The sequence below is a fragment of the Topomyia yanbarensis genome, chromosome 2 (assembly GCF_030247195.1).
Source record: "Topomyia yanbarensis strain Yona2022 chromosome 2, ASM3024719v1, whole genome shotgun sequence".
Taxonomy (NCBI): domain Eukaryota; kingdom Metazoa; phylum Arthropoda; class Insecta; order Diptera; family Culicidae; genus Topomyia; species Topomyia yanbarensis.
Genome location: NC_080671.1, coordinates 35,485,482 through 35,618,919, shown reverse-complemented (window position 1 = coordinate 35,618,919; position 133,438 = coordinate 35,485,482). Strand labels below are relative to the sequence as shown.

General features: G+C 40.8%; 11 protein-coding genes across 12 annotated transcripts; 8 read left to right on the top strand and 3 right to left on the bottom strand.

Moving 5' to 3' along the window:
- Positions 1 to 16,413: 16,413 nt before the first annotated feature.
- On the bottom strand, positions 16,414 to 66,927 carry LOC131682720 (MKRN2 opposite strand protein). The gene is made up of 4 exons (XM_058964414.1): positions 66,764 to 66,927; positions 17,417 to 17,550; positions 16,749 to 17,141; positions 16,414 to 16,693 (listed from the first exon to the last, which is right to left on the bottom strand). Exons 2-4 carry the CDS (start codon positions 17,548 to 17,550, stop codon positions 16,582 to 16,584), a joined length of 639 nt encoding a protein of 212 aa, XP_058820397.1. The 5' UTR covers positions 66,764 to 66,927; the 3' UTR covers positions 16,414 to 16,581.
- On the top strand, positions 29,192 to 32,527 carry LOC131679424 (uncharacterized). Its single transcript, XM_058960156.1, has one exon. It carries the CDS (start codon positions 29,369 to 29,371, stop codon positions 32,525 to 32,527), a length of 3,159 nt encoding a protein of 1,052 aa, XP_058816139.1. The 5' UTR covers positions 29,192 to 29,368.
- Positions 39,908 to 66,618, top strand: LOC131682709 (protein eyes shut). Its single transcript, XM_058964400.1, has 7 exons — positions 39,908 to 40,324; positions 40,958 to 41,106; positions 61,185 to 63,114; positions 63,176 to 63,448; positions 63,507 to 64,018; positions 64,074 to 66,116; positions 66,175 to 66,618. Exons 1-7 carry the CDS (start codon positions 40,104 to 40,106, stop codon positions 66,327 to 66,329), a joined length of 5,283 nt encoding a protein of 1,760 aa, XP_058820383.1. The 5' UTR covers positions 39,908 to 40,103; the 3' UTR covers positions 66,330 to 66,618.
- Positions 66,928 to 73,017: 6,090 nt separating the features above from the next.
- Positions 73,018 to 75,596, top strand: LOC131682715 (protein wntless). Its single transcript, XM_058964405.1, has 4 exons — positions 73,018 to 73,295; positions 73,562 to 74,604; positions 74,662 to 75,046; positions 75,115 to 75,596. The coding sequence occupies exons 1-4, from the start codon at positions 73,190 to 73,192 to the stop codon at positions 75,219 to 75,221; spliced, it is 1,641 nt and encodes a 546-aa protein (XP_058820388.1). The 5' UTR covers positions 73,018 to 73,189; the 3' UTR covers positions 75,222 to 75,596.
- An 823-nt stretch (positions 75,597 to 76,419) lies between these two features.
- Positions 76,420 to 82,153, top strand: LOC131682710 (uncharacterized protein K02A2.6-like). Its single transcript, XM_058964401.1, has one exon. The coding sequence runs from the start codon at positions 77,258 to 77,260 to the stop codon at positions 81,854 to 81,856; it is 4,599 nt and encodes a 1,532-aa protein (XP_058820384.1). The 5' UTR covers positions 76,420 to 77,257; the 3' UTR covers positions 81,857 to 82,153.
- A 10,331-nt stretch (positions 82,154 to 92,484) lies between these two features.
- LOC131682717 (ubiA prenyltransferase domain-containing protein 1 homolog) lies at positions 92,485 to 96,161 on the bottom strand. The gene is made up of 3 exons (XM_058964407.1): positions 95,604 to 96,161; positions 95,267 to 95,541; positions 92,485 to 95,148 (listed from the first exon to the last, which is right to left on the bottom strand). The coding sequence occupies exons 1-3, from the start codon at positions 95,713 to 95,715 to the stop codon at positions 94,516 to 94,518; spliced, it is 1,020 nt and encodes a 339-aa protein (XP_058820390.1). The 5' UTR covers positions 95,716 to 96,161; the 3' UTR covers positions 92,485 to 94,515.
- Positions 96,162 to 99,012: 2,851 nt separating this feature from the next.
- LOC131682721 (uncharacterized) lies at positions 99,013 to 99,879 on the top strand. Its single transcript, XM_058964415.1, has 2 exons — positions 99,013 to 99,273; positions 99,334 to 99,879. The coding sequence occupies exons 1-2, from the start codon at positions 99,148 to 99,150 to the stop codon at positions 99,793 to 99,795; spliced, it is 588 nt and encodes a 195-aa protein (XP_058820398.1). The 5' UTR covers positions 99,013 to 99,147; the 3' UTR covers positions 99,796 to 99,879.
- Positions 99,880 to 99,974: 95 nt separating this feature from the next.
- LOC131682716 (ribosome biogenesis protein WDR12 homolog) lies at positions 99,975 to 101,708 on the bottom strand. The gene is made up of 3 exons (XM_058964406.1): positions 101,486 to 101,708; positions 100,493 to 101,427; positions 99,975 to 100,438 (listed from the first exon to the last, which is right to left on the bottom strand). The coding sequence occupies exons 1-3, from the start codon at positions 101,551 to 101,553 to the stop codon at positions 100,152 to 100,154; spliced, it is 1,290 nt and encodes a 429-aa protein (XP_058820389.1). The 5' UTR covers positions 101,554 to 101,708; the 3' UTR covers positions 99,975 to 100,151.
- A 6,376-nt stretch (positions 101,709 to 108,084) lies between these two features.
- On the top strand, positions 108,085 to 111,309 carry LOC131682713 (A-kinase anchor protein 10, mitochondrial). The gene is made up of 3 exons (XM_058964404.1): positions 108,085 to 108,248; positions 108,473 to 109,467; positions 109,522 to 111,309. Exons 1-3 carry the CDS (start codon positions 108,224 to 108,226, stop codon positions 110,500 to 110,502), a joined length of 2,001 nt encoding a protein of 666 aa, XP_058820387.1. The 5' UTR covers positions 108,085 to 108,223; the 3' UTR covers positions 110,503 to 111,309.
- A 3,821-nt stretch (positions 111,310 to 115,130) lies between these two features.
- Positions 115,131 to 116,231, top strand: LOC131679423 (uncharacterized protein K02A2.6-like). The gene is made up of 2 exons (XM_058960155.1): positions 115,131 to 115,690; positions 115,763 to 116,231. The coding sequence occupies exons 1-2, from the start codon at positions 115,131 to 115,133 to the stop codon at positions 116,229 to 116,231; spliced, it is 1,029 nt and encodes a 342-aa protein (XP_058816138.1).
- Positions 116,232 to 117,967: 1,736 nt separating this feature from the next.
- On the top strand, positions 117,968 to 123,688 carry LOC131682718 (ubiquitin-conjugating enzyme E2 E1). 2 transcript variants are annotated; one of them, XM_058964410.1, is made up of 5 exons: positions 117,968 to 118,060; positions 120,602 to 121,022; positions 121,085 to 121,232; positions 121,298 to 121,382; positions 122,116 to 123,688. In XM_058964410.1, the coding sequence occupies exons 2-5, from the start codon at positions 120,615 to 120,617 to the stop codon at positions 122,126 to 122,128; spliced, it is 654 nt and encodes a 217-aa protein (XP_058820393.1). In that variant the 5' UTR covers positions 117,968 to 118,060; positions 120,602 to 120,614; the 3' UTR covers positions 122,129 to 123,688. The 2 variants fall into 2 exon arrangements, with proteins under 2 accessions (XP_058820393.1, XP_058820392.1); XM_058964409.1 differs by lacking the exon at positions 117,968 to 118,060 and adding an exon at positions 119,866 to 120,044.
- The last annotated feature ends 9,750 nt before the right edge of the window (positions 123,689 to 133,438 follow it).

The window sequence follows — 133,438 nt, the reverse complement described above, 5'->3', positions numbered from 1 at the left end:
ACAGCAGTTTTTTTCAACACCGTATGTCAGATCTTCATAAAAATCAATCGTATGTAGAATGTTGTTACAGTACTGCTGATTGATTTTTATGAAGATCTGACATACGGTGTGGAAAAAACTGCTTTTTTCGTTTGCGAATTTTACCCTTTCTCTGTCCAACCTTAACTGGGATGGATTCCAACTCCAATGCAACAGCCGATTCCGACTCAATCGGTTTCAGAATCGGTTGTTGCATTCTAGTTAAACTCATTCCGGAACCGGTTCGGATTTCTGAATGGAGTCATTATGGATTCCAAATCAAATGCAACAACCGATTCCGACTCAGAATCGGTTGTCGTATTTGATTTGGAATCCATAATGACTCCATTCAGGATTCCGAATCAAATTCCGAATGGATTGACCGGTCTTCATTTTGAAGACATTATTTTAAAATGTTGTGAAGACGTGTTTTTCATTTTGAAGACAAATTTATTCGGAGACTATTTCGGATTTTTGGCGGAATTCTGGCTCAAAATCAATAACCTATTCAGAATCCTGGCCGTTGAAGACAAATGACATTTTTTATAAAATGTGAAGACATTTGAAAAAGATCACTGGTATCCCTGCCACCCACTGAGACGTCCAAAAAATTGTTTCAAAATCGTTCAACACGGGTCCAACGGTGGACGTTCGTTGAACGGTTATTTGGACGTTTTCCAAATTGGTCCAACCGTTCTTAGAGGGCAGTGACACAACCGATTCTACCTAAATTTAAGTTAAAAGGACCTATTCTGTGGGTTGTTTTACTTTTCCATAAAGGAATGCCCACCCAGTAAACAAAAAGGCACCCACTGAGACGTCCAAAAAATTGTTTCAAAATGGTCCAACACGGGTCCAACGATGGACGTTTGTTGAACGGTTATTTGGACATTGTCCAAATTGGTCCAACGAACGTCCTTCATTGGACGATTTTGAAACCAACCGTTCTTAGAGGGCAGCTAGGCAAGTAAAACTATAGTGTATACACGCAGCACTTTATTTCTCGACAAACATGATTACGGCGTAAAAGCCAACTGTCAAAATTCATTTTGGGTGGAAATTCTAGACAAACCGTTACTAGCCAATCACAGATGATGGTGGTAAAAGAAAAAGAATAGTTTTTTCTTTCGTTAACTTCTGTGAACTGTCTTCAACCAGTAACGATTTGTCCGGAATTTTCTTTCAAAGAGAACTTTGACAGTTGCCGTTTGCGCTGTAATCTTATATTTGTCGAAATTCCATCGTCGCTAGCATATATACTAGTATAAATGCTTTTCTATCTTCCTCTCGACACGTTATACACACCCAGTAAAGTTCGGCCGGAAATGAACTGTAATTCTGGCTGGTTCCAGTTCGTATTCCGGCTCCAGTGGCACAGCCGATTCTAACTAGAATCGGTTGTGTCATTGGAGCCGGAATACGAGCTGGAACCAGTCAGAATTCCGGTTCATTTCCGGCTGAGCTTAACTGGGCAGACTTGCGGAGACAAAAACAGTAAAACTAGCAACTAAGAACATTTTCTGGCATCGCGGAAGATCCCATAACCCAGTCAAAAAAGGCGGACGAATTTGGCCAGCCGATTTAAACACTTTAACGTTTGACTCAAATCGCCTGCCCCTAGGAACAAAGACAAGACGTGACAATACCCTGTTAAGCTCAGCCGGAAATGAACCGGAATTCTGGCTGGTTCCAGTTCGCATTCCGGCTCCAGTGACACAACCGATTCTAGTTAGAATCGGTTGTGTCACTGGAGCCCGTGTACGAACTGAAACCAGCCAGAATTCCAGTTCAATTCCGGCTGAGCTTAACTGGGTAGGGGCACAGACGTCCATCTTCAGAATTCAACTTGTGTAAAAATCCCCAACGGTTTCGAAGGTACCCTCTAAGAACGGTTGGTTTCAAAATCGTCCAATGAAGGACGTTTGTTGGATCAATTTGGACAACGTCCAAATAACCGTTCAACAAACGTTCATCGTTAGACCCGTATTGAACGATTTTGAAACAATTTTTTGGACGTCTCAGTGGGTAGTTGGGATATCTAAACCAGGTGCGCTACTGTCATGTTTTTTGTGGCTGAGTTCGACTGAATTGACAGCGGTTATTCCTCTACCCAGTCAAACTAGTCCGGAACCGGTTCGGACTTCCAGTATGAATTGCAGCTCAAACCCACCCTCTAAGAACAGTTGGTTTCAAAATCGTCCAATGAAGGACGTTTGTTGGACCAATTTGGACAACGTCCAAATAACCGTTCAACAAACGTCCACCGGTGGACCCGCGTTCAACGATTTTGAAACAATTTTTTGGATGTCCCAGTGACAGTGAGCAGTTAAACTGATTCCAGAACCGGTTCGTATTTCTGAATGGAGTCAATATGGTTTCCACCTCAAATGCAACAACCGATTCCGATTCAATCGGTTTCAGAATCGGTTGTTGCATTAGAGCTGGAATCCATACTGGTTCCATTCAGGATTCCGAATCAAATTCCGAATGGTTTGACCGGGCGGATGATGCCTGAATCCTGAATGGAGTCAGTATGGATTCCAATTCCAACAACCGATTCTGAAACCATCCATTCAGAAATCCGAACCGGTTCCGGAATGAGTTTAACTGGGCCCGGTCAGTGTGACAAGCAGAAAGTTAGCAAAAGTTGAACAAAGCGATTTGTGCGAGAATTCTGGCAACGAATTCGCTCAAATGCAACAACCGTTTCGGTTAAACCAACCGATGCTGCTCACTTTAATCCAGAATCGAGCCAGAAATGTACGGCCAAGATCTCTGCACGCTTCCTGCTACATCTTTGTCAGATGTTTTGCTCGATTCGTGCTAAATTGTACCAAGTAGGAATTGCCAGGATCTTTGCACAGTTTATGTCCGAGTTATGCCAGGGTTTAGCTCGGTTCCTGTCAAAGTTTGCCAGAAAACGCGAACGAAACCGAGTTCGCCCTAGCTCAACTAACCCGACAGGATACGCGCAGAAATCTGACAGGGTTGCCAAACCAAGACTTACAGAAATCTAGCAGAGCGGTCTCTGCCAGAAAATTTGCTCACTGGGGCGAGAGTCGGAATCGGTTGTTTTCTTTGAGCAAGAACTGAATCCATTCAGAATTTCGAACCGGTTCCGGAATGGATTTGACAATTAGTTGGGATAGGTTGATGAGGCGGCGCTAGTGTTTATCGTATATTAATTCAAATTTTTACACACATTTTTAAATATTTTTGTTCGATCATGGATGTCTGTTCTCTGTGATAGGGGGGGGGGGTCGTTTTTGTTCCAATTTTACGTCAGAATGCTCCTGATTGATTGGTTCTGACAACTTACACCATAGGAAATTTTACAGCAGGGATAGCGAAATTATGTTTGGCAGTTTTGCTATATTTATTGGAAATTATACTCATTACCTTAGATAACCAAAGGTTTTTTCCTCGAATGAAGAAATGTGAATCAAAGTTATTGCTCGATATTCGAATCACGCAGAGGGTTACGGCAAGGTGATGGGATGTAATAAGAAGAGCAGGGATCGACACGAGTGGTACGATTTTCACAAAGTCCGTTCAGCTACTTGGTTTCGCCGATGACGTTGATATTATTGCACGAAACTTTGAGAAGATGGAGGAAGCCTACATCAGACTGAAAAGAGAAGCCAAGCGCGTCGGACTTGCCATCAACACGTCGAAGACAAAGTACATGATAGGAAGAGGTTCACGAGAAGAGAATGAGAACCGCCCGCTCCGAGTTTGCATCGGTGGCGACGAAATCGAGGTGGTTGAAGAGTTCGTGTACTTGGGCTCACTGGTGACCGCCGACAATGATACCAGCAGAGAGATTCGTAGACGCATCGTGGCAGGAAATCGTGCTTACTTTGGCCTCCGCAAGACACTTCGGTCGAACAGAGTTCGCCGTCGTACGAAGTTGACCATCTACAAGGCGCTGATTAGACCGGTAGTTCTCTACGGGCACGAGACCTGGACCATGCTCGTGGAGGACCAACGCGCACTTGGTGTCTTCGAACGGAAAGTGCTGCGTACCATCTACGGTGGAGTGCAGATGGAAGACGGCACATGGAGACGGCGAATGAACCATAAGTTGCATCAGCTGTTGGGGGAGCCGCCCATCTGTCATACCGCGAAAATCGGACGACTACGATGGGCCGGGCACGTAGCCAGAATGTCGGACAATAGCCCGGTGAAAATGGTTCTCAATTGCAATCCGACCGGTACAAGAAGACGTGGTGCGCAGCGAGCACGATGGATCGACCAGGTGGAAGACGATTTGCGGACCCTTCGCAGACTGCGTGGCTGGCGACGCGCGTCCATGGACCGAGTGGAATGGAGGAATCTTTTGTATACGGCACAGGCCACTTCGGCCTTAATCTGTTAATAAATAAATAAATTAGCAAAAAAGCGGTCGGATTTACCCCACTATTTAGAGGTCGGATTTGCCCCATCCTGTCATTTTTCATTAGGATGCAATTAAAAAAAAAGTTGGACTAAATTCATATATGCACTTTGTAAGACTTTAATCAAAGAATTTAAATCCACTTACATTTTTTATGCGATCATTTTAACAATCAGAAATATCCTGTGGTCAATGATGCTCAAAAATCATATCAAACGTTGTAATAACACACTTATAGAGTAATTGACAATCTGTAACTGTATTAGTGTGTTCAACGGTTTGTTTTCCTCCACCTGTCATAGATGGAGGAAAACAAATCGAAAATAACTTTTCGGTCGGATTATTTTCATGATGAAATATGATCAACCGGAATTGTACGTCCCCCGAATCAGTTTTACAGCGACATAGAGCATTTCAACACCATTATAAATACTTTACGAAAGCTAATTCAAATGTTTAATTTGGCTGACAGTTTTATATATGACAGCTGGAGGAAAACAAACCCCCAAGTAGTGTGAGTGAAATCGTTTGCATAGAACTCTATTGTCGTTTGAGTATCTCAGTGTAGACTAATAAAACTCTGTCATGCCACCATTATGATTATTTTCGATGCTCTACACGACAACACTGATATTAGTTCGCGTAGTGCTCCCGATTTTCGATAACAGGGAGGTCGGGTTTACCCAATGGTCGGATTTGCCCCACCTTACCCTAAGTAATGAAAGTATTTAAAAATACTTCTGTTGTACTTAATAAGGTACTTAATGTAATTAATGTAGATGTGTACGTACTGAAACTACAGTCGTGATTCACTGGTTGGACACTTTTTAATTGGACTGCTTTTTAGTTGGACCTCTGCTAGTTGAACCATTGTCCAACTAAAAAGCATCTGAACGCCAAAATTTCATGTCAAATTTACTTTGACAATCAATCTGACAATATTTAGAGATATGAATAGATGTATTTACACAGCCAACATCTCCTTTGGAGAGTTTTTGACATTTGTCAGTAGGTCCAACTAGCGAATCAAATTCGTTAGTTGGACAAGGCTGTGGCCCAACCAGCGAATCACGACTGTATTTAAAGTGCATCTTGACGGTAATTAAAATATTTTGCGTATTTAAAGTACCCACTGAGACGTCCAAAAAATTGTTTCGAAATCGTTCAACACGGGTCCAACGATGGACGTTCGTTGAACGGTTATTTGGACGTTGTCCAAATTGGTCCAACGAACGTCCTTCATTGGACGATTTTGAAACCAACCGTTCTTAGAGGGTACGAAGGCGCTGTACTTAAAACTGTTTCAGTAATTAAAGTACAATAAATTTGACGCGTGCTTTTTTAAATCTTTGTGATACTTAATGTACTTTATGGTACTTAAAGTAACTAATTATGTAAGACTTTTCGCATTGCATCGTATTGGTGCATAAAAGTGCTTGGCTCTCAGAGTAGATAATGAATCCGAAAATAAGAATTACACTCAGGTTTTTTTTTACGCGGGGGATACGAGGATAAATTTAAGAATCCGCGATAAAGGGAACCTCATTGATGGATACCGCGTAAATTCCAAAATCCGCGTAAATGAAAACCGCGTAAATTTCAAAAACCGCGTAAATGAAAACCGCGTAAATTTCAAAAACCGCGTAAATGAAAACCGCGTAAATTTCAAAATCCGCGTAAATGAAAACCGCGTAAATTTCAAAATCCGCGTAAAAAAAACCGCGTAAAAAAATACCGCGCAAAAAAAAACCGCGTAAAAAAAAGATGGGTGGGTAATGTCTGCGACATAACCGGAGAGATGTAGAATACATAAAGAACACGTTCTTCAAATATGTTGATACTCATTGGAATTTTCGGACAAAAGGTGATTTGGGCGAGGAATATTTCAAATTATTCTTTACAAAAATGATGGTGGTCCTGAAAAGGACCGGTTTTGTTGGCGTTGTTGGCCTTGGTGAGGGAGATGGCTAACGATGAAATTAATTGTTAGCATGAGGAAGTCGCGTAGTACTGGCCAATGGAAGAACAGATAATAATTGATTCCTGAAAATCAATTTTTCTTTATTCATGTAAATTATACATACTTACAAATCTAATAGAAGATTCCTGGTCATATTTCTGAATCATTAGTGCGAACATTGTGTAATTTGGTTAAGTACAATGAAAGTTACAAACTTTCCAAACTCGACCTTCTGTTCCTTCAGAAATATTGAAATGGGGTGTCTATATTAAACCGTTAGTCGTGGTCACAATAAAAAAGATGGGTGGGTAATGTCTGCGACATAACCGGAGAGATGTAGAATACATAAAGAACACGTTCTTCAAATATGTTGATACTCATTGGAATTTTCGGACAAAAGGTGATTTGGGCGAGGAATATTTCAAATTATTCTTTACAAAAATGATGGTGGTCCTGAAAAGGACCGGTTTTGTTGGCGTTGTTGGCCTTGGTGAGGGAGATGGCTAACGATGAAATTAATTGTTAGCATGAGGAAGTCGCGTAGTACTGGCCAATGGAAGAACAGATAATAATTGATTCCTGAAAATCAATTTTTCTTTATTCATGTAAATTATACATACTTACAAATCTAATAGAAGATTCCTGGTCATATTTCTGAATCATTAGTGCGAACATTGTGTAATTTGGTTAAGTACAATGAAAGTTACAAACTTTCCAAACTCGACCTTCTGTTCCTTCAGAAATATTGAAATGGGGTGTCTATATTAAACCGTTAGTCGTGGTCACAATAAAAAAGATGGGTGGGTAATGTCTGCGACATAACCGGAGTGTCGTAACTACACTTGTGACGCTAATCCAAATCTAATGATATGCAACGAAATTACGTTTGCATGTGAAATTTTCAAATGATTCGTTATAATTATGGTTAAAAATTCTAATTGGAAATTCTTTTCCATCACCAACTATTTTTCTTTTTTCGAATCTACAGCATTCTTTGAAAATATTGTTGAAATGTTATTGATGAAAAACTGAAAATGCGTTTGGCAACACTGCTCACTAAATGGATGGTGGGAAGACGCACATTCGTTTTGATTATGCTAGTATTAGTAGCAGAAAAGAAAGAAAAGGCGCATGGCCCGAAAACGAGCAAGCGAGAGAGCGATAGTAGTTCGTATTCGCTCTACTAAACTAAAAAAAAAGATGGGTGGGTAATGTCTGTAACATAACCGGAGCATCGTGACTTCACTTCGAGACGTTAATTTAAATCTAATGATTTATGCAGTTAATCAAAGGAGGCTGCCAAAAAGTTCGAATAAAAGCAAGCGACTAGTGTACTTTGCACGTTCTATATTTTATCAATACTAGAGAGGATCAATAAAATAATTCAAATTGTAATAGCGACATGCAATTGTGGCAACACTGGCCATGAGATGGTGGGGGAACACGCACATTCGTTTTAGTTATGATGGTATTAGCAGCAGAAAGGAATGGAAAAGCAGTGCACGAAAACGAGCGAGAGAGGATAATTTAAATTCTCTTTCTTTCTTTCCACACATCGTATTTCTTATATAGCTTTCTGAAAATTATTTGTTATACACCATAAAATGTAAATTTCAGTTTAACTCTTATTAGAACATAATTAATTGGTCCTGAAAAGAACCGTTTACTGTTTTATTGCGGGAGCATAATTCAGACGCACTCCTCGCGGACACGGTGAGCCAGAAAGCACTATTTTGCATCCTCCAACAAACCGACCAAGTAGGCATCGTTGGCTTCTCGGGGCATCATTACGATTGAGCTTTGTAAGCGTAGCTCGACTTTGCAGTCCTGTACAATCTCACGAACCAGACGCTGGAACGATAGCCTACGGATTAGTTGCCCTTTAGTTGGGGCGAAATTCTTGCAGGGCGACAGTTCCGATGAGTCACCAGTAGCTGGGGCACTTTTTCCGTCCGTCGCTATTGCCAACTGCTTTCCTTCGGTGGACTGGCTGCTTGCTAGTGCTTGAACGAATACGAATGATGAGTAAAACCGACCGACCAATATTCATATATGAACACACGAGAAAGCACTACTATCGCTCTCTCGCTCGTTTTCGTGCCATTCCTGCGCCTTTCCTTTCCGTTCGGCTACCAATACTAGCATAACCAAAACGAATATTCTGTCTTTCCATCGCCTTCAATCTAGTGGCCAGTGCTAGCAAACTTGCATGTTCAGTTTTCAATAACAACATTCAAACAATATTTTCAAAGAATGTTGCAGATTTGAAAAGAAGGAAGGAAAAGATTTTCACAAATTTAAATTCTTTCGTGTTATTTGTTAGCGCTGATAAAGGCTATTTAGTTTGCTACTAGCAAGGAGCTGCACAAACAAATCGATTTATGCAGTTAATCAACGGAGGCTGCCAAAAAGTTCGAATAAAAGCATGCGACTAGTGTACTTTGCACGTTCTATATTTTATCAATACTAGAGAGGATCAATAAAATAATTCAAATTGTAATAGCGACATGCAATTGTGGCAACACTGGTCATGAGATGGTGGGGGAACACGCACATTCGTTTTAGTTATGATGGTAGTAGCAGCAGAAAGGAATGGAAAAGCAGTGCACGAAAACGAGCGAGAGAGGATAATTTAAATTCTCTTTCTTTCTTTCCACACATCGTATTTCTTATATAGCTTTCTGAAAATTATTTGTTATACACCATAAAATGTAAATTTCAGTTTAACTCTTATTAGAACATAATTAATTGGTCCTGTAAAGAACCGTTTATTGTTTTATTGCGGGAGCATAATTCAGACGCACTCCCAGCGGACACGGTGAGCTAGAAAGCACTATTTTGCATTCTCGAACAAACCGACCAAGTAGGCATCGTTGTCTTCTCGGGGCATCATTACGACTGAGCTTTGTAAGCGTAGCTCGACTTTGCAGTCCTGCACAATCTCACGACCCAGACGCTGGAACGATAGCCTACTCTGTTGCCCTTTAGTTGGGGCGAAATTCTTGCAGGGCGACAGTTCCGATGAGTCACCAGTAGCTGGGGCACTTTTTCCGTCCGTCGCTATTGCCAACTGCTTTCCTTCGATGGACTGGCTGCTTGCTAGTGCTTGAACGAATACGAATGATGAGAAAAACCGAACGACCAATATTCATATATGAACACACGAGAAAGCACTACTATCGCTCGTTTTCGTGCCATTCCTTTCCGTTTGGCTACCAATACTAGCATAACCAAAACGAATATTCTGTCTTTCCATCGCCTTCAATCTAGTGGCCAGTGCTAGCAAACTTGCATGTTCAGTTTTTCAATAACAACATTCAAACAATATTTTCAAAGAATGTTGCAGATTTGAAAAGAAGGAAGGAAAAGATTTTCACAAATTTAAATTCTTTCGTGTTATTTGTTAGCGCTGATAAAGGCTATTTAGTTTGCTACTAGCAAGGAGCTGCACAAACAAATCGATTTATGCAGTTAATCAACGGAGGCTGCCAAAAAGTTCGAATAAAAGCATGCGACTAGTGTACTTTGCACGTTCTATATTTTATCAATACTAGAGAGGATCAATAAAATAATTCAAATTGTAATAGCGACATGCAATTGTGGCAACACTGGTCATGAGATGGTGGGGGAACACGCACATTCGTTTTAGTTATGATGGTAGTAGCAGCAGAAAGGAATGGAAAAGCAGTGCACGAAAACGAGCGAGAGGATAATTTAAATTCTCTTTCTTTCTTTCCACACATCGTATTTCTTATATTGCTTTCTGAAAATTATTTGTTATACACCATAAAATGTAAATTTCAGTTTAACTCTTATTAGAACACAATTAATTGGTCCTGTAAAGAACCGTTTATTGTTTTATTGCGGGAGCATAATTCAGACGCACTCCCCGCGGACACGGTGAGCTAGAAAGCACTATTTTGCATTCTCGAACAAACCGACCAAGAAGGCATCGTTGGCTTCTCGGGGCATCATTACGACTGAGCTTTGTAAGCGTAGCTCGACTTTGCAGTCCTGCACAATCTCACGACCCAGACGCTGGAACGATAGCCTACTCTGTTGCCCTTTAGTTGGGGCGAAATTCTTGCAGGGCGACAGTTCCTGATCGGGTTGCGATGAGTCACCAGTAGCTGGGGCACTTTTTCCGCCGTCGTCATCGCCCACTGCTTTTCTTCGATGGACTGGCTGCTTGCTAGTGCTTGAACGAATACGAATGATGAGAAAAACCGACCGACAGATATTTATATAATCGCGCTAATATGCACTACTATCGCTTTCTCGCTCGTTCTCGTGCCGTGCATGAGCCTTTCCTTTCCGTCCGGCTTCTAATGGCCTAACCAAAGGAATATGCAGTCTTTCCCCCACCAAGTGCTCTCGTCAAGCAACCCAATGCGAATAACCATACGAACAAACATGTAGTGGACCTATATATAAACTTTTCATTATTTTATTGTTCGGTTGGTCTACCATAACGACGGCTCTGTGCGGGATGGGCTGAAAATTTTCACTTTTCCGAGTCGTTTTCGAAAGATTTTTCAAAACACATTTTTTTTGTTATTAGTACATGTTATACATACTTCAAATTTTAATACAGCATAGAGGAACATATTTGCAACAAATTGGCCTAAAAATCAAATCATTCTGTTAAGTATGATAAAAGTTATTAACGTTCAAAATCTGACGCGGCACCGCAGCCGATATTTTGAAACGGGACCCCTATATTGAAACCTTAAATGTATTCTACATTAAAAGATGGGTGGGTAATGTCTGCGACATAACCGGAGTGTCGTAACTACACTTGTGACGCTAATCCAAATCTAATGATATGCAACGAAATTACGTTTGCATGTGAAATTTTCAAATGATTCGTTATAATTATGGTTAAAAATTCTAATTGGAAATTCTTTTCCATCACCAACTATTTTTCTTTTTTCGAATCTACAGCATTCTTTGAAAATATTGTTGAAATGTTATTGATGAAAAACTGAAAATGCGTTTGGCAACACTGCTCACTAAATGGATGGTGGGAAGACGCACATTCGTTTTGATTATGCTAGTATTAGTAGCAGAAAAGAAAGAAAAGGCGCATGGCCCGAAAACGAGCAAGCGAGAGAGCGATAGTAGTTCGTATTCGCTCTACTAAACTAAAAAAAAAGATGGGTGGGTAATGTCTGTAACATAACCGGAGCATCGTGACTTCACTTCGAGACGTTAATTTAAATCTAATGATTTATGCAGTTAATCAAAGGAGGCTGCCAAAAAGTTCGAATAAAAGCAAGCGACTAGTGTACTTTGCACGTTCTATATTTTATCAATACTAGAGAGGATCAATAAAATAATTCAAATTGTAATAGCGACATGCAATTGTGGCAACACTGGCCATGAGATGGTGGGGGAACACGCACATTCGTTTTAGTTATGATGGTATTAGCAGCAGAAAGGAATGGAAAAGCAGTGCACGAAAACGAGCGAGAGAGGATAATTTAAATTCTCTTTCTTTCTTTCCACACATCGTATTTCTTATATAGCTTTCTGAAAATTATTTGTTATACACCATAAAATGTAAATTTCAGTTTAACTCTTATTAGAACATAATTAATTGGTCCTGAAAAGAACCGTTTACTGTTTTATTGCGGGAGCATAATTCAGACGCACTCCTCGCGGACACGGTGAGCCAGAAAGCACTATTTTGCATCCTCCAACAAACCGACCAAGTAGGCATCGTTGGCTTCTCGGGGCATCATTACGATTGAGCTTTGTAAGCGTAGCTCGACTTTGCAGTCCTGTACAATCTCACGAACCAGACGCTGGAACGATAGCCTACGGATTAGTTGCCCTTTAGTTGGGGCGAAATTCTTGCAGGGCGACAGTTCCGATGAGTCACCAGTAGCTGGGGCACTTTTTCCGTCCGTCGCTATTGCCAACTGCTTTCCTTCGGTGGACTGGCTGCTTGCTAGTGCTTGAACGAATACGAATGATGAGTAAAACCGACCGACCAATATTCATATATGAACACACGAGAAAGCACTACTATCGCTCTCTCGCTCGTTTTCGTGCCATTCCTGCGCCTTTCCTTTCCGTTCGGCTACCAATACTAGCATAACCAAAACGAATATTCTGTCTTTCCATCGCCTTCAATCTAGTGGCCAGTGCTAGCAAACTTGCATGTTCAGTTTTCAATAACAACATTCAAACAATATTTTCAAAGAATGTTGCAGATTTGAAAAGAAGGAAGGAAAAGATTTTCACAAATTTAAATTCTTTCGTGTTATTTGTTAGCGCTGATAAAGGCTATTTAGTTTGCTACTAGCAAGGAGCTGCACAAACAAATCGATTTATGCAGTTAATCAACGGAGGCTGCCAAAAAGTTCGAATAAAAGCATGCGACTAGTGTACTTTGCACGTTCTATATTTTATCAATACTAGAGAGGATCAATAAAATAATTCAAATTGTAATAGCGACATGCAATTGTGGCAACACTGGTCATGAGATGGTGGGGGAACACGCACATTCGTTTTAGTTATGATGGTAGTAGCAGCAGAAAGGAATGGAAAAGCAGTGCACGAAAACGAGCGAGAGAGGATAATTTAAATTCTCTTTCTTTCTTTCCACACATCGTATTTCTTATATAGCTTTCTGAAAATTATTTGTTATACACCATAAAATGTAAATTTCAGTTTAACTCTTATTAGAACATAATTAATTGGTCCTGTAAAGAACCGTTTATTGTTTTATTGCGGGAGCATAATTCAGACGCACTCCCAGCGGACACGGTGAGCTAGAAAGCACTATTTTGCATTCTCGAACAAACCGACCAAGTAGGCATCGTTGTCTTCTCGGGGCATCATTACGACTGAGCTTTGTAAGCGTAGCTCGACTTTGCAGTCCTGCACAATCTCACGACCCAGACGCTGGAACGATAGCCTACTCTGTTGCCCTTTAGTTGGGGCGAAATTCTTGCAGGGCGACAGTTCCGATGAGTCACCAGTAGCTGGGGCACTTTTTCCGTCCGTCGCTATTGCCAACTGCTTTCCTTCGATGGACTGGCTGCTTGCTAGTGCTTGAACGAATACGAATGATGAGAAAAACCGAACGACCAATATTCATATATGAACACACGAGAAAGCACTACTATCGCTCGTTTTCGTGCCATTCCTTTCCGTTTGGCTACCAATACTAGCATAACCAAAACGAATATTCTGTCTTTCCATCGCCTTCAATCTAGTGGCCAGTGCTAGCAAACTTGCATGTTCAGTTTTTCAATAACAACATTCAAACAATATTTTCAAAGAATGTTGCAGATTTGAAAAGAAGGAAGGAAAAGATTTTCACAAATTTAAATTCTTTCGTGTTATTTGTTAGCGCTGATAAAGGCTATTTAGTTTGCTACTAGCAAGGAGCTGCACAAACAAATCGATTTATGCAGTTAATCAACGGAGGCTGCCAAAAAGTTCGAATAAAAGCATGCGACTAGTGTACTTTGCACGTTCTATATTTTATCAATACTAGAGAGGATCAATAAAATAATTCAAATTGTAATAGCGACATGCAATTGTGGCAACACTGGTCATGAGATGGTGGGGGAACACGCACATTCGTTTTAGTTATGATGGTAGTAGCAGCAGAAAGGAATGGAAAAGCAGTGCACGAAAACGAGCGAGAGGATAATTTAAATTCTCTTTCTTTCTTTCCACACATCGTATTTCTTATATTGCTTTCTGAAAATTATTTGTTATACACCATAAAATGTAAATTTCAGTTTAACTCTTATTAGAACACAATTAATTGGTCCTGTAAAGAACCGTTTATTGTTTTATTGCGGGAGCATAATTCAGACGCACTCCCCGCGGACACGGTGAGCTAGAAAGCACTATTTTGCATTCTCGAACAAACCGACCAAGAAGGCATCGTTGGCTTCTCGGGGCATCATTACGACTGAGCTTTGTAAGCGTAGCTCGACTTTGCAGTCCTGCACAATCTCACGACCCAGACGCTGGAACGATAGCCTACTCTGTTGCCCTTTAGTTGGGGCGAAATTCTTGCAGGGCGACAGTTCCTGATCGGGTTGCGATGAGTCACCAGTAGCTGGGGCACTTTTTCCGCCGTCGTCATCGCCCACTGCTTTTCTTCGATGGACTGGCTGCTTGCTAGTGCTTGAACGAATACGAATGATGAGAAAAACCGACCGACAGATATTTATATAATCGCGCTAATATGCACTACTATCGCTTTCTCGCTCGTTCTCGTGCCGTGCATGAGCCTTTCCTTTCCGTCCGGCTTCTAATGGCCTAACCAAAGGAATATGCAGTCTTTCCCCCATCAAGTGCTCTCGTCAAGCAACCCAATGCGAATAACCATACGAACAAACATGTAGTGGACCTATATATAAACTTTTCATTATTTTATTGTTCGGTTGGTCTACCATAACGACGGCTCTGTGCGGGATGGGCTGAAAATTTTCACTTTTCCGAGTCGTTTTCGAAAGATTTTTCAAAACACATTTTTTTTGTTATTAGTACATGTTATACATACTTCAAATTTTAATACAGCATAGAGGAACATATTTGCAACAAATTGGCCTAAAAATCAAATCATTCTGTTAAGTATGATAAAAGTTATTAACGTTCAAAATCTGACGCGGCACCGCAGCCGATATTTTGAAACGGGACCCCTATATTGAAACCTTAAATGTATTCTACATTAAAAACTTGAGTGTATTTATAATTTTCAAATTAGGGCGGGTAGGGCTAAATAAATGACAACAAATCGACTAAATGTTGCAATTGGGTCATTAAATGAGAAAAAAATCTGTTTTTATTACATACATCGATAAAGCTGATTTTCGTGATTACAACAAAGTTTTTTTCCAACTCAGGAAACGTGAAAATAAAATTTAAATTTAAAATAAAGAAATATGTTGACAGTCTTGATTCGACACTATCTGAAGCATTTGACATATCGAATTTCACGACAAATGATGCCCTATCAGAAAAAATTCATGCATGTTTTCCTGGTTTTCCCGCAGGGTTATTTTTATTTGACATAAAGACGCTGAATCCCTCTGGATAAAGACTCGCCAACTCTATCTTATTCTTATTATTCATCAGTAAGTGTCATTCCAATCGAGCACGAGACCTGTCAAAAGCCCTCAATCCGAAGAAAATCGCTTCGAATCCTTCTGGAACGAGGGCCATTGACAGGTCTCGTGCTCGATTGGAATGACACTGACAGATAAATGGTAAACAAACGATAGACGTTTCGAGTCTTTATCCAGAGGGATTCAGTGTCGTTAATTTGACATAAACATCATCCAATCTACACTGAGAAACAAAAATATGCATAGTTAGCATACTTTCTATTCCTGTCTCTTTTCTTCTGCTGTGATTTTTATGCATTTTCATGCATATACTTGCATTCAATGAGTGGATAGACCGGATATGACCAACGCAAAAAATTACCAGGAGAAGAAACGAGAGGCAGATAGAAAAGTATGCTATCGATGCACAAATAAATTTCTGCGTGTATATAGTTTTATTTTCATTTTGAGTGTTGGCTTGATAGGCCAGATGTAAACAATCGGAGTTTTTCTATGTATGGTTGTCTATGTTTACATAGGATTTACTTTAAAAAACAAAAAAATCGTTTTTACGTATTACGATTTTTTTAAAATAATTTTATATTATGTATATTGGACCTAGAATTTATCGAATGGAACGGAAAACTATATATAGCTCAACGACCCAATTATCATCTTGGATTTGACAAGCGGTGTGGGCATTGTACCAGGACTTCGGTTGAAAAAAAGTATTTGCCATGGTTGCCAGAATCACATTTTGTGCAATGGGTTCAACTGATGTCGCTAGTGCGCCATGGGTGTTGATTTTTTTTAAATTTTCTTCAAGCTGTTACGTAAAGAAGCTATACAAAACAAGCTGTATAACTTTGACATAATTTTTATAAACATGGCTCAGTAAGACATTTATATCGTTCTAAAAAGCGAATTAGTCAGCATGCGTAGGCTTAGTAAAACACAAATCGTAATATTTCTCAAAATATTTAATTCTAATAGCCCAGAATTTACAAAAAAATATCGACAAAGATATTAGATCACAGTAACATCTGTACCAGGAAACGTATTAACTATATATCTCGAAATATACTAATTATCTTCCAAACCTTACTCAAAATTAAACTTACTTTTTTTATTTAGCGGTCGGGTTCCACCCAAAAGCCAAATTTCGTTACGTTTCTATGGATAGTAATATATTTAGCTGCATGCGTTGTTTTTGGAACCACAAGTTCCTTAGAGAACGTTTCCCTGTAATAAATAAAAATATAAATTGATAGTATGTAAACAATAAAAAGTATATTACATGTCCTTGGCAAGTACCATAAACGGTTCAAACTTCAATAACCGTAAAAAGAAGAGCACAAAACTATAGCAATTAACTTTCTCTTCGTCGTAGCTCTTCCGATTCCAGCCTTTGTCTTCTATCGTCCGTAACAGAGTGCTGTCCCAATGACAAAACCACGAGTCAGGTACATCAGCGATCACCAGGCACTGTCCCCATAGACTCCTGTCGACGTGCTTGGAAGTGGTGCATAAAAGACCAGGAGTATCGAACTCCACTATGGATCCTTTCGAATCAGTAAGCGCAATGTGCAAATTAGTGCGATTTCTAAAATCCCGCAGGAAATCTCCCCTGGATGGTCGAAGCACTACGGAGCAGGGTGCTTGTGTAGCATTCACGAAGGGGCTAGGTAAACTAGAAGTGAAATACTTATCTTAAGACTATGGGAATAAGTAACCACACAGATAACATACGTTTAAGCTCATATTCGAAATACATTAAGCAAACGTTGCCTCGATTTTAGCTATGCAGCTAGACCCAGCTGTCAACCTAGGTGCAACGAACAGCTCAGTTGCCATCTACTGAGCTAGTAAGCCACCGCTTTTCAACGTATGTTGATTTGATTGTCGAAAATTTGTTCTAACTTAAACGTCTGCTATCTGTGGAAATACATTCGAACGAATAATTACGCAAAGGGCAATATCGCCTTACAGTGCTCCAGGAGTTGATTGCATAACGGACATCGAGAGGGAACACTGAAAACGAACACATTTTTCTCACAGTGTTTAAAACAGATCACATGCTGATCTTCGTCGGAAGACATCTGAAATTAAAGAAGAAATGCATAGAAAAGTTAGTGCTGGTTGATTCCCGCTCTTTATCATGTACAATTATCGTTTCTAAATAATATTCAATCGTATGATGTACATTTTTCATGGTATTGTTGAGCTCACTCTTGAGTGTTGAACATTGGGGTACCAGGTCCCCGGTTCAAAGTTTTCTATAAGATCGGTTTGAATGGTTGTTCATTTTTTATCTTAAACGAGCAGTGTCTAATTTTGCACGAGTTAGATGTTTTCAAGGGATTTTTTGACAATTTACATGATGAAAATGTACTAACTTGCATGTTCACCACTAGATGACACTGTTTGCACTAGTTTATTACTGCAAGTAAAAATAAGAAAGATAATTTAATTGCCTACAACTGTCAGAGTGCTTCAAATCAATTCAAAATTCCTTATAAGATTTTTTTTCGAGCGTTGTCCTACTGGAACTGTAGAGCAAGGTTCTCGCAAGGGCTCCCCGTCAGAATCACTTACTACAATTGCAAACGAGACATGCAGTGTCGCCCACTAAAACACTGCATTAAGCCAGTTGCAGCGGGACGTGATTCTGAATGTGATATTCATTTCACGGTTCAGATATGTGCGGGCGTAGGTATCATCGCAAAGGGCTCGAGCATTTGTACGTTAACGTGTTCGATCGCGTGTGCGTTTGTATGTCGCGTGTGCTAACGTGTATGTAACTTCGCGTGTGTAAATTTTATTTTATAACCGTGTGCCTTTCGCATATTCGCATGTGTTGTGGAATGATCGCGCGCGGACCGTGAATTTGACACTTAATTTTTGGTTTACGGTTCAGATTCTTGAAGAAAGTGAGCTCTTCCATATCACTAGAGTTCACGGTCATGTAACCATGGAATGTGTTCTCCAGTCGATATTATCGTTATTTTTTGATTGGCCTAACTGTATGTATGGACCTAACTTGCTAGGACGGAGGGTAAAGATTTCCCGACGCGAAAAATTCATGAACACGGACGTTTGCGGGTTCGTGTTTGATACCGCATTTGTAACTTTGTAAGTACTGTAACGTTCACCTTATTACCGGAGTGTTATCAAGTTTGTGCGATCGGGGGTATAGGTATGCGTAGATGATCGCGCAGGGCTTAAGCCTACGTATGTTGACGTGTTTGTCGCGTGTATGTGACTTCGCGTGCATAAATTCGATTTTTAAACCCTGTGCCCATTCCCATATTCGCGTGTGTTGTTGGATGGTTACGCGGACCGCCTTTCTGATATTTAGTTTTCGGTGTACGGTTCACATTCTGACGGGGAGTGAGTTACCCCATATCACTAGTGTTCTCGGTCATGTCGTTGTGTCCAGTGTTGTCCAGTGGATATGAGAGCTTTTTTAATTGATTCGCGTGCATAAATTCGATTTTTATGACGCCGTAGAACGTGTTTTAGTGGATATGCGCGTCATCTTTTTGTTTGGTCCACCGAAAGGTATTGGAGCTATACTACTAGGGCCGAGAATAGGGACTTCCGGACGTAATCGATTCATGATCGCGTGAACACGGGCATTTGGAGGTTCACTCCTAAGACCACGTTTGTTAATCTATAAGTACTAAACCGTTCACTAAATCATCGGGGTGTTATCCTGTTTGCGAGATCGTGGGCGTAGGTGTGCGTGGATGATCGCGAAGGACTCGAGTGTTTGTATGTTCAAGTTTTTGTCGCGTGTGCCAGCGTGTATGTAACTTCGCGTGTATATATTATGTTTTAAAAATGTCTGGCCATTCGCATGTTCGCGTGTGCTTGAATGACCGCACGCGGACCGTGAATATGCTTAATTTTTAGTGTATGGTTCAGCTGCTAAAGGAGTGAGTTCTTCCATTTAACTAGAGTTCCCAGTCATGTCACCACGGTACGAGTTATCTAATTTTGTCTATTGAAGTAGAAAAAGAGAACACATGTAACATGCAATCAAACTACTTGAAATCGTCTAAATACCAGCGAATGATACGTATTTACTATTAACGACAATTGCATTCCGTTAGAAGTATTTCATGCTATGCTGACCGGGAATGGAAGATTCACGTGCGTCGGTAAATTAATCGTACCTTAATTTGTCCAATCCGATATTCCCGACTGAATCGAATCGAATGCACGAAATGAGCACCGGTAAAAACTGACAAATGAATTCCAAGAAAGATTACCCGCTATTCTATCATATACGCCAGTTATGCATCCCTGCCCTGACCCATCTGTCACAAATATTCAGACGAACACATACACAGATAGACATACGATTAGCACATAACAATTGTACACTAGTATTAAAAACTGCATTTATTACAGCACAACTAATAGGGTTTAACTGTTATATTTTTTAATGAGCCTGCGCACGTTGACGAAGCCGACCGATAAATCCACACGCAACGACTCCTACTGCGAGCCAGTCAATCCATGGTGACACGCCAGTCGGCCACGCCAATGTGCATAGGCTATTGGCTGACCGTTCGTTTCGGCTGGTGCAGAGTATGCCAAAATACAAAACATAAAAAAGGCCCATAAGCCCTCTCGGTCTCCTCGATGCACCACTATCGAGGCGTAATGCAATACCCAACATAAAGCATTTGTCTGCCAGATGTTCTATAAAACTGATGCAAAAATATGGTTGATGATGATTGTTGCAATACCGTCAAACCCATCAACATAGGGGAGGGAACAATAATTGGAATCGTTGATGCACGAGAAAAATTATTACCGAATAATTGAAAAAAAAAGAATGTAGGGGAATGTGGCTGGTTGTCGGCTCACTTTTGTCTTTGGCTCATAACATTTCTCCAAAAGCATAATACGGGTACATAAGCATACCAATGGAAAGCTAGAGGCCTTAGCTAATAACTGGCGAAGTAATTTAATTTATTCCGTCTTGAAATAAAAAATGTTACTGACAATTTTAGTGACATGATAATTTTATGCCATTTAGAAATATGTAGTCGGTTGTTGGCACCCTAACAAAATTTAGTGAAAATGGCACAATATAAATAAAAATCACCAACATTAGAAAAGAAAATTAAATTTACTTTACTTTACTTTTAAAATCATTCCTCATCAGAAGCACAATGTGTGCATGTGAAAAGCTGGTACGCTTAGTACGCACCACTAACCCAGATAAGCTCAGCCGGAAATGAACCGGAATTCTGGCTGGTTCCAGTTCTAGTTAGAATCGGTTGTGTCACTGGAGCCCGTGTGCGAACTGGAACCAGCCAGAATTCCAGTTCAATTCCGGCTGAGCTTAACTGGGAACGCCCTGGCGGATCGCATTCATATTGACAGGGTGACCAACTTATACCACACAGAGTTGAATTAGATTATTTATTAAAAGTCAAAACCGCTTTTGGCACAATAGACCGCTTCATTATTGCTGTGCTATGAAAATATTTTTTACGGCTTTTCTTCCCTAAAAATGCTGATTAATCACAAGAATTTTTCAAATAGTTTATTGAAAGCATGTTTACAATAGTGATGCATGAAAATGCTAATATACTGCAAGAAGCATCTGAAATCCAAATAAAATGCTACTTTACTGCATATACTAGTACCTACATACTTGGTGGTTACTTGGGTAATGTTCGGTTTCGAGATGATCTATAGAGCTCAAAAATTGATGTTTGCCGTCATTCTAAAAACAAAGATTGGCGGAGACTTCAAACTGCAAAATGGTGACTTTTCCTTCGCGCGTTATCATATTAAACCGTATAATGTGGATATTTCTCATTTGCAAAGATTGTAATACAGTCGTGATTCGCTGGTTGGGCCATAGCCTTGTCCAACTAACGAATTTGATTCGCTAGTTGGACCGACCGACAAATGTCAAAAACTCTCCAAAAGAGATGTTGGCAGTGTAAATGCATCTGTTCACATCTCTAAATATTGTCAGATTGATTGTCAAAATAAATTTGACATAAGATTTTGGCGTTCAGATGCTTTTTAGTTGGACAATGGTCCAACCAGCGGAGGTCCAACTAAAAAGCGGCCCAGTTAAAAAGTGGCCAACCAGCGAATCACCACTGTAGTAGGATGTCTCCATATCCAAAATTGATATTCGTCACCATACAAAAATTCAACATATCGAAGCTATAGTAGAAAATCCGTCATAATAGATATGACGGACGTTTTACTATAGACAAATCTAAATAGCTTCAATCTGGGTACTTTTAGAATTCGACTTAGATTTCAAAATGACATCAGGCATCTATTTTTGGCATCGACTCATAAAAACCGTGTCGAAAATATTCATATTGATTAGGATATAGAGAATTTCACTAAACCGGATGTCGCCATCTTAGTTTTCAGAATGGTGCCTGTTGGGGTATAGGGAATTTTAAATTTAAAATCTAATTAATTCTAAGCTACGAGTAAAACGTTGCGCGCGAATGTCATCTAAACTGTTATACTAGAGTACATTTTGAGCACCTCTATTTCCTTATCACTAAAACACTTGCAGCCCGATTGCGTAATAGTAGATAAAAAGCAGAACGATAGATCAGAGGAGATGTAAGATAAAACATTACTGGACAGTTAGTAGTCACCAGACCGCCGTACAATAAAGGTATAGACTATACGCGCGCAGTCCAATAAATTTTATTAACGCGAATAAAAACTTTGTGTTTTGGAGGATTTTTTCGGAAATGTGGAAAATTTTACTTGGTGTGAAAAGAACCTTCATTTTGGGAGCCTGAAATACGTGCTACAGGTGTGGACTTAAGTTTTCCGGGAATAAACGGAGCAGCAAATTCAAATCGGCAGATTTATTACTTTTTCGGATCGACTGCTGGAATAGGTGAAGGTTAGTAAAGGTCACCACTGCTATCCGTGGGAACTGGTAGTGCAGTCAGGATTAGTCTGGTGGATTGGTTGTGTAAAGGCTCAACCAACGAATCGCCAACCAACATCTGGTGCCGTGACCAGGATTCGCGGCTGAGCCATACACCATTATCAAGCTGGTTATTGTTCTTCACCAAGCGAAGATTACGCGCCAAGTTCTTCATTTTGCTGGCACTTGGAACGGATGAACTTGAAATATTTCCACCGATGAAGAAGTGATTAGCGAGAACAACCACCTGTACCCCATCATCAGACGTTTTGGAAGTAGTAAATCGATCTTACGTGTTCATGCATGGAACCTGGATCCAGCGAGTCTAATTGGGAAATAGCAATAATATTTACAAGGTTTACAATATTTAGACCACAGGTGAGTGGTATTCCAACACATTTCATTCATCTCTATGGTGCTACTTGGCTCTTCTATTTCTCGTTCATCTGCTTTACTTGGCTGTGAGTAACATATTGCTGGTCGAGATCGCCCACCGCCCTTCGAATGGATGAAAAGTAATAGCTGATTGGATAGGGCGTTGCGTGCAGATACGCTGGAACGGTTAATTTTTTCTTGGAGTAAATTGGCTGATTTTCAAGGATATACACTTTAAGGCCTATTTTTGACAGGCCTCAGGTGAGTGCCTGTCCGATTATTTTATTTAATTTGTGAGGTGCTTCGTGGTACTCCCTTTTCATTTCATGTGGATTCATTCGTAACCCAACTTTGTACCGGGAAACAAGTGCTTTTTGTTCTCTCCGGTGTGGTTTAGTTTTTTCGGTGGTACGAAGGTGCTTGCTGTGGCAGAGGCTGCAGTAAAGCATTACTAATAAACAGTCCCGCGAGTGATAATTGTTACCTGCGATATCAGTTAAAGTAGTGCAGTGAAGTGCGTTACTAAACATTTTTCTTGCCTGAAAGACGGCTTTGTTTAGACGAGCTATATCAGCTCTAATGTGTGAAGGTCACGCGGGTGACGAATAAAACAAACGAAGGATCAATTCACCTACCAGCTCGTCAGGAACCAACTGGTGAAGTATTTCGTTTTTTACTTTTCTTATCGATTTTTTTCTTTTTATTGCTTTTGATTTTTTATTTTGATTTAAGTTAAACAGTGCGGTCGAGCGTGTTGCTCCCGCAACAAAATGGAACAAACAGAAGGATCACCCTCCGAAGAGGAATATTATGAAGAAGAAGAACGTATATCTGATACTGAGACAGATAATGTTATGGTCGATCCACTTCCCCCACTTTCCCCCAATGTCTCACAGCCCCCCCGAGTCAAGGTTTACCAGGATGGATCCGCTGGTCCTTGGGTGGTATACTTTCGGCCCAAAAATAAACCGTTAAACAGCATAACTGTTGCACGGGAGCTGACAAAACGTTACTCGGCCGTAACCGAGATTAAAAAGGTTCAGTCAGACAAACTGCGCGTAGTCGTTACTGACTTGAAACAGGCCAATGATATCGTTAGAAATAGCCTCTTTACGCTGGAGTATCGCGTCTACATCCCTTCTCGTGATGTGGAGATCGACGGTGTGGTAAGTGATGCGGGTCTAACTGTCGATGATCTGATGAATGATGGGGCTGGCCGCTTTAAGGACCCTAACCTTCAATCAGTTAAGATTTTGGAGTGCAAGCAATTGCACTCAAAGTCCATCGAAGATGGTAATTACTATCCATCAGACTCGTTTCGCGTAACCTTCGCCGGATCTGCACTTCCGAGCTACGTTGAAGTGGGAGGAGCTCGTCTACCTGTACGCCTGTTTGTACCGCGGGTCATGAATTGTTCCAATTGCAAGCAGCTAGGTCACACGGCCACCTACTGTAGCAACAAGCAACGGTGCGGTAAATGTGGGGAACGCCATGCGGATGATACTTGCAGTAGCCCCGCTGAGAAGTGTGTTTACTGTGGGGAGAATCCGCATGCACTTTTGACATGCCCAACGTACAAACTTCGCGCGGATAAACTGAAGCGATCCGCCAAAGATCGCTCCAGACGCTCTTACGCAGAAATGCTTAAAAGAGCTGTTCCACTTATCTCCGAAAACCCATTCGCTCTCTTGCCAACTGACGATAACGCCTCTAACGACCCTTGCGAGGGGCATTCTTTGGCTCCGCTTGGAAACTCTAGGAAAAGACCTAATCAAAACTCACCTGAACTTCCTCGTAAGGGTCCTAGGTTGTCCCAAACAAGGGTACAAAATAAAAATAATTCATCAACTGGAAGGGCTGGTACAAATCCGAAGATAATACCTCCTGGTTTTGGGAAATTGAGATACAACCAGGAGTTCCCAGCACTCCCCGGGGCACCAAAAATCCCAAGTGCTCCAATTTTACAGTCAGAAACTCAACCTAAAACGGGATTCCTTAAATTTTCTGACATTGTGGACTGGATATTCACAGCTTTCAACATTACCGATCCTATGAAAAGCTTGCTGGTTGCTATTCTACCAACAGTAAGAACATTTTTAAAACAGTTGACTGAACAATGGCCCCTCCTTACAGCGATCGTATCCTTCGATGGCTAACTTATTAGACGGAATCAGGGATCTGATCACTGTTTTACAGTGGAACTGCAGAAGTATTATCCCCAAAATTGATTCATTAAAACACTTGCTAAATTACAATCATTGTGATGCATTTTCCCTATGTGAAACATGGCTAACTTCTAATATAAACCTCAACTTCCACGATTTTAACATTATCCGCTTGGATCGAGAAGACTCATATGGGGGGGTACTTTTAGGGATCAAAAAGTGCTACTCCTTCAATCGAATCAACCTCCCTTCGACGCCAGGCATTGAAGTTGTCGCTTGTCAAACAACAATCAAAGGCAAAGATCTTTGCATTGCTTCTATTTACATTCCTCCTAGGGCCATGATGGGATATCGAAGATTCTCCAACGTGATTGAACACCTTCCCTCGCCCCGCCTGCTTCTTGGAGACTTTAACTCTCACGGTACGGGGTGGGGCTGTCTATACGACGATAATCGATCTTCGACAATTCAAGACCTTTGTGACAACTTCAATATGACAATTCTGAACACAGGGGAAATGACACGAATTCCTAGACCACCTGCGCAAGCAAGTGCACTGGACATATCTTTATGCTCGACATCACTACGGTTAGATTGCAAGTGGAAGGTAATATCTGATCCCCACGGTAGTGACCACTTACCAATTGTAATTGCAATCACCACTGGTTCAAGACCATCGACACCAATCAATGTTCCCTATGACCTCACACGAAACATTGATTGGAAGAGCTACGCTGCTGAGATATCCAAAACTATCGATTCAACACAGATACTTCCCCCGGAGGAAGAATATAAGTTTTTGTCCAACTCGATTCTCGATAGCGCGATTCAAACTCAGACGAAACGAGTACCCGACGTGAACACCCAAAAACGTTCTCCCAACCCGTGGTGGGACAAAGAGTGCTCAGACGTGTACGCGGAGAAAGCTGCCGCGTATAAAACTTTCCGGAACGACGGGTTAGTTGCTAGTTATCGAGTGTACGCGATATTAGAAAAGCGAATGAAAAATTTAATGAAAGCTAAGAAACGCAGTTACTGGCGCCGGTTTGTCGACGGGTTAACAAGAGAAACATCGATGAGCACTCTTTGGGGCACGGCCCGACGTATGCGAAACCGAAACAGTACTAACGAGAGCGTGGAATATTCAAACCGTTGGATATTCGATTTCGCCAAGAAGGTTTGTCCGGATTCCGCCCCGGCACAGAAAATCTACCGCGCCGCGTCGCCTTACAATACCGCGAACGAAACACCGTTTACGATGGTGGAGTTCTCACTTGCTCTCTTATCATGTAACAATAAAGCCCCGGGGCCAGATAGAATTAAATTCAACTTATTGAAGAATCTGCCAGACTCTGCCAAAAGACGCTTGTTGAATTTATTTAATAGGTTTCTTGAGGGTAACATTGTCCCACATGACTGGAGACAGGTGAGGGTCATCGCCATCCAAAAACCAGGAAAACCAGCCTCCGACCACAATTCGTATCGTCCGATCGCAATGCTGTCCTGTATCCGGAAGTTGTTCGAGAAAATGATCCTGTTTCGGCTCGACAATTGGGTCGAAACAAATGGCTTACTGTCAGATACACAATTTGGCTTCCGCAAAGGCAAAGGGACGAACGATTGCCTTGCGTTGCTCTCAACAGAAATTCAAATGGCATATGCTAACAAAGAGCAGATGGCATCAGTATTCTTGGATATTAAGGGGGCTTTCGATTCAGTTTCGATCAACATTCTTTATGAGAAGTTGCACCAGCATGGTCTTTCGCCAATTTTAAATAACTTTTTGCTAAACCTGTTGTCTGAAAAACAAATGCATTTCTCGCATGGCGATTTATCGACATCACGATTTAGCTACATAGGCCTTCCCCAGGGCTCATGTCTAAGCCCTCTCCTCTACAATTTTTACGTGAATGACATTGACGAATGTCTTGTCAATTCCTGCACGCTAAGGCAGCTTGCAGATGACGGTGTGGTCTCTATTACAGGTCCTAAAGCCGTCGACTTGCAAGGACCACTGCAAGATACCTTGGACAATTTGTCTGCATGGGCTCTCCAACTGGGTATCGAGTTCTCCACGGAGAAAACTGAGCTAGTCGTATTTTCTAGAAAGCGTGAACCAGCGCAACTACAGCTTCAATTAATGGATCAAACTATTGCTCAGGCTTCAACATTCAAATATCTCGGGGTATGGTTCGACTCTAAAGGTACCTGGGGATGTCACATTAGGTATCTGAAACAGAAGTGCCAACAAAGGATCAACTTTTTCCGTACAATAACTGGAACATGGTGGGGTGCCCATCCAGGAGACCTAATCAGGTTGTACCAAACAACGATATTATCAGTGTTGGAGTACGGATGTTTCTGCTTTCGCTCCGCTGCGAACATACACTTCATCAAACTGGAGCGAATCCAGTATCGTTGCTTGCGTATTGCCTTGGGTTGCATGCACTCGACCCATACGATGAGTCTCGAAGTGCTGGCGGGCGTTCTTCCGCTGAAAAATCGATTCTGGGACCTCTCATATCGATTGCTCATTCGATGCGATATTCTGAACCCATTGGTGATTGCAAATTGCGAAAGGCTTGTCGAGCTTAATTCTCAGACCCGATTCATGTCCTTGTACTTCGATTACATGGCACAGAACATCAATTCATCTACATATAACGTCAACCGTGCTCATCTCTTAGATACTTCTGATCCAACTGTATTTTTCGATACATCCATGAAGGAAGAGATTTGTGGAATTCCGGATCATATTCGCCCACAAGTGGTCCCAAATATTTTCTATAACAAATACCATCAAGTCGACTGCGCCAAAATGTTCTACACTGACGGATCAATTCTCGACGGGTCCACAGGCTTCGGTATCTTCAACGAAAATCTTGCTGCCTCATTCAAACTCAATGATCCTGCTTCAATTTACGTCGCAGAATTAGCTGCCATTCAGTATACTCTCGGGATCATTGACACCCTGCCCTCAGACCATTACTTCATCGTTTCGGATAGTCTCAGCTCCATTGAGGCCATCCGTGCGGCGAAGCCTGGAAAGCACTCACCGTATTTCCTGGGGAAAATACGGGAATATCTGAGTGCTTTATCTGAAAAATCTTACCAGATTACCTTGGTTTGGGTCCCGTCACATTGTTCTATTGCGGGCAATGAGAAGGCGGACTCTTTAGCCAAGGTGGGCGCATTAGAAGGCGACACTTACGAAAGACCAATTTGCTTCAACGAATTTTTCAGTATCTCTCGTCAGAGGACGCTCGATAGTTGGCAAACCTCATGGAGCAATGGGCATCTGGGACGGTGGCTACATTCCATTATCCCGAAGGTATCAACGAATGCTTGGTTTAAGGGGTTGGATGTGAACCGGGACTTTATTCGTACGATGTCAAGGATCATGTCCAACCATTACTCGTTTGACGCGCATCTCCGTCGTATAGGGCTTGCTGAAAATAATCATTGTGTTTGTGAGAACGGCTATCACGACATCGAGCATGTTGTTTGGCTGTGCGCAGAGTACTGTGTTGCCAGGTCCCAACTAATAGATTCCCTTCGGGCCCGAGGTAGATCACCCTATGTGCCAGTCCGGGACGTCCTGGCAAGCCGTGACCACCCCTATATTTTTCTTATCTATATCTTTTTGAAAACCATTGATGTCCAAGTTTAATACATTTTACCCTCTCTCATTCACAGTAGAATCTCACCAACCTATCCCTGTATCTACAATATGGCATTGCTTCACGAGTCTTCGGTGCACACTCTTCTTGATAACCGTCTATCCAGAACATCATGACATACCGCACATGCAGATGATATAGAGTGCCAATAATTATCCGAAATATCGACCCTCCCCTCGCCCCTGCGATTACAGGCTGGAAACTACAACACTACAACAAAGTGTGCATATCCGCCACAATGATCAATCAGCAAACGACGATGTCAATTACACAATATGTATCCCACTTCCTACCTTTGTCCTTTACTTACATAAGAGGGGAGCAAGCCGCCCCTAAATACGGCTTTCCCTTCCCCCACTAACATGTGACATGTAATATAAAAAAAAATGAATTATCGGCCTCGTTAAGCTACAGCATTTGGGCCTAAATAAACGTATTTTAAGATTAAAAAAAAAAAAATTTCATGTGGATTACTGGATATGGTTAATGGTTCTGGAGGATACGATTCATTCTTTTAAATTGACTGTTGCACATCGCTTTGCTGGGGGATCATTTGCCATCGCTGAAAACATAAAACAAGGCGATCAATATTCACGTCGGACCAGAAGCCGTTTATTCTTTTTCATACAAGGCCTATTTTGGACAGGCCTCAGGTGAGTACCTGTCCAAAAGAATCTACTCTGGTAGGCGGTACTTCCTGGTTCCGTATTTTTCTTTCTTTCTTGGTATTTCGAGCGGTGCTGGTTTGGTAGTGGGGATGGCAGAGCGATTGGTGAAGGAAAAAATTAAAAAGCGTGAACGCATGTTTGCGTCTTTGAAACGGCACGCTCATTTTTTGGAGACATACAATGCGGAGACTCAATGCGGACAGATTCAGAGCAGATTGGATAAAATGGAGAAGAAGTGGGAAGAGTTCGAAGAGCTACAAGAGGAAATTGCAGAAATGGACGAGAACGGCGATGATGAGGAGGAAAATAACAGAGTGTTTGGGCGTTTTGAAAATCTATATTTTGAGCTTCGAGCCGCGCTGCTGGCAAAGGTTGCCCCTTCCATCCATTCTACCTCGAATTTAGATATTACAGTCGGACGGAATAGTAGCTCTTATGGGTTTCACACTGGAGTTCGTTTACCGCAAATTTCATTGCCGGATTTCGATGGAGATTATAGAGGATGGCTGTCCTTTAAATCCACTTATGAATCACTAATTCACGAATCGGCTGAACTTAATGACGTACAAAAATTTCATTATCTCAAGTCAGCATTGAAGGGGGAGGCTGCGAAACTCATAGAATCATTGACGATCACGAACGGAAATTACGCTATAGCTTGGACCACCATTACCAAGCGCTACTCCAATGAATACCTTCTCAAGAAGCGGCATCTCCAAGCACTGATGGAGTATCCTAAGATAGAGAAAGAGTCCGCGACCGCCATTCATGGCTTGATGGACGAGTTCGAACAACGATTAAAAATACTTAAACAGCTAGGCGAAAATACAGAGAGCTGGGGTGCGCTAATCGTTCATTGGATGTGCTCGAAATTAGATGGGCAGTCATTGCAACTTTGGGAAGATCATGCTGCTTCGGTTGATGTTCCAACTTTCGAAGTTTTGATGGCATTTTTGGAAAAACGAACGCGGGTTTTGGATGCTGTATCATCAAACGTGATGGAAACCACAAAATCTCTGCAAAAACCGATCGTCAAACAAACAAGACTAGCAGTACACGCTACCACGGGAAACGAACGGAACATTACGGCTTGTCCCTTCTGTGGGGAGACTCATTACATGGCGAGATGTGCAAAATTTCTGAGTTTGAGTCTCAAGGAGAAACTGGAGTTCGTCAATAGCAAACGATTGTGCAGTAACTGCTTTCGAGCAGGACACTGGGTACGGGAGTGTAACTCAAATTTCAGCTGCAGAACGTGTGGCAGAAAACATCACTCTCTCATTCACCCTGGTTTTCCGCCTAGCAACAGTGAAACAGCTAACAACACGACAGCAGGACAATCTTCGAGGAGAGTGGATACGCAAACAGCATCATCGAATCTTGCGACAAGTGGTGCCGAATCTGAACAACATGAAACGGAGGAGGACGAACCCGTTGGATCATATAGTATCGGAACAAAGGGCGGTGCATCCAATGTATTTTTATCTACAGTTGTTTTGACACTGCGGAATCAAAATGGGGAGAAACAGCTAGCACGAGCACTTCTTGATAACGGATCCCAAGCAAATATTATGAGTGAGCGACTGTGTCAGATACTTAAGTTGAAACGGCGTTCCGTAAATGTTCCAATTTGTGGTGTGGGGCAGTCTGAATCAAGGGCTAAGCATGCGGTTAGAACCGTTATTAGTTCCAGAGTGACAGAATTCTCGGTGGAAGTGGATTTTCTGGTTTTGCAACGGGTCACTTCTGAACTACCTTCAACTACCGTATCGGTGTCACATTGGAAGATCCCTGACAACCTTCAAATGGCGGATCCCGGTTTTAATACCAGCAGTAGGATTGATCTCCTAATTGGGGCGGAGCATTTTTATCGATTTCTATATGAGCGCGAAATGAATCGAATTACCTTAGGGCCCGGATTTCCCGTATTGGTGGACACGGTATTCGGCTGGATTGTTTCGGGCAAGTGTGCTAATTCCAAGAGCCATCCAGTTAATTGTTACTTGGCTACATCATCAGAGAATCTGGAGGGAATACTCGAGAGGTTTTGGAAGGTAGAAAACTCTGAAGATCAACCTGCATGGTCTAAAGAGGAGCAAGATTGCGAAGCACACTTTATCAACACACACGAGCGTTTGCCGGATGGCAGGTACGTCGTCCGATTGCCAAGGCAATTGAATTTCAACAGAATGTTGGGGGAATCCAAAACCATGGCATTAGAGCGTTATTCAAAATTGGAAAAACGACTAGAGCGAAATTCGGAGATGAAAACCCAATATCACGCATTTATAAGAGAGTATATAGACTTAGGACACATGAGGAAGCTATCGGAGGAGGAAGTGGAAACAACACCTAGAGGAAAAGCGTATTACCTGCCGCATCACGCCGTTGTGAAGGAGTCAAGCACTACAACAAAGGTACGTGTTGTGTTTGACGGATCAGCGCACACAGATAGCGGGTTTGCGTTGAACGACGTGCTACTGAAAGGGCCAACGATTCAGGACGACCTGTTAAGTCTCCTTTTACGCTTTCGTAAGCATGAGGTGGCCCTCGTCGGGGATATTGAAAAGATGTACAGGCAAGTACGTTTACACCATGATGATACTTCTTTGCAGCGAATTTTATGGAGGTTTTCCGAGCATGAGCCCATCGGTGTATATGAGCTGCTTACGGTTACCTACGGACTAACACCATCGTCCTTTCTGGCAATCAGAACGCTGCATCAACTTGCTGCTGACGAGAGTCTTAACCATCCACGCGCAAGCTCTGTACTTGTTCAAGATTTCTACGTGGACGATTATATTGGTGGAGCTTCAACCGTCCAAGCAGCAATCCAGCTACGGAAGGAGCTTGCTGATCTTACGTCCAGAGGAGGTTTTCCATTGCGGAAATGGTGCTCCAATCGCCCTGAGGTCTTAGCTGATATACCTGCAAACCAACTTGGAACAAATCTATCTATTTCTTTCGAGCTCACTCCAGGCGAGGAAGTAAAGGCTTTGGGAATTACTTGGGATCCAAAGACGGATCATCTGCTATTCGCTTTCGACATTGATGAGAATTGCGAAAACTGGACTAGGAGGCGTATTCTTTCTGCCATAGCAAAACTTTTCGACCCGCTTGGATTAATTTCGCCGGTGGTGGTTGTAGCAAAAATTATGATGCAAGAACTTGCTCTGTTACAATCTGCTTGGGACGCTCCTGTGCCGTCACTGCTGGAAAAAAATGGACACAATTCTATGACCAGTTAAGCAGACTTTCGGAGCTACGAATCAACAGGTTTGCTTTCATTCCAGATTGGGTCAGCATTCAACTACACTGCTTTGCCGATGCCTCTGAATTAGCGTATGGAGCCTGCTTATATATACGTGCAGTTGATTCAGCAGGAAATGTGCGCATCGAGTTATTATCTTCCAAGTCCCGTGTCGCTCCACTGAAAAGATTAACACTCCCACGATTAGAACTCTGTGCTGCAAAGGAAGCTGCTTGCCTGCATGCGAAGGTAGTAAAGGCACTTGATTTAACTGGCTGTAGGTGTACCTTTTGGTCTGACTCCACCATTGTGCTACATTGGTTAAATGCTCTTCCAAACACTTGGAAAACTTTCGTGGCAAACCGTGTTTCAACTATTCAAACTCTTAGCCATGGTCATTGTTGGCAGCACATCGCTGGTAAGGAAAACCCAGCCGATCTAGTTTCGCGCGGAATGTCAGTTGATGAATTCCTCAGCAGCGGGTTGTGGAAAAGTGGGCCACCCTGGTTGCTTTCTTCTGAGGAATTGTGCACTTCTCTTACCCAGAATGTGAATTACACAGATGAAGAATTGGAAACTCGAAGGCTGGTGTATACCGTCGTTGCAAAACCGGAACCCAATTCTCTGTTTTCGCTACGATCTTCATTGGAGCCCCTTTTGCGTATCGTGGCATATTGTATTCGATTTTCCCGTAATTGTCGCACGTCAGTTGAACGCAATCGAACCCCATTTCTAACAGTCGAAGAGTTTTCAACCGCAAAGCTGGCGTTGGTTAAATTGGTTCAAGCCGAATGTTTCGGGGACGAACTCAAAAATTTGCGCAAGCATCGATATGTCAACAAAAGTTCTACGCTTAAACTGCTTCGTCCTTACCTGGATAAACAAGGCATCATCAGGGTTGGTGGTCGTCTACGTCATTCAAGTCAGGAATATACTAGCAAACATCCAGCGATTCTACCGAGTGTACACCCATTCACCCGAATGCTGGTTGACTATTATCATCGTCAAACAGTTCACGGAGGACGTCAACTAACTTTGGCAACGATGAGACAGGAGTTTTGGCCCATACATGGCAAAAGAGTGGTTAACGCAGTATTACGAAAATGTTATCGTTGTTTTCGCTGTAACCCAGTGCCCGTTCAACAACCCACAGGCCAACTGCCAGCCCCACGTGTGCGGCCGAGTAGGCCATTCTCGATTGTAGGTGTGGATTACTGCGGTCCTTTTTACTTAAAACCGCCATATCGACGTGCAGCCGCACCCAAGGCATATATCGCGGTCTTCGTTTGTTTTGCAACAAAAGCGATGCATCTGGAAGTCGTCAGCGACTTATCGACTGTCGGATTTTTGTCTGCCTTTCACCGCTTCATTGGGCATCATGGAGTCCCAAGTGAAATTCACTCAGACAATGCGAAAAATTTTGCAGGCGCCAAACACGAACTTAACGAACTCTACCGCATCCTGAATGATGAGACAAGCCAAAGATGCATCGGAACCGAATTCTCACAACAAGGAATCTCGTGGCAATTTATTCCACCTAGAGCTCCTAATTTCGGCGGATTATGGGAGGCAGCTGTTCGCTCCGTTAAAACTTCGCTAAAACGGGAAATTGGTACGCGTCAACTGTCACTAGAAGATTTCTCCACGCTTCTGGTCCAAATAGCTGCTGCCTTAAACTCAAGGCCACTCGCTCCACTGTCTGATGATCCCTCAGACTTTGATGCTCTCACGCCGGCCCATTTTTTGATCGGCACACCTATGAAGGCTCTACCAGAACTCGATCTTCGAAGCATCCCCACAAACCGCCTGACCCACTACCAGCAACGACAGCAAATGTTTCAACAGTATTGGCAGCGATGGAGCAGAGACTACCTCACCGAACTTCAAACAGTCAGCAAAAATCTTCAGCCAACCTTAATTCGTGTTGGTAGCATCGTAGTACTACGAGAGGATAATCAACCACCTTTATGTTGGCCCTTGGCAAGGATCATCGAGGTCCATCCCAGCACGGAAGGCGTAGTAAGAGTGGTAACCCTAAAAACCATCAACGGAGTGTATAAGCGACCAGTATGCAGAATTTGCCCTTTACCGTCCCATCAGGAAGCCGACAATCAAAAGGAATATGCAGTAGAGAAGTAACAAATTAATTCATGTTAGTTTTTAAGTGCATTCTTATACGTAATATTGTGATTGTATTTGTTGAAGCTAGTTCAAGGGAGGCAGTAATGTTGGGGTATAGGGAATTTTAAATTTAAAATCTAATTAATTCTAAGCTACGAGTAAAACGTTGCGCGCGAATGTCATCTAAACTGTTATACTAGAGTACATTTTGAGCACCTCTATTTCCTTATCACTAAAACACTTGCAGCCCGATTGCGTAATAGTAGATAAAAAGCAGAACGATAGATCAGAGGAGATGTAAGATAAAACATTACTGGACAGTTAGTAGTCACCAGACCGCCGTACAATAAAGGTATAGACTATACGCGCGCAGTCCAATAAATTTTATTAACGCGAATAAAAACTTTGTGTTTTGGAGGATTTTTTCGGAAATGTGGAAAATTTTACTTGGTGTGAAAAGAACCTTCATTTTGGGAGCCTGAAATACGTGCTACAGGTGTGGACTTAAGTTTTCCGGGAATAAACGGAGCAGCAAATTCAAATCGGCAGATTTATTACTTTTTCGGATCGACTGCTGGAATAGGTGAAGGTTAGTAAAGGTCACCACTGCTATCCGTGGGAACTGGTAGTGCAGTCAGGATTAGTCTGGTGGATTGGTTGTGTAAAGGCTCAACCAACGAATCGCCAACCAACAGTGCCAAAAATCAATCTCTGGCATCTACTCGTCAAGCCCGTTCCGAAAATACTCATATTGGGGTGCCGACAACCGATTCAATGTTGAATCACAATATAGAATAAATTCACTTTGTAAATATTCAATGCGCATATTTTTTCGATCGATGCATGCATGACGTGCGGGACCAACAAACAACCGATCATGCAGACGATCCTTGTCGAAGAAGATGCAGGGCAGTCTCGCCAAAAGGTCACCCAACACGAATTTGAAGGTCCGGTGCGATTGTCATTCAAAATCGTCACTCACTGGAGCAAGAGGTCATTGAAACAGACAATCCCGTCCTTCAGTAGATCCACGTATGCCAAGCTCGAATCGATAACTACACCATCGATCTCAACTTTGCTAGCGGGCATGTAATCGCGTTAGTTCCTCATGAAAGTCTTTTCGCCAATAATGTCATTTGTTTGCTCTAGACAAAATATCACAATCCTGAGCTTATCCAGGCGAACTTTCGAGATGTCTGGCACAGCCAGTGATGTACCAAATCGGGTTTTTATAATTTTGGGGAAAAAACCCAAGGTTTTTTCGAGGGAAGATTGGGTTTTTTGCATTTTTTGATGTTTTGGTAATTGAACATTAATATATTGTTATCCAAACATTTTTATTTTATTTATGAGCATTATTGTCATAAAGTTTTGCATGTATATGAATTCTGAATGGTTTTCCTCGATTGAATCATTGTTATAGCGGTGATCCAACATTTTTTACAAATATTGTGGTTAAATAAGTGATAAAACTTTTCAATGTTTGGGCTAAGTCGATTGTGCTTCTTACTGTGAATCCACCTAAACGAACTAAACATTTTTTCTACTGCTGCTGATGTAGCTGATAACGAAAAAAATCGGATTGTGATTTGTGAGAGTTCTGATTACGGTTCATACTAATGACGAATGTCAAGGCCACTCGCATTCTGCATATGACTCACTTTTCACCGAACTAAATAGGTATTTTCTAAATTTTGTGTGAATACCTACCTCATTTCGCTAAAAGTATAGCAACCCCTAAAATGAGTAACAAGCAGACTAAAAGTAGTTTGGGCATCACACGATTATTCTAATTTTCACTTGTCAGAGTAACAATGACTATTGTTCCCAGTATTATATGAAACCAGTTGGAATATGGAATGGACCGAAATTAAAGTCGCAGGAACAGAAAATGCTTCGTAAAACCCGTATTAAATATATTAGAATGTGAAAATTGAATTTAAACTTCAAGTTTCAAAATTGGACAGGAGCTTTTCGATTATGTCCTACAGAATAAAAACCGTAAAAAAAGTATATCCGGTTCTTGCAAAGGACTTTTCTTTATCCAACTTTTAATCTTGAATGTAATGTTGTACGGAATTTCCTCTGAGCGAATTATACTGGAGGTTCATCCTTGCCGACTTTTTCGGGTGAGAATATTCTAAGCGATTGTCATGCTCAAGGATCTCTGTCCGATTTTTACGCTTGATGTTTATATTCGATTTCTACATGCTAAGATATCTGGAATGGATTCTACAAAGTATATTTTATCCTTGCGACTTTTATTTTCGGTCTCTCAAATGTAAATGCAAGATTCTTTAACCCTCCGGAAGTCGCGCTTATAGCCCACTGAATGAGCAGCCGCTGGTGCCCTAAGACGATTTCGCTAGATTTTCAGAGCAGCCTGCACTCAGTGCACTAGCGCGACTGCCGAAAGGATAAAAAAATAAATGAACATTATACATTCGATAAAACGAAAAAACCCATATTTCGTCCGGGTTAAAATGATTTGGGAAAAAACCCGGTTAAAACCCAAAAATAAAAACCCGGGAAGATGGAATTTTTCCCATCGGTACATCACTGGGCACAGCTGAATATTTCTGCGTCTTGCGGAATATTAGAATACTTCGTGGGCTATCTTTGATCCGACAGAAGATCGGATACGGTCGAACCCAGTTCAATATGTTCGATTTTAAATATAAGCTCAGATCTTTGGCGACGAGTCTTGATCGACATCGATTTTCAATTTAGGAATACACTTAATATACGATAGAGTGCCTATATTTACGATCTTCCTGAAATTTCAGATCGGACACACATCAAAAGTATTGCTACCTCGAAAAAGTCCCCATACAAAATTTGAGCGCAATCAAAAAACAATGTCATGAAGCGTCGAGATCTGGTGTAATGCTGAAAAAAATGAATATTTTTGAATTGAGATGAGACTTGAGTTTGGAAATGCAGTTTATATTTTTTTAGTATGCCAAATGCTTTAGAAATCAATGAAATGTCAAAATCTAATGTCAATTCGAAAAAAAGAACAAGTTTTTTGATTTTTATTTGAAGTTTGAAAATTAAAAGTACCAGAGAGGCAACTATTGTCAATACAATTTTTATGAGAAAATATAAGATCCGTTGTTTCGTGCAGCTCTAAGACATTTGGCATAGAAAATAAATTAAAAGCAGCCTTTTCTGACCGCAGTTTCAACTCAAATCCAAAATTCTCCAAGTTTCATAAAGGTTATCTTAAAACAAAATACAGAATGGCAGTAGATCTCGACGCTTCATTACATCCTAAGCCATTTAGCATAAAAATCGGATTCAATTTTTGAATATTTTATAATTTTCCTTTTGTGTTTTTTGCGCGGGTGAAAATTTTTGCACTTTGGCCGTTTTGCGCAACCCCTTCATCGCGTCCGATTGAATTGAAACTTTTGTTTGTAGATGTGCGTCCGGTTACTAAATTCTATGATCACCTGTTTTCCATACACGCCATTGGCACTCTAATATACAGCCGTCTGAATAGATGCTCCCTCCGTCACCTTCAAACACCTAGCGTCAACTGATTTCTTAAATATACAGTAAAAGATTAATGGTTGGAATTTATATGAAATGAACGATAGTCAAACATTAATTATTTAGGGCCATTTCTATGTACACAAATTATTATTTGAAGGTCGAACTGAAAAAGAAAGCAAAAGTAAACACCAAAGGGGCGCAAAACTGAGACTCCACCAGAAGATTACGGCTCTGATGACCATATCTGCTTTCTGTCAAAAGGTACATAGGGGTGCCGACAACCGACCACTTTCCCCTACATCGGTTGAATCATCCTTGGAAAAAAAAATTGAGATAATCGTGTTGAAAATTTCAAGCTACCACGCTACAATCTACACTTGTAAGGTAAGGCGCGATTCGAAAGCGGTAACTTTCGATCTATTCCTCGCATCTCTATGAAAATTTGAGAAAATATTTTTAGGAAGTACATTCTAATAAAGTAAAACAAATCCACATTTTTTTTTTTGAAAAATAATAGAGGTGTTCAACCTCTTTAGCATAATCCTTAAGGGATGATCCATAAATGACGTAGCATTTTTTGAGTGATTTTTAACACCCCCCTCCCCCATCGTAGCATTTCGTCACAAACCTCTAAATACCCGCCTGGTAATTACGTAGCTTGACAGTAACTCTGCCCCCATTATTAGACCCCCCCCCCTTGTCCCAGCAAGTTTTTTTTTAAATTCTATTTTATTCCCCTTTAAAAAAGCTACGTAGCATGACATGACCCCCTACCCCCCAGTCGTCACACATCATCACAAAATACAAAACTCCCCCCTCCCCCATATAATACTACGTCATTTATGGATGATCGCTAGTTTATGGATGATCCCTAAGACATAGTGTAAGTTAAATGCAACAAAAGTATGCTATCCCTGGCATAAGCGAAATTTGATTGGAGCAATGCCGTATCAAACTGTCTAAACCACAAATGTGTAATCGCGCGATCCAATATTAACGCATTAGAACCCCAAATCCAGCCCATCGCTCACACAAAACACAGAGACATGGCTAATCAATCAGATGAACTAGGGTGATGAGCTCATTTGCACCATGTTTCTATTATCGCCCTATCCATTTGAAGCCGTTGGTTAGAGCAGTGTCTGCCATCTTTGTTCAACGCATTGAGTCAAATGGTCAAACTCGATTCGAGTTTTCGTTGCGCTCAAACACGAGAATGTTACTGTTTTCAGTGCATTTGTGTTGTTATATTGATTCTTATCAACGAAGCAAAGCTGTTGATGTCAATTTTTATGCATTCCGTTGATTGTAGGGCGAGAAATTAGCGAATTAGTGAGGCACCTTGCTTAGTATGGTGAAAATAGGCACTTTAGCCTATCGCCCAAGAACAGTTATAATAAACCACACCTCTACTTTGGCAGTGACCACGTGCGTACGCAACATACTTGCGCGCACATGGTCTCATTGCGTCCCATTCCGACAAAAAATATTCCAACCCCCCATTGCATGTACTACCTCGATAAAGCCCGATACCCACGGCATCAACAAACAACCCCACTTCAATATCGGTCCAATCAGCTGAAGTTAGTTGTTATTCCGGTAACCATGGGTAACCGATTAAACTTCCTCGTGAGTGTGTATATGTATATGAAAGGACAAGTATCCTTGCAACCCAATAGGGCTTGTTTTGCGGCTGTATCCTTGATGGGATCATGGGAACATGTAGTAGGAATTCACGCATTCACTGCAAGAACGTGGCACCTAGCGCACCGTTGTCGACGAGTGTTTACGGGCGGTAAATAATTTCTTTTGGATGGCTTGGCTGAGCTGAAAAAATTAGGAGTGGCATGGAATAGCTTAATTCTACAGTTTAGACAGTTCAGTGTAATAATTATATGCGGTTGTGATATGTGAAGCAAGAAAAGCGTTGTCATTACATACCAACCGCAGTGGAAATGGGTCACTTGAACGTGAAAAATTACAACACAAGCAGCCACCGACGCATAGAAACTTCCATCCAAATAATGTGGAATAATTCGTCAAATCGGATACGTACCAATCTGTTCCTACTTCTATTCGGAATTGCAGCAACTTCATTTCTAAGCCACACCGAGGCTGGTTTCGCCTGTCTCAGTAATCCTTGCGTTTACGGAGTTTGCATCGACGATATTAATAGGTATTCCTCACTAGAAAACCGCCATCATTAATTTTCGTTTGATTTTTCGTTTCGAGGCAAAAGTTCGACAGAGGTTATTGATTTCAAATACAGTACATGTTGTAGTAATGCTTAGAACACATTAAAATGTCATTAGAATCCATTTAATGAACATTTGCTATTAATGAATCGAGTGATTGTGGTGAAATAGTCTTCCCTAAAGTGACTGTGTAATCGATATTCAAGCTTCATAAAATTAGTTGATAAATAGCATAATTTACATCTTACCCAACTTCACGGTTCCTCCTAGGAAAACTTCTCATACGGTGCATATTATACAACTGTTCGTCGTTCGTTTCAACACTATAAAACCTCTAACATAGTGAAACAGACATTCGTTCCCTCGTTTGTCCCCTATAGCTCGAATCGGAAAATGCTACCACCCACTCGCGAGTGGAAAGTTCTCACCTGTGCGCGCGAGCTTGCAATTTATTTACAAACAAGTTACCCTATACTAAATGCCGGATATTTGCGTGATGCGGAAGAATTCCACCGTACCATGTACAATTGGAAGAAGTTCACGCGACTCATCACGGGTGTGGAAAACTTTGTCTTTTACTACTAATACACTTCGCTTCGATGATATAATTGCAGCACGTACTCTTGTTACTGTATCGACGGTTACACCGGAACACACTGCCAAACGAACTGGGATGAGTGCTGGTCTAGCCCCTGCCGGAATGGAGGCACCTGTATTGACGGGATCGCAGCATATAACTGCACGTGTCAGGATGGGTTCATTGGTAAGTAATAAATTGGAAATTTAATTTTTCGGTTTTGTGGTTTTGTGCAGTGTATAATTTCATCTATCGAGTAGCTTCAACAGTTGTTGGCAAAGGGAAACCCTGAAATTAATTAAAACTTGGAAAAATTGAATTTTTTATGTGTTATGGTTGCGTCGGTCTTCACCATACTTATCAATTGATGTCCTTGCCTTCTAGTGAGAAATGAATAAATAATGAAAAACCTTGTCCAAGCTGATTGACCTTACAAATATGAAATTCATTGCCATACGCTATACATATTTGGCCAGGCACATATACTGACTTTTATAGAGCACTGTTTCATCGAGTTGTAATGGACTCTACATGCCCCATGCCAGTTTTAATCTCATTTCGTTCACTTACTAACAAAAATTATCAAGTTTGTCTTTGTCTATATTTTTATCTTCTTTATACTACATTGTATATGCTTATTAGACTGTCTTGTTGTTGCACGAAAAAAAAAATAAAAGTTAAAGTTATAATTTTGAGTAAATTCAAAATATTGCAGATATTCAAAACATTATAAACATTTACGAAAACTAGAAAAGTTATTCACCAGCAAAAGAATACTACGACACATTACTTTAGTCAGCAAAAGAAAATAATTTACTATTATTCGGATGACCGAAAATAAAAATCGCAAGGACAGAACATGCCTCGTAAAACACACTACTTTTCGAATTATTTATTATGCTATTATCGACATGACTAATCAGTAAAAAATGATATCGATAATAGGAAATAATACTCATAAGAAAAGTTCGAGAGCACTGTATGGAAAAGTTCATTTCATTTTTAATGTAGAATACATTTAAGGTTTCAATATAGGGGTCCCGTTTCAAAATATCGGCTGCGGTGCCGCGTCAGATTTTGAACGTTAATAACTTTTATCATACTTAACAGAATGATTTGATTTTTAGGCCAATTTGTTGCAAATATGTTCCTCTATGCTGTATTAAAATTTGAAGTATGTATAACATGTACTAATAACAAAAAAAATGTGTTTTGAAAAATCTTTCGAAAACGACTCGGAAAAGTGAAAATTTTCAGCCCATCCCGCACAGAGCCGTCGTTATGGTAGACCAACCGAACAATAAAATAATGAAAAGTTTATATATAGGTCCACTACATGTTTGTTCGTATGGTTATTCGCATTGGGTTGCTTGACGAGAGCACTTGGTGGGGGAAAGACTGCATATTCCTTTGGTTAGGCCATTAGAAGCCGGACGGAAAGGAAAGGCTCATGCACGGCACGAGAACGAGCGAGAAAGCGATAGTAGTGCATATTAGCGTGATTATATAAATATCTGTCGGTCGGTTTTTCTCATCATTCGTATTCGTTCAAGCACTAGCAAGCAGCCAGTCCATCGAAGAAAAGCAGTGGGCGATGACGACGGCAGAAAAAGTGCCCCAGCTACTGGTGACTCATCGCAACCCGATCAGGAACTGTCGCCCTGCAAGAATTTCGCCCCAACTAAAGGGCAACAGAGTAGGCTATCGTTCCAGCGTCTGGGTCGTGAGATTGTGCAGGACTGCAAAGTCGAGCTACGCTTACAAAGCTCAGTCGTAATGATGCCCCGAGAAGCCAACGATGCCTTCTTGGTCGGTTTGTTCGAGAATGCAAAATAGTGCTTTCTAGCTCACCGTGTCCGCGGGGAGTGCGTCTGAATTATGCTCCCGCAATAAAACAATAAACGGTTCTTTACAGGACCAATTAATTGTGTTCTAATAAGAGTTAAACTGAAATTTACATTTTATGGTGTATAACAAATAATTTTCAGAAAGCAATATAAGAAATACGATGTGTGGAAAGAAAGAAAGAGAATTTAAATTATCCTCTCGCTCGTTTTCGTGCACTGCTTTTCCATTCCTTTCTGCTGCTACTACCATCATAACTAAAACGAATGTGCGTGTTCCCCCACCATCTCATGACCAGTGTTGCCACAATTGCATGTCGCTATTACAATTTGAATTATTTTATTGATCCTCTCTAGTATTGATAAAATATAGAACGTGCAAAGTACACTAGTCGCATGCTTTTATTCGAACTTTTTGGCAGCCTCCGTTGATTAACTGCATAAATCGATTTGTTTGTGCAGCTCCTTGCTAGTAGCAAACTAAATAGCCTTTATCAGCGCTAACAAATAACACGAAAGAATTTAAATTTGTGAAAATCTTTTCCTTCCTTCTTTTCAAATCTGCAACATTCTTTGAAAATATTGTTTGAATGTTGTTATTGAAAAACTGAACATGCAAGTTTGCTAGCACTGGCCACTAGATTGAAGGCGATGGAAAGACAGAATATTCGTTTTGGTTATGCTAGTATTGGTAGCCAAACGGAAAGGAATGGCACGAAAACGAGCGATAGTAGTGCTTTCTCGTGTGTTCATATATGAATATTGGTCGTTCGGTTTTTCTCATCATTCGTATTCGTTCAAGCACTAGCAAGCAGCCAGTCCATCGAAGGAAAGCAGTTGGCAATAGCGACGGACGGAAAAAGTGCCCCAGCTACTGGTGACTCATCGGAACTGTCGCCCTGCAAGAATTTCGCCCCAACTAAAGGGCAACAGAGTAGGCTATCGTTCCAGCGTCTGGGTCGTGAGATTGTGCAGGACTGCAAAGTCGAGCTACGCTTACAAAGCTCAGTCGTAATGATGCCCCGAGAAGACAACGATGCCTACTTGGTCGGTTTGTTCGAGAATGCAAAATAGTGCTTTCTAGCTCACCGTGTCCGCTGGGAGTGCGTCTGAATTATGCTCCCGCAATAAAACAATAAACGGTTCTTTACAGGACCAATTAATTATGTTCTAATAAGAGTTAAACTGAAATTTACATTTTATGGTGTATAACAAATAATTTTCAGAAAGCTATATAAGAAATACGATGTGTGGAAAGAAAGAAAGAGAATTTAAATTATCCTCTCTCGCTCGTTTTCGTGCACTGCTTTTCCATTCCTTTCTGCTGCTACTACCATCATAACTAAAACGAATGTGCGTGTTCCCCCACCATCTCATGACCAGTGTTGCCACAATTGCATGTCGCTATTACAATTTGAATTATTTTATTGATCCTCTCTAGTATTGATAAAATATAGAACGTGCAAAGTACACTAGTCGCATGCTTTTATTCGAACTTTTTGGCAGCCTCCGTTGATTAACTGCATAAATCGATTTGTTTGTGCAGCTCCTTGCTAGTAGCAAACTAAATAGCCTTTATCAGCGCTAACAAATAACACGAAAGAATTTAAATTTGTGAAAATCTTTTCCTTCCTTCTTTTCAAATCTGCAACATTCTTTGAAAATATTGTTTGAATGTTGTTATTGAAAACTGAACATGCAAGTTTGCTAGCACTGGCCACTAGATTGAAGGCGATGGAAAGACAGAATATTCGTTTTGGTTATGCTAGTATTGGTAGCCGAACGGAAAGGAAAGGCGCAGGAATGGCACGAAAACGAGCGAGAGAGCGATAGTAGTGCTTTCTCGTGTGTTCATATATGAATATTGGTCGGTCGGTTTTACTCATCATTCGTATTCGTTCAAGCACTAGCAAGCAGCCAGTCCACCGAAGGAAAGCAGTTGGCAATAGCGACGGACGGAAAAAGTGCCCCAGCTACTGGTGACTCATCGGAACTGTCGCCCTGCAAGAATTTCGCCCCAACTAAAGGGCAACTAATCCGTAGGCTATCGTTCCAGCGTCTGGTTCGTGAGATTGTACAGGACTGCAAAGTCGAGCTACGCTTACAAAGCTCAATCGTAATGATGCCCCGAGAAGCCAACGATGCCTACTTGGTCGGTTTGTTGGAGGATGCAAAATAGTGCTTTCTGGCTCACCGTGTCCGCGAGGAGTGCGTCTGAATTATGCTCCCGCAATAAAACAGTAAACGGTTCTTTTCAGGACCAATTAATTATGTTCTAATAAGAGTTAAACTGAAATTTACATTTTATGGTGTATAACAAATAATTTTCAGAAAGCTATATAAGAAATACGATGTGTGGAAAGAAAGAAAGAGAATTTAAATTATCCTCTCTCGCTCGTTTTCGTGCACTGCTTTTCCATTCCTTTCTGCTGCTAATACCATCATAACTAAAACGAATGTGCGTGTTCCCCCACCATCTCATGGCCAGTGTTGCCACAATTGCATGTCGCTATTACAATTTGAATTATTTTATTGATCCTCTCTAGTATTGATAAAATATAGAACGTGCAAAGTACACTAGTCGCTTGCTTTTATTCGAACTTTTTGGCAGCCTCCTTTGATTAACTGCATAAATCATTAGATTTAAATTAACGTCTCGAAGTGAAGTCACGATGCTCCGGTTATGTTACAGACATTACCCACCCATCTTTTTTTTTAGTTTAGTAGAGCGAATACGAACTACTATCGCTCTCTCGCTTGCTCGTTTTCGGGCCATGCGCCTTTTCTTTCTTTTCTGCTACTAATACTAGCATAATCAAAACGAATGTGCGTCTTCCCACCATCCATTTAGTGAGCAGTGTTGCCAAACGCATTTTCAGTTTTTCATCAATAACATTTCAACAATATTTTCAAAGAATGCTGTAGATTCGAAAAAAGAAAAATAGTTGGTGATGGAAAAGAATTTCCAATTAGAATTTTTAACCATAATTATAACGAATCATTTGAAAATTTCACATGCAAACGTAATTTCGTTGCATATCATTAGATTTGGATTAGCGTCACAAGTGTAGTTACGACACTCCGGTTATGTCGCAGACATTACCCACCCATCTTTTAATGTAGAATACATTTAAGGTTTCAATATAGGGGTCCCGTTTCAAAATATCGGCTGCGGTGCCGCGTCAGATTTTGAACGTTAATAACTTTTATCATACTTAACAGAATGATTTGATTTTTAGGCCAATTTGTTGCAAATATGTTCCTCTATGCTGTATTAAAATTTGAAGTATGTATAACATGTACTAATAACAAAAAAAATGTGTTTTGAAAAATCTTTCGAAAACGACTCGGAAAAGTGAAAATTTTCAGCCCATCCCGCACAGAGCCGTCGTTATGGTAGACCAACCGAACAATAAAATAATGAAAAGTTTATATATAGGTCCACTACATGTTTGTTCGTATGGTTATTCGCATTGGGTTGCTTGACGAGAGCACTTGGTGGGGGAAAGACTGCATATTCCTTTGGTTAGGCCATTAGAAGCCGGACGGAAAGGAAAGGCTCATGCACGGCACGAGAACGAGCGAGAAAGCGATAGTAGTGCATATTAGCGCGATTATATAAATATCTGTCGGTCGGTTTTTCTCATCATTCGTATTCGTTCAAGCACTAGCAAGCAGCCAGTCCATCGAAGAAAAGCAGTGGGCGATGACGACGGCGGAAAAAGTGCCCCAGCTACTGGTGACTCATCGCAACCCGATCAGGAACTGTCGCCCTGCAAGAATTTCGCCCCAACTAAAGGGCAACAGAGTAGGCTATCGTTCCAGCGTCTGGGTCGTGAGATTGTGCAGGACTGCAAAGTCGAGCTACGCTTACAAAGCTCAGTCGTAATGATGCCCCGAGAAGCCAACGATGCCTTCTTGGTCGGTTTGTTCGAGAATGCAAAATAGTGCTTTCTAGCTCACCGTGTCCGCGGGGAGTGCGTCTGAATTATGCTCCCGCAATAAAACAATAAACGGTTCTTTACAGGACCAATTAATTGTGTTCTAATAAGAGTTAAACTGAAATTTACATTTTATGGTGTATAACAAATAATTTTCAGAAAGCAATATAAGAAATACGATGTGTGGAAAGAAAGAAAGAGAATTTAAATTATCCTCTCGCTCGTTTTCGTGCACTGCTTTTCCATTCCTTTCTGCTGCTACTACCATCATAACTAAAACGAATGTGCGTGTTCCCCCACCATCTCATGACCAGTGTTGCCACAATTGCATGTCGCTATTACAATTTGAATTATTTTATTGATCCTCTCTAGTATTGATAAAATATAGAACGTGCAAAGTACACTAGTCGCATGCTTTTATTCGAACTTTTTGGCAGCCTCCGTTGATTAACTGCATAAATCGATTTGTTTGTGCAGCTCCTTGCTAGTAGCAAACTAAATAGCCTTTATCAGCGCTAACAAATAACACGAAAGAATTTAAATTTGTGAAAATCTTTTCCTTCCTTCTTTTCAAATCTGCAACATTCTTTGAAAATATTGTTTGAATGTTGTTATTGAAAAACTGAACATGCAAGTTTGCTAGCACTGGCCACTAGATTGAAGGCGATGGAAAGACAGAATATTCGTTTTGGTTATGCTAGTATTGGTAGCCAAACGGAAAGGAATGGCACGAAAACGAGCGATAGTAGTGCTTTCTCGTGTGTTCATATATGAATATTGGTCGTTCGGTTTTTCTCATCATTCGTATTCGTTCAAGCACTAGCAAGCAGCCAGTCCATCGAAGGAAAGCAGTTGGCAATAGCGACGGACGGAAAAAGTGCCCCAGCTACTGGTGACTCATCGGAACTGTCGCCCTGCAAGAATTTCGCCCCAACTAAAGGGCAACAGAGTAGGCTATCGTTCCAGCGTCTGGGTCGTGAGATTGTGCAGGACTGCAAAGTCGAGCTACGCTTACAAAGCTCAGTCGTAATGATGCCCCGAGAAGACAACGATGCCTACTTGGTCGGTTTGTTCGAGAATGCAAAATAGTGCTTTCTAGCTCACCGTGTCCGCTGGGAGTGCGTCTGAATTATGCTCCCGCAATAAAACAATAAACGGTTCTTTACAGGACCAATTAATTATGTTCTAATAAGAGTTAAACTGAAATTTACATTTTATGGTGTATAACAAATAATTTTCAGAAAGCTATATAAGAAATACGATGTGTGGAAAGAAAGAAAGAGAATTTAAATTATCCTCTCTCGCTCGTTTTCGTGCACTGCTTTTCCATTCCTTTCTGCTGCTACTACCATCATAACTAAAACGAATGTGCGTGTTCCCCCACCATCTCATGACCAGTGTTGCCACAATTGCATGTCGCTATTACAATTTGAATTATTTTATTGATCCTCTCTAGTATTGATAAAATATAGAACGTGCAAAGTACACTAGTCGCATGCTTTTATTCGAACTTTTTGGCAGCCTCCGTTGATTAACTGCATAAATCGATTTGTTTGTGCAGCTCCTTGCTAGTAGCAAACTAAATAGCCTTTATCAGCGCTAACAAATAACACGAAAGAATTTAAATTTGTGAAAATCTTTTCCTTCCTTCTTTTCAAATCTGCAACATTCTTTGAAAATATTGTTTGAATGTTGTTATTGAAAACTGAACATGCAAGTTTGCTAGCACTGGCCACTAGATTGAAGGCGATGGAAAGACAGAATATTCGTTTTGGTTATGCTAGTATTGGTAGCCGAACGGAAAGGAAAGGCGCAGGAATGGCACGAAAACGAGCGAGAGAGCGATAGTAGTGCTTTCTCGTGTGTTCATATATGAATATTGGTCGGTCGGTTTTACTCATCATTCGTATTCGTTCAAGCACTAGCAAGCAGCCAGTCCACCGAAGGAAAGCAGTTGGCAATAGCGACGGACGGAAAAAGTGCCCCAGCTACTGGTGACTCATCGGAACTGTCGCCCTGCAAGAATTTCGCCCCAACTAAAGGGCAACTAATCCGTAGGCTATCGTTCCAGCGTCTGGTTCGTGAGATTGTACAGGACTGCAAAGTCGAGCTACGCTTACAAAGCTCAATCGTAATGATGCCCCGAGAAGCCAACGATGCCTACTTGGTCGGTTTGTTGGAGGATGCAAAATAGTGCTTTCTGGCTCACCGTGTCCGCGAGGAGTGCGTCTGAATTATGCTCCCGCAATAAAACAGTAAACGGTTCTTTTCAGGACCAATTAATTATGTTCTAATAAGAGTTAAACTGAAATTTACATTTTATGGTGTATAACAAATAATTTTCAGAAAGCTATATAAGAAATACGATGTGTGGAAAGAAAGAAAGAGAATTTAAATTATCCTCTCTCGCTCGTTTTCGTGCACTGCTTTTCCATTCCTTTCTGCTGCTAATACCATCATAACTAAAACGAATGTGCGTGTTCCCCCACCATCTCATGGCCAGTGTTGCCGCAATTGCATGTCGCTATTACAATTTGAATTATTTTATTGATCCTCTCTAGTATTGATAAAATATAGAACGTGCAAAGTACACTAGTCGCTTGCTTTTATTCGAACTTTTTGGCAGCCTCCTTTGATTAACTGCATAAATCATTAGATTTAAATTAACGTCTCGAAGTGAAGTCACGATGCTCCGGTTATGTTACAGACATTACCCACCCATCTTTTTTTTTAGTTTAGTAGAGCGAATACGAACTACTATCGCTCTCTCGCTTGCTCGTTTTCGGGCCATGCGCCTTTTCTTTCTTTTCTGCTACTAATACTAGCATAATCAAAACGAATGTGCGTCTTCCCACCATCCATTTAGTGAGCAGTGTTGCCAAACGCATTTTCAGTTTTTCATCAATAACATTTCAACAATATTTTCAAAGAATGCTGTAGATTCGAAAAAAGAAAAATAGTTGGTGATGGAAAAGAATTTCCAATTAGAATTTTTAACCATAATTATAACGAATCATTTGAAAATTTCACATGCAAACGTAATTTCGTTGCATATCATTAGATTTGGATTAGCGTCACAAGTGTAGTTACGACACTCCGGTTATGTCGCAGACATTACCCACCCATCTTTTTTATTGTGACCACGACTAACGGTTTAATATAGACACCCCATTTCAATATTTCTGAAGGAACAGAAGGTCGAGTTTGGAAAGTTTGTAACTTTCATTGTACTTAACCAAATTACACAATGTTCGCACTAATGATTCAGAAATATGACCAGGAATCTTCTATTAGATTTGTAAGTATGTATAATTTACATGAATAAAGAAAAATTGATTTTCAGGAATCAATTATTATCTGTTCTTCCATTGGCCAGTACTACGCGACTTCCTCATGCTAACAATTAATTTCATCGTTAGCCATCTCCCTCACCAAGGCCAACAACGCCAACAAAACCGGTCCTTTTCAGGACCACCATCATTTTTGTAAAGAATAATTTGAAATATTCCTCGCCCAAATCACCTTTTGTCCGAAAATTCCAATGAGTATCAACATATTTGAAGAACGTGTTCTTTATGTATTCTACATCTCTCCGGTTATGTCGCAGACATTACCCACCCATCTTTTTTTATAACTTTTGACACTAAAATGAACTCAGTGCCCCAAAATCAGTTTAACATGTTATTTTGAGCCAGATTAAGCAACGTTTGAAGTGTAGTCCAGCTTTCGTTTGAAGTTCCACCACAGTCCATTGTGGTGTACCGTAAAACGGGGGAACATTGATCACTTCTTCTAAAGTTTTTTGAATAATTTTCTTCAATTCAGGTAGATGTAACTGTTTACATTTTTAAAACAAGTACTGGTACTCATAGATTGAAAACGTCCAAATTATTGGGTAATTTGTTTCGTTTTACTATAAAAATAAAATAAATTTGTTTAAAATCTTCATTTGTTGTTTTCGGCGTAACTTTGATCAGCAAAATATGTATATCGAAATGAAAGAAGACGCTCGAAATGTTATGTAAGTTGCATATCTTTAGGCAATTTCATGGCCCGATATTGTGGCATCTCTGTCGGAGTCTTCCATTTTTTTCACTACTCAAGTATATTTTTATTATATTTCTATAAACCCGAACGCTAGTATTCCTACAGTCTCGAAGTAAAATAAATTGCTTAGAGGGACGCAGTTGACTTTTATCCGACAGGAAAATTGTCGAAATTTTTCAAATGAATCATTGAACAAACACATTTAAAATTTCCAAAAAAACTGATCAGTTCAGTTGAATTTGATTGATTTCACGATAGTACAAGAGATTGCTTGCACAAGTTGAAACGACACAGGATCATTTTTAATTTAAGTTTGTGTTCATAAAAGGTACATAAAATAACGAAATAATCATTGCCGATGGATGCTGAACATGTTTAGAATACCTATGGTTTGTTTTTTTGTTTCGATGATTCTGTTAGAGGGAATCATCTTATCGAACGTTACTGAAAAAAATCTCATTAAAGTTACCCCGGTGATCAAATATACCCCGTTTTACGGCACAGGGTGCGTTCAGAGCAGGGAGTATCATCGGAAGAAAAAATCTATGCAAAATTTATTCCTCGGCGGGAAAAAGGTTGGATGAATTTGTGAATCAAGGCACAACAGTTAACTTAGAAAAGTACAATTTCGGTGTTTCGAATTCATCTCGTCAGTAACTGACACTAACTGGGGACCACTTATAGACTAAATACGACAACAGAAAAAATAAAAGTGATGCCAATCATAACTACGCATAAAAGTCATTTTTATCCAATATTTGGCTTTATTCAAAATTCATGGCAATAATGGTTCGGAACACATAGTTCCACTGTACGAAAACCACTCGGTCAGCCCATTATTCGACAGCTTTTTCAGATGAATCCATATTTCGCCAATAGCACGCATGGTGTTTGCTTCAAAAGCGTTTGAATTGTCAGGCTTTTCAGCATTAGGGCATTGCAATTTTTTTTTAAATTTTCCAAGTTCCCCCTCCGACTTTCATATTGTGACAAATGTCAACAAAAGCTCAGATGCCAAATTTCACATCATTTGGACAATTTTAGATCCCCGCCCACTTCACTTGAAGTTTTAGAAATTGCTACCATGGGAAAATATGAAGGAAAATGTATTAAATGCTATAACTCACTCAGTTTTTAAAGGATATAAATTTAGTTCCGTAAAACGGGGAAACAATGGAACATTGATCAATTTTTCTACAGTTCTTCGAATAACTTTCTTCAATTCAGGTAGATATAACTGTATGCATTTTTAAAACAAGTATTGGTACCTATAGATTGAAAACGTCCAAATTGTTTGATAATTTATTTCGTTTTACTGTAAAAATAAAATAAATTTCTTGTAAATTTTCGTTCGTTGTTTTCGGCGTAACTTTGAACAGCAAAATATGTCTCTCGAAATGAGAAAAAACGCTCCAAATGTTGTGTAAATCGCATATCTGCAGGCGATTTCATGGCCCGATATTGCGACGTCTCGAGAAAGAATAAAATTGTCTAGAAGGATATAGCTGACTTTTATCGAACTTTTACAGGAAAATAGTCGAAATTAAATAGTTAACAATAAAAATCTCGGATTTTTTAAATAAATTATTGGACAAAAATATTTTCGGTTACTAAAAAAATGATCAGTTCAGTTGAAGTTGGTTTATTTCATTAATATACAAGGAATTGTTTGAACAGATTGAAACGATGCATGGAAGTTGTATTATTTTCAATTTGAATTTATGTTAATAAAAGGTACATTAAATGACGAAGTAATCATTGCTGGTAGATGCTGAACATATTTAGAATATGGTTTGTATTTGGTTTCGATGATTTTATTAAACGGAATCATCTTATCGTACACTAAAAAAAGTAAACGTTATGCCTATTGATTTTACACATAGATTTTTGCAATTAACGGAGGCATATAGACACTATTTGCTGGAACATAAACCTAATGTGTGTATTTACAAGAAATATTAATCTTACATTTACATTTCATAACTATTAGACACATAAAACCCCATTCTATAACAGTATGCATATATAACTTATGTGTGTGCATACATAGTTTATACAGTTGACACATAGAAGGTATGTGTGCGCGTGATAACAATAGCATTTCTTCTTCATATGAATTTTAAGCGGTTTGAAGCAAATAGAATTAACGTGTGGATTTTTTTCAGTGTACGTTACTGAAGAATGTCTCATTTGATCAAATTTATCCCGGTGATCGAAGATACCTCGTTTGAATGGAGTTATTTCCATTTCTCGAAAAATACGGGAAAGTTGAGTACTGGGTCATTTTGTGTTGAAAATCACTATTTTAAAATTTATCTGACGCGTGATGCAAATCATACATATTCTTCAGTTTTTTTAATGTGAAAAAGTTTCAGAAATCGAACGGAATATTTGCGATCTTCGTCCGAATACGAGAAGTTAGGGTTCTAGGGTCTAATAACATTCATATTAAATTTTTACGTTTTCTCGTCCGTATATCTCTGTTATTCTTCAATCAATTTTAATAAAATGTATCTTGTTTAACGTGGAAAATCCTAAGGAACAAAATAAAAAAAGATGAGTAGGTAATGTCAGAGACATAAATGAAGTGTAGTAGAATACACCTAGGTAGTCCCACCAGGAGTACTTGCACCAAATTTGAAGCAAATCGGACAAGTCTAGCTACCGGATCAACATGCCTGTAATCATTGTATACATAAAACAGGCGCACCTGTACATCATTGAAATGATGCCTGGCGCCCTGGCGGCAGTCATGAAATATATTGCTTCGAACTGACGGAACATAGCAACTACTACGAGGTCAGAAAGCAAACTGACCATTTTTTTTTTCTTATATGCTGCTTTTATATGTGAATCGCGGTTCATTGGATGCAGAGAGGCGGTCCTAGCAACGCTCGCTGCTTGGTTGTATTGTTCGAACCAATCAGCGATGATAGCTACCACTTTCACAAAATATATTATTTTTGTTAGTTATGATAATAGTACAATTTACGGAATCAAATGCAATATACGTGCACATATTTGCGATCAGATAGTGCAAAAATATAGCGATTTCGAACAGTACAACAGAAGTTATTCACATTTGAAAACTGGGAAAATATCTCAGCAGAAACTTTGAAACGGGACCCCTATATTGAAACGTTAGAAGTATTCTACTTCAAAATAGATTCGTTACCGGTAAAATTCAGCAACATAAGATTTTTTTATATTTTGATAGTTTTTTTTCTGTGGAGTCCCGTTATGTAGATGATTTCAAAGTAAATTAGTGCAAAATATGTCTTGGGCAATTGGCTTTCATTGACAAAATAATTGGATGAACCTTTGGTGTGACGATGGAGAAGCGTATTTTTTGAAGATATGTAAAGTGGGGGTTGTTAACCATACATTTCAGTGGATTATACTACCTAAGCTTGAAAGTTAGTCCCATATAGATAGAAAATCCCATAGAAAACGGTAATCAGGAATCAATAGCGTCTGGCTCAAATGGCACGTTCTCCATGCTGATCGGAGATTTGTGTCTTGCCAAGAATCTTCTTTTCATCATTTCATGATGGAAAGGATTGGGGAAGTGGTAAGGTTAGGGTAAGGAAAATAACGACACAGAACAATTAAAACAGAGCATTCTGCACCCCCGGAGGGATGCTGAACGATCTGCAGGTGCTACAATAGCAAGAATTAAACTTCTAACCCCCGGAGGGATTTGGAATTTTTATTTAAGCAGGGGATATTGAGATAACAGAACGACAACACGCTCGAAGAGATATTGTCATTCAAATATGGCTCAAACTATAGCTCTTTACCACACTGGGTTAGGAACAAGCATATCTTTCAGTTTCAACTCTCCGTACATAAGTTCATCTATTCATGGAGAACCAAAAATCCAAAAATAATTACATTACTACAGGGCAGTTGCATATCAAATGATATGATGTTCCGTAATCGAATTCACAAAGATCACATGAATAATACTCAGCGTGCTGAATAGTAGCCATGTGATAATTGAGTTCGCAATGTCAAGTCAGTGTCCTGACAGAATACTGCAGTTGTGCTTGGAAAAATGCAACAAATTCTTTGACACTTTCGGACTCACATCCGGCAGAAATGTCTTTGTTTGAACACTTTAACAAAAGCACTGTTTTTGAGCGAATTAGTGGAATATTATATTAAACACTTTTACCGATGTCTTCCATTTTAATTCCACTATGATTTGTTTGAACGCAAGTTTGCAAGCTACGCCAATGGTTAGCATGTTCGGATGCAACTCAAGAGCGAATCTTGTGCTTTATTCAACTTATCGATAGTGGTAGAAATGGTTCTGCACCAACGAAGTCAGTCGCAGCGCCAGCTCTAACCAATTCGTCCGCCCATTCATTTCCAGTAATACCGGAATGACTGGGTACTCATAGAAGGTAGATAGCATTTGAAATGCTAAGTTCTTCGATTTGAGTTCGACATGCGATTACTAATTTCGATCTCGAATCTGCCGAACTAAGTGCTTTCAGGGCAGCATGGCTATCAGAGCAAAAATAGCTTTCTGCTTGCAATACGGTACAGTATCTACCAAGCGAATGAGATAGGTTCAATCTCATTTCCTGACAATAGACACCAGCCCCGGCTCCAACAAAGAACCGTCAGTATAACAAACTACAAAATTTTAGTGTGTCGATGGAGATGCGTATTTTTTGCAGATATGTAAAGTGGGGAGTTTTTAACCATACATTTCAGTTGATTATACTACCTAAGATCGCAAGTTATTCCCATAATGATAAAAAATCCCATAGAAAACAGGACAAATATTTATATCATAATATGTATGGACTCATACATATTATGATATAAAAAATGTTCAATTTTATGCGAAGAACAGGGATCTGACACAATCTTAATACCGTGCCGCAACCGCGAAATTCTGTAGACGCAAATCTAGGTGAACTTGAGCATGAGCATTACGACCGTAGTTGCTACTCCGTGATTCACCGGAACAAGCGAAATTGCACAGAGAATCAAGGAATAAGAGTAGCTAATGTATATGTTAAGAGAGTTCTATACTTTGAAATGCTAATAACGGCAACTTCCTTACAGTCATCGGGGCAGGAAAGGAATGTTAGTGTACCTTCTAGTGTACCTAAGTATCTTCAATTCAAGTAGATGTATCGTATTTTAATTCGTTTTACTATAATAATAAAATTACTTTTTTGTTAAATATTCAATCGTTGTTTTCGGGGAAACTGTGATTTTATGACTGATATTGCAACGTCTCGAAAGAGAACAAAATAGCCTGGAAGGACACGGTTGGCTTTTATCGAACTTTTTCAAGAAAATAGTCGAAATTAGGGTACAATAAATGACGAAATGATCGTTGCCAACAGATGCTGAACATGTTGGTTTGTTTTTTTTTTGTTTCGATGATTTTGTTAGAAGGAATCATCTTATCGTACGTTACTGAAAAAGTCTCATTTGATCAAGCTTACCCCGATGATCAAAGATATGCCGTTTTACGGTAACAAACGTTGATGGAGACCATGTATATTTGTTGAAAAACCTATCTAATTAAAGATTTATGATATTATTATAAAAAAATGAACTGACAATTATATGTTGGTTTCGTTCTTCGCGGACGATTGATTCTTATGTTCTAATTATTCAAGCGCGTCGTTATGCTTTCTGAGGCGCATTTTAAACGGTATAAAATAAGCACTACCAAAATACCTGAATCGACTAACTTTGTATGTCGAATATACAACCGGTGACATGTGCGCAGTTTTTTTACGCTAATTACTAGAACATGATTGGAGACAATAAGAGCGAATAGAAACTAGCTTTTCACCTTTTGCGTAAATAATCACGTGCGATGCTACAGAAACTACATATAGGGCTCTTACTACACACAGTCAAAGCATCTGTTGGGAACACATACCATGTTTACATTCGATGGAGCAAGATACGAATAAAAGTGAAATAATATTCCTTTCAATAATAAACCCACCCAGTTTTTAATAATAATCTGTGATTATACAATAATATGCGTAGATGATTATTTGAACATTTTTACATACATATGAGAGGTTGAGAGCAAGAGTGGGTTAAAATAAATTTTGTTCAGAGCAAAAGTGGGTTAAAATATGCTGTTAGATCAGAAATGGTATATTTATTAGTACCTCAGGCATAAGTGAGTCAAATTTAATTAGCGCAAAGCGGTTCGACAAAACTTTCAGGGCAAGAAAGTACATAATATTAAAAAAAATATACTTAGGTTCATAACAGACGTTCAGGATATTTATTCGAATTTGTGAGCATTAAGATTTTAGGAAATGTTTCGATGCCTTTAAAAATCGTGGGATATAGGATCCGTATAGGTCAGCAGGCATCGAAAATTGTTTATTGGCGCCACAGTGAAAGCCAAGATGGCGGCTTCCTGTTACCACATCAATATGGATATTAGGGTGGGGCATTGTTATATGGAAAAACGTAATCATTGCCACATCAACCGAGCACAGCACTTTTTTGGTTCCTTTTGGGGTCCCAAAAAACTGTGCAAAATTTGGGGTCGATTGGTGTTGACTCGGCGTAGCGCATTGCGTTTAAAATTTGTAGGGAGATTAGTATGGGAAAACTAGGGTGACCATATCAGACGAGTAAAAAACCAGGACAGTCGAAAGGGTACTGCTTCCCCCCGTACCTCTCAATCGACATTGCCTTTTCCGCACGTTTTCGGCAGTTGAAAAGCTCTGGGGTCTGGCAGGCAGAGCTTGGACAGTAAAAAAGTTATGGGAGTCTGGGAGGAAGAGCTCTGCCAGAAAGTCTTTCGTCGGAATTCCACAGTGGCAGTTCTCGCTAGACCACCATAAGCAAACGTTTAATGCTGAGATGGTCTGTGCAATACCGGCGAGGAGTTTTCAGTACTAAAACACGACATGGACGTAAATCAGAAACATCAGTGATCCCAAGTAGCTTCCCTGCGCTATGCCTGGCAATCTCTATTGACAACCATTATCTCTCGATTTGAGAGCTGCAAAACCTACCGTTGTTACCAAAAATTTCTCCGTTTAATCGATTGTTATATGAAAACTGGCGGATAGCTTGGTGAAAATAATACCAGTTTGAGCCCGAGTTTGAAAAAATTGACATCCCTGCGTGAACTTGAAAGAAAACAAAATTCAATTCATGCCCGTCGCGATGAATTTTTTTGACTGGGGTAGGATGCGACTCGGCGGTAAGTCGCTGTTCAGCGTCCTGGCGTGAAGGCATGTTAATCGTCCATTAGATATTTCACACGCATTTTATTCGACACTCCTCAATGTATTACCTGAGTAATATTATCAATGTGTAAATAAATATAAATCGAATTTTATTGTATATCCATCGGATCTTGTATACGCGATTTGTTACTTTGCATAAAGATCTTATTTCTTGTTGAAAATCTATTTATTTTATTGCCTCTTGTTGTTTGTGATTCACTTAGTCCGCTTTCTCTAGGTTTATCGTTTTCATGCTATTCTCGCTGTTAATGTTGTATGGGCTTCACGATTATCTGGTTTCAGTTGCTTGTGGGGTCCACGGGTCACGATCGCGTATTCGTGTTCTTTGTTATTTACTTTATTATCGGTGGTTCTGGCTGTTGTTTGGGAAGTAGTAGGCATATCACAATGATGGTTCACGCTGTGCGTACGTTCTGTTGTTCCAGTATTCGTTGGTGCCTGAGCTGCAACTCCGGTGGTTTGTGGTTTACTTGATGTTGATGAAGGGCTGGATGATGGGTATGCTTGCAGTTGATATTGCTTCGTTAGAGGTTTGTGTACATGGTTTCTGGTAGTGTGTCTTCCGGTGTAACAACGTAGGGCACACAGGGGTCTGTCCTTCATACGTGCACAGCGTGATTTGAGTCACGAGTTTTGCTTTGAATTGAAAGTTCAGATATAAAGGAATAGGTCACTCGCATTCTCACGAAACAAAAACCGTTGGAAATACCTGAATTTTCTCCAGGTTTCTAACTTAAAGGATTCAACCGTTACGTGTTCCGACATGATGGTTGTAATAAATTTATTAATAGTACCCAGGTGTAGATCGTGCAGACGCATATAAATCTTATCATTGTCAATATAAACGGGTATCTTGTTCCTAACATTTTCATGCTCAATGACGTATTGCATGTTGTCTTCCATAGCGTAGCTTTCCGTTATAGCCAAAGTTTTAAACGTTATCAGTATCGAGTGTGGTTAGCGTGTATAACGACGACTTCCGTCAGTCTATACTGCATTTGCAAATTTGCTGTTGAATTTTGCTGTTGAGTTTCAAACATCTTGAAATAAATGATCGATTTCGAATCGATGAAAGTAACGGTGCTTTATTGTTCACACTTGCTTGGGACGAAATTTATTATTCGATTGCTTTGCTTGTTTATAGTACTGGCACGTGACATATAGACAGCAGACTTTAGGTAGAAACTTTCGTTTGATTCACTGCACTGTTGACAAGCAGAGCGACTGATTAGGTGCTATTTTTCTTTTTATGGAATGGATTTCCAGTAAGGCGAAAAAAAGCCACTAGCAAGAGAACTCAAGTAGAAGCAGAAGCACGAAAATGCCGATGTGTCTTTTTAGAGGTACAAAAGGGAATTCTTCGGGTCCCGGATTGAATGACGATTTAAGCCGAGAAGAAGCGCCTAAATCGTCATTCAATCCAATTGTTTCATCGACATTGACGAGGCACTCTTGAGAGATTAAAAAAAACATCGGATGGTACAATTGGGAGATTCGACTATATTAAGTTTTGTTTGTCGCATTCCGATTGGGGATGAGTATACGTTGCAGTTATGGTTGCGGTCGGTCGTTACTGCGGTCTGGAGCATAGTGAAAATCGAAGACTGAATAAATAGAAATATATTAGGCTTACAGGAGAAAAACTAGGACAAATCAAGCATTTTCCTCGACTTCCCAGGACACCAGGACAGTCAATGCAAAACCAGGACATGTCCTGGGAAACCAGGACGTATGGTCACCCTAGGAAAACCTACATTTTTGCATTTTTAATTCTACAGACTACAATTCTTCCTGTAGTGAGCCAACAAATAGATAGAAGTATAGTCTAGGATATGCTGAACAACTTTGCCGAAGGATGTATGGTGTTAGAATGTCTCTAAGCCAAGTTATAGCTGTTCAAAGTTCGATACATCGAATTAAATGCCAAAAATCAGTTTTATTGCCAACACTGCGGGTGTACCAATGGTATTTCATATAGCATTCCAAAATAACATTATATATTTTAGTTTTCCCACATTGGTATGTTTGGATGAATTATTCAAAAGCCTTAGCTCCATTTCATGAGCGTAGGTAGTTGTGCAATAGGGCATAGTGAGGGGTGAGTGGGGATGGGGGGGGGGGTAGAAATTCGAACTGAAATGTTGTCGAGTTGGAATGTTCAGATGAATTATTACAAAACAATTACACAATGATTAGCCGCATTTTGGAATCCAAGATGGTGACTTGCGGTTACCTCAAAATAGTGAGAATTTGGGTATCATTTGAAAGAGAGTGGTCAGTACGTACTGATTCCTAGTATACAGGATGTTACATGGCTAGCGTTACGATCTTATTGACACTATGGATGCTTTCTGACTGGAACTCGGACATAGTACGACATGATATGATATGAATAGATAACGATATGCGAGCATCTACGTACAACTACGCTCAAGATCTCTCAAACTTGATAACACCACGGGATAAAGTGAACTAATTAGTTCTTATAAATTGATATCACATAATTACAAAATACATGTATTTTATATCACACCTTATGGAGAAACATATACAGCTAACAGCAGTACAGTTCATTTCACCTTTTCATCACATTCTCCCGGTCAAACCATTCGGAATTTGATTCGGAATCCTGAATGGAGTCATTATGGATTCCAAATCAAATGCAACAACCGATTCTGAGTCGGAATCGGTTGTTGCATTTGATTTGGAATCCATAATGACTCCATTCAGAAATCCGAACCGGTTCCGGAATGAGTTTAACTGGGCTGCAGCGCAATTATTCGTCAAACATACATCAATTCCCTACCCCTACCCTAACCTACACCCTGATCCTCTCCCATGGCGTTTTTGTGGTCTGCATGTATCATCCAGCAATCAACCCTCCTATCATCGGCCTTGGACTAACTTGCGCTCTCCGCCAAATGCTGCCATATTAAAAAGAGGAAAATGAAATTACCGAAAATGTGTTCTAAATTCCTTCAGTGAGTCATTCTTCGATTCGTTCGTTGAACTTTTGATTTCTAATAATATAATACTCGTCCCGCGCCAAACGGCTCCTCACCAACTATTGTCAAACTGTATATTGGAAACTTGTCATTATATGCTATACTTTTTAGTAATTATTATATGAATACACCAAGTTAGTTTTACTTACAATCCCATTTTTTCCGCAGGACTCAACTGCGAAGAGAACTTCAACGAGTGTCTCTCGAACCCGTGTCAGAATGGCGGAAGTTGCCACGATCAGGACAATGCGTTCATATGCAGCTGTGCACCAGGCTATGTTGGTATATTCTGCGAAGTGGACGTTGCGGTGTGCGATACCGGCGATCGATGCCACAACGGAGGCGAATGCATCGATGGACCGGGCCTGGAATTCGTGTGCCAATGTGTGGAAGGCTACGAGGGACGATTTTGTGATGCCGAAACGAACGAGTGCGACCCATCGCCCTGTCAGAACGGTGCAATATGTATCGATAAGTTTGCCAGCTACGTATGCGCGTGTGCAATGGGATTCACCGGTACGAATTGCGAGGAGGAGATTATGCTTTGCGAGAATTCGCCATGTGCCAATCAGGCGCTGTGTTTGGTAGAAGAAAATGAACCAACCTGTTACTGTGTCCCGGATTTTCATGGAGAACGATGCGAGTATCAATACGACGAGTGTCAACTGGGCCCTAATCCGAGATGTGTAAACGGAGGTACCTGCGTCGATGGAGTAGACGAATACTTTTGCACGTGTCCGCCTGATTTAACAGGTGCTAATTGCGAGTGTCTAATAACGGACAACTCCAATATGGATTGTAACTACACAGCTCCGGAAATGACAACTGTAGAGTTTGGATCTTCCACCGAATTGTTTGTATCTAGCATTAGTTCAATATACACTGAGGGCGAGGCAGAGTTGGGGGCTATCTCGACCATTTCTGCCGTGTTGAAAAACGCATCGGTTAGTACATTCCTACCAGGATTAATTAATACTACGCACTTGATCACTGAAGAAATCGGATATTCGAGTTCTACGCCTTCTACTTTTGTAGATGGCGCTAGTAAACAGAGTACCGAGGTAACGAAGTTGCAGTCCATAACATCAACCGTAAATGTCGATGCAATCACTACTTCAAAAGAGATCGATTCGTACCCAACTCAACAGACTACATTAGAAGGAGAGTTGGGTTCTGAAACTAGTGCAACAGCTGGAGGGTGGCTAGAAAAATCAACGCAGCCAACAATATCGGTTACAGGAAGCGCAGATCAGAAAACAGTTAGTTCATTAGATGGAGGTGACCTTGTAACCGTATACGATAGAGAACCCTCGACTTTCCCGACTGTTACATCTACTGAAAGTGCTGCTTCAGGCAGCATTACATCTAGACCTGTTGAAGTTGGTCAACCCAATCTTACTACAATCTCAGTCATCGAGCTCGAAACAATACCTGTTACGACGAAGACAGACCATGAATTCTCTTCACCTGATCGTTCTACCGAAACTTCATCCGTCGAAATCACACTAGCCCCATTTTTCACAGAATATCCAGGTCCTGTATCAACCACAATTTTGCTAGAAGATCGCGAGACTGGTACTTCTCAAATGCCTCCAGTTGCTTATTCCACAGTGACGACTTCGTCAACTACTAGAACTACATCGTATAGCAGACCTACGGATATTGTCATTACCGAGTGTGACGATACGGTTTGCACTAATGGCGGAACGTGTGCTATGACCCCAAGTGGGATAAAATGTCACTGTGATTTCCGCTATGTTGGCACATTTTGTGACGTTCCGGTTAGCATCCAAAATGCAGCTTTTTCGAAAGATTCCTTTTTACGGCACATGATCTACCGCAGGAATGAGAGCGGAGTGTTGGGTGCATCGATCGATCAAGTGTTGGCGATTCGTGTGCGATTCAAGGCAAAGTTTACTTCTCGAGAAGGTTTAATTATGCTTGCGGCAGCTGAGGGAACGGATGGAAGTCACTACGTAGCGTTGTTTTTGAACAAGGGCTTGCTCCAATTTCAGTTTTCCTGTGGACTGCAAACGATGCTTTTGAGTGAGATCGAAGGACCCGTCAACAATGGATACGAGATTAACATCAAGGTTCAGTGAGTTAGTTCTGAGGGTATTTTTAGGCGTTGATTATTACTAACAAAATGGTAATTGTAGGCTAAATTTCAACGACCGTTATACGCATTGCAATGCATCTTTGCACGTAAATGAAACACTGGCAATGAGCGGAGAGCAACCAACGTGGCTAAGGAACTTGGGTGCCTACAGTGAGAACGCAAATGTGGTACCAATCAGACATAGCTGGGTGCATTTAGGTGGACGACCCATCAAGACGATGTATACCTTAAGTCACAATATCTCCCGTTCCCAAGGATTCACTGGGTGCATTTATGCACTGGAAGTGAACCACAGACCCGTGGCCATCTTTGAGTAAGAATATATGCTTTACTAATTCTTTCGACACGTGTTTACCGTAGAACATTTTCAGTAACGCCGAGGATGCCTACAAGATTTATGAGTGTACCTCTTTAGCTTGCTTGTCGAGTCCATGCAGAAATGGTGCGATTTGTGTCGAAGATGAAAACGCTAATCTAGAGAATCGGTATAAGCCCGACAGCCAAGCCACTTGGAGCTGTAAGTGTGCTTTCGGTTACATGGGTAAAATTTGCGAAAGATCGATCTGTGACAACAACCCGTGTAAATTCGGTGGAACATGCGTAACCTTTCCGGAGAGCGGCTACCTGTGTCTCTGTCCGTACGGCAAACACGGTCATTTTTGCGAACACGATTTAGACATACTACAACCATCATTCTTCGGTAGCATCAAAGGTATATCATCGTACGTAGCGTATCCCGTATCATTCTCACTGGAAGATCGCTTCGAGTTCAGCTTCAAAATTATTCCGACGACTACGTCGCAAATTTCGTTGCTGGCTTTCGTTGGACAGCTGGATGATCACACTGAAAGAGGCGATCATTTTTCTGTTAGCTTTATTCAAGGTAAATCTATAAAAATAGTAATACAGCTGTTGTACTGATAAACAAATTCTTACAGGATTTATTTTGGCGACTTGGAACCTGGGAAGCGGTCCTCGACGAATCTTTACACAACAACCAATCCACGTGCAACCGGCAAGACCAACTACGATCAATGTTGGAAGAAATGGCCGACTCGCGTGGCTATCCATCGACGGTAAAATAAACATCTCCGGAAACTCACCCGGCAGCAGCAGTAAACTGAACGTTTCACCGTATCTCTATATTGGAGGTCACGAGAACGTCAACTTCTCTAGTCTACCGCATGACCTTCCATTGCATTCAGGTTTTCAAGGGTGCCTCTTTGATATTAATATCGTCGCAGGACCTGTGCACATACCGCTACAACATATCGGAGGTATGCGGGGTCGAAGTGTCGGTCAGTGTGGTACCAAGGAATGTCATCGACATGCGTGTCAAAATAATGGAGCCTGCTTACAGCACGGTTCCACTTTTACCTGTATATGCCAGGAGGGTTGGAATGGGCTGCTATGCTCACAGAAAAATAATCCTTGCGATATAACCAACAAGTGTGCTCTCGAGTCCAGTTGTTTCCCACTGATCACAGGATACGAGTGTGACTGTCCGTTTGGAAAAATCGGAAAACGATGCGAATTAAACCTAAAGTATCTGAGTGACGTATCTTTCTCCGGCAGAAGATCCTACCTATCTTTGAAATGGCCGTCAATGATTAGTGACTACTCCTATCTGGAAAATGAGGTTCGTTACGAAAAGATTATTCAATCACCCAGTCTTATGTCTCAGAACCACTCAATACTCCTCAAATCGATTAAAGAATTAGACAAGATCAACGACGTGCTGAAAATAAGCAAAAATGAAACTGCTAGTAATCTGTACGCTCACACATTGATTCCACGATCGGAGAACTACCGACAGTTAAGGATCCGTTATCTATCGATCGAGCTTCAAGTACGGCCACTTTCAGAAAAGGGGTTGCTCCTGTTCGTGCGAACATTCGATTCCAACGAACGGAAGCAAGGTTTCATCAGTTTGAGCCTACAGGGAGGAGTTGTCGAGTACCGCGTATCGCCAGCACAGATGCAAACTACGGTAGTTCGCAGCAATCACGTGCTAGCGATAGGTGAATGGCATACCGTAAAAATCATAAAATTCGGAAAACGATTGACGCTCTGGGTGGAAGGGAAAAGCACCTCGACTCTTGGATCGGTTAAAGAAGAATTTATTAGTCCTTCGTCCAAAGTGTTCCTCGGTGGACTGTCCGATTTATCACAAGTTCCACTTGATGCCATGTCCGGATTCCCAATGCCATTCAGAGGCTGTATTCGAAATGTAAATCTGAATGGAACTCGAATCACGTTGAATGAAAGCAGTATTCTGGAAGCAAGAAACGTCAACGACTGCGATGGAACGGCTTGTGGTAGAGATCTCTGCACACGAGGCGGTATCTGCTGGTTAGACGAGTACTCGCAGCCGCACTGTAAATGTCCCGAATACTCTAAAGGTGTCAGCTGTGAAATTCAAGAATCGTGCGAAACGATAAAGTGTCAAAACAATGGACAATGCTTGAAGAATGGCCGTTGCAGCTGCGCTATTGGATGGGCTGGTTATTACTGCGAGATTGCCACCACAAAATTCTCATCGTTGGGATTCAACGATCGAAGTTATATTCTAATCCCGTCTCAGAAGATAAAAATAAAAGATAAAAGAAACGGCGAATCCGGAAGCATCAGTCCCCGGCTGGAATTGCAAATTTCATTTAATATTTCTACCCTAGATGATGGTGTTATTTTCTGGACTACTGACAGATACTCTAGGTATTTTGGAATAGGCGTACGAGACGGGTTCATCACTATTGCTAGTAATATGGTTCATGAAGCGGATAATGTTACGGTTAGAGCGAGTCCGTGGAAAGCATACGTTACAGATGGAGACTGGCACAATATACGTGTCGAAACAGCAAATGAGATCGTTCAGGTATTCGTTGATGGTGTTCCGTTATTTTCCGAATTAAGACTCGTTTCGGAAGGTGATGGATCCGAGTTCAATAGACGGTTCACTTCCGATGAAGTAACCTTCTTAGGTGGGAGAGAAATTTTAATGACTCCTTCAAATTTTGAATTTATTATTTTGTTTTGTAGGAGGTTTTCCCGACGAAGACACCCAAAATCGGACGTTTGGCAGTTTCAGCAACTCGTTTAGCGGCTGTATACAGAGCATTTACCTGGGGAATAATCCGGAAGAGCTAGACTACACGACTTACGAAGGAGCAAACATTGACGAGTGCGAAGTTTGAAAAGGATGATTATTCGGTGCTTCTTGTTTTTTATATATGTATTATTTTTAATTACTCGCTATTCCTAAAAGTTGACCGTAAATTAGTCGTCGGTTAAATCGAATATGAGAAAACCAATGCAATACTTCAAAATAAAGAATAAGCTGTAATACGTATTGACTAGCGCATAAGGTAAAACATCGATCTTGTATAGATAGGGTCGTTTTTATGTTGTTAGGTATTGTTTATCATTCCTGTCAGAGTGTTACGAATTTAGCAGGCAAATAATAATTTATACGTGTAGTAGTTACGCTCTGTAGGGATACTATGTAAATTGCGAGAATAAAATTATATAAATCAAATCATTTGTTTATCAATTTTTCAAGGTACCCATGGTCTTACTAACTGATCGAATATTGTCAACGGGAAGAATGCACTTATTGGCATATAATTACCTTCTACCAAAGCTAGTACAGTAGACTTTACACTTCTCGTAAATTTCACCAACTGGTTTACAAAATTAATACTAAATATTGTCCATAAGTAAACTTTCTATACATGTCTACTAACGGCTAATTTAATATGTAGGATTATTTTAAAAACGACTATAGCACAACACGAGAAATGTACATAAACAAAATCATGCACGAATAAAACCTCGAAACGTCATCCCTCAAGTAACGAACGAAAGTATAATAAAAACAAAACGAGCAAAAATTTGTTACGTGAAATATTTCAATACGCGTCAATGTTATAGGGTGACCATCCCATTATTGGTGTGCACCCAGAATTTTATTTATGCATCGATAGCATACTTTTCTATCGGCTGGATGTTGTTGGCTCGAATCAAAACTTGTCGAAAGTAAACAAAGTTCATTTCATATCGTCAACCTGGCGCCCAGGTGGTGAAATCAACGGGGTGCTGGAGCGTTGCCAAAAAAATTTATTTCCAGATTAAATTTTACTAAACTTCCCAGTTAAACTCAGCCGGAATGCTGGCTGGTTCTAATTCGTATTCCGGCTCCTGTGACACAACCGATTCAAGTTCGAATGTTTAAGGGGTACCATTTCGATGCGGCTTAGCCGCATAACCGAGGCCTAGGAACCGAAGCGGCACAAAGCCGCTGAGGATCCGCCGGGCGAGGTGGCCACCGACCCGCCGTCGGAAGCAAGCGAACCTGTGATCCACTCGTTTGCCCGGCTTTCTCAAACATAGGGGCTATCCCTAGTTTAAGTCCGATTGAGCGGTAGCGAAGTCGGACAGCACGCGCAAAAGCGATGTGGCGTAGCCACATTGGGTGCTGGACACAAAATAAAATTGGCAACGCTAGCAAAATGTAAACACAAATGAACACTCCGGATGAACCTATCGTCAATTGACATTTCGACGAGTTTTGATTCGAGCCAATAATATGGGCCCTTTTTATCTGCCCCTTGTTTCTTCTGCTGTAAATTTTATGCATTGGACATATTCGGTCGATCCACTCACTGAATGCTTACTAGAAGTTATCTGTGCTAGAAGTATACACTGAAAAAAATCCAAACGTTAATTCTATTTGCTTCAAACCGCTTAAAATTCATATGAAGTAGAAATGCTATTGTTATCACGCGCTCACATACCTTCTATGTGTCAACTGTATAAACTATGTATGCATACACATAAGTTATATGTGCATATTGTTATAGAATGGGGTCTTATGTGCCTAATAGTTATGAAATGTGAATGTAAGATTAATATTTCTTGTAAATACACACATTAGGTTTATGTGCCAGCAAATAGTGTCTATATGCCTCCGTTAATTGCAAAAATCTATGTGTAAAATCAATAGGCATAACGTTTACTTTTTTTTGAGTGTATGCATGTAAATGCATAAAAATCAGCAGAATAAAAGAGACGGATAGAAAGTATGCTAACTATGCATATTTCTATACCGTTTATTCAAAACGTCATATCTAACAAATGTAAACAAACTGAGTTAATTATGCCAAATAAAAGCCAAGCTTTGACTCTTTATCACAAATAATAGAGAAAAATAATAACTCTTTACATGTTAATTTAATCTTAAGTCAAAATGTCACATATAGTATACCAAAGCTTTGCTAATATTGTGTAGATGTGATGTTTTGCGTAGTGATGTTTCTCCAAGTCGACTGTAGTTAGCATGTTTTTCCAATGCCAAACCTCATATCTACACTCTCGATTGCAATACATCACATGAAATATATCACAACTACAAGCCTCCAAACGTCACAGTAAAATGTGACATCTACAAACGGTGTTGCCAAGACCACATATGTAAAAGAGCATAATAGCAAAAGTGATCGCCAAATGTAATAAAATAATGGTTATCAATTATCTCCCTATTATCTTCGCGAAAAACATGTAATATAATTAGGAAAATTTAACTTATAAGTAAATTAAACTCAAGGTTACCTTCAACATGGATTACCTAATTTTACCTTCCAGCACGATACCACGAGATTGGGTCAAAAGAGCTAAACTTTTGGTAGATTTTCGTATCCGTGTAGAATACATCAGAAAGTGCGAAAGCGACGCACAACTTAAAAGTACCTACACACCACTGAAAAATTAAAGGCCCTAGTATAAAGGTACGCAAAGAGTGTGCAGAAAGTGAAGCCGAAAAAAGTCTACCTATCGAGCAAAATTAGAATCCAACTTTGCTGCAGAGGTATCAGAGATGTATTCCAATTGTGCTCGATAGGTAGGCTTTTTTTGACTTCACTCTTTGCGCAACTGTTCTCTATAGACTGTGTGAAAAATTACCTAAAATTGAGAACTTTTGACTCAATCTCGTGGTATCGTGCTGGAAGGTAAAATTAGGTAAACCATGTTGAAGGTAACCTTGAGTTTAATTTACTTATAAGTTAAATTTTCCTAATTTTGAGTACATCCCAAACAACTCAAAAGTACCTAGTACTGCACGGAAGACCTCGACTGAGTCGAATCTCTCGTTTTGTTTTTGATAACACTAATATGTTCCTAAATTTAAGTTAAAAGAACTTATTCTGTGAATTGTTTTATTTTACGTGTATAAATTTAAATTGAAAGAACTTATTCTGTGGGTTGTTTTATTTTTGTGTGTAGGAATAATGAATGCTCCAAAGAGAATAGGGAAAGAGACGAATAGTGAGAAGCCAAAAATACCTTATTGAGCAGACCAATCGTGCAATGTAAATAAACATTACTCATGCCTGAGTTGGAGGAGATAAGTATTGTAAATCTATCAAAAAAAGAAATTTGAATTTTCGTCAGAATTTAGTGCAATCGTGATTGTAAGGTGCATTCTAGAGTCTATGTATGAGTAAAAACAAGCTTAAGAATTATTTCATCTCTTTGTTTCAAAATGCACATCGTTTGATAAACAAATCCAACGATCGACAAAAGGTTTGTTTTCAAAATATAATAGGAGTCATTTAAAGTGCTGCCTTTGGAAACGGTTACCAAATTCTAGTGTTGAAATCATCGTAAAGGGAGTGTTGCCGTTTTGACTGATTTTCACTCTGCGTCTCTTTCACTATTCTCTTTGGAATGCTCGAGTATTCAAATGGACGTAAGTCGCAAAATGTAAACAAAGTGGGTTTTCATAATATGTGACTTCAAATGTCGCCAAAAATGCTTCTAATTTCAGATAATTATGACATTCCCTCATTTAAAGTGTTTTAAGTTATTTTTACAAAACGACGAAACTTCCATGTTCACACGTTTCTAATTTTTTGCGGATATGTACACCATGTTGAAAACAAACCGACGAACAGTGATGCCACAAGTACAGATTTATCTAGAGAGGTACAGATTTTTGAAGTGTTTTGGTACAGATTCTGTACGGTGCGGATTGCAGAATTTTTTATAAAAAAGTGCAGATTGGTACAGATTTTTTAAAATGACAGAAAAGTAAAATAATTTAACACTGCGATGCATCACAGTAAATAGCAGAAAAACGTTGAACTAAGCCGCTGGCAGAATGATGGCGAGTAGATGAAGTGGACCTGGTAGGTATGGTCTGAGCTTGAACTTAAGCTAACATTAGAATGCGATATGCGAGAAACCTGCTTCCAGCAAAATCGTCCCTTTTTCCCCTTTCAGAGTGAAAGCCGAGCGGATCTACTTGGAGTGTCTACGTATATTTTAACATTCTCCATTTGATTTGCTGCAAGCAGGTTTCTCGCATCCTAATGTATGGTAATACCCAGCTTCTCGCCGTCACTCTGTCAGCGACATTAGGTTGCAAACAAAGTGGCGGCGAGAATTTGAGCTGGAGCTGATATTGACATTTCTCAGTCAAACTCCGGAATTCTGACTGGTTTCTTGCGGAAGTTCAAATTCAGTTCAAATATAACAACCGATTCCCGAGTCAGAATTTCTGGTTTGGTTTCCTCGAATGAAAAATCAGTATAAGTGATTTTTTAAAACAACTTTGTTATTGTTTGGGTACAGAATCCGGTACAGATTTTTCTAGAGAAAAGTACAGATAGAAAACATTTTTCGACTCCCGGTACAGATTTAATTGTGGCAACACTGCCGACGAATCTGTCAAATTGATCAGCTTTGCGGAAAGCACAGATGCGCACTCATAAATTCGACGTAAGTAACGAAGAAAAACAGTTTTTCACAATGTTGACATACGTCAAGAAAGTTTCTACAAAAGCGAGTGAAAGTATTTTGTGTTTAGTTACGTTAGTACTTCCCGTACGAGTACCCGAAATAGCACGCATACATGCTGGAGTTGAAGCGAATGTTCGGTGCTAAGACCGATAACCACGAGGGCGGGTAATACGATTTTGTTCTCCAATGATAAATGTCTACATAGTGAAACATATGTACTTTGTTCTTAAGCTGACTTACTGTTCTCGTGCCGTGCCGAAGATCGAAATGGTTATTGCCAAGCTGAAGCACTGCATTACTTCTCATAATGCAGTGCTTCAACATCGCCTAACTGATTTTAAGTTCGCGGAAGAATATGTGCATCCAGAGTGCAACGGTGAGATTGTTGATGTTCCTACGGTATGAAGACCAGCTATCTCCGGGATATATGCAAGGTAGTTTTCATGTTATCATAAACTCACTTATGTTTTTGAGAATGTGACGACGTCACTTATTCAAGTCGGATATTATGCCAGTGCACTTTGAGCAAGCAAATGAATTAGTGTAACTGTGGCAGATAATTGCTTATATTTATACTATTTTCAAATTTAATAATTTTAAAGCTCAAAGAATAGTAAAAACCAAACGGCGTAACTGTTTTCAGAATTTAGTGAGTCTAATCCGACTGACGTATCATACATCATAAATATAAAAACGACGAATCTAACGGTGTATGATACAGTTAAGAAATTAAAATGGCGCATCATGGTTTTTTTTTCTCAATTTCAACATAATACAGGCTACAACAAGTTAAAACGATTACTTTACGTAAAATGGTGTGAAAATGAAATGAAAATGTGAAATCGATGTAGGAATTATCGTAGTAATTTTGAATTAAGAGTTAACAGTTTACACAAGAAACTGATGTTTTCCATTTCGTCTATTTGAAAAAGTACTCGAAATTTGCTTATATTTAACACTATGTTCAAATTTAATAAAAATAACGCTCAAAGAATCGTAAAAACCAAATGACGTAACTACTTTCAGAAATTACAAACAGTCTAATCTGACTTGACGTATCTAACAACATATGTTTCAAGACGACGATTATGACGGTGTATGATACAGTCAAGAAATCGAAATGACGTATCAATTTCTTTTCTCTTTTTTTTACATGGTACACGCATAAAACGTGTAGAAATATTATGTTACATAAAAAGGTGGAGCAAACAATGTTATATGTAAAATCGATACTGCAATTTCTCCAGTATTTTTGAAATAGGATTCAAAAATTTCCGCTGGAAACCTCAAACCCGTTTTTCTCGGTTTACACCAAATGTTACATACGTCCATTTGAAAAAGTATTCGAGAATGGGTACACGCTGAATTTTATTAATGCACCGATAGCATACTTTTCTATCTGCCTCTCGTTTCTTCTGCTGTAAATTTTATGCATTGGTCATATTCGGTCTATCCACTCATTGAATGCTTACTTATATGCATAAAAATCACAGCAGAAGAAAAGAGACGGGAATAGAAAGTAAGCTATCTATGAATATTTTTGTTTCTCAGTGTAGTAGAAAAATGGTAGAAATTCCGTACGGAGTGTAGTGAGAGAGACTGCGATAAAACATACCTCTGGCAAAGAGAATAGGAAAAGAGACGAATAGTGTGAAGCCAAAAATACCTTATTGAGCAGACCAATTGTGCAATGTAAATAAACATTACTCATGCCTGAGTTGGAGGAGATAAGTATTGTAAATCTATCAAAAAAAAATTTAAATTTTCGTCAGAATTTAGTGCAATCGTGATTGTAAGATGCATTCTAGAGTCTATGTATGAGTAAAAACAAGTTTTAGAATTATTTCATCTCTTTGTTTCGAAATGCACATCGTTTGATATACAAATTCAACGATCGACAAAAGGTTTGTTTTCAAAATATAATAGGAGTCATTTAAAGTGCTGCCTTTGGAAACGGTTGCCAAATTCTAGTGTTGAAATCATCGTAAAGGGAGTGTTGCCGTTTTGACTGATTTTCACTCTGCGTCTCTTTCACTATTCTCTTTGACCTCTGGTTCTGCTCTCTTCTTCATTGATTAATGTTGTTCATTCATTATTCTGTTGTGCATAGTCCGGGCTTCTACAGCCAACAATAGAGCCGATTCTTCGAAGATACGCTGCGACATCGTAAAGCTGGAGCGATTTTCTTTTGAATTTCGTGTATCGGAATCCAGCGTGGAACTAGAATTACGGATCGTTCCGAGTGAGAACCTCCGCGATGTCTGGAACAATATTGGAGAATCTCAGTGGTAGAAAATTGAGCATTCTCGTGTCATGCCTGCTGTTTTTGCAGTTTCTCTGCTTCCTGTTGGGTGGTCTGATAGGTATGTACGCTTTTGAAAAATATTCATTCATTTTATACTTAGCGTGTTATAGCAAAAAATGCATATTATAAAATAGTATTTAATTGAAAAACCTCTTAGGAATTTTTCATTTTTGGACACCAGACAGGTTCGAAAATGGCGTCTCGACGCTCAACCTTTGTTTACCTTATATGTTTCTATGTATTGATTGCTATTGGTGTGGGTGTTTCAAAAAAGCCGGCACGCTTTCGATGCATGTATAGTGTATTCGTTCTTTGCATTTTTAGCTCCCGTCCCAGCTAGCGTACAAACGATTCTCGGAACCATTTGCAAGGATGTTCCCGGCTCGCACAATGACACAAGCATCTGGCTGTACTCGCGTGGTGAAGAGCACTGCCAAAGTTTGGATCATCTGGATATTAACAATCACGATCTGAAGATGGCAAACCAGATTGTGTTTGTTTTTCAAATGCCTCTTCCCCGAGAAGGTCGTCAGTTGGATTATTCTCGCTGGCAGCAGAATCTGATTGGCGTCCTGCAAACGGACATCGCATACGATGCGAACATTCTACTCAAACCACATGCTAAAATGACCATCGACGCACGTTTGGCCTATCGAAATAAAGGTGATCCGGATCAGAACTGGAAGTATCTTGCGTCGTCTGTGGAAACGCGAGATTTGGACTGTGCGGCGGACAATGTCACCGATGAATATTTATACAATTGTAACGCAATTCCGCTGTTTGAGCTAGGCTCACTTCATCACGACTATTATCTATTGAACATAAGATTGCCGGTAGACAGTGATTTGAAGATGAATCTCGACATTGGACATATTCAGGATGTACACCTTTCAGTTATCTATCAAAATGGAGGTTTCACCAAAGTATGGGTGTCGCTGAAAACCGTCTTCCTTCCATTTATCATCATTATCATGGCCTGGTTCTGGCAGCGCGTTCATTTACTCCAGCGCAAACCAGCGCTCTTGGAGTACATGCTGCTGGCTCTGGGTACGGCCCTAACAGTCCTTAATCTTCCATTGGAATATCTCACGCTGGCATTCGACATGCCTTTTATGTTACTACTGAGTGATATGCGACAGGGAATATTTTACGCGTGTCTACTCTCATTTTGGTTGGTATTTGCTGGAGAACATATGTTAATTCAGGAAACCGGAGAAAAATCTTCATTCAAATCGTACTGGAGGCATCTCAGTGCAGTGGCCGTCGGATGTGTGTCCTTGTTTCTTTTTGACATATGCGAGCGGGGAGTGCAGCTCCGGAATCCGTTCTATTCAATCTGGGTATCACGAGTTGGATCTAAAGTTGCTGTGAGTTTAATGGCATGGTTTGGGGTATATGTTACATTAACACTCTGTGTATTGCAGCTTGGATTTATCATCTTAGCAGGTATTTCGGCAGGCTTGTATTTCTTCTTCCTGTGCTACATGGTTTGGAAGGTGTTCTGCAATATCAATATCAAACGAACTTCGCTGCCATCGATGTCCTCCGCGCGTCGTTTGCACTACGAGGGAATAATCTACCGCTTTCAGTTTCTAATGTTGGCCACGCTGCTGTGTGCTGCATTAACCGTAATTGGGTTTATCATCGGGCAGGTATCTGAAGGTCGATGGAAATGGGATGAAAACATTGATCTAGAATTTACCTCGGCTTTCTTCACCGGTGTGTACGGAATGTGGAACATATACATCTTTGCTCTGGTCGTTTTGTACTCTCCTAGTCATAAGAAGTGGCCAGCCAATGAGACCACCGGTGAGAAATATCTGATAAAAAATTTAAAACAATCGTTTCTCTAATGCAATCCTTTATTACCCTTGCAGAAAACATAATCAGCGAAGAAATCGAGTTTAGCAATCTGCCTTCCGACTCGAACCCGAGTGAAATATCTTCCCTAACACAATTCGCCCGAAAGGCAGCTTTGGACTAGACAACTCGAATCAATTCATTGCATCTAGTGCTGATAGGTTTTACTTTGTCTTTCTGTTTTTTCACATTACGAAAGTCGTAGAAAAGAAAGTATCGCGTGCCAATAAAAGTGAAAATATGATTTACACATTGTTCGACTAGAAATAGTCGTATTTGATGTTTGTGTCGCTTCCTAATGAAAACAGGCGAACATGATTAACGCACATATTACAAAAATTATGTAAACATTTCAGTATTAGTCGGTGTCATAATTAGATTTTGTAAAGCGCATGCATTTACTGGCGTTTGTAGTACCTTTTATAAAAACAGTAGAAGTAATAACTTATGGAACTATTTTAGCCAACACGTAATAAAACAAGCATTTTTATGGAAACAATTACTCAATCAAATTTTGAACAACTTGATATATTTGGAAAGAATTATCTGCCTTTTTTTACACTTTAACGACATTCAATTAGCTAGAGATTACTGTGTAGGGAAGGTTATAAAAATTAGAGCCATAGTACTCAAGTGAGCGCAAGGATGTGAAGTATACAAATCGGAAAAAAAAAGAAGAGCCAGGGTCATTAGAACAGGCTTAATATCTTACGGGTTTAACTTTTGTCTTCTGCTGATGTGGGTCGAGCTTAGGCAGCATAACTACGAATCACCCGAGTTTACCAGCATGTGTCTTGGTATAGACAGACTTATCCATCTTTACCGTGACAACCGGCAGTCGGTTGTCACAGTAAAGATGGACAAGTCTGTCTATGCCAAGCACTAGTTGTAATTCGTGATTTAAACACATTCCGCAACACTTTCCGTTCGAAAACGACAAGAGCGCGTTGGTCCTCCACCAGCATAGTCAAAGTTTCGTGGTCCTAGAGGACAACCGGTCTAATGATCATTTATAGTTGGTTAATTTCGTACGGTTAAGCATAGTTTGTTCGATCGAAGGGGCTTTCGCAGCCCAAAACACCTTCGAACCTCTTGCTCGCATGTATTTTGTCTTTGAGGCATTTATGACCTGTCCACTTAACTTTGCTTTAACAAAATTCAGCGGCAATTTGATGTTAGTTTAGATATATCGTCTACCTGGCAGCAAATTGGTGTCAGTTATTGACGAGTGGAACACGAAGCATTCGAATTCAACTTACTAAGAAGTTCTCGTATTTTCTCCAAAGAGTGCTTCCTATGTTTCATCGAACGAATAGTCTCAATGAAGCTGAGGTTATCAGAAACGTAGTTTTAGCTTAGCTTAGCTTAATTGACCACCCGCGAGTTTCCCGTGATTGAGCAAAGCCTGTTGAAATTCCATATTGAACCAATTGTATGATACTTGGGAGTAGTATATCATACTCATCGGTTTCATAGTGATCGGCAAGCAGATGAAGCGATTATAAGGTGGAAACCAGTTAGCGAGCGAATCCCCTGCCCTTTTGCTCAGTAAGGGGAATGGGCACGTTGTGCCAGGTTGGTCGAGGCACAATTCGATTGTAAGTCAGTGAATGCTTGACGCGCAAAAGTGCCTGAGCCGATGGCAATCACTGTCAAGGATCAATCGAAGACTTTGAAATGGAAACATGTACCTCATTAAAAGCAGTTTAGTTTACATTGTCATAATTAAATAATTAAAATATAATATAATTAAAAATACTTAATATTCAAGTGTGTATGTGTTGAGGACAACCCTATCGCGGTGTATTAATTAGTACCCCGTTCAGCGCTAGGCTCTAACTCGGCAGCATAGCTGTCAATGTGTGATGCCTGATAAGCGCATCAATGAAATGTTTTTGTGGTTGTCAGTTTCAGTTTGTTTACGTCCTGTATAAAGTTGTACCGTGCTTTTAATGTGTTCGATAAAATATAGTTTGTTTTAATTGTTATCGTTCGCGTTTTATTCCCCTGATATAGAGACGATCCGTAAGCAAGTGTCGGGGACTTACACGGTACAAAAGTGGCGACGAGAATTCGCGAGTGTGGGTAGTTTTATTCGCCGATAAACAAAACTAACCCAACATTTCGTCACCCGCGCGGAAGAAAAGAAAGTGGAGTGCGATGGCTGATGACGGTAGTGAGTTGAACGGACAAAATGGTGTTGACCCCCCAGGACTGTTAAATCAACGGCAGCAGTTGAATCAGCAGATTAATCCCGCACCAGCGGCCCACCAGCAGCAGCAATTTTTCGCTCCCGTTGTGACTACACACCAGCAGCAGCAGCCGTTCATTCCCGTTTCTGCAGCTCAGCAGCAGCTGTTTACAAACATTCCGCCCCACCAATCGCAACCCCAGGTCAGTAATGATATGCTCATGCAAATAATGCAGATGATGCAACAGACGATTGCTCAAAGCCAACAGCAGTTTGCTCAAAGCCAGCTCCAACACCAACAGCTTATGGCTCAGCTGGTACAGCGGCAGCAACAGTCCGACGAGCAGCAACAACAGTTTTTTCGTACTATTGCATCGTCAATAAACGTGCAAGTACCACCGAACCCGGAACAGATCCTTGACTCCTTGGCAAGCAATATCAAGGAATTCCGGTACGAGATCGAGAGTAATGCCACTTTCGCAGTGTGGTACTCTAGATACGACGATCTTTTCGAGAAGGATGCTGCTAGGCTGGATGACGAGGCAAAAGTTCGTCTCCTAATACGAAAGTTGGGTTTAGCAGAGCATGAGAGGTACGTAAGCTTCATTTTACCAAAGTTTCCCAAGCATTTTAGTTTCGCACAGACAGTTGACAAGCTCAAGAGCCTGTTTGGAGCGAAAGAGTCGGTTATCAGTCGTCGATACCGATGTCTGCAAATCGCGAAGAATCCTACTGAGGATCATGTGGCGTTCGCGTGTAGGGTAAACAAGGCTTGCGTAGAATTTGAACTGGGAAAGCTCACGGAAGAACAGTTCAAATGCTTAGTATACGTGTGTGGTCTGAAATCGGAGAATGACGTCGAGATTCGTACCCGTCTCCTTACAAAAATTGAGGACAATAACGACGTTACATTGGAGCAGCTCTCCGAGGAGTGTCAGCGTCTGTACAACCTCAAACACGACAGTGCGATGATTGAGTCTGCAGCACCATACAATCAAGTGCAAGCGATACAAAAGTTTGGTGGGAAGCGATTAGGCGAGCGTGACCGAGAGTCACCACAACTGTCTTCGAGTGCTACCGGAAGGAAGCCAAGTTATCCTTGTTGGCTTTGCGGTGCATTACATTTCGTCCGAGACTGTAGTTACGACAACCATAAGTGCTCCGATTGCGGCCAAGTCGGACATCGTGAAGGATACTGCGACAGTGCAAAGTCTCGGAAACCTGGAAGCAGACGTAAGAAGCGAGACGTCTCAGCCAAAGTGGTGGTGGTCGACGTATGCAGCGTGGAGCAGCGACGCAGATTTGTATCTGTTGGCCTATCTGGAACGGATATTCGACTGCAACTTGACACTGCATCTGACATCACTGTCATCAGCAGGGAGAGTTGGCAGAAACTCGGTAGCCCTGCGCTTTTGCCAGCAACAGTCAAAGCGAAGACAGCATCTGGTAACATTTTGTCACTCGATGGGGAATTCGAGTGTGACGTCACAATCGGAGAAAGTACACGACGTGATCTGATCCGTGTTACCGAGAAACAACTACATCTACTCGGTTCCGATTTAGTCGAGAGTTTCAACCTTTGGTCCGTGCCCATGGACACCTTCTGCTGTCACGTGTCAGGCTCTCCTGCGGCACCCGCTGCACTGCAATCGATTTTTCCAAACGTGTTCACCGATCAGCTCGGTTTGTGCAGCAAAACTAAAGTGAAGTTGGAGCTAAAAAAAAGTGTTCGACCCGTCTTCTGCCCTAAGCGCCCGGTTGCGTACGCGATGTATGATGCCGTTGACCAGGAACTCGACCGACTGGAAAATTTAAATATCATCACCCCAGTCGAATATTCGGAGTGGGCTGCTCCGATCGTTGTCGTCCGTAAAGCCAATGGTTCCATTCGAATTTGTGGAGACTATTCCACGGGGCTTAACGCTGCGCTCCAACCAAATCAGTATCCACTTCCCCTACCGGACGATATCTTCGCCAAGCTGACTAACTGTAAGGTGTTCAGCCAGATCGATTTGTCCGACGCTTTCTTGCAGGTGGAAGTCGACGAACAGTACCGTAAGTTGCTAACCATCAATACGCATCGTGGCCTCTACTCCTACAACCGCCTCCCGCCAGGTGTGAAGATCGCACCTGGTGCCTTCCAGCAGCTCATCGATACAATGCTAGCCGGTCTGCAGTGCACGTGTGGCTACCTCGATGACGTCATCGTCGGCGGAAAAACTGAAGAAGACCACGATCGCAATTTGCGGGCTGTTCTGAAACGAATTCAGGATTTCGGGTTCACCATTCGAGTCGATAAATGCACCTTCCGAAAGCAGCAAGTGCAGTACGTGGGTCATATTGTCGACAGTCGCGGATTACGTCCAGATCCGGCCAAAATCGAAGTGATATCCAAGCTGCCGCCTCCAACCGATGTATCTGGTGTGCGATCATTTTTGGGGGCTATCAACTACTACGGCAAGTTTGTTCCCAATATGCGCAAGTTACGATATCCGCTGGACAACCTTCTCAAGGACGATGCGAAGTTCCAGTGGACTGATGAGTGCCAGAGAGCGTTCGAGCACTTCAAACAAATACTCTCCTCGGATCTACTTCTCACACATTATGATCCGAAGCGGGAGATTATTGTCTCTGCCGACGCTTCTTCCGTTGGGCTCGGGGCAACGATTAGCCACAAGTTCCCCGACGGCACAATCAAAGTCGTCCAACATGCTTCCAGAGCACTCACAAAAGCTGAACAAGGCTACAGCCAACCGGATCGTGAAGGTTTAGCTATCGTCTTCGCCGTCACGAAGTTTCACAAAATGCTCTTCGGACGGCACTTTCGTTTGAAAACCGACCACCAGCCTTTGCTCCGTATCTTTGGTTCTAAAAAGGGAATACCGGTCTACACAGCCAACCGCCTCCAACGATTTGCGCTTAATCTACTGCTTTACGATTTTGACATCGAGTACGTGCCCACCCACAAGTTCGGCGACGCAGACTTACTCTCGAGGTTGATCAACCAGCACGTCAAACCCGACGAAGACTATATCATCGCCAGCATCAACCTGGAAGAGGACCTCAGGTCGGTAGTATCTCATACAGTTAAAGCTTTGCCTCTCAATTTCAGAGCCGTCGCACAAAGCACCCAAGCAGATCCACTGCTCCGAAAAGTCTACCATCACATTCAGCACGGTTGGCCGCAATCTGAACATTCAGAATCCGACATCCAGCGATTCCAAGCCAGACAGGAATCACTCTCCGTGGTAGATGGGTGCATCATGTTTGCCGAACGGCTCGTCATCCCGTCGCTCCATCGCAAGCGATGCCTCGAACAGCTCCATTGTGGCCATCCTGGTATGCAGCGTATGAAGGCCCTCGCTCGAAGCTACGTGTATTGGCCCAGTTTGGATGCTGACATCGTCAACTTCGTCAAGGCATGCCAACACTGTGCGGCCGTAGCCAGGTCACCTCCTCACTCTTCACCGGTGCCGTGGCCCAAGCAGACCGCTCCGTGGCAGCGCGTCCACGTGGATTATGCCGGTCCAATCGAAGGCGAATATTACCTGATCGCCGTCGACTCCTTCTCCAAGTGGCCAGAAATCATTCAAACGTCCCGTATAACCTCGGCGGCAACCATCAGCATTCTCGGTGGGTTGTTTGCTCGGTTGGGTATGCCTGTTACACTAGTCAGCGACAACGGAACCCAATTCACGAGCGCTGAATTCGCAGATTTCTGCGCCTCAAACGGCATCGAACACCTCACAACTGCTCCGTTTCATCCACAATCAAATGGCCAAGCTGAACGATTTGTTGACACGTTCAAAAGGGCTGTTACAAAAATTCGAGAGGGGAGAGGATCGATACAGCAAGCGTTAGACATATTCCTGTTAACGTACCGAAGTACACCCAACCGGGCACTGCCAGACCAAAAGTCGCCGTCCGAGGTAATGTTTGGTCGCAAAATACGCACCTGTCTCGAGCTGCTACGTCCCCCAACGGTACGAACTCCAGTGGCATCGTCGGACGATCACACAAAACCGAGGTTCTTCAGCCGGAACGATTTGGTTTACGCTAAGCTTTATGGCCGTAATGGTTGGAAGTGGGCTCCTGGAACAATCATCGAAAAAATAGGAGACGTGATGTATAACGTATGGGTCGATGATCGCCGAATGCTGCGTTCCCATATCAACCAACTCCGGAGTCGCCTAGCTGTTGACTCGATACCAAAGCAACCTGCCAATCAAGCCACCTCTCGTCAGTATTCGTTGCCGCTCGACATCCTGTTGGGTGCCTGGAATCTACCAAATCAATCTTCTGGCACGCCAGCACCGTCCCTTGTTGCGAGCGGATCTGAATTATCACCTGTCTCCAGTCCCGAGCATACCTTGCTAGGTTCAGTGCCGGCGCTTGCGTCGTCTACACCACAGCAGGAAGTCTCGGCTTTCCCATCAACGTCATCGACATCAACAACATCAACTGAATTCGAATCCGCCATCGAAGTCGAATCCGTGGTAAATCTACCTAGACGTTCTTCACGAACCCGAAGACCGCCGAACAGGTTTGATCCGTACCACCTTTATTAAGAGGGGAGATGTTGAGGACAACCCTATCGCGGTGTATTAATTAGTACCCCGTTCAGCGCTAGGCTCTAACTCGGCAGCATAGCTGTCAATGTGTGATGCCTGATAAGCGCATCAATGAAATGTTTTTGTGGTTGTCAGTTTCAGTTTGTTTACGTCCTGTATAAAGTTGTACCGTGCTTTTAATGTGTTCGATAAAATATAGTTTGTTTTAATTGTTATCGTTCGCGTTTTATTCCCCTGATATAGAGACGATCCGTAAGCAAGTGTCGGGGACTTACACGGTACAAAAGTATGTATCACAAAATATGACTAACCATGCTCCTGTTTCGTGTTCGTTGAACCATACTGAGTGGCCAAAATAACTTTATTTATCCATAACACTCACCTTTTTCCTTTCTCTATCGTTTTAGCTTTTTTTCTTTGGAGAAGCGGACAAGTAATCGGATAAGGATTTATTAAGGCTTAATGAAGGCTTAAAGATGTTCAAAAACTCATGCATGGGATTATTTAGAGTGAACAAAAAGATGATGGTAGTCAGTATATATCGCTGATCGAAGACCCGCAACCATATGCACACATAGTGTTGACACCTCAAGCAATATACGATCCCACAAAGCTGAGAAATAAAATATGTACTGCTAGTGTCGCACAATTCAGCGTCCCCACCGGAAGGCTAAAAGAATCCACATTAACATTCCCATAAATAAGATCGCCATTAAAGATATCTTCGTCTAATCTGTCTTTCATGTACGAGCGGAATAACCCATGAAATCGTGGACACATAAGAAACTCACTAACAGAACGGAAAAAGGACTAACAAAGAAGAAAGAAATAACAAAGGGAAGCACCAACTGACCCAGGACAGGCGGAGAACGCCGACATAACCGGGGATTAAGCTAACATCAAATGTCCTAATCCACTCGTACTTTACAGAGAAAGAAGGTGAAATCTAAAATGGAATCTATACTCTCAAAAGAACAAGGAATGATAAAGTGGAAAGTGGAAAAATAGGCGGTAAATACTAGTGGTACCCAGGTACCAGACACTAACATCCGGCTTCTGGCAGCATTTTTCTCATCCGTTATTCTCTGGCACTCCTCATCGAACCAACCGTTTCTGGGTCGTCTCTGAGCAGTACCTATTACTTCTCGCGCTGCTGTGCTCACCGCTCCGTGGATTGACTCCCACAGATTGTTGAGGTTGTCGTACCAGACACTAACATCCGGCTTCTGGCAGCATTTTTCTCATCCGTTATTCTCTGGCACTCCTCATCGAACCAACCGTTTCTGGGTCGTCTCTGAGCAGTACCTATTACTTCTCGCGCTGCTGTGCTCACCGCTCCGTGGATTGACTCCCACAGATTGTTGAGGTTGTCGTCTACGTTGATTCCCAGAACAGAGAGCGGTACAAGGAAGCAAGAGGAGCCGAAAAAAGAATTCACCGCAGAAAGAAAAAGCAGTATGAGGAGAACGTCATTACTGAGGCGCAAAACAGTATGGAACAAAATGATATGCGGAAATTTTATGAAAGTGTCAATGGCGTACGGAGAAAAACATCGCCGTCTCCCGTCATATGCAATGACCGTGAAGGTAACTTGCTAACAGATAAAACTATGGTAGCAGCCAGGTGGAAAGAGCACTTCGAGACATTGCTGAATGGAGAGAGACAGCAAGAATTGGTCTCACAATCAACATCAGCCAGACGAAGTACATGATAGCTGGAAGAATACGTGGGTCCAATAGTGATGTTGGTGATGAAATGGTGTTAGGTGGTGATAAATTTGATGTAGCGGATGAATTTGTGTACCTTGTAACTCCAGTGACGTGCTATAATGATGTTACCCGCGAGGTGAAAAGGCGTCTTGCAGCTGAAAATAGGGCTTTTTACGGACTTCGTAGCCAGCTGAAGTCCCGTAGTTTGCAGACAAAGACAAAATTCGCGTTGTACAAGACATTGATAGTTCCGGTTGCCTTATACGGCCATGAAACGTGGACGTTAAAGGAAGTTGATCGTAGAGCGTTCGGTGCCTTCGAACGTAAGGTGCTGCGAACAATACTCGGCGGTAAAGAAGAAAATGGCATCAAGCGGCGTCGCATGAATCACGAGTTATACCAAGTATATAAATGACTGGATATTGTCAAGCTAATAAAAAACGGCAGGCTGCGGTGGGCTGGTCATGTGGCACGAATGCCGGAAGAACGACAGGCGAAGATAATATTCAGTAGAGAACCGGGAAGAGGCCGACAACCCCGTGGCAGGCCGCGTACACGATGGCTGTTTGCAGTGGAAGAGGACCTAAAAGCACTCAATGTCCAGGGTGACTGGAAGAGATTGGCCCAGGACCGGGTCCAGTGAAGGAGAATTCTTCACTCGGCGTAGATTCAACGAAGCAAATTGTTGCCCATCAAGTGTTAAGTAAGTAAGTACATCATACTCAACGTGCAGCCTAAAGAGACTAAGATTATAGTATGATCAATAATGTAGATGACCACGCCCATGCAGGTCAATTTTGCGATAGGAAGGAATGAACACTTGTGACTATTATGATCAAGGAATGCTCTGCATCATCCACAAGTGTCGCAGGATAGTATTGGTGTTAGTAGGTAGGGAAATGAATCAGGGTATATCTTGGTAGATATTGTGATTTTGCTAAGTACTCACGCGCTTTGTCTTTTCATTTTAGATCAAAGTTTTCAGGTGCGCGACCTCAAGTAGAAATATGAATGCCGTTCGAATAGGCATTTTAATAATTATTCTTCCGCGGGGCGTTACATAAAAGGATAAGGCTGCGTGGAATATAAAAGACAATAGAATCTTAGCAATATGTACGAAAGTCGCTCGCGATCAATTTCCGAGAATTTGAAACGAGCAATTCGAACTCCGAATAGCCGCCCAGTATTGCTTCTTATTAACACTTCAATGATCACTTCCAGTTTGCAGTACAAAGCAAGCGTACAAAAAGTATTAAAGATATCCCAAATGGATGTGAAGAAAATCACTGCGAAATATTAAAGACAAGTTGGCATCTCAACTCTCCCTATCAGAAACGTTTCCATAACTGGGTTCAATGCCAAATTGCATACGACATGTTTCTTATGCGTAATAAATATAATAAACACAACGACAAGGGCTATTGTTCCACCTGTGGCCCAGAAGAAGAATGGATGGGAGAAGAGCAATACAATACCATATGAGCGGCTCAAACTCGTAAGACTGACGCAGAGTACTGCAGTGGATAATTTTTCTTTTTTGTATAACTTTATTTAGGCCCAAGTACGGTAGCTTAACGAGGCCGACAATTCATTTTTTAAGGTACATGGCACGTGTTAGTGGGGGAAGAGAAAGCCGTATTTAGGGGCGGCTTGCTCCCATCTTATGTTAGTAAAGTAAAAGGTAGGAAGTGGGATACCTACATATTGTAAAATTTTGTAAAATTGACATTGTCGTTAGGTGGTTGATGATTGTGGCGAATTAGCACACTTTATTGTAGTGGTTTCCATCCTGTAATCGCAGGGTCGAGGGGAGGGTCGATATTTCGGATGTTTATTGGCACTCCAATGCTGTCATGATGTTCTTGTGAGGTATGTTATGATGTTCTGGATGGACGGTTATCAAGAAGGGCATGCATCGTAGACTCGTGAAGCAATGCCATATTGTACACTCGTGATTCGCTGGTTGGGCCACAGCCTTGTCCAACTAACGAATTTGATTCGCTAGTGGGACCGACTGACAAATGTCAAAAACTCTCCAAAGGAGATGTTGGCAGTGTAAATGCATCTGTTCATATCTCTAAATATTGTCAGATTGATTGTCAAAGTAAATTTGACACGAGATTTTGACGTTTAGATGCTTTTTAGTTGGACAATGGTCCAACTAGCGGAGGTCCAACTAAAAAGCGGTCCAGTTAAAAAGTGTCCAACCAGCGAATCATGACTGTAGATACATGCAGAGGTTGACGGGGTTCTACTGTGAATGAGAGAGGGGAAAATGTATTAAACTTGGACATCAATAGTTTTCAAAAAGATGTAGATAAGAAAAATGTAGGGGTGGTCACGGCTTGCCAGGACGTCCCGGACTGGCACAAAGGGTGATCTACCTCGGGCCCGAAGGGAATCTATTAGTTGGGACCTGGCAACACGGTACTCTGCGCACAGCCAATCAACATGCTGGATGTCGTGATCGCCATTCTCACAAACACAATGATTACTGTCAGAAAGCCCTATACGACGGAGATGTGCATAAAACGTGTAATGGTTGGACATAAGCTTTGACATCGTACGAATAAAGTCCCGGTTCACATCCAAGCCCTTAAGCCCAGCATTCGTTGATACCTTCGGGATAATGGAATGTAGCCACCGTCCCAGATGCCCATTGCTCCATGAGGTTTGCCAACTATCGAGCGTCGACTGACGAGAGATACTGAACAAATTATTGAAGCAAATTGGTCTTTCGTAAGTGTCGCCTTCTAAATCGCTCACCTTGGCTAAAGAGTCCACATTCTCATTGCCCGCAATAGAGCAATGTGACGGGACCCAAATCAAGGTAATCTGGTAAGATTTTTCAGAGAGAGCACTCAGATATTCCCGTATTTTCCCCAGGAAATACGGTGAGTGCTTTCCAGGCTTCGCCGCACGGATGGCCCCAATGGAGCTGAGACTGTCCGAAACGATGAAGTAATATGGTCTGCGGGCAGATCCCCAGAGTATAGTGAATGGCAGCTAATTCTGCGACGTAAATTGAAGCAGGATCATTGAGTTTGATTGAGGCACCAAGATTTTCGTTGAAGATACCGAAGCCTGTGGACCCGTCGAGAATTGATCCGTTAGTGTAGAACATTTTGCCGAAGTCGACTTGATGGTATTTATTATATAAAATATTTGAGACCACTTGTGGGCGAATGTGATCCGGGATTCCACAAATCTTCCTTTATGCATGTATCGAAAAATATAGTTGGATCAGAAGTATCTAAGAGATGAGCACGGTTAACGTTATACGAAGATGAATCGATGTTCTGTGCCATGTAATCGAAGTAGCCTTTCGCAACTTGCAATCACCAGTGGGTTCAAAATATCGCATCAAATGAGCAATCGATACGAGAGGTCCCAAAATCGATTTTTTAGTGGAAGGACGCCCGCCGGCACTCACAAACTACTCGTATGGGTCGTGTGCATGTAACCCAAGGCAATACGCAAACAGCGATACTAGATTCTCTCTAGTTTGATGAAATGTATGCTTGCAACGGAGCGAAGGCAGGAACATCCGTACTCCATCACTGATAATATCGTTGCTTGGTACATCCTGATTAGGTCTCCTGGGTAGGCACCCCACCATGTTCCGGTTATTGTTCGGAGGAATTTGATCCTTGGTTGGCACTTCTGTTTCAGATACCTAATGTGACATCCCCAGGTTCCTTTAGAGTCGAACCATACCCCGAGATATTTGAATGTTGAAGCCTGAGCAATAGTTTGATCCATTAATTGAAGCTGTAGTTGCGCTGGTTCACGCTTTCTAGAAAATACGACTAGCTCAGTTTTCTCCGTATAGAACTCGATACCCAGCTGGAGAGCCCAAGCAAACAAATTATCCAAGGTATCTTGTAGTGGTCCTTGCAAGTCGACGGTTTTAGGACCTGTGACAGAGACCACACCGTCATCTGCAACCTACCTTAGCGTGCAGGAATTGACAAGACATTCGTCAATGTCATTCACGTCGAAATTGTAGAGAAGAGGGCTTAGACATGAGCCCTGGGGAAGGCCCATGTAGCTAAATCGTGATGTCGATAAATCGCCATGCGAGAAATGCATTTGTTTATCAGACAACAGGTTTAACAAAAAGTTATTTAAAATTGGTGAAAGACCATGCTGGTGCAACTTCTCATAAAGAATGTTGATAGAAACTGAATCGAAAGACCCCGTAATATCCAAGAATACTGATGCCATCTGCTCTTTGTTAGCATATGCCATTTGAATTTCTGTTGAGAGCAACGCAAGGCAATCGTTCGTCCCTTTGCCTTTCCGGAAGCCAAATTGTGTATCTGACAGTAAGCCATGTGCTTCGACCCAATTGTCGAGGCGAAACCGGATCATTTTCTCGAACAACTTCCGAATACAGGATAGCATTGCGATCGGTCGATACGAATTGTGGCCGGAGGCTGGTTTTCCTGGTTTTTTGATGGCGATGACACTCACTTGTCTCCAATTATGTCGGACAATGTTACCCGCAAGAAACTTATTAAATAAATTCAACAAGCGTCTCTTGGCAGAGTCTGGTAGATTCTTCAACAAGTTAATTTTGATTCTGTCTGGCCCTGGGGCTTTATTGTTACATGATGAGAGAGCAAGTGAGAACTCCACCATCGAAAACGGTGTTTCGTTCGCGGTGTTGTGAGGCGACACGGTGCGGTAGATTTTCTGTGCCGGGGCGGAATCCGCACAAATCTTCTTGGCGAAATCGAATATCCAACGGTTTGAATATTCCACGCTCTCGTTAGTACTGTTTCGGTTTAGCATACGTCGGGTCGTGCCCCAAAGAGTGCTCATCGATGTTTCTCTTGTCGACAAACCGACACCAGTAGCTGCGTTTCTTGGCTTTCATTGAATGTTTCATTCGCTTTTCTAATATCGCGTACAGTCGATAGCTAGCAACTAAACCATCGATCCGGAAGGGCTTTATACGCGGCAATCTTCTCTGCGTATACGTCAGAGCACTCTTTGTCCCACCACGGGTTGGGAGAATGTTTTTGAGTGTTCGCGCCGCGTATTCGTTTCGTCTAAGCTTGAATCGCGGTATTGAGAATCTAGTTGGTCTTCCTGTCGAACCGATAGTTTTGGATATCGCAGCAGCGTAGCTCTTCCAATCAATGTTTCGTGTGAGGTCATAGGGAACATTGATTGGTTCCGAAGGTTTTGAACGAGTGGTAATTCCAATTACAATCGGAAGGTGGTCACTACCGTGCAGATCACATATTACCATCCACTTGTAATCTAACCGTAGTGATGTCGAACATAGAGATATGTCCAGTGCACTTGCTTACGCTGGTGATCTAGGAATCCGTGTTCTTTCCCTTTACCGTGAGAGTTAAAGTCTCCAAGAAGCAGGCGGGGCGAGGGAAGGTGTTCAATCACGTTGGAGATCTCTGCGTTTGATTGCTGTTTGACTGACGACTACTTCAATGCCCCAATTAATCTTTTAATCCCTTAAAGTACCCCTCTATAGGAGTCTTATCGATCCAAGCGAATAATGTTAAAATCGTGGAAGTTAAGGTTCATATTAGAAGTAAGCCATGTTTCACGTAAGGAAAATGCATCCCAGTTATTTTAATCAAGCAAGTGTTTTAATAAATCAATTTTAGGGATAATACTTCCGAAATTCCACTGTAAAACAGTGATCAGATCCACGATTCCGTTTAATAAGATATACGATCGCTGCAAGGAGGGGAAATTTGTTCAGTCAACTGTTTTAAAAATGTTCTTACTGTTGGTAGAATAGCAACTAGAAAACTTTTCAGAGAATCGGTAATGTTAAAAGCTGTGAATATCCAGTCCAAAATGTCAGAAAATTTAAAAAATCCCGTTTTAGGCTGAGTTTCTAACTCTTAGAGTTTTTGGTGCGCCGGGAAGTGCTGGGAACTGCTGGTTGTATCTCAATTTCCCAAAACCAGGAGCTATTATCTCCGCGAATACAACGTGCCCACACATCATTTGTTCATCGATGTCAAATCGGCGTATGACAATCGATCGAGATCAGCTATTACGGATAAGCTAACACGATTAGTCAAAGCGATGATGGATCGGGTAATGTGCGTTGTTTGAGTATCAGGGACACTCTTGAGTCCCTTTGAATCTCAAAGAGGGTTACGGCAAGGTGATGGTCTATCGTGCCTGCTGTTCAATGTTGCGTTAGAAGGTGTTATAAGGAGAAGGGGGATAGACACGAGTGGCACGATCTTCAGGAATCCGTCCAGCTTCTTGGCTTCGCCGATGACATTTACATAATGACACGGACCTTTGAGGCGATGTCGGAAACGTACATCAGACTGAAAACTAAAGACAGCAGGATTTGAGTTGTCATCAACGTTTCGAAGACAAAATACATGAGAGAAGAGGTTCTAGAGACGACAATGTGTCAATGACCTCCCATCCCGAGTTCGGATTGACGGTGACGAAATCGAGATGGTCGACGAATTCGTCTATTTGGGCTCACTGGTAACCGCCGACAATGATACCTTTTTTACATTTTAATAACATTGAATTAGCTAGAGATTACTGAGTAGGGAAAGTTATGAAAATTAGAGCCATACAGATTTAATCTGAATTACTGGGTACAGTCAAATTTTGCTGGGGTTTTGAACAGCAAACCGTTCGGTAATCAATTCAGTAAAACAATTCGGTTAGCGAACTCTCCGCAATCCGTTCTATCCAAACGTCAAAAAATACTGGTCAGTCAGCAGTTTCCTCTGAAAATGGCGACTTGACAGATGATTTGCTGTACCTGTTTTGTAAGTTTTTGACGAGGTTCGGTAATGTTGGTAAAATTTTGCCGAACAATTAGTCAGTATTCTACTGAATAATGTTTATGTACCGAAAAAAACAGAAGTGCTGATAAATTCAGTGAAAAATATTGTGGGTTTCAGCAAATTATTCGAAAAATTACTGAAAATCGCTAAAAAATGAAAACTATACCGCAAATTTTTAAACAATTTGCTGACACCTCCGTAAAAATATCACTTTACTGAGCAAGTCGTCAAAAGAAATTACCGAACAGCTTTTGGCTGGCTTAGTGTGTAGTACTCAAGTGAGAGCGAGAATGTGAAGTAAACAGATCGGAAAACTAGAAGTGGCAGGTTATTAGAACAGGCTTAATATCGTACGGGCTTAATCTTTGTCTTCTGCTAATGAGGGTCGAGCTTTAGCAGCATAACTACGAATCACCCGAGTTCACTAGCATACGTGTCTATCTTTACCGTGACAACCGACAAAAATTAAGCCACGCAAGATCACCACTGAAAACCTGTCGACGATTAGCATCAATCAAATGATGATTACTGCTGTTCATCTCTGTTTGCCTTTCGAATGACGGGATAGATAATAGATAATTTTCATAACTTTCCCTACCCAGTAATCTCTAGCTAATTGAATGTCGTTAAAATGTAAAAAAGAAAATGTGACTAACATAGTCGAAATAAAAAAAGGAAAAAAGACAATGCTACCAGCAGAGAAATTCAGAGACAGATCTTGGCGGGAAATCGTGCCTACTTTGGACTCCGGAGGACGCTCCGGTCGAACAAAATTCGCCGCCACACGAAGTTGGTTATCTACAAGACGCTGATTAAACCGGTGGTCCTCTACGGCCACGAGACCTGGACTATGCTCGTGGAGGACCAACGCGCCCTTGGAGTTTTCGAACGAAAGGTGTTGCGTACCATCTATGGTGACGCAGGCGAATGAACCATGAGTTACATCAGCTGCTGGAAGATCCATCGGGCATACTGCAAAAATAGGACGTGTGCGGTGGACTGGACACGTCGTAAGAATGTCGGACAACGACACGGTGACGATGGTTCTTGAGGGCGACCCTACAGGAACAAGAAGACGGGGTGCACAGCGAGCACGGTGGATCGATCAGATAGAGGACAACCTGCGGACCCTTCGAAGACTGCGAGGCTGGCGACAAGCAGCAATGAACCGAGTGGAGTGGAGACGGCTTCTGCATACAGCACGAGACAACAAGGCTCTAGCCTTAACGAGCCAGGAGGCCCTTACGAGGAAGTAGAGTTTCCAAGTGGACCCAAAGAGTGCCCCTCACAAGGGTCGTTATCATCAGTTGGCTAGAGAGCGTATGGGTTTTCGGAGATAAGTGGAACAGCTCTTTTGAGCATTTCTGCGTAAGAGCGTCTGGAGCGATATATGGCAAATCGCTTCAGTTTATTCGCGCGAAGTTTGTCCGTTGGGCATGTCAAAAGTGCATGCGGATTCTCCCCACAGTAAACACATTTCTCAGCGGGCCTACTGCAAGTATCAGCCACATGGCGTTCCCCACATTTGCCGCACCGTTGCTTGTTGCTGCAGTAGGTGGCCGTATGGGCTAGCTGCTTGCAATTGAAACAATTCATGACCCGCGGTACAAACAGATGCTCCTCCCACTTCAACGTAGCTTTGAGGTGCAGATCCGGTGAAGGTCACGCTGAAACGAGAGTGATGGAGAGTACTTACCATCTTCGATGGGCATTGAGCACAACTGCTTGCACTCCAAAATCTTAACTGATTCTTAAAGTCGCCAACTCCATAATTCATTAGAATATGGACAGTAAAACTTGCATCACTTACAACACCGTCCATCTCCACATTTCGAGGGGGGATGCAGACGCGATACTCTATCGTGAAGAGACTACTGCTAGCAGTGTCGTTGACTTGTTTCAAATCAATCACGACTGCGCGCAGTTTATCTGACTGGACGTTTTTAATCTCAGTCACGGTAGAGTAATGTTTTGTCAGAAAATGGACATTTATATTGAAAGGTAAGTCGTAGTCACTACGAAAATCATCGGTATTTTTAGTATGTTTTTACAGGCTGTGACAGATTTGTAATCGAAAGGATGGTTCAACAGTAATTAACTGATATTTCGCATGTAATTAATTCATTTTTATTACACATTCTCTTCCATTAAACGACACTTTAATTATAAATCTGTTTAAAATTCTATTATAGAAATCAAGAATATCGTTTATTTTGCTTTCTTCTCCTGAAGCAAAAGCATAACAAGCCACATCTCTCTAATTGTATGATTCGGTGTTAAACTCTACATAATAAGTTTGTTCAACAAAAGATATCTTATGCTAAGTATGTGAATTTTTCCTTCAACTGGGTTCGTTGGTATTTCACTTCCGATAAAAGGAAATTCAAGATTGCGGAAGATAATTCAACAAAGCTTGTTGTAAAATAATTGGTATCTGTTCTTTAAAGCTGCTTTAATAAATAATTTATTTCAGTGAGATTAAATTCTATTGCTTTTGTTGATTCCGATAGGCAAAAATAACATGCTATGAAGGATAAAACTGTTTGTTAAAGTTTCTCATTTAGCTTTAGCTCTAGAAAATTTGTAAATTGTTTCAGTTCGAGTAAAAATTACATTTTGGGGAATCCACGTTGTCTCTTAGTTTATATTAAACTCATCTGTGTGGTTGGTTGCTTTTCTCAATCTCATTGCTACTACTAGTACAGCTAATTATTGTCACTCACTTAGATTTGTGTCTGTCCCTATTAATTTGTCCGGGTTTGGAAGCCTGGTAGATAAATAGATACTAGCGTTTCGTTTTACTATTCGCGCCATCTGGAAATTTTGTTTCTTCATAAGTAAATCTCTATTATACATATTATAGGTTTGTTAAGAAGATAAATCTAAGCTGTTTTCTATAAGATACATCTTTTATTTAATTAAGTACGATTGTTTAACTTTTTCACATTGAATGTGTTATATGTGTGATGCGCCGATCAGAGGAGTTGTTTTCATCGTGGGGTGGGGTTATTCAGTAATTTTGTTTGCTTCGTTCGAAACGGGTCCGATGTTGATATGCACTCGTGGCTCAGGGTAAGAAAGAAAAGTATCTTGCTACTGCGCTGCATTAAGATTTGATCTAATATAGATCCGAATTTTGAAAACGAACCCTAAAGCCGAATCATGTATTACATAACAAGTCTTGTTGGCACTGATATTCCGTGTGTATCAAAAGCACCGCATAAAAATTTTCCGTTCTCTGAGGTATGGTGTCATCGAGGTGGTTCCAGAGCTGCTAATTTTCAACAGTTTTGTTGGAACTTGAAGGAGGAACCGGTCCTACTGTGTTCAATTCGCAGGTTTTAGTTGCGTTATTCATTCAAACAGCCAAACTGTTCAATCATTTTCAATTCATTTTCAATTTCATTGGCCCTACTGGTGTATTGACCAGGTTTTTCAAGCAAAACTACTCTGAACATAATTCTTTTTGTTCATGTATGCTCGAAAACGCCAAACATCTTAATCTAAACTGGCATTTACAGAGCAGATGATGCTTTTGGCTGGTGAATGAAAAAGCGTCAATTTGAAATGAAGATGTATGTTTAGTCATGAAAATCCCGCCAACTTGAAGGTGAATGATTGAGGGAGGCTTTGAATTTGAACCATGGTTGGGGTTAATTGAACTGAAAGTTGGCATTTGAACATGAAAATTCGCATCACAGAGTGGTTCACGCTTAAGAATGGAACATCCTAGCATAAGTAAATCGAAGAACGATTCGAGTATTTCCATTATTTTATAGATGGAACGCCACTTCTCTGTTCTACCATCGTATAAAGTGAAGCGAAGATTGCAGAAATAAAAAAAACAATGTATGAACTATCGATCCACCAATTAATTTACGCATGATTGCTACAATTGTACCGTAAACTAAAATAATTAGAGTACACAAATTCCCTATGTAATAAAAGACTCTTTCGCACAAGAATAAATAAGTTATAACCTTATAATAGTTATAATAAACGAGTATAGTAAGTCTGTCTGGGACCAATCAAAGAGAAGAGAATTGCGAGATGAACTAATTGGGAATCGGCGTCACAAACGGTACTGTCAACAGTACCCGCTCGCATCCGGTCAGTGAAGGTCAACACCACTGGGTAGCTATTCTTATTTCCTGGTTATGAATGGTAACTGGGGCGCAATAAAACAGGCTACCACATACAGAATTCCGAAAAAGAGGTTCAGCTTGGCTGTTTGCCGGGGTACACCATGCATTGTGGATTCATTACGAAACTGTTTTTCAATTTTAAATGCCTGAGGTAGCGTCACCATTGGTATCAGAAAAGCCCCCGAATATTTCATACCTAATACCACAAAGAGCACGTACGGAGTGAACAGCAACAACGCGTACAAAATGTAGGATGAGGTCTTTCCGATCAGAATTGCCAACGTTACAATTCCAACTTTTTTATCCGATTCTGCATCGCGCGTGTTATTACTATGTAGAATGGCTTCTGTGTTAAGAGCCAGCGGAATGGCGTAGTAGATGGTCATCCATTCGACGTGCCCAGTTTGAGCCATGAAAGCGAATAGCACCGAAATTGGCCCAAATATGATGAGGATCAACACGTCGCCGAGGGCAATGTATTTGAGCCCGATGCCACCGGTATACAGGAAACTGGATGACAAACCTCCGAAATAGACCAAGGCCAGATGTTCCAGCTTTGCTGGAGAAAGGTACACCAGAAAGATGAATCCAAAGCAACCGGCACAATATAGAAGCGCTCCTAGTGTAACCACCTGGAATTGTTGAGATATTTTACAAAAATGTACAATTAACTGCATTTGTTTAACTGCCTATAATCGCATATTTGTCCCATGTTCTATATAATATGATATTCTACTTAACGCAGCTCACCTCTTCTTTTCTAAGTATGTGGTCAACCAGCGTCCGGTCGTCCGATTTGCGATTATCGATTCCTTTCACGAAATCGAAATAGGTGTTCACTACGTTGCCCGCACAATGCACCGTTACGACGGTGAAAATCGTGAAAAGAAGAGACAAAAAATTGAATTCGTGGAACCCGACGGTTCGATAGGCGAGTGTTGCTCCCAACAGCGTCGGTACCAGACTAGCCGACAGAGACCATGGCCTCAAAGCCGACAGGTACGTTTTGATTTTCATCAATGGAGCTGCAACGGGTAAAGCAATAAGGTTTAACCAAAGTAAACAAAGGTGCTTTTCGGTTCCTTACCATCTATTTTCCTGTTACATTCATCCCTATCATTGTTGGTTTTACTATTTTCGACCACTGAACAGTTGCTATTCAACGAATGGTTCTCCATAATACCTCCACTTTCATACATATTATGAAATTGATCACTGATATGCAAAAACTTTTGCTCTCTTTTCGCTGAGCCTGTCACTGTACTGCGATACACCTAAAAACCTTGTCCGAAATTACAGAACTTCCAGAAACGTTGTGCAGCTTGTTTCCCCTACCGCCGCCTATTCTACAAGCAATCCCGTTTGATTGATTGCTGCTCTCGCCAAAACTTGTCTTGCTACATTGGTAGGCAGACCACCGAGTTGGTTGAAATTTTACTTGACATAAAATACTAGGGCCAATCTAACAATACTCAATATTTCTTTTGGTTGTAGTTTAGATAACCATCAGAGCAAGAACACTACGATATGGCGATTTATATACCTTAATTTATTATAAATTTTCTATTCAGAGATGCTGCAGCTGGTTCTCCACTGTATATCTTTTGCCTGTCACGTCATCGAAATATAAACCGACGGGATACGGGAACGGGAGCAACTGTCAAACATATCGGGGGGCGCCCACATTGTTTTTGATTCCGGGCGACTTAAAATCACCACATGTCAATTAACGGTATAAGGCAGCTACACTGATAAAATGAAGTACCCATTAATGCGTAGAAAACCTAAGACAGGACATGACAATAGGAGGGGGGGCGTTTTTGTTCCAATTTTACATCAGAATGGTCCAGCTCCTGATTGGTTGTTTCTAACTTTTTGCACCGTACGCAATGTTACTGCAGGGATAGTGAAATGATGGTTGGCAGTGTTGCTATATTTATAGGAAAAGATTGTCATTACTTTTGACAAATAAAATTCCCAAGTAACCATAAGCATTAAGCCATTGCACTATATTGGATATACATTTGCACTAATGTTGCATTGAAACTCTATTACAGCATTAACAACGCAACAAAGCTCTATATTAGCATCAATAATGCATAACTGCACAGCCGATATATAGCATTATAGCTTGCTCTATATGCGTATATAAAGCTGATATAACGCGTACATGCTTCAAGGATCTTTAAAGCATGTAAGCTTTACAAGTGCATTTAATGCCATTATAGAGCAAATAAGAAGCTGATATAATGCCATTGTAATGCTGTGGGTTTATTTGTTATGCAACTCTTCTTGTAGATTATATTCGGCATATTTCATTTCAATCAAACATATGCAATATAGTCCAGGAAGCAAACGCAGCGCACTTACCGTGAAGGATGAGGCAAGGTACCTCAGTTCGAGACTTACTAAAGGTAATTTTCGTAAACATTCATATCATGTGAGAACGAAAACCCATTAAGGATATTCATTACAATGCATTAGAACAGAGTCAATTACGGTTTTAAACAGAATATTTTATTTTAAAATTTTTCCTTTTTGCTCATCATACCGAAAGGAAACATAAGAAATGGTTTCAAAACCATGGCGGACAATGACAACCAACTGAAGCTTTTTAATAGCATTAGTAGTGCCAATATAAGGCTTTCAAATTTGACATTTGTACGCTTTTGCTATATAATAGCATCAGTACTGCAGAAACGAGCTGTCAATCTCTGCACAGTAATTGCACTATATTTCGCCTTTTCTGGCATAATATCAGCATTATATAAGTATTTAGGGCTTCACGGCTTTATAGGACAGCTTTATATGTGGATCTAAAGCAGATTATTAGCAGATATAATGCTTATTGGTTACTTGGGGAACCTTAGCGCCTGGCGGCAGTCACGGGATGTATTACCTGCCATCGAAAGAAGCGAGCTGACATGAAACGCAGTAGCTGCTACGCTTACAACGTCAGAACACAAACTAACGATTTTTTCTTATGTCCCCGTTTTATACCTGCCGCTGTTCACTCGATGACAAATAGGATTTTCGATTGATTGACACCGGTGTAGTGGAGTGCACTAAAACTGCACCGTTTTTGCACTTTCTAGCAGAAGTGCAGAAAACTGGGTATGTTCCATTGACACTTCAGCTAGAAAGTGCAAAACCAGTGCGTAGGGACTGAGATGGATAGAGAGGAATAATGAAATAAAATTAGCGGAGCGGAGAGAATGTATTGGAGAGAAGGATAGAATCAAAAGAGTAAGAAAAAGTTCGTCAGTTGTGTGATTGACTTTGAAAGTTTGGCAGCCGTTCGTCCGGACACGACACAGTGCACTCCACTACACCGGTTTCAATCAATCGAAAACCCCAAAAAAGGCAGTCCTACAACGCTCGCTGCTTGATCGAATTGTACCGACCAATTATGGATCAGATAATTACTGCTTTCATAAAACCCATTATTTCTGTTATTTTTAGTACTTGTAATCCTACGAAATTGGGTACAAAATTGTTGTACATACTTCCAATCAGATAGCGGAATAATCTTTATTTTTCATTCAAAAAAATCGGGTAAAATTCCGGCAGAAAATTTTGAAACGGGGGCCCCATATTGAAACGTTAGAAATATTCTACTACAAAATACAGTACAAAACATCGATTTAACATTACATATCTCCCTCTTATGAAAGTATACGAGTCTCGATAGGGATTCTGTCTAGGGGCAGATCACTTGCGATGCATTTTAAAATCAGCGAAATCGAATGCATTTCTTTCCATCGAAATAGAAATTCATAATGTATTTTGCATTGCGTCGTCAGACCTAAAAACCCTACAAAAAACTAGCCCTACATTCAATAAAACGACGAACAATGTGAATCAACGTAGGATGTTTGTTAAACAAACTTTTCTGTGACGGAGAGCAAAGTTGCAAAAATGGAAATTAAATGCATTTTTTTCTAATTTGATGCAAATTTATTATACATTCCTAGAGTGATCTGCCCCTAGGATTCTGTTCTAAATCCATGAAACTAAATAAAACCTGTCACTGGTCAGAATATTTTTGTTGGCTTCTAAACCAGTCAAAATTGCGGAACTGTCGCATATTTGCGACATCCTCAGTGGTTTAAACTGCCATTATTTTTGGAGCCTTGCCGAAATGTTCCGATTCTGACACGGTTTGGGCTACGAGCCGATCATTTGCAGACTCCGCTACGATCCACAATTTACAGGTTAATTCGCTTGAAATTATTCTTAAAGGATTTTTCACTCATCATCAGGATCACTATACCATTTGGCATTACCTCATCGAGAGGTTGTGAAATGAAAAAGTACCTATTGTTGGAAACAAAAAAGATTCATTTTTGACAGCTCGAATAACTTACCGTCGAGCCAAGAATTTAAATTGCATTTCAGCAAAAAAAATTCATCGGGACAAACTTCACAAAAATGATGTGCGTAACTTTCTGATTTTTTAATGTGTCAAATGACAGCTGATCGTCCTTATACTTTTCATCTCGCGCGCAAGATGTGTTGACTATTAAAATTTTGTTCTATTTACGTTTTTATAGAAATTTTAAGCTCCTAGAGTTTTGGATAGTAGATTTTTATTCTATTTGTGCTATTTAATAGTATATTGTAGGCTTAATATGAGCAGTATCGAAATCGTGTGCCGTTTTTGTTTGCGGCATCACAGCCGAATGTGGTCGCTGAAGGCACTTTACGAGAAGCAGCACTCTTTTCTGGAAAAAGTTTACCAATGTGCACAGATTAACGTAGGTTTTACCTATCATCCATACGACGTATTGCTGGTAAAATAACGCTATTGTATACAGATAATAGATGTGGACGAGCTGCGTACCTGGGTGTGCTACAGCTGCTACCGAAACATTCAGAGATTTTGCGCCTTCCGAGAAATGCTCCGTGGGAACCAAAATGAGTTTAGCCAACGCTTTCAAGAGGAACAATTGGAGCAAAAAAACGTGGTCTGCTCAACTAACCATCAGCAGATTCATGTGGCGTATGATTTTCTTGGCGAATTAGATAATTGTTGGGAATCTGACGGAAACGACTGGTGGGACACAGGTGAAAGGTTTACTGAAACGTGTAGAACTAACGAAGATTCTGGCTTCAATGATCACCCATCGCAAAAGACAACGGTGTCCCTGGAAAATTGTTACGGAACGTTAGGTTCTGAAATGGTTAAATGTGAGTCATGTCAATACAGATACCCATTATGTGCAACGGATAGCAGCGTGGAAACGATTGAAGATCATATTTGCATAGAATATTGCTAGTTTTGTTTTAGTTGAATTATGAATTTAACAAAAATTGAAGTTGTAAAAGTGTTTGACAATATATTTTGCTTCCAATATAAATATATCTAGCAATAAAATGTAAAGGTTATTGCGGCAGTTTTGATAACAAATCAATTTGTTTTTTTTCGATTGAATGAAAACAAAATCAAATGACGTAGTTTCAATTTGAAAATTATGTTTCGTATTATTCTGAAATACTAATTGCAAATGAATCTTTCCGCTCTTATCATGGCGATTAAACGTTGGACTACTTTGTTACCGTACGTGTCGATCTCCAAAACTATACTAACAATCATTGCAACTCTATTGCTAGATATACTGCAGCAATAAAACCTCTATTTTTTCGTTCCTTCTTGTGTAGAAATTTTCGATTTGAAGATCCGCACTGAATTGTCTGATCCACCAGAGATGATAAACTTTGGATTTGACCAATCACACGCTAGTACTTTATCTTCGTGTCCGATTAGTTCGAATATCGGTGCTTTCGGGCTCCGGAAATCCCAGAGCTTGACGTGATTGTCATAAGCGCCGGATACAAACAAGTATTCGTTGGTTATGCTCCAGCAGACAGCTTGCACCCATTGTGTGTGCCCAAGATAAGTATTCTTCACGATTGTTCCCTCTGTAAATAAAACGTTATGAATCTGATCGGGAGTTGTGTTAAAACCAGACTTACGATTCGATTTCGGGTCATATAGTCGCAAGTTTTTATCCGGCGAAGCAGCAATAATCAAGCCATTTAACTTGGAGTAACTTAAATCAAAAAAGGATTTCTGTCCACAAATTTCCGACTTAACCCCGTTTAGTGCCAAATCCCAGATTTTAATTGTGTGATCCCACGAAGATGTTGCAATCGTGCTGTCATCAATCCACTGAACCCCAGAGACGCACTCGCGGTGGCCGGCCAAAGTAAGAATTGGTGTCCTTGCACTTCCTTGATCTAACTTTTGTCTCTTACTCGTGGATGGTTGCGTTTCAGTGTCTTCGCGTACATCCGTGGACCAAACTTTCAGCATAGTATCCCAACTTCCTGTTGCCATTTTGGTCTTGCTTTGATTTGCCGCAATGCAATCCACTCCACGTTCGTGACCCTTACAAACTTGTACGCACTCCACCGAGTTGGCAGCCACGTTCCATTCCCATAGCATTACCATTTGATCCTGTGAAGCACTTGCGAAAACTCCTCTCTCATCATCCAACGATATCCAAGTCACTCCCTTTACGGGCGCAATGTGACCTGGAATAGTCAACTTATGCTTGCCAGCGGCAGTCCAAATGTTCAAGGTGTTATCATAACATCCTGTCAGAATCCAGTCTTCTCGCGCTTCCACTGCCGAAACCCAATCATCGTGAAGTAAACAGTCCTGTGGCTCCGGAGCTGGGTATCGCTCCACATATTCCAATTCAACAGTGTCTTCAAACGAAATATCTCGCTCCTTCAAATGCTGCCCAAGCGGAATCCTGACAAATTCTCCATTCAGTAGGAAATCAAATTCTACTTTTCCAGCTTCTGCATTGCCCGAATCTTTAAGTAGCGTGTTTATTAACACGTTTAATTCTTTGTTATTGACATTGGCCCGAATAGAATACGGTACGTCCGGAACTGCGAATCTGAAATAAAAATCACAGTAGTAAACACGCTTAACCTCAGTCGAGTTTTTTAGCTTACTGCTTTTGCTTAGTAGTTAGATGCAGCTGAAGCTGTCCCTCTGATTTACCCGTGATTTTCAGAGACATTGTGTATGTTGTAACCGTTCACTTCCCAGAAGGGAATACGTTTAATGCCGATTATACAGGTTTTCGAACCTATTTTACCATTAAAACACAAAATCACCGGTGTGTTCGATTGTTGCAATGGTAAAGCACGCTGAAAATCTTTGTTTTGACAGTCTGACAGTATAACCGCACCCGGTCCAGGGTGACCAGAATGAAGATAGTAACGCTACACAGAAAAAAAATAACCCATCCTAGTCAAAAGGCGGACGAACACCCGGTCAAACCATTCGGAATCCTGAATGGAGTCAGTATGGATTCCAGATCAAACGCAACAACCGATTCTGAAACCGATTGATTCGGCGATTTAAAAAGTTTGACGTTTGACTCAACTCGCCTGTGCTAATTGCCCCTAGGAACAAATGCAATTTGCGAATGCGATTTAAAGGCAATTTCAATACTTAGACAAATTTACTGGCGGCTGAAATGGACTTGGTTGTTTTTCGCGTTTTTCAAACATGGCGGTTCATGTTTGGCTTAAGCTTAAAATTGTTTATTAACAATTGGCATGTTCTCGCATGAATTTTGTTTGTTTCGTGCGCTTAATTAAGCCAACGAATGTGGGGAATTGTGGAATCATGTGTAAGTATAGTAGAACAAGATCTTTGATCTAAATTCCTAATGAACTTCAGATTGTGGTAAGTCTTGGTGTACAATATCATATTCACCATTAATTCTTCATATAGTTTGGTGGTGTTTATGTGAGTAGATAATGAATCCGAAAATAAGTATTATTTGTAATTTTCAAATAAAGCACTATTTAGACTCTCGGTGAAAATGAACGTGAACATGTATTGAATACCTTCCATTGTTCACGGTGGACGACGTCGTGAACAGTTTCATCGGCGAACAACGATTTCACGCTCACCTGGCAGTTTACAGTTTGTCAGAATGCAATCTATTATTTGAAGGCGAATGTTCACCGTGAACAGCGATGACATTTATATTCACCACTCCGCATCAATTCCGCCCATCGTCGCGTTTACACTCCCGGTGAACAAGTGAATTATCCACTGCTAACATATTTCACCGTGGAATATTAAAAATGATCGGGGAATATGAATTATTGCATTGATTCAATTATATCGAATAATTGTGCATGGATTCGCTAAATATATTAATGTACTATCGTTTAGTTCCAGTTTCATCAATTTCTATACACTAATATGCGAGATATTGGAAAAAAAACTATTTGGTGCGCATCGAGTTCACGTTCATTTTCACCGAGGGTGTAAATAGGCCTTAAGGCAACTAAAAGCGATTAAAAAGCGCGTTCCGTGGGCGATTTGGGGGCGATTTAAAGGCGAGTAGGACGGCTGAAAAATGACGGCGGCAAATCGCCCAAATGTTGCATTTGAAATAGCCCTCAAATTGCCAGCAATTTGCTGGCAAATTGAAGGGCAATTTGCGCATCCAAGTTGGCAAATAGCCCCCCGTTAGCCAGCAACTAGCCCTTTTTGACTGGGTACCCACGGAGACGTCCAAAAATTGTTTCAAATTCGTTCAACATGGGTCCAACGATGGATGTTTGATGAACAGTTATTTGGACGTCGTTCAAATTGGTCCAACGAATGTCCTTCATTGGACGATTTTGAAACCAACTATTGTAAGAGGGTAAGCATACTCGCGAATATGGATTAAACTACCACCATTTGGTTTTGGTTGAGTTCATTGCCCGTGCTGTTTCCCAGCGAACCCATCAATAGTTGCTGGATCCAGGAAATTTCCGGTTTGGCCTACAGACTCCGAAGCGAGCTCCGAAGGGCAACTTCAACTGGTTAACATGGTCTGCATCATCGATCGACCACTACCTCGGCATTGGTTTAGAATTGTCAGTCATTACCGAACTAGCCAATAGACCTTTCTCGTCCGACCTAATCCCGTTTTTTCTTATTTTTATTCAAAAGACTACACATTTTTAAGAATATTGCCGTTGAAATGAGACTATTTGGAGCTATCGTGATTTTTTAATGATTTTTTTAAATTTGAAAAATGCAAGAATGTTGAGTATTTTTTTCACCTTTGCAAGAATGGTGGGACTCAAAATGTGTGTTTGGGCAACACTGTTTTGTATATTTTTGCTTGAGTTCCTGGCAACGCGGCAAATGAAGTGGTGAGTCGCGGTACAAAGTTCATTGATTATGTAAACAAACTAAAGTGAACCTCTCGGTGGAGAACATTGCATGATAATGTTTAACCTCACTTTTTTGACAGTTCAGAGAGATTGTTTACATAGTCTTGGAATTTTTGTTGATTCGATCATAGTATGAGAAACTTGGTTTGGTTCGCTGCCAAATGTTAACACTTTCCAAACAAGGTCGCTCAGCTGTAATTTTGATTTTTGGTTCATTGAAGAAGTAAGGAATTTCTAGCCAAACATTTGAAAAAGGCCTACTGCCAAATGCAAACAAATCGAATTTTCATGTTCTCTATTAAAATCCTGGGACAAAACCTGTGGATAGATGTTTTCTTTTTCATTTTTTCTGTTCATTTGATCTCTTGTCTTGCATAGCCACTCTTTCTTCCTCACATATTTTAAATGGACTGGCTACATTTGACAGTTCCCCCTCACTGCATTTGACGGTTCCCTTTGGCTGCATTTGACAGCTCCCCCTGGCTGCAATTGACATTAGGTTTTTTCGTATCCACACGTCACGTCCCAGTTAAAAACTATCTATCTGACCATGTGCATAAACATAACGCAACAATGGATTATGAAGAATTTTGATAATGATTTTATAACAAATTATAAAAGGGCCCGGCTGATATAAAAGTCCTAACTAGCAATACACATATTATAAAATGATTATAAAGGATTATTGTAACTGATTCCAAAAGGATTATAAAGGTAGTGAAATACGTACACAATGAATTAAGGGGAGTGTCTGATGTAAACAATTTGCGCAATCAAACTAAATAAACCAGTATTAAATTTTTAAATAGAATTATAATGAATTCGACCAAAACTTCTTTTACCTTTTTTCTCGAGGTATACGTTTGGCAGTGACCCTTTTCAAATGTTTGGGTAGAATTTAGATTATTTTATCGTTGTTGCGATCAATTTCATTTGGTTTGTTTTGTTCACAATGTTAGTCGCAGCGCATTTTGGTGATCTATGGCAATTGATGACCTTTACACCCCATACTAGGTCCGCTCCTGTTGCAGTTGTTTCGCCCCGTCCGGCACCGAGTCAACCGATGTCCAGCCTGCACCGCACTCGTCTGTCGCTATGCCAATGGCAGGTACTTGGATTGAAGGCTAAAATGTCAGCTACGGCTGGTGGTGTTGCTGCAATCGGTTTGCCTTCGGCCACGTTGGACATTCGGCTAACGGGAATATTCAGCGATTCCAATTCGAAGGAAGCAGCGCCAGTAGCAGACTGCTTCGGTTCAACAATACGCTCCGGTATCGGACGAAGCTAACACTCCGGCAGGACGAAGGTTTCAATGAGGGGCTCAGGCATAAGTAGCAGAGTCCTTGCACTTACTGCTTGTCGAGTGAACAATTCCGACGAAACCACTGCCGCTCTCGCCAAGTTTGATCACCGTGATTAGTGCGACGTCAGCGGTATAGTGCCAGGAATAGTCGAGGAGAGTGCCAGGACTGACTTGCCGAGAGCTACAAGATTAAATAGCAGGGCGTTTTTAAAGTGACCGTAGTATAACGTAGAGGCTTTAGGCAGATGATTTATTCAGCAGAATAAGATAGCAAAATTACCCAAAACATAAGAGCTGGCTGCCGAAGTGAATCCACACACATCGTCACCTACAGAGGCAAGCAATATTGGAACGCAGCGAAATTCCTCACAATGAATTGATCTCGTTAGATGAAATTCCAGGAAGTACAATTTTCATAGCATAATTTAATCGACCGAAATTGTAGTCCTCAGTCGAGAGAGAGAGAGAGAGAGACTGATAGAGTAGCAGCAGCTAGGAATTTTCTTTCGAAAGCTAGCAGCGGTTTCGCGTATCCTGCGCTAAGTAGAGAGCGTTAAGACAGATCTGACGAACGGTTCCGTCCGGTACCACCATAACACACGGCACCGGCGACACATATATTCACAACATACTAATTACTTATCCTTCAGAAAAAGTAAATAAATTGACTATGAAATCTATCATTCGCTGCCTAGTTATTTCGTGCCAATTTGAACAAGACAGCAGTTGCAGATAGCTTTATTGCGGTGCCAAAATTAATGCAACTCGGGATATAATATAAATTTACATATAATTTCTCCTCTCTGATAATCTACCAGAATATATAATGCTCTGCATTATTATCACTCCAATCAAATCCCTCTTACTCCTTGTCGTCAGTGCCGAGCGCTATTTTGCATATACCAGCTAAATCAACGACAATGCGATAATCGACGAAACTTTTACTGTAATGGAACTTGAAACCGAATAATAAATTATTGTTCCATACGCTGGTAGGCATTCTGACCAATGGAAACGTTCTTCGATATGAGCATTGAACGATCAAAATTATTTCAACAACTTATCATCGACCGAATTCGTTACCTATAAAGTTCAGGTAAACTTCACCACCTAAAAATGAATAATCAATCGGATCATCTTGTTAGGAATTAACCCACGAGCAAACAAACAAATGTGTACAAATAGGATAAGGATCCATCATCCAGAAAGCAATCGTTTTATAGCCCAATGCTTGATCTTCCGATTCAGCATATGCCACCGGGTTTTACATCCAGCGCCGATTGGTCAATGTATGAACCAGGTTACCATTGTTCCAATCCTCATCCCTCTTGAGTTGATATTCTTTCAAAGAGCATAGAAAGTATTCAAGTAATGTAAATTTTAAAAGTCCGTGTAAACAAATCTTAGGTAAACAAGCACACCGAACTGTCAGAAAAGTGAGGTTATACATTTTCACACAATGCTCTATATTTTTGACAGGTATATGAATGAATCATTTCAGCATCAGTGATGCCAGGTCTATTTAAACAATAGCCTGCAGTAAAAATATAAAAGTCTGCAGATTGCTACAAAAATCTTCAATAAATGCGACGTAGAAATGTAGTATGTATATAATTTAAATGATCAAAAATGTTGAAGGTTGGTGTATAAATTGGCTGGCATAGGCTTTGTTCTGCTAAATATTTGTAATCTGCAAAAGATCTGCAGTGAAAACGCAAAATCTACAGATTTACTAATATATATGCAGATCTGGCATCCTTTTAGTATTCCCCACAGGAAATTCATCCAAATGGTGAAAAAATACAGGGAAACAAGGCAAGATAGGTATTCAGAATATGGGGTTAAATGAGCAGCTTGCACTATTTTTGATTTTTTCAATAGTTAGAGGTACCAAATCATCGCGGCAATAGGAAGTAACGAATTGGGGATAAAAAAGGAAGCATCCTATCATATAAAAATTTTTGACGAGAAAGGTCTATTCAGTCTTCATGAGTGGCTGCAGATTTTCTATGCTGCTGCTACTATTCCTCGTAGTACTAGCAAGACCCGGGCCTCAGAGTGTGGTACTATGGTAAACGATTATTTTTTTCTAAATTTTTGCTCTAAGCGTATTTTTTTATTCCAGCGGAATCCTTCTGAAACGATTCGGTACCATTTCCAACGCTCTACTCAACATCTCAGCCGGATGAAGTTGGACAAACCCCTTCACCGGAGGCTACCATAATTATTATACGTTATAAAACCTAATTTCAAATAATAAAATCGGTTTATTCTACAAAAAAGATAATAATTTATTTTTATAATTAAAAAGTTATGTCTTTAGAAATACCACATAAATTTTACTAAAACCGTAGTCATTCCAACAATGTAATATTACAATACATGGTACATTTTGGTTGGTAAAAATTACTATTTATAGTAAGAAAAACAATGCACGTCGATGAATAGGCACAGTAAATTTTACTATATTCTTGTTACGCGTACCTGACGATTGTAATGATCGAAAATACTACATACTATTTTCATTTTAATAGCGCTATATGTTCTACAATATTCATGTGGTGCATTCTTTTTAATTTAACCCTTAAAATAGTATCATCTACCATGCTATTCTTCTCAGTGTACGGTGTTGAAATCACGCAATAAAGGAAACGTTTCCGTTTCTCGACAAACATATGATTACGGCCTAAAAGCCAACTGTCAAAATCCACTTTGAATGGAAATTCCAGACAAACCGTTACTAGTCGAACACAGTTCACAGCAGTTTATGAAAGAGAAAACTTTTCTCTTTCGTTTGCTACCAACATCTGTGATTGGCGTGTAACGGTTTGTCCGGAATTTCCATTCAAAGTGAATTGTGACAGTTGGCTTTTAGGCCGTAATCATATGTTTGTCGAGGTGTGAACTAATTTTTTTATATTGTTGCTGCGCGTCTTTCTTCCTATTCTCTATGGCTGAAATATTTCCGCTTTACAGTGTCCTGCCCCTTCCCAATGTTTTTATTTTGCTTCTGTTTTGGCCTTGCCTGACGTTTTAGGAATTTTTCTTATTACGTCTTTCGAATCTCGGCTAAGGAACAGGTTCAATCTTTAGTAATAAAAAAATCGTACAAATCATGTGAATTTTTACTCGAATTTAGTTGAAAATAGGAGTTTATACTACATTATACGTCAAAATCGAAAAACGACACGCACACGATGTTGCAATTTCTGAAAAAGTCAGGTAAGTTTTTGCCTTAGAGAACCAAATCGTCACCATTTGCGGAAAAGAGTAGGGTAGTGATTCATTATACACATCGCCCGTTCCCTGCTTTCTCCAGCAGGCAGGTCGTTGGCATTTTACCTTCCCTTCATCCTCTGATCTGTTTTTGTTGTGTGTTCATCATCGTCACAGTCGTCTTATTGAGATCAAATAAAACTTTCTAATAACTAAAAACTTCTCCACAGCCGCGGTGAGGAAAAAATCCGGAAGTGGCAGCATTTCGTCACATGAAGACGGCATAGGCGGCAAAACTGGCGATGCAGTTGTAATTACTGCTTGCCACCAGCAAGTGGCTAGCGATGAGGAAGTTCTGGCGGAAGCTGAGCAATTCTGGATGGACCAGCATCTAGATACGGCGGAAATAAGGTCACGGTTGTCGCGGAATCTGTTGGATATTTTAACCGAACAAAGCTGCTTTTGTTATTTTGTTCAGTTTTTGGAAACCAAGGATGCACTTCCTTTGATTAAGTTTTGGCTTGATGTAGAGAGCTTCAAGGCAGCAGCAGCGGAAGGTCTGAAATGGGAGAATAGAAACGGAATCTGTAGTAAAATAGTGAATCATCGTCCACTTGACCGCAGTGTTTCAACTGATGGATACGACAGTTTATCCTTCCGCAGTGTAGACTGTGATTCAATCTCAACATTTTCGGAGAATGTTTTTGAGGAAGGAACTGGAACTTCGACCGTCACAATCACTGACCCGGACAGCGATCCGAGCTGTCGAACTTCGGGTGCTTGCACACCAACACCAGTACCGCTGGAAGTGGTCGTTGAAGAGGACAGAAAACCTGAATCTGCTTTTCAGGAAGACGACGACCGCAAACGGATTTTAGAGGTGCGTGATTTGACCTTGCGCCAATCACTAACGGACGATGAAAAGACACATATTTTTGAAGCGAACAAACTGAAATTGGAGGAACCCAAGAAATCGATGAATGGGTACAATTCGTTGATTGATTCTGATGCAGTCCGAATTTATAGGAAATATTTGGTCAGCAATTCGCCTTATTACATCGAGGTACCGGCAACGGTAATGTCTAGCATCTCGTTAGCATTGTGCGGGGGAGCTTGTAGTGAGCGGATCTTTGAAACTGCTCAACAGTATTTGCTGGAAGTGCTGGATAAAAGTTACCTGAATGCGTTTCTCGATAGTGGCTTCTATTTGAAATATACTTTTGAAGTAAGGTTTTGTTTCTTGCCTATGGAAATATGGTTTTGATTTCTTTGGTTCTAGGTACTTTCTAGCAATAATGTTGATCTAAGGGATATACTTTGCAGTGAGATGGCACTGTTCTATTTTATGGAGTACCTGGAGCAGGAGGGCAAGCGACACATTCTGGAATTTTGTGTTACGGCAAGTCACTTTCGTAAGAGTACCGAGGGTAATCAAACGCAGGCTGATGCTTTGGTGCTGTACGAGAAATATTTTTCCCTCCAAGCAACATGTCCATTGAATCTGAGCGACAAGGTTCGATTTTTGATAGAAGAGCAGATTTGTTCTCAGGATATCACCACGATTAAAAACTGCTTCGAGTTATCCTCTAGGATCATCGAACGATTCTTAGAAAAGCGATATTTTCAGGGCTTTTTGAAGTCTCCACTGTATACTAATTATCTATCGGAGCTCCTGGGAAGAATTAAAATGACAGCGTCAGGCGAAACAATTGGAGGCAGCTTGGGAATATTAGCTGGACCCAAGCAAATATTCTCTGATCGTACAAAAACACCCGGACATAAACGGGGCCATCGTAAAACGTTCTCCGATGTGACAAACAATAGCACCAACAGACCGAACCATTCCTCTTTTATTTCGTCGCAGAACACTTTGCTAGCCATGTCGGATGCAAGCTTCCACAGAAAACGTACTACTCCATTGGGGAGCACCACGGCTTCTACAGGCAGTGATATGATGCAAATCGATTCCCGTCAACTATACAATCCGGATCTACTGTGGAAACGAAACTCCACCGCGGGATTAACATTCGGAAGGGTCGATGCGCTTGGAAGGTATGAGCGAGACTTTGACATTGCCGAACCGCCTCAGGATGAAGACCGATGGAGCAAGAATCGATTCAAAAAGGCAATGCGAAAGCTGGTCAATTTACCGGAAGACAAAGCACAAGAAGAACTCGCTTGGCAAGTGGCTGAGATGATTGTCAACGATATCACCAGCATCACGATGAATCACGGCGTTGACGATGTACACAAAACGTGATTACGGAGCGTTCTTTTTTCTCCTATTTTCTCAGCGAACAAAGTTCAAGGAAGTATTTCAAACCGTACGTACGTATTATTTTTGTTTTGTGGATGGAGACAGTATTTTGCTACCCTACTTGAAGTTATTTTTACATATATGTTATATTTTCATTGAGCTAAAGCATTTTTATTTGTTTGTTTTAAAGATTTTATCTTTGTTTTTGTTTGTTCTAAAACCGTTCCATTTTTATGATACGGAATGTATTTATAATTTAAAAGCATGTACAATTTAACATCGTAAATAGAGATACGAGCATTTAGACATTTTATTCTCATCAATTTCTACTATTCTCTCTAATGTTGATAGACATCTGAAACCGTATGGTGCTTGAAGAATTAAACTAGATGATCAGTTTTGAAATTATTTCATCGCAATTTGGTAAATTAGTAATAAGACACTACACGAATATATTATCAGTCTGGTTCATTGTGATCACAGGTATGAAGGTTGAATTTTACGGAATTTAAGACTAATTGGGAAAACAGAACAAATCAAAAAATCATCATATCGGATAAAGCAATATGATGGATGCATTCTTTGCAAAAGCGTGCCAATCTAGGAAGATCAGAGTGTTGAATTGTGTCCTCGAGTTGGCTTCAAAAAATTATTTCCATTTCATCGATTTGTTAGTCCACTCAGACTGCTGTATATTAATATCTATCAAGACACAGATTAATAAAATGAATACAATATATAAAAGCATGCTTTTTACTAGATTTCGAAACAACATTAAATCACAGACCTACCAGACATGACACTCGAGGAAACCAAAGTGTTGCAAAAATTTAACGGTCTTTTCAAACGTTAATTTATTATGCCCATACTTTTTCGTGCTCTCCGCAAGAGGCGCGCAACTGTGTAACATGATGCCCAAACACACATTATTAGGCGACCGCGTTTGTTATTGTCGTTATTGTGTCAAAAACTATGATAGTGTTGGGGACACTGGTAACCCTAAACGTAAGTTGCCACAGGGCACATCGGTGGCAAGCAACTGTCACTCGGATCGACGTCACTTCCTCGCGCAGAAAAAAAGTAAAGATAAACAAATTTTTGTTTAAAATAACAATTTTCCCGTTTGATATAGTGACAAACAAGATTCAGGTTTGATTCAATCAATGCTGTTGCTTGAAATTACGAACAAATTCATTTGTTGGCTTTTCAATAGTTTCAAGAAATATTTCGTTTGAATCAACAAAATCATGATAAGTTTAACCCAACAAACAAGTTCGAAGAAACAAAAACAAATCTTTTGTATTAACCAAAGGAGAGAACAACTCAAATTTAGTTGAAAACAAACTGTTGATTTTAAACAAAGGGATCAGTTAGATCCAACAGATTTTATTTTGATTCAACTGTTTCTATTTAAAAATGCAAACAGAAGTTTTTGTTGAACCAAACCAAGTGCATGCTTTCGAGAAACGCCCATTTAAGTTTGAAACAGTCATTCGTCACGTTTTAGATTCAACTAAACCTTTTGTTGATTTGAAAAGGCCTAATTTTTCTGCGTGCTGTGTCTTAAGAGAGTCAGAAGTTAAGAGTCAGTCGAGTAGTCACATATTATTTTAATGCATGTCGCGTAATAAATTTTAGTATATCGTAACGTACGTGTTTCTATTAACCAAGCCCACCTTGTCACGTTACGACAGTGGCGACGAGAACGCGAGTGATTTCGATTAGTTTCGCGAGCAAATTTTGTGTACTAAAAACCGCGATAAAAAAAAAACTAACCGCGCCGTCGCCGAACAAAAGAAGGAAGCGCACATTCAGCATAATGGACGGACAAAATCACGCCGATCCGACTCAAGGAAACAATGCACCCGGTCGAAATCAGCATCCGAATGGACATTCACTCCACACACAGCAGCAGCAGTTGGTTCCTCTCCAGCAGCAGCAGCGGCCGATTACACACCTGCTGCCAACAGATGCAATAATTGTGCAAATTTTGCAGCAGCAACAGGCTGTCACCAACCAGCTACTTCAACAGCAGCGTGAATCCACCCAGCAGCAGCAGGGATTTCTTCAGCAGCAGGAGACGGTGTTTCGAAATGCGATTTCATCAATCCAGGTCAGTGTTCCGCCCAATCCGGAAGCTATTCTGGATTCATTAGCTGGTAACATTAAAGAGTTCCAGTATGAACCGGAAAACCATTGCACTTTTGCTGCTTGGTATGCGCGATATGAGGACCTTTTCGCCAAAAACGCGCAAAGACTCGACGATGGAGCGAAAGTCAGATTGTTACTCCGACAGCTGGGAACAAACGAGCATTATAGGTATGTGAGTTACATCCTGCCTAGCACCCCAAAAGACTTCACGTTCGACGTCACGGTTCAGAGACTAAAAGCGCTGTTTGGAACAAGAGAATCAATAGTGAAGAAACGATATAGCACACTCTCCATTACAAAAGTCCCGACCGAAGATTACGTCACTTTTGTATCTCGGGTGAACAAAATGTGCGTGGAATTTGATCTGTCGAAGATGTCCGAACAACAGTTCAAGTGTCTGACGTTCGTGTGCGGTTTGAAAGGAGAGTATGATGTTCGCACCAGGTAACTGTCAAAAATAGAAGACAATAATGACGTGACCCTGGAGGTAATGATCGAAGAATGTCAGCGTCTGATCAATTTAAAAAACGACATCCATCAGGACAGGTCCAAGTGATAAAGAGAGGTTCATCTGCGCAGAGGAAGTTTCGGAAGCGATCGAAGGAGTGTCGAAAAGTTTCGGAGAGCCTAGAAGACGGTAAAAAGGGACCAGCAACACCTTGCTGGAACCAAATACAAATATATATTATATGTATTTGCTGGAACTGTGGTGGAATGCACTTTTCAAAATACTGCAGTTTCCGGAGTCATCGATGTGTCGAGTGTAAGCAGTTTAGCCATAAGGAGGGCTACTGCTTGAGCGCAAAACGGTCATCCAAACCGTCGAGACAGCGAGGAGGTAGATTTTCCACCAAAACAATCGCTCTTTTCGTCGGAAGCGTTCAGAGCAAACGACGCTTCGTACGGGTGGAAATCAACAGCGTCCCAGTACGCCTGCAACTGGACGCAGCGTCAGACATCACCATAGTTTCCGAGCGAGTGTGGAAGCAGCCCGGTAGCCCAGCATTATTTCCGGCGACGCAAATTGCTACATCGGCGTCAGGTGAACAAGTCGAGTTGCAGTACGAGTTTGCATGTGAAGTATCATTCAACGGCTCAGCACATCACGGACAAATTTTTGTATCGAAGCGTCCGCTCAATCTTCTCGGAATCGATTTCATCGACAAATTCAACCTTTGGTCGTTACCGATTGACAACTTTTGTAATAATGTCAACAGAGTTCCGGTCGATGTCAACTCTTTGCAGAAAGCGTACCCCAAGCTCTTCAGTAGTGCATTGGGACTGTGTTCAAAGGCCAAGGTCAAGCTAGTACTGCAGGAGTCATGTCGGCCTGTTTTCCGTCCACGAAGGCCAGTATCCTACGCCATGCTAGCGACAGTTGATCAGGAACTCGATCGCTTAGAACGGCTTCAAATTATTTCCTCAGTTGACTTTTCAGAGTGGGCTGCTCCAATAATCGTAGTCAGGAAGGCGAATGGCAGTATACGTATTTGTGGTGATTATTCCACTGGTCTCAATGAGCGGATTCAGTCGCATCAATACCCGCTCCCATTGCCATAGGACATTTTTTCCAAGTTGGCGAATTGTACAATTTTTAGCCAAATTGATTTGTCAGATGCCTTTTTACAAGTACAACAGGCTGCCACCAGGGGTAAAAGCTGCACCAGGAGCATTTCAGCAGCTAATCGACACCATGTTAGCAGGTATTCCGGGTACATCGGGTTATTTAGACGATGTAATCGTTGGAGGCAAGGACGCTGAGGAGCACTGACAGAATCTGCATGCGGTTTTACAGCGGATTCAAGACTACGGTTTCACCATACGACCAGAGAAGTGTTCGTTTGCGCAACATCAGATCAGGTATTCAGGACTCCTACTGGATCGTCACGGTCTGCGTCCAGATCCAGCGAAGGTTGAGGTCATCAGGAGCATGCCACTCCCAAAGGACCTTACCGGCGTGCGTTCTTTCCTCGGCGCTATAAACTATTACGGGAAATTCGTTTCAAACATGAGGACTCTTCGATATCCACTAGACGAATTACTCAAAACCAGTTCGACATTCCAGTGGACTCCAGAATGCCAGCAGGCCTTCGACAAGTTCAAATCGATTCTGTCCTCTGATCTTTTACTGACACATTATGACCCAAATCTGGAGATAATAGTGTCTGCAGATGCCATCATCCATTGGAATTGGAGCGACAATAAGCCATAAGCTCCCCGACGGCAAGAACAAGGTGATTCAGCATACATCTCGGGCGCTCACAGCCACGGAACAACGATATTTTCAGCCTGATCGCGAAGGATTGGCGATACTCTATGCTGTGACAAAATTTCACAAGTTTGTGTTCGGGAGGCGGTTTAGTCTTCAAACGGATCACGCGCCGCTATTACGAATCTTTGGGTCCAACAAAGGAATACCAGTCTACACTGCTAACCGGCTTCAGCGTTGGGTCCTAACATTGCTCTCATACGATTTCTCCATGGAATACGTCTCGACAACCAAGTTCGGGAATGCCGATGTACTTTCCCGACTCATCAACCACCATGTCAAGCCAGACGAAGACTTCATCGTAGCCTGTACCACCCTGGAAGAAGACTTGAGGTCAGTAGCGGTCAGTATCGTCAAACATTTACCTCTTAGTTTCAGCATGATCAAGGATGCTACCAAGTCCGATTCAATTCTTCGGAAGGTGTACCGTTTCATCCATGACGGCTGGCCAGGTTCCAAGCTAGATGCGCACGATTGGGAGCTGCGACGATTTTACGATCGTCAAGAAGGGTTGTCGATCGTCCATGGCTGCATTATGTTCGGGGCCAGGATCGTGATCCCCGAGCTCTATCGGAAGAGGTGCTTGATTCAACTCCACAAGGGCCATCCGGGAGTGCAACGAATGAAAGCAGTCGCACGCAGCTATGTGTACTGGCCAGGATTGGATGAGACGATAGTCAGTTTCGTTAGGGCATGTCGTCACTGTGCGTCCGCTGCACGGTCCCCGCCTAAAGCAACACCAGAATCTTGGCCGTCAACTACTGGTCCAAGGTAACGTGTTCATGCAGATTATGCGGGTCCGATAGACGGTGAATACTACCTCGTGATTGTCGACGCATATAGCAAATGGCCGGAAATCTTGGCAACTTGGCGAATCACGACGGTAGCAACCATCAACCTATTTCGTTCGGTCTTCGCCAACAAGGGAATGCCTGAGCTCCTCGTCACAGACAACGGAACACAGTTCAAAAGTACAGAGTTCAGCCAGTTTTGTAACGAGAACGGCATTCAGCATCTTACTACGGCCCTTTTTCATCCGCAGTCAAACGGCCAGGCCGAAAGGTATGTTGATACATTCAAACGAGCGGTCAAAAAGATTAAAGAGGGAGAGAACACAATCAACCAAGAAACGTTGGACATATTTCTAATCACCTATCGAGCTACGCCCAACCCAAATGTACCAGACGGGAAAACACCGGCCGAAGCGATGTACAATCGGTCATTACGTACTTCCCTAGACCTACTTCGAGCGCCTTGCAGTCCTGTATCAACAGCTAGTCAAACCAACACTAGTCAACCGAGGTCATTCTAACCGAATGATGCTGTTTACGCAAAGACCTATGCAAACAACAAGTGGACTTGGCAATCTAGAGTTATTGTCGAGAAAATCGGTCAAGTGATGTACAACGTATTGGTGAACAATAAGAAGCTGATTCGGTCCCACATCAACCAGTTGAGGGCCCGATCTGCGTCAGGATTTGAATTAAGGAAACAACAACTGAACCAGTTACCGATCGACATCCTGCTGAACGAATGAAAACAGTATAACCATTCAACGTTAATTGAATCGTCTTCAGATGAATACTTTCCCGAAGATAGATTCTGCCACATTGATGCCAACGGGAAGTCAGCCTTTGCCCCCCCTCATCGGACGGATCTATTTCAACAACATCATCTTCGTCAGCATCGTCGGACTTCCAATCTGCCGGTGATTCATCTCCTGTGGACCAGCCACCTAGGCGCTCTTCGCGAAACCGAAGACCGCCACAATGGTTTCAGGCATACCGCAGATATTAAGGAGAGAGATGATGGAGACACTGGTAACCCTAAACGTAAGTTGCCACAGGGCTCATCGGTGGCAAGCAACTGTCACTCGGATCGACGCCACTAGTGCACTGCGTCACTTCCTGTGTCTTAAGAGAGTCAGAAGTTAAGAGTCAGTCGAGTAGTCACATATTATTTTAATGTATGTCGCGTAATAAATTTTAGTATATCGTAACGTACGTGTTTCTATTAACCAAGCACACCTTGTCACGTTACGACAGATAGGAAGAAACAGAAATAAACCTGGGGCTTTGCAATTGACTGTAATTAGTTTGTCCTCAATTGTCAAGACTTTAATACTACGGTCACACTATGAGTTAAAACGTGTTTTAACGCTATCTTGATGATGTTTTTCTTGTTGCTAATTATTATAACGTGTTTTAACACTGTAGTGTGAACATAGTATAAGCAAATACAAATATATTTGTATTTGGTTTCACCATGATGCACCAACAAATTGAACGAACTCGAGTATCACAAAATTGTGTCGAATGAAATTGATTCTGTTTATTGTGGATCGACCCTAACGCGACATTTTAGATGTTGGCATAGATATTAGGGCGGCGTAGCAGATACCTGTTTTTCTACGTGAATATACAAACTCTGCCTATTTTTGTTTCTCAGTGTGCGGGGATATGACATATGGTCAATGTAATTTAAGTGTGTAAATATAAAAAAACAGACAAATTTTTGTACTGTGCACATTGTTCGCTTGTGTTTGCGCACGGCTGTACGTACACACTAAGCCAGCCAAAAGCTGTTCGGTAATTTCTTTTGACGACTTGTTCAGTAAAGTGATATTTTTACGGAGCTGTCAGCAAATTGTTTAATAATTTGCGGTATAGTTTTCATTTTTTAACGATTTTCAGTAATTTTTCGAATAATTTGCTGAAACCCGTAATATTTTTCACTGAATTTATCAGCACTTCTGTTTTTTTCGGTACATAAACATTATTCAGTAGAATACTGACTGATTATTCGGCAAAATTGTACCAACATTACCGAACTTCGTCAAAAACTTACAAAACAGGTACAGCAAATCATCTGTCAAGTCGCTATTTTCAGAGGAAACTGCTGACTGACCAGTATTTTTTGACGTTTGGATAGAACGGATTGCGGAAAGTTCGGTAACCGAATTGTTTTACTGAATTGATTACCGAACGGTTTGCTGTTCAAAACCCCAGCAAAATTTTACTGTACACAGTAATTCAAATTAAGTGTGTATTATTTTTTGACTATTGAAATCAGAAGCGACTTCGCGAGAAATCGTTAGCTGACGGCGGCTTTTCAAGTGATATTCCCTTGCTGAGATTAGTGGTAAGTGAAGGCAAAGGCCATCCAATGTTTGTAGTGTGAAAAGTTTTCGACGGACTACCTCGATAGTACATGGTGAAACGGTGGAATTGTTTTTTTTAGCAGGATCATGTGCACTGTGTTTAAGTTACTTTGAAGGGGACTAGGCAACAGCAGCAATATTGACAATAATGCATTGGTCATGGGCATTGACTGGCATATTAATTCTGTTTCATTCAAAAACGAGCGAAATATTGACAATCGATTCGTTTATATTGTGAGGGAGTGCTGAAAATTAAGTAGTATTCCAATAAGATTTGTGCACTGAAGACTTCAGTGTAGTTCCAAAAATATTAGTCCCGGTCAAACCCATTCCGGACCCGGTTCGGTATTCTGAATGGAAATCCAGCTCAAATGGAGGAACCGATTCCTACTCGATCGCTTTCGGAATCGGTTGTTGCATGTAAGTTGGAATCTATTCAGGATTCCGAATGGTTGGACCGGGGTGTAAACTGTATAGGATTGACATTGGAACTCCTGTCAATATTTCTGTTGGCGAGAGCTGTTGTGTTAGTGGCAGGAGTTGATGAACTCTCTGACGGTTCCATGCGTTTGGATTAGTGACATCAAAAGGTTGCGGCACATTAAAATCCATCGGTGATGACCTGACTAAAGGGCGTAAGTCGCACCAATATCAAAACGAGAAAAATAATTTTTATTTATTTTATTTATTATTGTAGCGTGTTTTTTGAAAAGGGCCGGTATAGTTATATTGTCAGAATTCGTTATGATGCGTTGTTATGAAAGGCAAAGTGTTTTCTGCTTTGCGGACCCTACACGAGAAAGAAATATTGTCAATAAATATATTAACAAGACAGCTTCAATCCATCAATCCCTTTTAAATTCCACAGAATCAATATTTTCAAGATGACCTTACACCATTAATAATATACGATTTATTGTCAATATTACGGCTCGTGTAGGGTCCGCTTTTCGTCTCCTGCTGCGATCTATGATCGGTGAGTAATGGTTTGTCCGGAATTTCGCCTCAAAGTATTTTGTTTTGTTCGTTTTGACTAAGGGTCGATTTCTTCACCCTCGCTTAGCGCTTAGGCCAAGTTTAAACGTTCTGGTGAACCTGTTTTAAGCGAGGGTGAAGAAATCGGCCCTAAATGTAGTTTCATTCGTCACGTTTCGCCTCAAAGTTCATTTTGACAGTTTGCTTATTGGCCCTAAGATGCATGAATTGGAGGGTTGTGCACAAAACCCGAATAGGTTTACATTAAAATTAAACTTTTCCATAAATGAATTTCAATCGATCGAATCCGTCGACTTGTTTCAGAACTGTGTCTGCGGTACTAATTAATTTTAGTGTAAGTCGCAAGCTGAACATAAACTTGCGGTTGAACTTCTGTCGCTATTGCACATGAGATGTATGTATCTATGTACTTTTCATTTTTCAATAAATTGTGTTTCTGAATCAATAATTTTGGCTAAACAAATGTTATTAATTATTAAATTATAGAGTTAATTTCGATCAATTTATTATGAACCATTTGTTCGGATAAGGCAGTAAAATCAATTTTGAGGGATGGTGTAGAAACGGTCAATATTGTGTAATATCAGTGTTATTTTATTATAAAATTATTGTACTGTGTTAGTGAAAATGGTTTTTGCGATTCACTATATATATATTTTTACTCGGGTCATAATTTATCGCCCTTTTTGAAAATATACATTACTTTAAAAAATCGAGAATGTGGCTACCTTGGTAATCTATGACTTTGGCCGTGCATATGATGTGAGAAAGGAGAAAAATACGGTCAAAGGGAGGTGGGTGAGTTAGGTGAATATAAGAGCCAAACGTTGAGTCTGTGATAGAGGGCAGGCAAGAATATCTTGCTCGTAGAAGGAAGCAGTTTTCCGGTGCTATTGTTTGCGGAAAACTATTGAAGCAGTCCGGCCACTGAACACCAGGTTCTGGAGCGTTGGAGGTTGCTGTAGAATTGTACGTATTTGAGTGCTTTTCAACGAAAATATTAAAATCAAGTTGGGTAAATCTTGTCTCAAAATGGCCGCTTTGATTTATTGGAAAACGGAATTTGAAACTTTTTCCGTCGCAGCTGTAATTCAGCTCGGAAATAGGACGTATTTAAATTGGTGGAAAATCTCAAGGTCTTTTTTGTTTGTGGCACTTTGGGGGTGATGAAACCTGTGACCGATTTCAGCTGGAATCAAATTGTTTGAATGGTGCTCCGCATTTGGATCGATTGAAGAGGAGGAAGAAAATCAGACTCATTCAGTCTTCTATGTAGTGATGAAAATGTTGCAAAAAGCCGAAAACAAAGAAAGAAAAAGTTCTCAGAAATCTCGTTCTTTCCATTTCTCACAGATTCCTGTTTGATGGTTTTTGTTATATAAGGATGTATTCCAACGTTTGCTGAGTTTTGTGGCTGTAGTTTTATGGTCCACATGAATAATATACTTAACAAAAATTATCACTTGTCTACATACAAACTATTTTATTTTGCTTTCTGAATATAGATTCAATACATTTTATTTCAGTTTAATCTAGGACATGTCAACCAGTGCCGGTTCGAGTAGCACTGTCGGCGCTGCGGGTGGTGGTGCCGGTAGCGGAGGCGGTGGTGGAAGTGCTGGCTCGGGTGGCGGACGCCGCAACGGTAATGGACACGGTAGTGGTAGCACCACCCCGGAAGCTCCGTCGGTGCCTAAGCCAGAGACTAAAGAAACAAAGTCGAATCCGAAGATCTCCAAGGCACTGGGAACATCGGCCAAACGTATCCAGAAGGAATTGGCCGAAATCACACTCGATCCACCGCCAAATTGCAGTGCTGGTCCGAAAGGGGACAATCTGTACGAGTGGGTTTCAACCATTCTAGGTCCCCCGGGGTCGGTATACGAAGGCGGAGTGTTCTTCCTTGATATCCATTTCTCGCCGGAATATCCGTTCAAACCCCCGAAGGTAATGTTCTAATGTGTAATTTTTGTAAGTAAAGGTAATGTAAATTTGTGTATCAAAAACAGGTCACCTTTAGAACGAGGATATATCACTGCAACATCAACAGCCAGGGCGTGATTTGTTTGGATATCCTCAAGGACAACTGGTCGCCTGCGCTGACAATTTCTAAAGTGCTGCTTTCCATTTGTTCGCTTCTAACAGACTGTAATCCAGGTAGGGACCGATATCACGCAGGAAACAAGCTTTAAATTGCTTTTTCTAATGTTTCTCAATTTCAGCCGATCCATTGGTTGGGAGTATTGCCACACAATATCTGCAAAATCGGGAAGAGCATGATCGGATTGCTCGCCTGTGGACAAAGCGGTGAGTACTATGTTGTCATAGATTTTGAAAGTTTATTAAAAATATGCAAAGTCCACCACAGTCGCCATTCTCTAAGCAGCTGTTCCAATTTCATTCCTTTTCAATCTCGGTAAATGAGTTGTAACACCTACGAAATCGCCAAGGACTCGTTTTGTAAATGATGACCTTCGTGCATTTGAGTACGCCGTCTAGCGAAGATTTTTTCGGAATATCTTAGATTATCTCGATGTGCATTGGTCTTTTTTGTGGGGAATGCTCACATCATAACTGAAAACGCGCGTAACCTTGCGAAATCCACTTTAGGAACCTCATTGCTTGAAAAATTTGCATAAAAACTCGCACAAAGAAGATATCAATGCAAAGTATGCGGCTTTGAAGTCGGGGGAAGCCTATTTTGCAATCATTCCCCAAAAAGTCACTTATAATCATAGCGGAAGTCAAGTGTTCGTTTTGCATAAAGATTGTTTGAATTAATTTACCCTAAAAAATAGGATATTTATTTGGCATAACGACCATTTAACTTACGATTCATTTGATTAGCTAGAATATGTACAGGTTATTGCCCGAATGGGCACGCAACTAAAATAACGTAAGCACAAATAGTCCAAGCCAAATAATATGAAGTCAATAGACAAGGATATGTGGGGCACTTTAGAAAAGGATTTCTCTGAGATCATACAAAACATTAAGTTAGGTTAAATTGGAGTTAATATTTGTTTCATATATTTTTCAGATATGCTACGTGATTTCCCAGCTCTGACGTTCTGTATATTTTTAAGTGAAAATCAGTAATTTATAAATTATCCATAACGAAGGAAACATACTACAACTAATGATAACCTATTGAAAAGAAAACAAAATTAAGTAGCAGAGAACAACCACACTGTAACGAAATAATTTCAATTTCAAACTGATCGAAGGAATGTAACTAGATTCGCGAAAATATATACAACCAATCGCTAGAACCCACTTCTACAGCGCAAACTTCCCGTTTCTATCATCGATGCAGCAAATTTTCTCATTTTGTTGTATTCATTATTGATATACTTTATTACTGAATGATGGATCGAAATAGGATGAAAGGCAACTGTTTTACGGAAATTTTTGGACATTCGATTTTTTAACGGTCACTGAATCAAGTAACAAACGAAAAGTAAGTGGTGTGTTCGCGTAAAAGCCGATCGATTAAAGCATTCAGTATCCCTAGAACAACAATAATTATGAAGAATAAATATGGAAACTAAACGCCGTTTTTCCGATCTTACACAAGAGCTATAACATACAGAACTCAGCTACAAGACGGACGATACTTCGTTAGAATAAAATCATTTGCTTAGGTTAACTTTACCAATTAATATGTGTAAGCAATGGACTTTAAATTGCTGAAAAAATGAATAACATAATAACAAGCGTGTGGATGTTCGTTTCCATTAGTAATGTGTTTTTTCATTCATCTTTTATTTTTTCTAATTTTCTATACACGCAGTAAGAATTATTTTTGGGGACGTTTCACGCTAAGCTGTTCTTTGAAACTGATTAGATGAGTGTGGTGCAATTGCACATTTTCCATAAAAGACTGAACCACACTGATTAAACGAACAATACGAAGGGCGGTGATGTCGATTACTGGATATCGGAACGTTCTCAAACGGACATTCAAACTATTGTTCCTATGTAGCATCAAACAATTGACCTTTCTACAAAGTTATTTCCTAATTAGAACTGAGAATTTTGATTCGCAGATCTAAGAAATAATCAGCTGTTTCCCAGCTCAAAGAAGAAGAAAAACAATGTTGATGTTTTCAAAACCAGTTCACCAAAACTTCGAGAACAAACGGGGAAAAGAATGTGAATAATGTGATATGTAAAAAACGAATTGAAGCCAACAAGATAAGTAAAATCTCTAAATGGAACAAGCTCCGTTTAGCTAGCTACCGGTCTCAGCCAACCCGCTTATGTTTAGTTCTATGTCACTAAGTTGTTCCTTCTTCAAGATCTCTTCTATTCAAACATTACATGCGAAGCTGAAATTTTTGCCTACTCCACTAGAACGAGACTCCAGATTTGCGAACTTTTTGTTCGCATACTCTACGGGACGGACATGAACAAATTAGAAGAACTTGTAGTACAGCCCCTTCCAATGCTGGGTTGAGATTATCATATTAAAATTATCGATTTTACAGAACAATTTTTTTCAAACATCCGTTAACCAAGAACGATAAGGCGTAAACTGGAAGAAAGAAATCGTATTGAAAAATCAATATTTAAACTATACAAATAATTAAAAGCAGTCAATGTGTAACAAATTGTTGTTTTTCGCAGCATATCACTTTCCCTCAAAATCCTTAGCTTATTTATGTTGCTGAATGGTGAACTATGAACCTAGTTATATACGGTACGCAAACTAGGCTCGATGGAGTATTGGATCATATACATTTGGAGCAACATTGGCTTGATCACTTCAAAACTGCTCTTAACTCCTATTCGACAGCTTTCACGTTGCCACCCGCGTTCCACATTGGCAAAGGCCAAACTGGTGTCGAAGGGTGTCAATTAAGGTTGTTTGGCGAACTCTTGATGGTCACATCATTAGTGTTCCTGCATTAGAATCGGTAGACAGCCTTTTTTTTTGAATTTGAGATTAGAGACTTTATTCGCGCCAGTCGATCTCCATGTATGTCTGATATACCAGTGATGAAAGAAATGGCGGATTCGGTGACAGAAATTCCAGTTCTATGAGGCAATCGACCGACGGTGTCGAAGCACCGAAAATGCCGATACAGATCGTGAGTTTTAAGAGTGAATGTGACACTGCCACTGAAATAAAATCTGTAAGTAGCACTAACATATCTAATATATGTAATTTCAGCTCTAACATTTCATGAACTGTACGGGATGGTGCTTAGCCTGTGGCTTTCGACTGGCATGGTCCACTGTTGTAGGAAAAAATATTCGCGAGTAATGACTAACACTGCTGGTATGTTTACCGTATCCATTTTTTGTTAGGCGAAACTTTGCCACTGCGACCATCATTCAGGTTATCTTTTGTAGCTGTCCCTGTTTGCTCTACATGTTACAAATTGTGCGAATCCAATGTAGTTGGAAGCGAGTTGTTTGTCCACATGTGTCATCCCACCCGGGTAGAACATTATTAATGTAGCTGAGGGTCCGTTTGGGACAGGTATGCCATACCTCGTGAGGCATCATAAGATGCCATCCGAAGTATCGCTCCTGAAGTGAGTACTGCACAATGGCAGAGAATATGTTTCGAGCTCTCGGGTTCGTAGTTACAGAATCGACAAATGTGGGGCCCTATTCTCACAGTCACGTCACCTAGTGACTAGAGCAAAATTTTCTTCTAGTCACCAAGTGACGTGACTGTGAGAATAGGGCCCGTGATCTCGACTTTTGCCATTTTTTGTCAGATGATGCTTAGCAGGACAATGCCCCGTAGACCTGTGTGCTCTTGGAATAAATATTACCCTAACTTCTCTCCAGCTTATAAGTGTGTGCCCAAGCATAAGACTGGACCTCAGGATGTTATGTCGGCCGATTTTTGTAGAAAGAATGTCTGGAAAGTTTCTGATGTTTTCACAAAACTCGCGCAGTGATAGTTACTTAGCCTTTCTCAACTCAGTGTTGTAATTCGTAAGAGCTGTTCTGTAGTTTGACCAGCTACCAGTAATCTTCGCTTCATTGAACAGGCGCTTAGCTTCCTTCCTAAGTGTTGCTAGATTTTTATTCTAACGAATATCACGACATACAGACAAGAGGGCAACTGGCATTGTAGGCGGTTATGATCCTCTTTGGTAGGTCGTTTGCCGCATTATCTAGAACTGCCAGAGATTGTATCTTGCTCCCCATTTTTTGGACTGTTCCAGGTGGGAGCGGAATACACACCAATTGGTTTTCCTTATTTCCCTGGGTTTTTGCATTGTGAGTTATTGGTTTTCTAAGGCGAACATTATGTGTCTGTGAACCGAGAGACTACACTGAAAAAAATCCAAACGTTAATTCTATTTGCTTCAAACCGCTTAAAATTCATATGAAGAAGAAATGCTATTGTTATCTCGCGCACACATATCTTCTATGTGTCAACTGTATAAACTATGTATGCACACACATAAGTTATATGTGCATATTGTTATAGAATGGGGTTTTATGTGCCTTATAGTTATGAAATGTGAATGTAAGATTAATATTTCTTGTAAATACACACATTAGATTTATGTGCCAGCAAATAGTGTCTATATGCCACCGTTAATTGCAAAAATCTATGTGTAAAATCAATAGGCATAACGTTTACTTTTTTTTGAGTGTAGGTTCGTCAGAAATTTGCCAACTCTTTACCTTTTCCGTTATGTGAGCGATACATAACGTGAGGTCCAGTACTTCGCTCCTAACTGCGATTATAAATGTAGGCACACCTCGCTTTTTTACATACATTGACATCATTTGACGACAGGTATTCTAGTAAGTATTGACCTGCACGTGTATTTGTCATCACATCCAATGATAAAGGGCTTTATGTGGTGCTGTATCCGCATAGTCAGGAGAAGTAGGCAGATGCGATCACAATCTCCTGTTTTCCCATAGCCGTCGGTGCCTGCACTGTTATTGCAACGACGTCTCGTTAAATGAATCCTGTAATTGGCCAAAAATTCTACTGCTCTGTTTATCAAAACTGCAGCTCTTGGAGTTGGCTGGTCTTTACAATTGAAGTGGGGGCGGCCACTGGTTTTGTATGGCGCGAGCAGGGTAATGGATTTCTTTCAGATTTGCCTTACCGGACTGAGCCAAACTAAAGACGCTGAATCCCTCTGGATAAAGACTCACCAACTCTATTTTATTCTTATTTTTTATCAGTAAGTGTCATTCCAATCGAGCACGAGACCTGTCAAAAGCCCTCAATCCGAAGAAAATCGCTTCGAATCCTTCTGGAACGAGGACCATTGACAGGTCTCGTGCTCGATTGGAATAACACTGACAGATAAATGGTAAACAAACGATTGACGTGTCGAGTCTTTATCCAGAGGGATTCAGCGTCGTTAGGTCAAACGTAAGCTATTTCGTTTTTTTTTCGCACAAATATCGCCCAGAAAAGGCACTAAGTTTCACTACCTTTATTTACACACACTTACATTCATGTTAACATACGGTCGAATTTTCTCGAGACTACACGACGCACCCGGTTGCGCGTGCTAATCACAATTGTCTGACCGGCCGGGCGAGAACTACTTAAAAGACTGGCCCCCTAAACTGGACACAAAAGACTTTTTAACAACGCGGGTTTAGATCACGAGAGATGCACGAGGTTTTTGAAAGCATTTCTAATGCTCTCACTAGAACTGTCGGTCGCTAGCCGATTCAATTAAAAACAATGGGTCGTTTCTAGAGGTAATGCCATGCCCCTGCTACGGTAGGGTCGCGGCGTAAACAAACAATTTTGTTATCATTAAACATTGCCTTCGCGTCGGGGGGGAAGGGGATGAGTTGCTTCTCTAATCTTCCGGTCATCACATCGCATGCTTTGGTATTGTTAGTATGAATAACAAACATGAAGATGTGACACAAGGCGCCAACAGCGCACTAAAATCCTGTCAATCCTATTTTTCATTGGATTGTCTGCTCTAAATATATCACCAGGGGACCATTCATAAATGATGTTGGATATTGACAATAGGGGAAGAGCGTCACGTAACGAGATAAAAATTAAAAATGAATTTTAGACGTATCAGCGGATCAGGGATAAAAAAACGAACAACATTGCTTGTGAATGGCCCCCACACAAAGAATATTCCATAACGAATATCACGTAACATCGGTGACAGAGCATTGGGATCAAGGCCAAGTCCCCCCTGGGTCGTGCAAAACTGAGAAGCAACATCAATTTAGGCACAGATAGCAGACGTCCATTTATTTTCATTTTGTTTTGTTTTGTCTTTTCATTTGTTTATCCTGCTATTTTAGACATCATCGATCGAGCGTGACGGCCAAGGAAAGCCAGTAGCCCAAACAGACCAGGAACAGGAGGGAGGACTACGAACAAGGGAACGGACAACAGAGAAGAAATCGTTTACCTATTTATTATAACTACGATACTAATCACAATTATTTTGCTTTTCTTGTTTCGTTTCAGCAAACCAAAATCTATACGGACTAGCACATACGAACAGTTAGGCTTTGTAGGTTCTCATCTTGACATAGTCTAGATGGGCGGATGAACGTCTGCCAGGGGGTGGGCTGAGAAATGACAATGACACTGTACGAAAGGGCGCTGGGCCTGTGACCTTCGACTGGCATGGTCCATTCTCATTGATTCGGAAGTCTTCTTGGGTGGTTGGTAGATATGTGCTCCTACTTGCAAGTTGATCAATTCGCTTGGGTGGGGGACATGTGGATCCTACTAGTTGTCGACTCTTTTGATCGTGAGTATGAGGCTAGTTCAGGAAAGGAGTGCAGGACTGGCACCTAAGAGATAGTTAATTATTCAGAATTTGTTCTTATGATTATTAAACTCGATCAAGCACACCGGCTCTCAGAAATGATAAGCAACCCTTTCGGGTTGGTGTGGTCTGTTCGAATCGAACCAGGCGGACATTCGTTTCGAGCAAACTTTATGTGGATAAATATTGCTTACGCCTTTATTGGCAGAGATTCTTTTTAACGAAATCCTAAAATACCTTCACTGGTATAGCTACTCAGGATAATAATAATAGAAAAAGTAAGGGTTTGCCTGGTCCATAATGTAATGAATATGTATATTGACTAGAACAGGGATAATCGAGTTATGTTATAAGATAGAGAAGAAGCAGCACAGTTGTAGGAAAAGTATTCGCGAGTAAGGAGTAATACTACTGATAGTATGTTTACCGTTTCAATTAATAGTCGATTGATCCGCTTCGGACCTAGGAGACAAAAAGGAGATAAGGAAGAGACAGAAGCGGATTCAATGCGAAATTTGCCAATATGACGTTGACCTCAAGGCGATGGTAGGATGATTTTCCATAGGATGACAGACTAGATGACACGACGTTACACGCTCTAAACTTGCGCCAAATAGTTTGTATGTATGTATGAATGTAAGCCCGTATGTATGCCTGTATGCATGGATGTGTATAGGACCAATGTATCCCTGAGCAACATGGAAGGACACCTCTGAGCCGCCAAAACGCTCATGGGAAGCCGGGTGCGCGGTCATAGGTGTGACCATAAAGCACTGCACACACTGTCAAGTGCAACGGATAGACGATAGGTGTACAGTTAATGCACATAGGTTGCAGAAATAGGTTGTTGAGACAGCCCGATTGCACACTGATAAATAACAATAACAATAACAAATAACAATTAAACATTGCCTTCGCGTATGCAAAGCGCAGCGTCAATGAAACTTGCTTAGCTTAAGGCTAAGTCTTTATGATGTAACTTAACTCATGGAATCGAACATCCAAGAGATGGGCAAATGACGATTGAATATTACCGGGATTGAAACCGGAGAAAATTAGAGACTCTGCATGCCCCCTTACTTACTGAGCTTGATGGTGCCTCGGAGAGACGCATCATCAAAAGCAGGTCTAAAAAAGGAATGTGTTAAAAGTCTTTTGCGTCCTAATACCTAAGATTGCCATTACAAAATAATGTTTCTTATTCAATATTAGCAAAAAGGAAGAATATTTACAGTTTTCTGGTCATAGTCTTTTCATTTTTCTTTTAACATTCTAACCTTACGATAGTCCTAGTGTGCGACTCTTCCAGCTTCCAAACGTTACTTCCACTCTCGGTTCCTTGACTCGGTTGCGTAGTGCTTCTCGGAATTCAGATTTCGGGTCCCTCTTGCGGCAGGATACTTCCAATCGGTTGAGAAGTGACATCCTTCTTTACCCACAGATTGTTGTCCCCTTGGGCTATGGTTGCTTTCTCATACATATTGTTTCGATTCTGTCTTCTCCGTTCACGTTGTTGACTTTAGTTATCTCATGTTGCTGGTTTCCTCGATTCTGGTTAGAATTCATTTGTTGTACCAACCCTCGATCGTTTACATTGATATCGACGTCCTGTACGTATTTGTCGACATTGATTTTTCCCTCAACGTTTGGCTTATCCGGGAGATTTGACTGCTTGCTTGCTACCTTCAGGCCATATTGATTGTGGCCTACTGAGGCGCTATGTTCATGCACACAGATCGGGTTTGCTTGTTCCGACTTTGGCTTTTGTCTTTGGTTTAGGCTGATCCATGTTTAGCCTTCGTTGTCAATACTCGACTCTCAGTTTTATCGAATTTCTCGTTAACTAGAGGTTGTCCTGTTTCCTCCGTAATTTGACCATTCTTCCACCTCCGAGATCCCCTTCATCTTCTTTCCGTTACCACCCACAACCGTTCTTCCCAAATCCATCCTTGTCGAATGCGTCGGGTAAGTCTCGCGACTACCGTATCCACAGGGCACACACTACTCTGGACTTCTGCTTCTACTTTGTACAAAATCTCCTATGTTTAGTCATTATTATTTTCGTCAATAGACGTTATTTGCTTATTTGTCCTACCGTTTGGATAATTTGACTGCTATAGATTATTATTGTGTTAAAAATATAAACAAATTAATTTTTCTTGTGTTATCTTCATTCTCAACTTTACTATATTTATTTAATTACTTCGATTTCTGTTTGTTTTCAATTATTTACTTTACTCTTTACAATTTGTCGTCATATATGGAATTACTTTTGTTTGTAGTTTATTTAAAATGGAAACCGACTCGATTTGGCAATCTTCCTAATCTACTCTTGTCGGATATGTATTTCAAGCAAGAACAAGGGTGTAAGTTGTTAGTAATTGCCCCCAATTCCTTCTTTTTTCCCAGATGTGTTTTTTTTTGTTCGAGATCTTTTGCTTACTTTGCTCGTTTTAATAATTTCAAGTTCTTTTGCCTGTTGTGCTCGTTTTTAGTAAATTTCTTTTTTGTAATATTGTTTTAGACTCGAGATGGATAATGTATTTTTTGTGTGTTGCTTGAGTTGTGTTTTTTTGTAATTGTATTCTTTTCATAATATAATTTTTTTTTCAAAATGTTATGTGTCGTTAATATTTGTCGAAGCGAGGTAAGTATTTCGCCGGAATACTTGGTTGTCTTCCTTCCTGTCTATTGTGGTTACGTGTATGTTGCTTCGGCATCTCCCCCTATACAATTGAGGTTGAGGGTTTCAGTAAATAAAGACTTAGATTTCTGAAAAGAGATACATGGCATTGCCAACCATGCGGTTATGAAGCACGGTGTTCCCACAGACTTACCAGACATGACTCTGAGAACAATTATATGAATCAAAAGTGATCACTATTTTAAATGAAGACTTTCTTTATCCAGAATCGCCGCCTAGCGGCTATTCTTAGAACTACGTCATCTATTTGACACATGCACTGTGTTTGGCATGACGGTATCTACGTTGGTGTGTAAGTGGTCATTAAGTTGGAGTAGTATACAAAATGTGTGTGTGAGATTATTCCATCGGATTTAACCTCATTTTCCATAAGTAACACCCGATTCAACATCCATCGTAGCACTTAACTACGCGTGGATCAGATCATTATGACTGACGATAGCAAAACCAATTACAACACAGAAGAAACAATTCATCAAATTGTTCAAGTGATAAAGAAGCGGAAACGAAATATGGAAAATAAAAAGTAACCATTGTTTCTCAGATTTTTGTTTTCATTTCCTACCAACGTACAAAAAAGAAAGGTAATAAACAAAATTATAATGGTAGACACATACGAATTGCTTTACGGTTTCTCTTGGAATTTCTGGGTGTGTCTCGTATTTGCTTTTTAGATTTCGATATAGTGTTCACTTTTTTCAAAAAGCTTTGAATAAGAGTATTAAATATTTTATCAACCACTACGTTGAAGCATTTTAGACACAAATAGTCCTTATATAAATCAAAGTTCAAATAGCTTTTCATACGACTTTTTACATTATTGCGGTTCTGATAAAGCATCTTCGTAAATCTTTGCACAAAAACAGTGTACACCAGAAGTCCAATTTCGAACAACTTAGAGTTTGGTAATGTTTTGCCATTTTTTAGCCTGGAGAATGTCAATATTCGGTCGTTCAACTCGTCTTCGCCTTTCTCTGCAACTAAACGTTTTTTACATTGCTGATGTAGTTTTCGCGCGGCAGCGCCAACAATGTACACAAGAGCATTTAATTCGTGCGGCGTGTATCTCTTACGAGCATCAAATTCAATAGGAAGCAACTTATAGCGATACTGAGTTATTTTTGTTGGTTGGTGTTTAACAAATGCAGAATCGTCATCGAGAACACATTGAGCATCGTCCTGTTCACAGTTGGCTCCAGGGATTTTGTTGTTTGCAGCTATAGAGGAATATTTGAAAGCCGCTGCAAATTGTGAAGCATTCGGACTATCGTTACGACCACATCTTCGGCGGATTTCTGAAAAAAGATTCTCGACCGTATCCTGACATAGAAAGTTGGTACAAAGGCGTTCAAACCCGAACTCTTCTGTCAGTTTCTTCCACAGCCATGAAAGAGCATTAATGTTGCTACGAAAGCCGTTAAGACTGTTCGGTTTCCGTTGTGAAATTGTGAGGGACTTTGCATTGATTTTTGCCTGTTTTAACGTAAACGTGGGTCATTTTCAAAAAAAATGATGTAATTTAAAAGTGTTACCTCTTGTACAGTAAATGCCGAACTCTTTGTGTAGTACATACGACTAAGTTTTAACGCGGCTTCTTGCAGAAAATTCCAATGGGAAGAATTGGCTGTGATTGGTGATCGTGAAGGCTAGTGATGAAATTAAATGAGTTTTATTTCTTAGCCACTAAAAGAATGATATCATTACCTTAACAGAGTTTATCGCGGCTTTCGAGTTGAAAGCATCAAATAGATTATCGAAAAATCTTATAAAGCTTGCTGTGCACATCGCAGCTAGTGGTAGTATCCCCTTGTCAACATAGTACTCCATTCCATTGCCTGTAGAACTGCTCAGGGCTCGAACTGCTTGTGCCACGTTCATAGCACGAAAAGGAGCCGGAAATACACTTTTTTCTGTCAACCTTGGTACAAGTCGAGGGATGGAGTTGCAATCCAATTCGTATAATTTTTCGATATGGCTAAACGAAGCAACAGTTCCCTCAAACACAGCATTGTATCTCATCAACATACTTTTCGTGTTTTTTAGTAAGTGTGGGTTGTCGTAAATAACTGCCAGGTCTGTGCCTCCGAGCTGCATAACTGGTCTTTCCGTACTGGCTCCTGATTCTTTTACCATTTTTGTATTAGTGGTGCATTGGTCTAAGACCAACCCCACGGGATACAAACCCTTTACCCTTAATGCACGAGACAATTTTTTGATTAACTCCATCTGGATGTTGCTTCCGAGCGTATTGTGCGCCAAGAGATATCCAACAGCCTGTGTGTTTAAATAAGAAATGTAGTATGCTGACAAGATGGCATATGGTAATTATTTTGAATGCATACCTGTTTAAATCTCCTAGGTTTGTTCTTAGATCTACCAGGTGCATCATTCAGCTGAAAATTTTCCCACCGGTGTTGTTCCAAGGTATGAATACCCTGGACTAACACTGCGATTGCCTCCGTAGCCAGCCAGAAAGGGTTATTTTTTTCAATTTTTCGATCCACACCATCAGAAGGAAATCCGATAAACGAATCGCTTCTTGCATTGTAACTTAAAGTGGGTTTTATCGCCATGCCATCCATAGCGATCACAATGGCCTTCTCCTTCTTAGAAAAATTTTGTGTTTTCCGTGCAAGTCGATTAAGTAAGGCCTCGTTGATCCCAGGAGCAAAGTGAACATCACTGCAGCTGCGTTGAAGTGTTCTCGTGCCGGGCAGGCAAAGCACCTTGACTTGCTGGATGGAGCGATATGCAGATGGTCCCGCTAAATAGGTGTTTACTGCGAAATTTTTCATCCCGTTGGTGTATCTGCGCCCTTTTGGTTTTCTAGATTCGTTTAACAAAGAGTTGTGCAATATTTTGTTTTTCCTCACTTGTATCAGCAATCGCGTATCAATAATATTCTG

What these genes read in the sequence shown, in the direction of transcription:
- LOC131682720 (XM_058964414.1), bottom strand. Translation starts at nt 17,550, where the DNA reads ATGTCTTCCGACGAAGATCAGCATGTGATCTGTTTTAAACACTGTGAG. An exon ending in AAGGCGATATTGCCCTTTGC is followed by an intron (nt 17,142 to 17,416) that starts GTAATTATTCGT and finishes TTTCACTTCTAG; the next exon opens with TTTACCTAGCCCCTTCGTGA. An exon ending in ATGGTACTTGCCAAGGACAT is followed by an intron (nt 16,694 to 16,748) that starts GTAATATACTTT and finishes TATTTATTACAG; the next exon opens with GGAAACGTTCTCTAAGGAAC.
- LOC131679424 (XM_058960156.1), top strand. Translation starts at nt 29,369, where the DNA reads ATGGCAGAGCGATTGGTGAAGGAAAAAATTAAAAAGCGTGAACGCATG.
- LOC131682709 (XM_058964400.1), top strand. Translation starts at nt 40,104, where the DNA reads ATGGGTCACTTGAACGTGAAAAATTACAACACAAGCAGCCACCGACGC. An exon ending in TGCATCGACGATATTAATAG is followed by an intron (nt 40,325 to 40,957) that starts GTATTCCTCACT and finishes ATATAATTGCAG; the next exon opens with CACGTACTCTTGTTACTGTA. An exon ending in TTCTGTTAGCTTTATTCAAG is followed by an intron (nt 64,019 to 64,073) that starts GTAAATCTATAA and finishes AAATTCTTACAG; the next exon opens with GATTTATTTTGGCGACTTGG.
- LOC131682715 (XM_058964405.1), top strand. Translation starts at nt 73,190, where the DNA reads ATGTCTGGAACAATATTGGAGAATCTCAGTGGTAGAAAATTGAGCATT. An exon ending in CCTGTTGGGTGGTCTGATAG is followed by an intron (nt 73,296 to 73,561) that starts GTATGTACGCTT and finishes TTGCATTTTTAG; the next exon opens with CTCCCGTCCCAGCTAGCGTA. An exon ending in GCCAGCCAATGAGACCACCG is followed by an intron (nt 75,047 to 75,114) that starts GTGAGAAATATC and finishes TTACCCTTGCAG; the next exon opens with AAAACATAATCAGCGAAGAA.
- LOC131682710 (XM_058964401.1), top strand. Translation starts at nt 77,258, where the DNA reads ATGGCTGATGACGGTAGTGAGTTGAACGGACAAAATGGTGTTGACCCC.
- LOC131682717 (XM_058964407.1), bottom strand. Translation starts at nt 95,715, where the DNA reads ATGTATGAAAGTGGAGGTATTATGGAGAACCATTCGTTGAATAGCAAC. An exon ending in ATGTAACAGGAAAATAGATG is followed by an intron (nt 95,542 to 95,603) that starts GTAAGGAACCGA and finishes TACCCGTTGCAG; the next exon opens with CTCCATTGATGAAAATCAAA. An exon ending in ACATACTTAGAAAAGAAGAG is followed by an intron (nt 95,149 to 95,266) that starts GTGAGCTGCGTT and finishes CAACAATTCCAG; the next exon opens with GTGGTTACACTAGGAGCGCT.
- LOC131682721 (XM_058964415.1), top strand. Translation starts at nt 99,148, where the DNA reads ATGAGCAGTATCGAAATCGTGTGCCGTTTTTGTTTGCGGCATCACAGC. An exon ending in ACCAATGTGCACAGATTAAC is followed by an intron (nt 99,274 to 99,333) that starts GTAGGTTTTACC and finishes TATTGTATACAG; the next exon opens with ATAATAGATGTGGACGAGCT.
- LOC131682716 (XM_058964406.1), bottom strand. Translation starts at nt 101,553, where the DNA reads ATGTCTCTGAAAATCACGGGTAAATCAGAGGGACAGCTTCAGCTGCAT. An exon ending in CTAACTACTAAGCAAAAGCA is followed by an intron (nt 101,428 to 101,485) that starts GTAAGCTAAAAA and finishes TTTTTATTTCAG; the next exon opens with ATTCGCAGTTCCGGACGTAC. An exon ending in ATATGACCCGAAATCGAATC is followed by an intron (nt 100,439 to 100,492) that starts GTAAGTCTGGTT and finishes TTTTATTTACAG; the next exon opens with AGGGAACAATCGTGAAGAAT.
- LOC131682713 (XM_058964404.1), top strand. Translation starts at nt 108,224, where the DNA reads ATGTTGCAATTTCTGAAAAAGTCAG. An exon ending in GCAATTTCTGAAAAAGTCAG is followed by an intron (nt 108,249 to 108,472) that starts GTAAGTTTTTGC and finishes ACTTCTCCACAG; the next exon opens with CCGCGGTGAGGAAAAAATCC. An exon ending in ATTTGAAATATACTTTTGAA is followed by an intron (nt 109,468 to 109,521) that starts GTAAGGTTTTGT and finishes CTTTGGTTCTAG; the next exon opens with GTACTTTCTAGCAATAATGT.
- LOC131679423 (XM_058960155.1), top strand. Translation starts at nt 115,131, where the DNA reads ATGGAATACGTCTCGACAACCAAGTTCGGGAATGCCGATGTACTTTCC. An exon ending in CCGTCAACTACTGGTCCAAG is followed by an intron (nt 115,691 to 115,762) that starts GTAACGTGTTCA and finishes CGACGCATATAG; the next exon opens with CAAATGGCCGGAAATCTTGG.
- LOC131682718 (XM_058964410.1), top strand. Translation starts at nt 120,615, where the DNA reads ATGTCAACCAGTGCCGGTTCGAGTAGCACTGTCGGCGCTGCGGGTGGT. An exon ending in ATCCGTTCAAACCCCCGAAG is followed by an intron (nt 121,023 to 121,084) that starts GTAATGTTCTAA and finishes TATCAAAAACAG; the next exon opens with GTCACCTTTAGAACGAGGAT. An exon ending in TCTAACAGACTGTAATCCAG is followed by an intron (nt 121,233 to 121,297) that starts GTAGGGACCGAT and finishes TCTCAATTTCAG; the next exon opens with CCGATCCATTGGTTGGGAGT.